Source organism: Myotis myotis, unplaced genomic scaffold (genome assembly GCF_014108235.1).
Source record: "Myotis myotis isolate mMyoMyo1 unplaced genomic scaffold, mMyoMyo1.p scaffold_m19_p_2, whole genome shotgun sequence".
Lineage (NCBI taxonomy): Eukaryota > Metazoa > Chordata > Mammalia > Chiroptera > Vespertilionidae > Myotis > Myotis myotis.
Window position 1 is genome coordinate 78,265,309 of NW_023416324.1, and position 144,179 is coordinate 78,409,487.

General features: G+C 41.4%; 4 protein-coding genes and 1 pseudogene across 23 annotated transcripts; 4 read left to right on the top strand and 1 right to left on the bottom strand.

Moving 5' to 3' along the window:
• The first annotated feature begins 600 nt into the window (after positions 1-600).
• DEK (DEK proto-oncogene) lies at positions 601-29,738 on the top strand. 5 transcript variants are annotated; one of them, XM_036349020.1, is made up of 11 exons: positions 601-759; positions 1,083-1,248; positions 4,390-4,491; positions 4,736-4,845; positions 9,677-9,771; positions 11,582-11,702; positions 14,322-14,510; positions 22,729-22,864; positions 23,185-23,333; positions 27,738-27,806; positions 27,938-29,738. In XM_036349020.1, the coding sequence occupies exons 2-11, from the start codon at positions 1,092-1,094 to the stop codon at positions 27,977-27,979; spliced, it is 1,170 nt and encodes a 389-aa protein (XP_036204913.1). In that variant the 5' UTR covers positions 601-759; positions 1,083-1,091; the 3' UTR covers positions 27,980-29,738. The 5 variants fall into 5 exon arrangements, with proteins under 5 accessions (XP_036204913.1, XP_036204912.1, XP_036204914.1 ...); XM_036349019.1 differs by having other exon boundaries at positions 27,973-29,738; XM_036349021.1 differs by having other exon boundaries at positions 28,270-29,738.
• LOC118675951 lies at positions 4,798-11,006 on the top strand (annotated as a pseudogene).
• Positions 29,739-30,829: 1,091 nt separating the features above from the next.
• On the bottom strand, positions 30,830-82,706 carry KDM1B (lysine demethylase 1B). Of its 11 annotated transcripts, none has more exons than XM_036347518.1 (22): positions 82,573-82,706; positions 82,218-82,261; positions 77,981-78,080; positions 77,082-77,209; positions 75,848-75,937; positions 74,792-74,903; positions 71,534-71,650; positions 62,147-62,185; positions 58,597-58,801; positions 56,824-57,008; positions 53,785-53,961; positions 53,050-53,124; positions 50,754-50,891; positions 49,642-49,813; positions 46,596-46,723; positions 45,476-45,607; positions 44,853-44,927; positions 41,910-42,026; positions 41,143-41,268; positions 40,134-40,256; positions 38,455-38,607; positions 30,830-32,711 (listed from the first exon to the last, which is right to left on the bottom strand). In XM_036347518.1, the coding sequence occupies exons 3-22, from the start codon at positions 78,065-78,067 to the stop codon at positions 32,628-32,630; spliced, it is 2,463 nt and encodes an 820-aa protein (XP_036203411.1). In that variant the 5' UTR covers positions 78,068-78,080; positions 82,218-82,261; positions 82,573-82,706; the 3' UTR covers positions 30,830-32,627. The 11 variants fall into 11 exon arrangements, with proteins under 11 accessions (XP_036203411.1, XP_036203412.1, XP_036203415.1 ...); XM_036347519.1 differs by lacking the exon at positions 82,573-82,706 and adding an exon at positions 82,448-82,552; XM_036347522.1 differs by lacking the exon at positions 75,848-75,937.
• On the top strand, positions 82,251-101,587 carry TPMT (thiopurine S-methyltransferase). Of its 6 annotated transcripts, none has more exons than XM_036347534.1 (9): positions 82,251-82,451; positions 85,370-85,553; positions 87,315-87,407; positions 93,528-93,660; positions 97,153-97,205; positions 97,636-97,710; positions 98,943-99,028; positions 100,398-100,442; positions 100,894-101,587. In XM_036347534.1, exons 2-9 carry the CDS (start codon positions 85,414-85,416, stop codon positions 101,004-101,006), a joined length of 738 nt encoding a protein of 245 aa, XP_036203427.1. In that variant the 5' UTR covers positions 82,251-82,451; positions 85,370-85,413; the 3' UTR covers positions 101,007-101,587. The 6 variants fall into 6 exon arrangements, with proteins under 6 accessions (XP_036203427.1, XP_036203426.1, XP_036203423.1 ...); XM_036347533.1 differs by lacking the exon at positions 82,251-82,451 and adding an exon at positions 82,661-82,802; XM_036347530.1 differs by lacking the exon at positions 82,251-82,451 and adding an exon at positions 83,022-83,117.
• Positions 101,588-115,391: 13,804 nt separating this feature from the next.
• NHLRC1 (NHL repeat containing E3 ubiquitin protein ligase 1) lies at positions 115,392-117,087 on the top strand. Its single transcript, XM_036352242.1, has one exon. The coding sequence runs from the start codon at positions 115,470-115,472 to the stop codon at positions 116,655-116,657; it is 1,188 nt and encodes a 395-aa protein (XP_036208135.1). The 5' UTR covers positions 115,392-115,469; the 3' UTR covers positions 116,658-117,087.
• The last annotated feature ends 27,092 nt before the right edge of the window (positions 117,088-144,179 follow it).

Consider the following 144,179-nt stretch of genomic DNA (forward strand, 5'->3'; position numbering starts at 1 on the left):
GTCTGGAAACCTACTCGTCTCCGTGACGTGAACTTCCAACGCGACCGGATCGTCCTCCCTACCGCGCACCTCGCAGGCGGCGGGGTCCCCGGAGACATAGCGGAATCGGGAGCCGTTCCCAGCAAGAACGCTGAGACCTCACCGGGAGCGCTCGTTTCGCGATTCCCCTCCATTCCCGGGAATACTGTAGACAGCAACGCCGCGGTTTGCAAACTTCTCTCGCGCCCGCGGCCCGCGGCCACGCCTCCTTCCCCCTCCCCGGCCCGTGGCCACGCCTCCTTCCCCCTCCCCGGCCCGTGGCCACGCCTCCTTCCCGCGCCCCCTCCCCCTGTCCCCCCACAACATGCCTGGAAACGAAACCCATGCAGTCCCCTAGCGCCCCTCTGCCCAGCGCCGGCCGGCCGCCTCCTGCCGGCCGCACGCAGCCCCGCGCGAGACCAGAGCGCGCGCCTCCCCGCGCGGCCCGACGACCCCTCGCGGCCCCGCTCTGCCCGCCACCGGGTTTCCCGCGGAGGCGCCGCCGGCCCCGCCCCCCGTGCGCGCGCGCCAGCCCCGGCCCGCGGCCTGATTGGCCGCCGCATTCCCGCTTTCTTGCCCGAACCGCCATTTTGAAAATCTTGTTGATTCTGGGGAGCGGGGAGCGCGGCGCGAGCGTCACGCCAGACAGCGTCCCGCGCGTCCTCTCCTCCGCGCCCGCCACCGCCTCCCAGAGCGCCCTTGTGCCCACGCGCGCCCGGCCCGCGGCGGCCGCGACCCGCGGTGAGGGCTGCACCGGGGCGGGGGGGGCGAGAGGGCGCCGTGGGGCCCGCCCGTCCGCCGCGGCCTCTCGGACAGCGGCCTGGGGCGGGGGAGGAGCGGCTAGCCCCGCGGTTCCCGCCTCGGGGGTTCCCGGCCCGCGGGCGGAGTGGGAGGGACGTCCCGGGGGAGGGAGCACCGCGGTCCCGGCGCCCGGAGGGGGCAACTGGGAGGGCGGGCGTCCCGCGGCCCCCGCTCCCCGGGCGGTGAGGGTAAGGGGGTTGGGGCCGCCCGGTCTTCCCGCCGCGGGCGAGGAGACCGAGACGCCGGCGTCCTCCCGCCTGCAGGCCGACAGCATGTCCTCCTCGGGCCCCGCGGCGGAGGGAGAGGGAACCCCCGACCCGCCCGCGTCGGAGAAGGAGCCCGAAATCCCCGGCCCGAAAGAGGAAAGTGAGGAAGAGGAGGAGGAGGACGAAGACGAGGAGGAGGACGAGGACGAGGAGGAAGAGAAAGGTGAGCGGTGGGTTTTCCAGGAAGCGGGTTTCTTGCTCTTCGCGCGTGGAGGCAGTCACTCGGCTGGAGTGTTCGGCAAGAGTGCGAAATGCCTCCGGTTTTGTGTGGAGCAGCGTCAGGGAACTCGCTTGGCGAATCCCGGTGTTTGAAAGACATATGGTCAGTGCTGTGAGCGCCGCCGACTCCAGCATCCGAGGGCTTCCGTCGCGCGTCTGTCCTCTGACGGGAAGTTGGCAGGTTTCAGATCCGCTTTGAAAGCGCTCGGCCTTGGACGTTAATAAGATGATGTCTGGTGTTAACCTTTTGCCTTTGGAGGTTATTGTCGAGTCTTTCAGGAGGCGGCACGCTGAGCTGAAGGTTCGTCCTGGACATCGTGAACTTGTTGGCTGAGTTTCCGCGGAGGCCTCGGGGAGGCCCTTCGCGGGCAGCGCTGGTGGCGGAGAAAGTGGCCCCGGGCGAAAGCAGTGAGCTGGGAACGAAAGTAGACTAGGGGCCCGGTGCAGTCTGCTGTCTGCGTTTCGTGTTGCGGGAGAACACCGTTAACCCTGCGACGGGAGGCGCGATCCCGGAGAACTTAGGGAGCTGAGGGAGGCGCTGCAGCCGCGCATCCCGAGCAGAAGAGGAGCGCCTCTTGGAAGCGCGCCCGGGAAATGCCCGGCCGCGAGGGATCCGAGTTGGAGATCTCGGCGTTCGCAGACGGGGTTAGCCCGGTCCCGGTTTAGGGGGCGGCTACCGCGCGGCCACCTGCGGAAGACAGGCAGGTGAAGTGTTGAAAAAGCAGGCTAAACTGCTCATTTCTGTTAAGCCAAGACCAGTCAGTCCGCGCTCAGCATTTTATAAATACAGTCCGGGTTGAGATTACACAGAATGGTGTGCCTTTTGTTTGTTTAAAGGGGTCAGTGCTCTACGAAGGGAGCCATGTCCGCATTTAAGTGCAAAAATGCTTAGAAAAAAAAATGTTATTTTGTTAACTACCCATAGTACCATAACCGAATTGGCTGTAATATCTACTGGTCCAAGATTTTTCCTCAGCACTTTTTTCTCCAGTTTTGTTGTTTTTAGTGTATATATTATTGATTTCAGAGAGGAAGGGAAAGGGGGAGAGAGAGATTTGAAACATCAGTGATGAAAGAGAATCATTGATAGGCTGCCTCCTGCACGCCCCCAACTGGAGATGGAGCCCGCCACCCGGGCATGGACCCTTGGCCAGAATCAAACCCGGAACCCTTCAGTCCGCAGGCCAATGCTCTGAGCCAAACCAGCTAGGGCTTGTTTTTAGTCTCTTTTAAAGACAGGGTTTGGGTGCCACAGAGATCATGAATTTCAACATGAAATTTTTAAAATATATATTCCCAAGTAGTTCTGATTTATTATTCCTCATTTTGGGTGTTAATGGAACAACTAAAATTTCAGACATTTTTATCCTACTTAGCCCTGAAAATTTAAGTATACTACTGAGGCATAAAAAAAGAAAGGCAATGAAGTCTGTACCAAATAAGGGATTAATTGACTTTTAGCAATAGTTTTCTTGGCAGGGCTTGGGAGGATGCCTAGTAAAAGATGACTCCTAGATTTCTGTCTTTGGCAGCTGGATGGATAATGTTACCATTTTCTGAAAAATAGAATTCATGAAGGTGATTGAGTTTGGAGATGATTATGACCTGTTTTGGATACATTCAGTTAGGTGCCTATAGGACATGAAGTAGAGCTGTCCAGTGGCAGCCCTGTTGAAGCTGGGGAAAAACTCTGGACTTGAGATAGACCAGGAAAATTATTAGCTTATACATGGCAAGTAACTCAAACCTAATGGTTTAAGTCACTCAAAGAAAGGAAGTGGGGTGATAACAGGGGTTGCTTTTTGAGTGCTTTTCTGTATACCATCGCCAGAATTTACCTGCTGGAATCCCTTTTCCTAATTCTTTCTGTGCAAATCCTTTTTATTTTTTAAAATCTTTATTGTTGAAAGTATTACATATGTCCCCTTTTCCCCCCATTGGTCCCTTCTAGCGCTCCCCCCCCCCCCCCCGCAACTTTCCTCTGAGATTTGACAGTCATTCCATGCTTCTATGTGCAAAATCCTTACATCTCCAAATCTTAACTGTCCTTCAAAGACAGTTCCAATGTTTTGATCCTCATTGGATTCCTAATCCAAAGATAATTACTCTTTCCTCAACTCTTAGAACTCTGTCTTCATTAAAAGTGTTCTGTCATCATCTACTTTTGAGTATGATATTTGTGTCTCATTATTTCTTCTCCCCCTTCCTCTCTCCCCCAAACATGATCTTCTAAAAGATAGTATCAAAATCATCTACTCAACCCTCGTAGCTAATGCAGCTTTGCACAAAATAAGCATTCAGTCCAATGATTGGAAGGATCTTCAACGTTATAGTATGGGGTCCTCTTATTTATCTGACTTTATCTCAGTCAGTAGGTAAGTGGTTTTAGAAAAGCCGGCTTAGTGTTTTAAGTTTTAAAGTATATGTTCTATATAGCCTTTTTTTTAAAAAAAGGGCAATCTGGACTAAACAGAATTTAACATTTTGGGATGATTTATGATCATAATTATGAACATCATTTATTAAACTTCAAAGTAATGCCCTCCCACTTGATTGCAGTAAATGTAAACTTGTAGAATTTTACTCTATCCATAGTTGCCCCAGGCTGCTTTGTCTTAAGGTCCTTTGTTTTCTTTTCTGTCAGTCAACTAAATTGTTGCTTTTCTGTATATCTTTTAAGTTCTTATAATCTTGTCTAAACTAGCTGTTTTCTGAGATATAGTAAACTGAATTTCAGTTAATAGAATTATGTCTAATTAAAGAATAGGCTAACTGAGGATCTTGGCAATTTTTCACAGTGACTGGACTTTGATAGCAATAATTGTAGTTGGATATAAATTTCCTTTCTGATATTTTAAATATTGGATCCCCTGTGAGGTTTCCAGGTAAATATAATGTTACTCAAAAAATTTGGTGTTGCTGTTAACTGATCAAGTATTTTCATCTCTGTTAATGTTATATTCTCGAAAATCATGTTAAGGAGAAGAGTATGGTATTACGTTTCTGTGATTATTTCCTACATATTTATATAATAAAGTTAATATATTTAAACTTGTTATTTAAGAAGTATTAAATTAATTTCTAGAAAAGAGTCTCATCGTGGAAGGCAAGAGGGAAAAGAAAAAAGTAGAGAGGTTGACAATGCAAGTCTCTTCTTTACAAAGAGAGCCATTTACAATTGCACAAGGTAAGTTTATTCTGTGTTCTTTCATTTTATGATGAAAATGCCTAAATATACAAAAATAATGATTAGCAGTGCTTAGTTTTTAGTATTTACTAAGTAGTAATATATTATTGGTATTATTTTATTTAGTTTGCCGTATTAAAGCGAAAGTTATGTAAATTATGTTATAAAAATAATTTTCATTAAGTTTGCAAGTGTATTAACACAATGGTATTTAACTTTAATTATTATGGTATTTTTTTTCTAGGAAAGGGGCAGAAACTGTGTGAAATTGAAAGGATACATTTTTTTCTGAGTAAGAAGAAAACAGATGAACTTAGAAATCTACATAAACTACTTTATAACAGACCAGGCACAGTAAGACCTTTTTTATACCTTTAACCTAGTAGCATATTTATGTATTTAAAATACTTCACAATAGAAGCAAATTTTAGTCCTAGAAAGGACTTTTAGCAGTCAGCTAGTTCAATTTCCATACCATACAAGTGAACAAACTGAGACACATATTTTCTAAATGACTTATCACGGGATACATAGCTGGATATTAGCAATTAGGATTGCAATATCCAGGGCTCTTTCTAATGAACTTGTTTTTATGCCATTCTGAAATGTCAGATTGTGATGATTTTAATGGTTTTTTTAAATTGTATAAGAAAATTTTTTTTTTTTTTAGTCATCCAGAATAACAGTATAATTGTATATCATTTTGAGCAAATAGCTGATAAATTAGTTGGTAATTCTTTGCCAGTTGATTTGTTAAAATCAGTGTTTCATTAACTGAGTTATTTTACTGTAGTCACCTCTTATCTGCATTGGGATACATTCCAAGACAGCGGTCGCCAACCTTTTGGACTTCACAGTCCACCAGTGGTCCATGGACCACCGGTTGGCAACTTGTTCCAAGACCCCCAGTAATGCTTGAAAACAAGGATAGTATTGGGCTTATGCATATAAACCTATGATAAAGTTTAATTTCTAAATTACACACAGTAAGAGATTAACCCTAAGCAATAATGAAATAGAACAATTATAACAATACCAGAGGCCCAGTGTATGAAATTCTTGCACGGGTAGGGTCCCTAGGCCTGGCCGGCGATCGGGGCCAATTGAGGCCTTCCTTTCCCCCGGCTGCAGGTGGGGGCCTGCCTTCCCCTGGCTGCCGGCTGGGGCCTTCCTTCATTCGGCGCCGCCCCCTGGTGGTCAGCACACGTCATAGCAAGCAGTTGAACTCCCGGCAGTTGCAGGAGCGGCCCTAAACTGGCAGGCGGACATCTGCCAAGGGGTTCCAGACTGTGAGAGGGCACAGGCCGGGCTGAGGGGACCTCTCCCCTAACTCCCCCTCGAATGTCATGCACTGGGCCTCTAGTTAGTAAATAAGGATTACTTGAATGCAAGCACTGAGATAACACCACCGTCCATCTGAGCCAACTACTAAGTGACTGATAGGCAGGGAGCATATACAGTAATCCTCCCTTATCCACAGTTTCCCTTTTTATTTTTGTTTTTTTGGTCTGTATGGATTCCTTTTGTTATTTGTCCAAGCATATATATATGTATATATTTTTTTTATTGTCTGAAGTTTTACATATGTCTCCCTTTTCCCCAATTGACCCCCCACAGCCATTCCCACCCAGGGCAAGCCCCCACCGCCCCAGTATCTGTGTCCAGGTGTTATGCTAATATGCATGTTTATAAGTCCTTTGGTTGCTCTCTAACAACCCCCCCCCCCCCCCCCCCCCGCCATTTGTCTCTGGATCTGTTCTTGTTCATCAAATTAGGTTGATCATTATATCCCACATATGAGTGAGATCATGTGATATTTATCTTTCTCTGACTAGCTTATTTTGCTTAGCATAATGCTCTCCAGTTCCATCCGTGCTGTTGCAAATGGTAAAAGTTGCTTCTTTCTTATAACTCCATTGTGTAGATGTACCATTGTTTTTTAATTCACTCATCTGCTGATGGCCACTTAGGCTGTTTCCAAATCTTAGCTATTGTAAATTGTGCTGCTGTGAACATAGGGGTGCATATATCCTTTCTGATTGGTATTTCTGATTTCTTGGGATATAGTCCTAGAAGTGGGATTACTGGGTCAAATGGAGTTCCATTTTAAACCTTTTGAGGAAACTCCATACTGTCTTCCACAGTGGCTGCACCAGTCTGCATTCCCACCAGCAGTGTATGGGAGTTCCTTTTTCTCCGCATCCTTGCCAGCACTTGTCATTTGTTGATTTGTTGATGATCGCCATTCTGACAGATGTGAGATGGTATCTTGTTGTTTTGATTTGCATCTCTCAGATGATTAGTGACTTTGAGCATGTTTTCATATGTCCCTTGGCCTTCTTTATGTCATCTTTCGAAAAGTGTCTATTGAGATCCTCTGCCCATTTTTTTTATTGGATCGTTTATCTTCCTTTTTTAAAGTAGTATGAGTTCTCTGTAAATTTTGGAGATTAAACCTTTATTGGAGATAACATTGGCAAATATGTTCTCCCATGCAGTGGGCTTTCTTGTTGTTTTATTGATGGTTTCTTTTGCTGTGCAGAAGCTTTTTATTTTGATGTAGTCCCATTTGTTTATTTTCTCCTTAATCTCCATTGCCCTAGGAGCTGTGTCTGTAAAGATATTGCTACGACATATGTTTGCTATTTTGCTGACTATGGAGTCTTGTAGTATTTTTATGGTTTCCCATCTTACATTTAAGTCCTTTAGCCATTTTGAGTTTGTTTTTGTGTATGGTGTAAGTCGGCAATCTAGTTTCAGTTTTTTGCATGTATCAGACCAAATTTTCTAGCACCATTTATTGAAGAGACTGTCTTGACTCCATTGTATGCTCTTGTCTCCTTTGTCAAATATTAATTGAGCATAATGGCTTGGGTCGATTTCTGGGTTCTCTGTTCTGTTCCATTGGTCTATATGTCTGTTCTTGTGCCAATACCAGGCAGTTTTGAGAACTGTGGCTTTGTAATACAGCTTGATATCTGGTATTGTGATCCCTCCAACTTTGTTCTTCTTTCTCAGGATTGCTGTGGCTATTCAGGGTCTTTTTTATTCCAGATAAATTTTTGGAGAGTTTGTTCTAGATCTTTGAAATAAGCCGTTGGTATTTTAATGGGGTTTGCATTGAATCTATAGAATACTTTGGGTAGTATGGACATTTTAATGATGTTTATTCTACCAATCCATGAACATGGTATGTTCTTCCATTTGTTTATGTCTTCCTCTATCTCTTTTTTCAATGTCCTATAGTTTTCCGAGTACATGTTTTTTACCTCCTTAGTTAAGTTTATTCCTACGTATCTTAATTTTTTTGGTGCAATGGTAAATGAGATTGGTTTTTTTTTGTTATTTCTCTTTCTGTGAGTTCATTATTGTTGTATAAAAAGGCCATAGATTTCTGGGTGTTAATTTTGTATCCTGCTACATTGCCGAATTTATTTATTAGGTCTAGTAGTTTTTTGATGGAGTCTTTGGGGTTTTCTATGTATAGTATCATGTCATCTGTGAATAAGGACAGTTTTACTTCTTCTTTTCCAGTTTAGATGCCTTTTATTTCTTCTTCTTATCTGATCGCTATGGGTAGCACTTCCAGTACTATATCAAACAGGAGTGGTGAAAGTGAGCATCCCTGTCTTATTCCCATTCTCAGGGGAAATGAGTTTAGTTTCTGCCCATTTAGTATGATGTTGGCTATAGGTTTGTCATATAAGGCTTTTATTATGTTGAGGTATGATCCCTTTATCCCCACTTTGCTGAAGGTTTTTATCAAGAAAGGGTGTTGGATTTTGTCAAATGCTTTTTCTGCATTGATTGATAATGATGTGATTTTTATCTCTTAATTTGCTTATGTGATGTATCACATTTATTGATTTGCGGATATTGTACCATCCTTGCATCCCCAGAATAAATCCCACTTGGTCATGGTGTATGATCTTTCTAATGTAATGCTGAATCTGATTTGATATAATTTTGTTGAAGATTTTAGCATCTATGTTCCTCAAGGATATTGGCCTGTAGTTATCTTTTTTTTTGTGGTGTCTTTATCTGGTTTTGGGATTAGGGTAATGCTGGCTTCCTCTTGAATTTTTTGGAATAGTCTGAGGAAGATAGGTTTTAGTTCTTTGATTGCTTGGTAGAGCTCCCCTGTAAAGTCATCCAGACCAGGGCTTTTGTTTGCAGGAAGATTTTTGATCGCTGCTTCAATTTTTGGTAGTTATCAGCCTATTCAGGTTTTTTTATTCTTCCTGATTGAGTTTTGGAAGCTTCTAGTTTTCTAAGAATATGTCCATTTCATCTAGATTCTCCATTTTGTTGAAATAGAGTTGTTCATAGTATTTTTTCATAATCATTTGTATTTCTGTGGGATCGGTTGTTACTTTACCTCTTTCATTTCTGATTTTGTTTATTTGGGTACTCTCTGTTTGCATCTTGGTGAGCCTGGCCAGGGGTTCATCAATCTTGTTTATCCTTTTAAAGAACCAGCTCTTGGGATCTTTTGTATTGTTTTTTTTTTTGGTCTCTATGTCATTTATTTTCGCTCCGATCATTATTATTTCCTTCCTTCTGCTTATGCTAGGCTTTTCTTGTTGCTCTCTTTCTAATTCTTTGAATTGTAGGGTTAGATAATTTATTCAGATTCTCATTTTCAAAAAATTATGTTTGTAAGCCTTTTATTATGGACCTGGAGATTATTATGCTAAGCTAAATAAGCCAGTCAAAGACAAATATCACATGATCTCACTTACATGTGAAATCTAATGAACAAAGTAAACTGATGAACAAAATAGGTCCAGAGACATGAATGCATGGAACAGGTTGATAGATATCAGAGGGAAGGAAGTTGTGGGAGGAAAGAGAATGGCTTAACCAAAGAACTTATATGCATAGCTCATAGACACAGTAGTGTGGTGAAGGCCTGGAGTGGGGTGGGGTCTGGATGGTGGGGAGTAAAGGGGGGAAAATAGGGGACATCTGAAATACTGTCAGTAATAAAAATAAACTTTAATAATTATATATATATAAAATAATATTTTAGTAATAAGTATCGTTTTCAATTGTGAATAAGAAATTTTGCATAAACCAGTATTGTAGGTTAGAGACATACGTGAAAATAAAGATGCTGGCTTGAATTTATTCTTGTGTACATTACTGGGTAATAAGTAGTATTAATAATAAGAAACATTTTCAGGTTTCCTCATTAAAGAAGAATGTGGGTCAGTTCAGTGGCTTTCCATTTGAAAAAGGAAGTACCCAATATAAAAAGAAGGAAGAAATGTTGAAAAAGTAAGTTATTTTTATAAATATCATGTTTTGATCAATGTGGTTTTTTTTTAAATATGTTTTTATTGATTTCAGAGAGGAAGGGAGAGGAGAAGAGAGAGAGAAACATCAAGGATTAGAGAGAATCATTGACCTCAGCTGCCTTCTGCACACCTCACACTGGGGACTGAGTCCACAACCCAGGCATATGCCCTGACCGGCAATCAAACCTCCTGATTCATAGGTCACTGCTTAACCACTGACTCACACTGGCTGGGCTGATCACTGTGCTTTAAATTTTATTTTTAAATATTTAATGTGACCACCCATATGTAGATTGCTAATTCTTTGCTTTAAATGCCTAGATCTGACTTGTCAACTTAACCATTAACTTGGGATCTTCATTAGTTTTCAATAAATAATGGCTATCAAGATTATTGAAAATGCAAAGATGTCTTTATTTCTTGGAAGAACGATATACACAGGCAAATCATTCACAGTTGAAATTTCAGAAGATCTAAAGGGAATATAGTGAAAACTTTTCTCTCCTGTTCTGTTAGCCACTCTGTTCCTCCACTTATAGGTACTAAGTTGTTTTGAAGATAATCACTTTGATAGAAACAGTGTCTTTCACCATAATGCAAACAAGATGATATATTAGAGTTTTTGTTTATTAAATTCCCTGTAGTTTAAGAACTCTAATCTTCTTCCTCGGTATTGCCTATGGAGGTGGCAGCCATCTCCTACTTGGCATCCTTGGCTGTCTCCAGACCTCTCAGGAAACCAAAGATTATCAAAAAGAAGTTCATCCGGCACCAGTCAGACCAATATGTCAAAATTAAGTGTAACTGACGGAAACTCAGAGGCATTGACAATAGGATGTGCAAAAGATCCAAGGGCCAGATCTTGATGCCCAATATTGGTTATGGGAGCAACAAGAAAACAGAGCACATGCTTCCCAGTGTCTTTCAGAAGACTTTGGTCCACAATGTCAAGGAGCTTGAAGTGCTGCTGATGTGCAACAGATCTTATAGTGCTGAAATTGCTCACAGAATCTCCTCAAAGAACGTCAAAGCCGTTGTGGAAAGAGCAGCCCAGCTGGCCATCAGAGCCACCAATTCCAATGCCAAGTTGCACAGTGAAGAAAATGAATAAACAGCCCTAGCTGGCTTGGCTCAATGGATAGAGCATTAGCCTGCGGACTAAAGGGTCCCAGGTTCGATTCTGGCCAAGGGCACATGCCTGGATTGCAGGCTCAATCCCCAGTTGGGGACGTGCAGGAAGCAGCCGATCAATGATTCTCTCTCATTGATGTTTCTCTCTTCTTCTCCTTTCCTCTCTAAAATCAATAAATATATTTAAAGAAAATGAATAAACATTATATACATATTGTATTTGTGTTAATAAAATTATAAAATTCTGGCATTAAAAAAAGGAATTCTTTTATTATGTATCCCTTCCTTGAAACATTATAGTAGGAATGCTGAGGGGGAAATGTAATATTTAGTCACAATCAGCAGCCAGAAGAATGATCAAGTCCATGAATTTTATAGTATTGAAAACTTTTTACATTATTTTCTAATGAATTAACTTAGGTATTGTTTTACTATATTTAGAATTGGTAAATGGTGTTTTCAATTTTTATACTCTAATCTGGTTGTGTTTGTATACTAATCAAAGATTATTAGGAGTACTTCTAAGATTTAGAGAAACGTTGGCTACTTTTTAAATGTTTGTAGCCTAGCCAGTTTGTTTAGCTATTGCATTTATATTATGGAGATGTTTATAAACTTTCCTACATAATCACCTTGGTTTCTTTTATTTTCTTTTTCAGATTTAGAAATGCCATGTTAAAAAGCATCTGTGAGGTTCTTGATTTGGAGAGATCAGGTGTAAATAGTGAACTGGTGAAGAGGATCTTGAATTTCTTAATGCATCCAAAGCCTTCTGGCAAAGTGAGGACCAATTTTTATTATTTTAGTAACAAATCAATTATTTATAGCCTCTCCTTTTAAATTATTCTTTTAAAAATGGTGGTCCATGAAAAAAGGTAGCTAGCTTAGGTCACAATTCAATATGCAAGTGTATTTCTTGAGAAAACCAGCAAACTTCAACTTGTAGCCAGAGTTACTCTGTTGTACCTCCCATTTCATTACACAGATATTCTAAAAACATATACTCAAAAAGTTTAGAGTAAATACAATTAATATTTACTGCTTCATCAGAGACATTTTTCAATGAAACACCTTTTCCCTCCTGCTAGTGTGTGGTTATGAGGAATATGACTAGCAGTTTGCTGCCTCTGCTTGATTAAGTACTAAGATGACTGCTGTTTTACCTTGGCTTTTCCATAATCCGTGAAAGAGCTAATTAATGTCTTGGTATTATGAAAATAGTTTTGACCTGTAGGCTTCTGAAAAGTTCTCAGGAAACCCCAGGGTCCACGAACCACACTTTTGAGAAGCACTTCCTTATGTTTTATCCTTCCTTATGGAAACTAACTCTTACATTCATTTTTCTTATTTGATTCTGATTACTGCTCAATTTAATGGTATCTTAAGCTATTTTCTATGCTACCATACACTTTTAAGAAAAACACTATAAATTCATTAGTACTAATTTTGTCTCCTATAATAATCTTAATATTGTTCTTTTGTATAGCTACCGTAATTAGTTGTTAATCAGATTTTGTTTACAAAAAGGGATGATGCCATTGACACTGGGTTTTTTTGTTTGGTTGTTTTTGAGAGAGAGAAAGAGAGAGACACATCTCATTGGTTACCTCCCAACGTGCCCCAGCTAGGGCCAAGGATCCAGCCTGCAATCAAGGTACTTGCCCTTGACTGGAATCAAACCCATGACTCTTCAGTCAAAGAGCCTCATACTCTATCCACTGAGTCAAACTGGCTAGGGCAACACTGGATTTTGATTAATAGATTCAACTAATTTTAAAACTAATATAGGAAAGTTCTAAAGCATTTATTATTACTATTTTTTTAATTAAAATCTTATTTTTGGAAGTTGCATTTTCTTGCTTGGTTACTTGAATGATTTAACATTCAAGTTAAATTTTTCATTTCCCTGTATAGGTTTATTCAGTACCCATTCCAATCCTCATATTACTAATTCCATGTACATATTATAATCTCACTACCTGCATCTGATTCCTGAGTTGAGGAAGTAATATTTTCCTATTATACTTGAGTTCTGGATTTCAGATAGCGAGTAGTGAGAGTTTAGACAGTTATCTTTTCTCCAGACAAAGAATCAGAGAATTTATCTAAATGGATTTGTTTCCTGGTAATGGTAAGAGTTCACATAACAAGGATATCTGTATTCATTCAAGGAATTTTCTTATAGAGAACTCCTCTGACAAATAAATTTGGTTCACTAACTTAAAATTCTGGAATGACCTAGATTGGCTGCTTCCCCGTCTGCTTTTTGAAGGGTAGGTTCTTTGATCAAGTTAGAGGCTATTCTGTACATTGTAGATTCCCTGAAAACACTAAGTTACATAAGTAGCCACTTTTTAAAAAATTCTGTGCAGGTGAAAGTGACCCCTAAGACTGGCAGTTACTGGGAGAGAAGGGAGCTGTGAGGGTCTGCTAGTTTCATAAAAAAATACTGCCTAAAGTTATCACTAACATTTATACAATTATGTATCTTAAGGTTATATGGAATTTTTCTTAATGTTTCTGTTTATTGCAGAAAATAACAGACAAAAATAAAAACAAAAGATACCCATAATTTTCAGAAATAAGTAATTTTTAAAAGATAAATAAGTTTATCTTTTCAGATCCTTTTGCAGGGTTATTTATGGTTTTCAATTTTAGAAGTTAGCAAATTCTCCCCTAAGAAAGCACTTAAAAGTTAAATTTGTTGTTTAATATAATACTTTTCTTCACATGATCTTTTCATTTTAAATGTGTGTGCTTTAATTGAATATCAAAGTAAGAGCAATATACTGATTTTGTGGTTCTTAATTTATCAGCATGTTCAGTACTTACTACATATTTACAATCATGTGAGAATATAATCCTGACGTTATTGAAAGTAGAGCCCAGAGGCAATATGAATATAAACTACACAGTTCATAAATTCAGGGTGTATAAAGTGAAATTTCATTTAATTCATGGATGATTCTTCCCAGTCCTTTCATTGGAGGGTCCCCTAAAACAGGAAGCTTCTCTGACAGCAGCTGATGTTTATAGGAATGAAATACTAGTAAATTATAAGTCTGATTCAAAGTATTATCTTGATAAAGTGTAAATAACCGTTTGAACTTAACATGGTGTGTACTTGGGCTTCTAGTCCCATGTCAGAACATAGAATGCGTATTTAAACATTTGTGAAGAGTCTCTTGCCTAGGTGTTTAGAATACAAATGAAAAGGTATTGGTAGTTCAGAAAAAAAAAAGATTAATTTGACACATTGTTCAAGATAAATTATTCTCTAAAGCTGCGAAGCTTGGAAATAATACCTTGAGACAAACAAGAATTGAGTTGAGAAGTAGGTCTCAGAAATAGTTGATTGACTTGGAAATACCTCATTGGTGTTTATTTTATTTTATGCAGCCATTGCCAAAATCTAAAAAAACTTCTAGCAAAGGCAACAAAAAGGAACGGAACAGTTCTGGAATGGCAAGGAAAGCAAAGCGAACCAAATGTCCTGAGATTCTGTCAGATGAATCTAGCAGTGATGAAGAGGAAAAGAAAAACAAAGAAGAGTCTTCAGAGGATGAAGATAAAGAAAGTGAAGAGGAGGTAACATTTTAGGTTTTTTTGTTTTTTCATTTCTTTTCCTGGGAAGAGTTAAATATTCCTGCTATGTAATAGGTATAGCCAGAAAATAGATTCTAGGAACCATCAGTTCCATATTAGATGCTGTAAATTCTGAAGACATGTAGTTCAGTGTAAACCTTTTCTTTCCCTTTAACAAGCTTTTAGTTTTGTTGATATGCCAGAGTGTAAAAGTTGGAAAAGAGTGAGGTTAGTATGGAACTGAATTTGAGCCTGGGCCTTGACTAGAGTAGATCAAATGGGAAGGGAAGGCACAGGGGGAGGGGTACGTATCCTGAACAGGAACACAAAGGAGCAGATTTTTTGAGAATTTTCTTCAAAGTATATTAGTATATTACGATTATCTTGAACTATTTTATTCTGTTTCACACAAAAAACCAGGGGTTTAAGGACCACCATTTTTTTCTCAACTTGTTGGGGATTATTTAATGAGAATAACAGGATTTGAAGTTTGATTGGTGGACACGTTTTGTATCACTTAGGAATGCCTGCCATTTTCCTTTACTTACAAATCTTTGTAAATGTTGAATATTTTTAGTTTTCAAAGTGAAACTTCAGGAAGGGAAAAGGTGCTGAACCATTTAAAGGGTTAACTTTTCCCTTTCCTTTTTGTGTCTCTTCAGTCAAGTAGGTGGGAAATAGGAAGTGATTTTCTATTGTTAATAGTCTTTTTGTAGACTCTTCACTGGTCAGAACTTACTTGCTCTATAAGTTGGGTAATGTACTTGGTCTTAGTTAGGATTTGATTAATGTGGCTTGACATTTTGGGCCAAAATGATTCTTCATTGTAGAGGACTGTCTTGTGTATTATAGAACATTTGACCACTAGGTGCCAGTAGCACACTTCCCCAATGTCCAGTTGTGAAAACCAAAAATGTCTCCAGACTTTGGTTTGGGGACAAACAAGTGTCTCCTGGGGGTGCAAAATCACCCAGTTGGTTCTAGAGGGAGTAAAGATGTTGTGAACTCTGGTTTTATATGTGTGTATCTTGTATAAATTTGCCTTTAGGTATTTAAAATCCATGCTTGTTTTAATGTCAAATTTTATAAAGACTTCAATAAAGCTAAGTTTGAAATGTTGCATAATTGAAAGAATATTACAAAGCCAGCAGTTGTTTCATAAATATTTATATATATAAAAGGCTAAGTTGACTCATGCATGCACGATACATATAAAGCTCTCGCACCAGTCTCATGTGTGTGTGTTGATCTGTCATTGTTGATGGTGAATTTGGTTGACACTTCTATTATAGAGAAAGGGCAAATAGCAATATTAAACTATTTCTTCTAATTAATTTCCTTTCAATGTGCACGAATCCATGCACCGGGACACTAGTCTTAATATATTTTTGGTGTAAAGCAAGATGAGTAATCTGAGCATTAAGGTTTTTTATAATTGATTTTAGGAAAATATGGGAGAAAAATGTTTGTTTATATGTGAATATGCAATAATGCCAATTTTGCAGTAATAGTGTTATTCCTCATTCACACAAATTTTTGGTTATCTACTGTGTGTATTCACTGTGCTTCCCCTAAAACCTTTTTAAAGGCAGAGTTAAAGCATGAAAAGTTGTCATAGACTATACACATCTGATTTTTTTTTGTAGAGGCACTATGATTATGAACATGGGCTTTGGAAACTATCTGGGTTCAAATCCCAGCTGTACCACTGTATGACTTTGGGCAAGTTACTTAAACTCTGTAACATCTGATTCCCTTCTGTAAAATGGGGATAATAATAGTAGCAGCCTCAAAGGGTTGTAATAAATGATTTTATATAAAGCACTTAGAGCAGTGCTTGGCACAAGTACTGTCTAAGTATTAGCTGCTATTAGTAGTAGTAGTAAGCTGACCTTTAGGATTTCTAAATCCAGTCTTCCTGTCATTACTAAAGTACAGGAAGATTGTATTTAGAAAGGTTATTAATTTTCTCATTTGCTTTCCCAATTGTTTCATTGTTTTAAGTAGAATCAGTTGAAGTCTGTGAATATAGAGTACTCTTGGTTTATAACCATATTGATTACTGGATAATGATCACAAGTGAAACTAGAAACCCAGGTCAACTGATGAAAATACCTGGAGGAAAAAGGCAACCTGAAGAATGCTTTTATGGACATTAAATATATAAAGTTACATAATATAAAAGTTGTATCATTATGCCTATTTTCTGCTTCAGTTTTTCTGCTTGGGCTGATACAAGCAGACTTCATGAAATACAATGCCAACAAAACCTGGATTGAGATATGATGGGGCTAAATCTAATAAGCATAGAATTCTTTATTGCTCTAAAGACTTTCAAATTTAGGGCTATCTCCTCAAAAACTTTACTGCTGATTCCATTTCTATGAAAAGTTCTGATTGCTTTGCAAGGTAAGTGCTAGCAGGAGGAACAATATTTCTGTGATAAATGGTTTTCTTTATTCCATTTTTTGATGACTTGGTTAAAGGCCACCTTGTCAGAGACTTCATAAATGGAGGTATTTTTGGTCAGTACCATGAAAGGAAGGACCTCTTTTCTAAGAGGCCATAAAGAAGAGTTTCAGTTGATTGGAAAAATGGTTGATTGCCTATAGATGGAATTTTTTGCAGATTTTTTTCATAGAAAATTACTAAGTTAATATTACTTACTCTGTTTATTTTCTGGAGTGAATTTTTCATAAATAAAGGCTTCTCCTTACTAAGATCAGTTGCATGTTCTATTTTAGATTCTTGGAGTAAATTATGAAGGTTAATTTGTTGGGTTTTTTAAATCCTCATCTGAGGATACATTTTCTCTTATTTTTTAAAAGATTTTTCATTGATTTCTAGAGAGGGAGGGAGGGAAGGAGAAAGAGAAACATTGATGTGACAGTGGAACATCGATCGGCTGTCTCCTGCATGCTCCTTACTTAGGGATCAAGCCCACAATTCGAGTATGTGCCCTGACTGGAAATTGAACCAGCAGCCTTTCAGTGCATGGTGTGATGCTCCACTAACTAAGCCTCACTGACTAGGGCTGTTCTTGTTTTTTTAAAAGTCTTTTATAAGAAAATATGTCACATTAGCATGTTAGCTAGTAATTGGTAAGACATTGTGTTCAAGGTTCTCTATACCTGTACCTCTGTTTCTATGATATTCCGTGAGTGGTTCACAACAGTTTTTAATTCTCTGTTTCTTTGGAATTAACTCAAATAAGGTGCTCTTTCTCAGAATGACTTGGATAATTATATATATAAAAGGCTAATACAGGCAGTCCTCGGGTTATGTCGGACTTGATGTACGTCCTTTTGTGGTTACATCACCATCTCCCATTTGCAGTATAAAAAAAAAAAAGTTCCGTCATTTTGACGTATATGCATATGTGCTTTATGTTTTTTATTATTTATTTACCACAAATAAAGGTCAGGAATTGTTACATCTCTTTTAAATTTTTTTACTGTTTCACTTCATTATTGCTGTGTATGTGCTCCATGTGAGTGATGTAGGTGCTTATGTAGGTGGGTTCCAACTTACGGCGAAAATCGCATTACATTGCACAGTAGGAACAGATCTCCGACGTAACCCGAGGACCTACTAGATGCTAAGTGTCTGTCCTACCTGTCGCTATGACATGCATTAAGGGACATATATACGTGCCCTTGACCAGGAATTGAACCCAAAACCCTCTGACGGTCTGGCACTCTAACCACTGAGCAACATGGCCACAGCACCTTTTAATTATATTTTTAACCACATCCTGGGTTCAGAGTAAACCTTGACCCTATGAATGATACAGAAGTGAACATGACAAGAAATATTTAAGTGGCTACTTTATGCCAAACACTTGTAGTTGCTAGGGACACAGAGGACTAAATAGATCAGTGATGGCGAACCTATGACACGTGTGTCAGAGGTGACGCGAACTCATTTCTTTGGTTGATTTTTCTTTGTTAAATGGCATTTAAATATATAAAATAAATATCAAAAATATAAGTCTTTGTTTTACTATGGTTGCAAATATCAAAAAATTTCTATATGTGACACAGCACCAGAGTTAAGTTAGGGTTTTTCAAAATGATGACACACTGAGCTCAAAAGGTTCGCCATCACTGAAATAAATAGATGGGTGTCTGTTATGAAGGAGATTGTCAGATCTATCCTTAAACTCGTAGTGGGGAAACTATGTAAATAACTGCAGTTTAATAAAAATGTATACATTAAATGCTTATTTTTTTTTTGCTGCCTTATGTGTATTTATGTATTTGATCCTCACAGAAATTTTACACGGTGGCCATAGGTCATCAAATCTATAATGCCTATAAGGCATCATTTTAGTGTAAATTATAAAATGTACCCCAATATCAGAGATACACAAATGTGAAAAAGAGTGTTACATTTAGCCTTGTCTGGTATTACCTTTATTTTACAGATGAGGAAACAGGCACAGGGAAGGAAGGGTTATTTGCCTGAGAATGCAAAATTAATCACTGGTGGAGTCAGGACTTGAACCAGGAAGTTTAGCTCTAAAACCTGTGTTCTTATTCACTGCTTCATAATCCTTCCATGAAGAAGGTATAAATGAATTACATATAGGCCAAGTACTATGGGACTATGGATTAATCAAATGGGTGGTATTATGAAAGATTTAGAGGAAGTGATTGATTATTGAGTTGGATTTAGAACCATGAGTGCAGTCTAAGTAGAGGAGGAGAAATGAAAGTAGTGGTGATTTGGAAGTTCATGCAAATTTTAAGTGGGCATGGTTTCACTTTCCTTCTCAGGTCTCCCAGGGCCTCTTTCCATTACCTCCAAAATTTCAGGTAACCTGTATTTGCCTTACCTGCCAAAAATTCTCTATACGGCCTATACCTAATAACTTATCTTCAGAGCGGCTGGTGTGGTTTTTTTAAAACCTATAAGACCAAAGCACAAGATGTGAGTTAATGAGTTACTTGACTGCCTCTCTCAGCTTGAAATGAAACCTTGAGGTATGCATATCTACACAGTTTAGTTATTTTACTCTCTAGCTTTTGCACTTTACCATGCTAACCTTTATCAGTCTAAAAAATGATACTTTACTGAATTCATACCTTTAATTTGTCACAGAATAATTTGTAACTGGTTTTTGAAGATAAATGAAATTCAATATAAATAACAATTTGGATGGTGTGTCCAATCTTATCAGAACGTAATGAAATAAACATGATGCATCCTGGCTAGTTAATAAAAGTGTCATTGAGTCTATCTAACTGCTTTTTATTCTATGTATCTATTATATATATATCTGCCTTGCTTTTATTTTTTTTTAAATATATTTTATTGATTTTTTACAGCGAGGAAGGGAGAGGGATAGAGAGTTAGAAACATCGATGAGAGAGGAACATCGATCAGCTGCCTCCTGCACACCCCCCACTGGGGATATGCCCGCAACCAAGGTACATGCCCTTGACTGGAATCGAACCCGGGACCCTTCAGTCTGCAGGCCGACACTCTATCCCACCCGTGGGCAAACTACGGCCCGCAGGCCGGAACCGGCCCGTTTGAAATGAATAAAACTATTGAAAAAAAAGACCGTACCCTTTTATGTAATGATGTTTACTTTGAATTTATATTAGTTCACACAAACACTCCCTCCATGCTTTTGTTCCGGCCCTCCAGTCCTGTTTAAGAACCCATTGTGGCCCTCGAGTCAAAAGTTTGCCCACCCCTGCTCTATCCACTGAGCCAAACCGGTCAGGGCTGCCTTGCCTTTAAAGAAAGCATGCATTTCAAGTTTTTGTAGGAAATTACATTTGCATAATGAAAGAATTTTACAAAAAGAAACACTTAAAATAGTAATAATATCTAATATTTATTAAGTGTTTTCTATATGCAGGACACCATTAAAGTACTTTCATGTATTAATGCATTTACTGTCCATGAAACCATAATTACTATTATTTCCCTTGTTTTGTAAATGAGGAAACCAGGGCCTAGAGATGTGCTGGGGCTAGAATTTGAAACCAGGAAGCTTGCCTCCAGATCCTACACTCTTGCCTATTATTTTGTACCTCTATAGTATTTTTGCAATCTGTTTGTTAATAGGTAAAAGACTAATTGTCTATTTAAAAAACTGTAGAACACTATTTCTTCTAGGTGATATTAAATATAGAATGAAGCATAGTTTTAATTGTCTGTACCATAGTAATTTTATGAAGATGGTTTGATTATCCTTTATCACTGCAAATTTTAAACTATTACTCCCAACCTGCAGGTTTTAAAATGGTGCCATACTGTGTGTGCCTTTAAAAATTTTAATGACAGCCTTAAATTATCTAATTTGAGGATAAAATAATAATGTTTATAACATTGTTTCCCCTTACTTGCCCTCTCCAACCCTTTCTATAATAATAACTTAGTTTCTTGTAAAATATTTGAATGTGTTACAGGTCCAGATTTTATTACCCTCTGACTAAAGAGGGATATTTAATAGTGATGATTTTATTCTATGTATTAAGTGCATCAACAGAACTTAGGAATTTTTAGTATTCCTTTTCAGGCCCTATTGTGGTTCTTATGAATTATGTGGATGCTTAATAAACTTAAAACTTAATTTACGTTAATTACAGAAATTTGTGGTGAACCATTAATGACTTTTGAGCAACCCCTACTATCTAAAACACCTCTGAGAATTAGGAAATAAGTAAAAATGACTCTAAATAGCAAAAATCCATAGAAAAACTCATATACTTTACTTTTAGAAGTATGTCAGCTCCTTGACACCTCTGAAGTGCATTTTTTAGTGGTTCCCAGCTGACAGTATTACTGAGTTAATTCAAGGTGAAATTAGGCTTAAGTAAATATGTACAGTGATGGCAGCAGAGCAAGAGAAAAGATAAACACTAAAATCCAATGAATTGCACTTAGAAATTGCCTCTGAGCCTACTTAATTTTTGTAATAGGTTGCTCTATACACTTTAATTTTCCTTAAGGATAAATTCAACATAGTGTCTCTGCCCTTAAAGGAACAGATTGAATTATAATGATGATCAGAAATTGAGTGTAAAACATTTGCAGAAACGTGATTTGCAGTATTTTTGGTATATAAAGATCAGATTTTTAAGTTATCTTGGAATATTTGCTTATATACAATTATTCCTTTGGAAATGTTAATTCATTGGGGAATTCATGTTTTCTAATTTCATAGACCCTGGTTGAGACAAAGTAACTATAAATCAATATTGTCATTTTAATTTATCCACATATTCTTTGCTTTTGTCTTATCAACTATGAGTTAGTATTTAAGAAAACAGCTTCTGAAGTCAGACTTATTTGAATCTCATTCTATTAGTTATGTGACTGTGGACAAAAACAACCTCTCTGAGCTTTAGTTTCCTCATTCTATATAATAAAAGGGTAATATGCAAATTAACCCTGACAGCAGAACGACTGGGAATGACTGGTCACTATGACACACACTGACCACCAGGGGGCAGACACTCAATGCAGGAGCTGCCCCCCTGGTGGTCAGTGCACTCCCACAGGGGGAGCTCTGCTCAGCCACAAGCAAGGCTGCCAGCTGCCAGCACAGCAGTGGTAGCGGGAGCCTCTCCTGCCTCCTCAGCAGCGCTAAGGATGTGCAACTGCAGCTTAGGCCCGATCCCCCCGGGGACATCCCCCGAGGTGGACATCCCCCGAGAGGTCCCAGACTGCGAGAGGGCACAGACAGGGCTGAGGGACCCACCTGAGTGCACAAATTTTTGTGCACCGGGCCTCTAGTATATTCATAAATAGTTACTTAGCAACTACTGTGCACCATGCACTATTTTAGGAGTGAGGGGATACATAGATGAACACGGTCAAAACAATCCCTGTCCTTATGGAATTTACATATGAATTGAGAGAGACTGACAGTAAATAACGGCATATTAATAGTAACCTGTATTAGAGTTTTTCAGGATCATGTGAGGTAATTAATGCACATAAAGTTTCCTCTCTAATAATGTGGAATAAATGTGGGCATCTATCATTTTTAGTGTTTGATTTTGACTTCCCATGACTAGTCTTATTTGGCATAAAATTAAATTTGTTAGGCATATTAGTCATCTCAAATATTAATTAGTAATACTTTATTATTGGTGATACTGAAAACATTAATTTTCTCTAATGTTGATGGCTAAAGAGGAGTAGAGAGAGATGACATTTAATCTCATCAATGTGTATACTTTGCTTTCCTTTACAACAGCCACCAAAAAAGACATCTAAAAAAGAAAAACCTAAACAGAAAGCCACTTCTAAAAGTAAAAAATCTGTAAAGAATGCTAATGTGAAAAAGGCAGATAGCAGCACCACCAAGAAGAATCAAAACAGTTCCAAAAAAGGTATGTTAGAAATTATACATATTCAGCAACTTTAAAGATATAACATACATGCCGTAACGTTCTTTGTAAGTGTTTAGAAAATAGTTAAACTCAGAAGAACATTGGGGAGGAAGTAGTACACCAGCTTTTTATTGTTTATAATTTTTCAAAATGGACATTTGTATGTTTTATAAGTAATTTGTAGAGGTGATTTATAACTTTTTAAATCTAGGATCCCTTTGAGAATCTGATGACTGCTTATAGAATTTTTCCCAATATATGTTGAATGGTAATTTACTATGTAAGAAAAATTTTATTCACATATAATGTCTTACTTTTAGAAAGTGAATCTGAGGATAGTTCAGATGATGAACCTTTAATTAAAAAACTGAAGAAACCTCCTACAGATGAAGAATTAAAGGAAACAGTAAAGAAATTATTGGCCAGTGCTAACTTGGAGGAAGTTACAATGAAACAGATTTGCAAAAAGGTAATTGAACAGGTGCTTGGATATGTTTGCTTTTATTCGAAAAATTCTTTCACCCATTATTCAGTTCGAAGCCAGATTCTTATATGCATTCATTCATTCATTGAACACATACTGTTGAACTACTACATGCCAGGCACTCTGTTTACAGGTCTGGGATAACCACATTAAATACAGTAAGTCAAAGCCTCTGCTCTTTGGAGTTGTTTCATAAATAACAGTAAAATGTACACAGTGAATAAAGTGCTACATTCCAAACTGCATAGGAAGCTATCTTTTCCTGATCTGGAAACTTTTTATTGATGCATCTTTAGATTATGTTAGTTTTACAAAGCAAAATTCTATGGCCCACCTGATTTTCAGTCAGTGTTACTATGATAAAGAGTTGTTATAGATTAGGTACTTAGCTCAGACTTCTGTGACATTCTGATACTTCTCAGGAATAAAATGATCAAGTCTTGAGTATGATTCCGTATTCTACCTCAATATTGGGAAATTTTAGAATTTGGTTTCTTACAGTAAAATGAAATTGAAATTTGAAATGTATCAATTGTGAAATATTCTATACCTTCTAAAGTCATTTATCATTTTTTAATTTATTCGTTCAGTACTCACTGAGTCTCTACTACATATCAGGTCCTGGGATAAATGTTAGAGGTAGAGCTCGAGAAGACATTACTTTGCTTTAGGGAGCTATCATTTCACTTTCAAGTCCAGTGGAATTGAAAGACATCCGTTTTAGTAATTAGAGTACAGCTAGAGGCCCAATGCACAAAATTCGTGCAAGGGGCTCGGCCCTCGCAGCTGCTGCGGCTTCCCTCAGCCCTTGCAGCCCCAACTTCCTCCGGAAGGTCATTTGGCTGTCCGGTCTAATTAGCATATTACATTTTTATTATTATAGATGTTTGAGGGTTCTGTTGGAAGAGTGAAAAAAGTGCTACAGCACTATCCAACTTGGGATTGAGAGGGAGGGGGTTGTGGAATTCTGGAAAAGCACCTTGGAAGAGATGTTAGAGGATTAGCTGTCCCATACAGTTGAGGAACATTGACACATTCACAAAATGTGACAAATAATGACTGAAGGAAGAATAGTGATTAGTTTAATTTGTCTGAAGACTAGAGTTGGCAGTAAGTCGCAGGTTAGAAAATACTAGTTTTTCAGTTCCTGAGTATGCCATGTTACAGAGTTTGGTTTTCTTCCTGAAACTAATAGGGAATTAGGAGGTTGGGTAGGTTATTGAGAGCTATTTGGGAGGGTCGTAACTCAATCAGGTTTTATTTTTTAATAGTTATCCCAGACACATCAAGGACAGACTGGTGAAAATAACATGAGAGACAAGAAACCCAGTTCATGTCATAGTCAAAGTAATTGGGTTGGCACAATCCAAGTCAGATATCAAGACAGCCTGGTCAAAAGTAGGATAAGAATTGGGTGCATTAGGGAACAGAATAAAAGGTATACTTTTTGAGAAAAGATGAGTTTTGTTCTAGACATTTTAAGATGGGGGTGCTTAGAACATTAAAGTGAGAGAAATTCTGAACATTGTAGTTCTCCAAATTAGGAGAGAAACCTAGTCTAGGATATTGCTGCGAGTTAAAGCCAGAAATATAGATCGGCTGCCCACAGAAGAAGACGAAGGGTGAGAAACGCAAAGGACAGAGTCCTGGAGAGGTAATTTCCACATATAAGAAACTATAGAGTTAGTAGTAGAGGCAAGGCCGGAGAGTGGTGCTATGAAAGCCAAGAGGAAACATTTTCAAGGGCGAGGAGTAGTGCCAGTTAAGAAAAAGGAGTCATGGGGCAGTGGGTATGGAAAAGCAAACATGTCCTTCAAACAAATGAAAACATGCATAGCCTTCCCTAAACTAATGAAGATAGAAATTAAAAGGGAATACTTTTGTTTATTAGCTTGACAAAATATTTATGAAGAATAAAAGTTTTCATGGTTGGCAAGGATAAAGGGAAACATTTTCTTATGCTTTAAGATGTAAACGCTTTGGAGAACAATTAGGTATTATCTTAAAATTTAAATTGCAAATACCCTTTAACCTAGCAATTCCATTTCTAGGTGTCTATCCTAAAGATTTAGTCACATCTGCACAAAATGATTACAATAATGTTCAACATGTCTAATACTGAAAAGTCAGAAACCACGTAAATGGCCTTCCATAGGGAAATTATTAAATTGGTAACCACATCCATATTTTTGGAATACTTTGTAGCAGTTGAAAAGAACATGGAAAAATTTTTCAGGTATTGTCAACATTTTAAAACATAGAATACTATCCCATTTATCTAAATGCAGAAAGACTATATTGCCATTGTGTACATTTGTGTATAAACTCATTTTTCAAGGAAGATCTGGAAGAATACACAGCAAACTGATAACTGGTTTCCTCTGAGGAGAGGAGGGATGAGGGCAGAGTAGAGGGAAACTAGTTTTGTCCCTTTGAATGTTTGTTTTTTGAGCACATTCATGTAATTTTAAACAGGGATCATTACTATGGAGAGGTCAAGTGAGGAGGACTTGAGGGTTTTTTGGACTGGACTGGACAATTAGGAGGTAATTGTTCACATAAGAGCAATTTAAATGGGTGGTAAATGAATAATGAGGAAAGTGAATGAATTTAAGCTTCTGTTTGAAGCAGCTTGCCTAAGGAGGGAAATAGATGAGGGAAGTGGATGCAAGTTAGTAAAATACTAAAGTCAGGGAGAGAAAGTGCAAGCATGTGTTAGACTGCTGGGAATGAAGCAGCTGAAGACTTAGGAGAGGAGGGATGGCTGTCTGCAGAGGGACAGGAAATGGCGAGTTGAACCTAGACACGGATAAACTGGAGGGAAAGAGGTATGTCAGAAAGTTGAAAAATTTGTAATACTACTTGGCTGAGAACAGGAATGTGGGACACTTGTGTAAGTGGATGAAATTGCCATTGACAGGAGGAATGAAAGGAACTGCTTAGAAATACTTGGGATTGCTGGGGAGGCTCTGACATTGAATACCATGGACTTAATAGTTAAACAGGATCAGTCTTCAAAGTGGTTACATGTCCCCACAGCAATCTTTTCTCTGGGCCTAACCATAGAAAAGTTGGTAGACCAGTTCAGGTTTGGAGGTTTGTAGAGAATGAACAAAAGACAGGAGTGTAAATGATTGACTATATTTTCAGGGACTGGCAAACTAGCTTGTGGGCCAATTCCATCTTACTGTTTTTGTATTGTAACCCAGCCATGCCCATTCATTTAAGTATTATTGCCTATGGCAGCTTTCACACTGCAATGACATAGTTCAGCGGTTCTCAACCTGTGGGTCGCAACCCCTTTGGGGGTCGAACGACCCTTTCACAGGGGTCGCCTAAATACATCCTGCATATCAGATATTTACATTACGATTCATAACAGTAGCAAAATTACAGTTAAGAAGTAGCAACGAAAATAATTTTATGGTTGGGGGTTACCACAACATGAGAAACTGTATTAGAAGGTCGCAGCATTAGGAAGGTTGAGAACCACTGACATAGTTGATATGACAGAAAATGTATTGCTGGAAAAGCTGAAAAAATTTATGAATCTGGTCCTTTAAAGAAAAGTGTGCTGACCTTGAACTGCACCACAGGAGTAAAGCTGGCAGGGTGCATATGGAGTCAGGACTAGAAGTCATTGTAAAGTCAAGCAGCCGGTATCCTATATAATAAAAGGCCAGTGACCATAACGGTGTAACAACCAGAACGACCTATCAACCAGTCGCTATGAGGTGCATTGACCACCTCTCCATCCCTCCCCGCTGGCCCACAGGCTCTGATCGCCTGATGGCAAATGGGTAACCGGGTTGGGCAGCGGTGGGGTGGGACTGGGGACTGGCCAGTGGGCAGAAAATGGCCCTGATCGCAGGCTAGGCCTAGGGACCCTACCCGCACACGATTTCGTGCGTTGGGCCTCTAGTCGGGTTGATAAAAGGGAAATTTAGAGTAAGATTTTAGGAGTAGAGGACTCCTAAGACCCGCCGGGTCTGAGTGATTCAGCTTTGAGGAGGGGATTGCACAATGAATAAAGTACACTAGAGTTCAAGTTGAATTATAAGTAATTGGATGATATAACAGAAGAAAATGAGAATATCTCTGAAGAATATCTCACCTGCCAAAATAAAGAATTCAGTTCTACCTAGATGTTTTCCTCACCTATGTTTATTGTTAATGCAACTGATATTTCCAGTTTAAAACAGAGTCCTTGCATGCTACTTTATTTTCTCTCTATATATAGAGTATTATTAAAACTCATTTGCAAGGGAATTCTCTAGTGAACCAGAGTACTATTAGAACATACATGCAGCTATTTATATATACATTTCTTTTTTGTCCGAAGATAGAGCATTATTGGATTTTTAACATAGTTTTTCCTTTTCACCACAGGTATATGAAAATTACCCTGCTTATGATTTAACTGAAAGAAAAGGTTTCATAAAAACAACTGTTAAAGAGGTAAATATATTCACTGTTTCTAACTTTGATCATTTGCGACATAAGAGACAAAGAAATGTATATCAGAATTGCATATTTTTCAAACTATCTGACTCAATAACACATTTGATCCTCAAATTTCCTCAAAATAGATGGGGAAAGATATTTCTTTTTATTCCCATTTTAGAGCTTAAAAAATAAAGCCTGCACATTAGTGACAACACCTGACCTTGGATGAGGACGATACAGGTTCTGTCTACTGGGCATCTCAGAGCACTCACACAACTACTTGAGCACATGTTTCTGTGCACCAGTCAAAGGCAGGAGAAAACCAACAATAGCTATAGTTTTTATGGATCCCAACTGATTTCCCAAGGTCACAATAGTAAAATAAAGTTTAAAAATGAAATAAAGTTTTATGCCTCATGTATACCTAATATTGTATGTTTGGTATGGGAAAATAATGTTTCTCTTTTCATTACAGCTAATTTCTTGAGATAGAGGACAGAGACAGATGACTTGTTCCATGGATTTAAAGATTTCATTTATACCATTATACCAGCAAAGAGAATGTATTTCCTTTTCTAAATCCTTGCAAGCATTGTGTTGGTAGAATTTACTGCTGACTTTTTTATCTTGGGTGTTAACGTAAATTTGCATTTGCCATTTTTTAAATTGCATTTCTATGCAGTTTTTAGTTTAAAATTTTGCATGGCAGTAATTGTTCCTTGCTTTTATAGTTGCATTTTGTACATTTTGGATTTCTTTATATAAGGTCATAGATTCTTAAACTGTAATAGTTTTTAGTGCAGTTAATATTAGCTTAAGACATTTTTAATTGACTAGGACAGAAACTATTATAACTGGCATTTATACATGCAGAAACCAATGCAGTATTTAGTATATGACATATTTTGAATACAGCACATTTGTCGGTGTAAAAACTCAATGGCAGTGTGTTCATCATATTAAGAATGTACAAGCTTTAGCTGTCCAGATGACTAAATTGGAACTTTTCTCCTGCATGTATAGATATGTCAATTTGTCAGCATGACGAAAGTGACAGATGTTATTTTTGTATTTTCAAAAACAAATTGGTTGTATATAGTTTTTTTATTTCTTTTGTGAGATCAATTTTTAACCCATATAGATAGGTATCTTTACAGTTATAAACTGAAATGTCAGTGTTCAGCCAGATGGTATTACAGAGCAGTGGAAGTCAGAATTCAGTAATGAAAACACTGAAGGACACGAACAGATAGTTCTCTACTTTGAAAGTGTCATCGATTTGTAGTTTTAGTGTCAATTCTGCAACCATTGTCTGTAGACACATTTTCTATTAAGGATAGACCAAAATCAACTGAACTTCAAAAATTTAGGGAAAATTGGGATTAAGTCCAAGAATATTTGGCTTATAATAAATGACTGATTTTTTTATTAACTGCTTTTGCCCATATAAAATGCTGATATTTACAGGAAACCTGGACCTTTATAATTATGACAAAAAGTACAAGGTGTAATGCCAGAATTGTGTAGGCAATAGTATCTCTGACAAAGTATTTCTCAAAAATGGTAAGACTTATTTTTAACATTAAAGAAATTTAATGTGTCTGTAGTATTATAACTATTGGGTTTTAAATTTTGGCTAATCAGGATTCTAGGTGATTCAACATATGGGCCACCCCTGAATGAAACTAATTTGTCTTTTAAATTGACTGTCTTAATCAGTTTATTAATTAATTTCTGAATTTTAAAACATGCTGCTTGAGAGAATTAGGCCTTTTGATAAACCAGTTGAGTATTTAAAATAAAAATATCTTTGCATCATAGAACAGAAATATGTAAACATCTGTTGATTGTTAACAGGTATTTTCACAATTTTGATTTGTTTCTTGATAAAGTTGTTAAGATGTTAGGAAAAGATACACTTAATAAACGAATGAAATAAACTAAGTCCTACGAATTGGCCTTTGATTTTAAATATAATTTGTTCCTAAAAGCCTAAGCTACCATCACGACCGAACAGGCTGTGTGGGGCGACCAGGCTGGCAGGGGGGTGAGGGATGACCAAACCACTGAGCAGCAGGCTGCAAAATGGTGGCGCCCACAGCCAATGAGGAAATATGCTAAATGACTGCCACACGCTCAAAGATGGCGGCGCCCACAGCCACAAGATGGCCAGCAGGAGAGGGTAGTTAGGGGTGACCAGGCTGGCAGGGGAGGGCAGTTGGCGGGGACCAGGCCAGCAGGGGAGGGCAGTTGGGGGTGATCGGGCCAGCAGGGGAGAGCAGTTAGGTGTCAATCAGGCTGGCAGGGGAGAGGTTAGGGGGCAATCAGGCAGGCAGGCAGGCGAGTGGTTGGGAGCCAGCAGTCCAGGATTGTGAGAGGGATCCCAACTTGGAGAGGGTGCAGGCTGGGCTGAGGGACAACCCCCCCCTCCCCACCCCCCAGTGCATGAATTTTGTGCACCAGGCCTCTAGTTGTCAATAAAAGTAATGAACAATGATTTTGTCTCTCACATTTGATATCTTAACTTAGAGGTTTTTATAGCATTTACCCACTATATGAGAATTTCAGAACATGGGTGTTTAAATGGATTTAGCCCTGGAGGCAAGTAATGAGGATTTTAAAAAGTATATACATTTGCCATACTTAATATTAAGTAGGTTTTTCCTTTGTAGCACAAGTTTAAGTGCCCAGAGACTAAAGTAATAATTTACTGTGAGCCATTTCAAATGCAAAATATTTTGCATTTATCACTTAAATTATAGCCTATGTAATTTAGAGTGTTGTGCAGTGATTAACTAAGTACACTACAAAGAAATCACCTGGAAAAACCAAAAATGATTTACAAAAGTAAGTTGATCAAGGTTAATAGTTGTTTACTTGATGACCATTTAATTGAAAGGGGATATAGAGTAATACCTATGATCTAAAAGGTCTACACAGAGTTTGGAGGTGAAGGGATTGAGTTGGTGGGTGTAAAGTTCGGGATGAAAATGTAACTATTTAATAAAGTGTGTTTTCATTACTACAATGCAAAGTGTATTTGAAAAAGTCTAGTTTTTATTAAGTAGTTTTACACAACAAGCTGTTCACAATCTGCAGTTAAAACATATTCACAGCTACTCAAATACAGAATCTTCAGAACAATGAAAAACATATTCAGAGTAACTCAAGAATTTAAAGGAAAGTACCTTAAAGAACAAAATTGACGTCAGATGTAGACACTTGAGACAAGAAATGAGGATTTTTTTTATATACATTTACCATACTTTATTATGTAGGTTTTTCCTTTGTAGCACAAGTTTAAGTGCCCAGAGACTAAAGTAATAATTTACTGTGAACCATTTCAAACGTAAAATATTTTGCATTTATCACTTAACACATGCTATTCTTTAAATGTTTAACTTTAAAGTAGAACACTCCCCAAATAGTACCGAGTCTCATCAGATAAATATCAACATTTCCCTGTGTTAACATAGAAACTAATATCCTTTATTGGGAGTGGAAGTGTGTCTGAGTTCACCAAAGATACCATACATTCTTTGCATATGATACTTTGTATTTATAAGCTGACTCTAAATTTTAAAAATACCTAATATTTTGAAAAGTGGCTTTAAAATCATTTTGCATCCCCTTTGTTTTTGAGTCCTTTTTTAAAGCAGACCAATATAATTGAAAAACCTGTTCAGAGACTTTAAAACAAAAGAACTTGTTATCCATGATTTTACCTGTAAACTGAAATTTCTTGGCAAGTTAAGCATCCTTTAGACCCTGAAACCAATGTCTATTTTTAATGACATTTTTTTGGTCATGAGTGAAAAAAGGAGAAAGGAAGTATTTGCCATGTTCTCAGGCTCTTACGATATGGCTTATAAAATATGTAATATTTACCAGGACTTCACATTTTCCTTCAGTTTTCCAGTGGACCTGCCTATGGAATACTGAAAACATAATTCTATAAAAAAGACAGTGCGAAGAGGCTATTATTCTGACAAGATATTTTTGCTAGTAGTTGCCAAAATTAAGGCTATTTAGGTGTGCCATCTGCCCAAACTTGGCTCAAAGAAAAATAGCCCTATAGTTTATGTCTAGTATGAAGACCACACTATCTCTACCCCATTTTCAATGGTACAAACCTGGTACTGCTTAAGAATGGAAAATTTTGCTCTTTTGCCAATGAGTGCACAAATCTAAAATCTTTTATCACAAAAGACACCTGAATTTAAATTTCTTTTGAAAACCCAATGGGAAGTATAATATAAAGTAGTCTAGAAGCTTCATTACTTTTGAAGAATTTGTGCTGTATCCAAAAAGGAAAGATTTCTATCTAAATTTTAACTGAAAGCTCAATATTGGAGCTATACAAAAATCTTAAGGCTCATTGGCAAAGGTAGTGATAAGTTGTCATAGAAGAAAAATACATGGCTCTATTTCTTTTTAATGATTTCTGCTTGATTTCTCAATTTGTGAAAATTGATCAGCTAAACAAAAAGTCAAATTTAAGGGACTCTCCAACCATGGAAGAATCATATCCAAAGAATGAAAGCAGATAAAAGAGGTCTTAATTTAAGCTTATATTCTACCTTTTTCTGAAATCCAGAAGATTTAGCATTAGACTTGTGGAAAATGTAATAAAATATAAGTGCTTATAAATTGGTTCTTAGGGCTAATGCTTTCAGAGTGGTGACATGGGTTTACATTATCAAACCACCTTAGAAACATTTTCAGTTCTGTTATCCAGAGAGGTTTTTGTTTGATTTTATGAAAGTGAGGTTAACGTGTTTCAAACTTTCCCATTTGAGGTACAGAAGAAAGCTGGGTCCAGACAAAATCCATTTAAAATGCCGCAATCTTGCTTGCTTCTCGAACACCACTCAAATATGCCCCTGTAACCGTTTGTGGAAAATGTCTGTTTGTTGCCTGTAAAAAATAATTGCATAATTTGAGGTCACATATAAGGAATTCAGATGATAATCAAGTGATACAAGCTTATGCCTTCTGATCCTCTTAAAGACCAGTGCCACTCCTGTGTGCTGATGCTAACAGTACTCACCCATCTAGCACTTGACCTTTTCTGGTGATCTCCCATGCCTTACCAAATATATCCATTCTACAATGTATTCAGCACTCCTGTGAAGTACTATTTGGCATTCAATAAGGTACTTACATATGCCAAGTACTGGAATTAAGTACAGTGAATAAGATATAGTGCTTCTCATCAGACAAGTAATCTAGCTCTTAAATCAGCAATAAATGAAATAAGCACAGAAATTGAATCATACTTAATCCACAGTTGATGTTTTGCTAGATTGGTGGAACAAAAGGATGTAGTTGAGGTACTCAAAGGACCAGTAAAACAGGAAGGGAAAAGTCAAAAGGTTGAGGGGCTGTCAATGGGACAACCTCACTTTCAAGGAGTTTGTAGTGGGAACAATAAGCAAACCTAGAACAGGAAAGTAGGCCTGGATAATGGCTACTTTCCCATAGAGTGAAATAGAGTGAGCAGGTCTTGGAAAGTGGATACGAAACAAAGTTCCGTGTGAACTACTTTAGGTTCCATGTCACCTAAATTGGCTGGGGTGAAAGGGATGTGACATGGAACCTAGAAGTGACAAAAACTTCAATAAATGGGTCACATCAGCAGGAATACAATTACTAGTAGGAGGAGAGAGTGACTGACAGAAACCAGAAAGAAATGGGTTTTATAGAAAATACCTAGCAAAGAAAGCAAAAAAGGTTCTAAGTCCTGCTCATTAGGGCTCATGAGCATAATATGGCCATCACCTGGAAGCAGCTGACAGTGTAGCCAGGTATGCAGCTGTTACACCCTGTTCCTACAAAGTTGGCTCTTCACAGGCAAAGGACTAGACCAGGGGTGGGCAAACTTTTTGACTCGAGGGCCACAATGGGTTCTTAAACTGGGCCGGAGGGCCGGAACAAAAGCATGGATGGAGTGTTTGTGTGAACTAATATAAATTCAAAGTAAACATCATTACATAAAAGGTTACAGTCTTTTTTTTTTTTTTTAGTTTTATTCATTTCAAACGGGCCGGATCCAGTGTGGGCCATAGTTTGCCCATGGCTGGACTAGACAAAAATCACTGGTTTCTAAATGATGGTCTTTTGTGATCATTTAAAAGTCATCAGAAAAAGTAAAAACACTAACTCTATTGTAGATGAAGCTAGAGATCTTGATAATTCCAAACTATAACATACAAAGAATGAAACCAGATAAAAGAGTGCTGAGAAGTCACTTTGCCAAGTTTGGGGGGTAGGAGAGGATGAAGTGATGACAAAAGCAAGCCAGTTCACCTGAAAGAATCCTTAAAAATTCTCAGCCACTGAGAGCACCAGGAACCATGGAGGCAGAGAGGTTGGGCATTAGTGAAAATGGAATTAAACGCTATGAAGAGCATTCTGGCCCCTCCCCAGGTTTCCCACTGCCACCTGCTATACCCCACACCCCCCAGGGTATCAGAGAGAGGGCAGAGGTAAGGTGCCAAACAAAAGGGGGATTAAGTGAAGTCTTCATGACTAAGGCTTCAGGCCCTCAGAATGCCAGGAGCTGAGCTTTCACCTACATGTTCCCACAGAAAAGCTATAGATACTGATTTGGGGATTCAGCCCCAGTTGATGAGCTTTGCTAGAGCTTTCGATTGTTTTTTTTTTAAATGACTCAAAGCCCTGGCCAGTGGAGCTCAGTTGGGTGTTGTCCTGTGTACCAAAAGGTTGTCAGTTCAATTCCAAGGCACATACCAGGTTTGCAGGCTCAGTACCTAGTAGTGGGCATGCAGGAGGCAGCCAGTTGATGTTTTGCTTTCACATCGATTATTCTCCCTCCCTCTCTCTAAAATCAAAAAATATATATTTTTTTTGAAATATATTTTATTGATTTTTCACAGAGAGAAAGGGAGAGAGATAGAGAGTTAGAAACATTGATGAGAGAGAAACATCGACCAGCTGCCTCCTGCACATCTCCCACTGGGGATGTGCCCGCAACCCAGGTACATGCCCTAGACCGGAATCGAACCCGGGACCCTTCAGTCCGCAGGCCAACGCTCCATCCACTGAGCCAAACCAGTTTCGGCAACAAAAAATATTTTTTAAAAATAAAATGCCTCACTGAAATCTGAGCAAGGAATGGCTATTTGGACATGTGGGAGGCACCAGCTAAAGGAGATAAGATAGGAACTCAGAGGAGTCATGCAAGGAACAAGTTAGAAGAAACTACCACAAAGGAATAATCTGAGAACAATAAAGTGCTCATAGATGCCAAAATTTTAAGTCAGCGTAAAGACTGGATGACAAATATCCCCATCACAAAAGTAAAATAAAAAGACATGAATAATAACAAAGAAAATAAACATAGGAGTTCTAACATATGTAACACAAGATCAGAAATTAAAAAATGCAGAAAATAATCAAAAGTAAAATCTAGGGCTGAAGGACATGAGTTTCTAGATGCAAGGAGTCCAAAAAATGCATAGAAAGGACTGGAAATCAGAACAGCAGATAATTTCTCAGCAGAAGTAAAACAAGAAAGATCGCTCACATTAGGATAGTTGTCAAAAAAACGAAGCGGTGTTGAGGATGTGCAGAAACTTGAACTCCTTATGCCCTGTTGGTGCGAGTGTAAAACAGTTGCTGTGGAAAACTACAGTGGTTCTAAAACTTAAAAACAGAATTAGTATATGATCCAGCAATGAATGCCTCTTCTGGGTAAATATCCAAAAGAACTGAAAGGTTCTTTTTTTTAGAACTGAAAGGTTGTTGAAGATATATCTGTATACCATGTTCACAGCAGCATTGTTCATAAGAGAATTTTTTTAAAAAAGGTGGAAGAAACTCAAGTGTGCATGACAGATTAATGGGAAAAGAAAATGTGATATGTACATATAATGGAATATTATTTAGTCTTAAAAAGGGCATTCTGACACATGCTACAACACAGATGAACCTTAAGGACATTATGCTAAGTGAAATAAGCCAGTCACAAAAGGACAAATACTGTATGATTCCACTTATATGGTGATGTTCCTTGAAAAAATCCATAAAGCAGAAAGTGGTAGCTGCCAGGGGCTGGGGTGAGGGGAGTTGTTTAATGGGGACAGAGTTTCAGCAGTTTTGCAGGATGAAGAAGTTCTGGATATGGATGGTGGTAAGGGTTGTATAGCAATGTGAATGTATTTAATGTCATTTAACTGTACTCTTAGTTAACTTGGTTATGTGTAGTTTATCACAATTTTAAAAATCAATATATAAAAAGAGAGGGGTCTAGAAAATTAAAACCCCCAGCTCTGGAAAGTGGTCAGGAGGAGATGTTCCCGGGAGGACAGCTCTGCAGGGGTCCTAGAGATCAACCAGCACGGATGGGAGCAGAGGGATGAGGATGCCGGGAACAGGGTTTTTTTAAAAAAGGGCTAACACCAGATCATAGAGATTCAACTGTGATTTAGAGATGACTGAAGGGCGGGAGGCTAGGATTAGGGGCTTCTAGTCAAAATGGTAGTGTAGGTAAATGTATCCTCCCACAACCACATCAGAATTACTTGTAAATTACAGAACAACCATCATTAAGAACCACCTGAAATCTAGCTGAACAGAATTCCTACAATAAACGATATAAAAAAGCCACATGAAGATTGGCAGGAGGGGAGAAAATGCAAATGGTTTGGTCCTGTACCCATGTGTGGCAGCTAAAAATCGGGAAGAATATCTTGGCTTTGGAAGTACCCCCCACTCTCCCCAGGAGCAAGTGGTCCCAACCCTACACCCAGCCCAGGGTTCCAGTGCCAGGAAGAGAAGTCCCCATAATGTTTGGCAGTAAAAACCAATGGGGACTGTGGCTGAGAGACAGAGGCTGCTGGAGTACCAGGCAGTTCCTCTTAAAGGACCCAGGCATAGACTTAGTCAGACTCATTTCCTCTGAGCTCCAGCACTAGGGCAGCAGCTTGAAAAGCACCAGACAAAAGGGAGGAACTGAATTGTTTGGCATTAGGGCGAGAACTGAAGGGGCATCTTTCTCCCCAACAGAAGTGCTGGCAGAGGCAAGTGTTCCTTTTCTGAGCCCTCCCCTGATACCTGGCAGACAGGCGCCATATCTGAGTCTCCATCAACCTGGCCCACACTGTTGGCCCTGCCCTGGTGATTCCCTGAGATCCTACCCCACCCAATTTGCAGGCCCACCCAAGCTGTTTCCAGTGGCTTTTCTGTACAAATTGCTGTCTTGACTTGCACTTCAGACTTTCCTAAAATTTCTCAAAGCAGCAGCATCTGGCCTTGGTGTGCCCAACACTTCTTGTTTAGTGGCCCCAGGCCCAGCACACTAGCAGCAGCCAGCCTTAGTTAGCAGCTTGACCTCACCTGGACACCTCCAAGCCCAGCACAAGTAGCAGCAATTTTCTGATCATTTCGTATCTTATGCTGGAGGCCCCAGCAGAATACAAGAGGTGGCTGACCTAGGCTTGCACCTCCAGGGAGGCCCCAGAGCCACTGCACCTGGTGGACAACTTTGGACCATGTTGAAGCACCACCCAAACACATCTGTAATACTTTCAAACAATAAAGATAAATTAAAAAAACAACAGTAAAATGTAAGAGGTTAAAGACAAAGAGAATCTTAAAAGCAACAGGAGAAAAACAGTTACTACAAGGGAGCACCCACAGACTGTCAGCTGATTTCTCAATAGAAACTTTGCAGGCCAGAAGGGAGTGTCAAGAAATATTCAAAGTGATGAAAAGAAGGATCTACAACCAAGATGACTCTACCCAGCAAAGCTATCATTTAGAATCAAAGGACATATAAAGAGCTTTCCAGACAAGAAAAAGCTAAAGGAGTTCATCACCACCAAACCAGTATTACATGCAATGTTCAAGGGTCTTCTTTAAGAAGAAGAAGAAAAAAGATTAAAAATATGAATAATAAAATGGCAATAAATACACATCTATCAACAATTGAATCTAATAAACAAAATAAACAAGCAGAACAGAAACAGACTCATAGTTAACATTTTGATGGTTGCCAGATGGGAGGGGGGTTGGGAATGGCTGAAAAAGGTGAAGGGATTAAGAAGTACAAATTGGTAGTTACAGAACAGTCATGGGAATGTAAACTACAGCATAGGGAATATAGTCAATAATATTCTGGTAACTGTATGGTATCAAATGGGTTAGAAATGCATCAGAATCATTTAGTAAGTTATGTAATATCTAATCCTGGTATATATACCTGTAGCTAACATATATTGTATGTCAACCATAATTGAAAAATAAAACATATTTAAAGTTAAAAAAATTAAGCTAATGAAAAAAAGGGCTTATAATGACTGTGTAAGAATGGAATCAATGAACACCCTGACTTGGCAATAAGCAACATTTACCTAGCCACATCACATAAACATTAAATGGGTTAAATCTTTTAACCTGACAGAAAGTCAGTAGATAATGTCTAACTTGTTAAATCAGGAGACAATATAAATATTTTAAAACATAAAATAAATTCCAGAAGATATAACAGAAAGAGTTAAAAATTGCCCTGGGATTTTGAGGAGGATGTTGAGAGGACATTTGTTGTTTGTCATCATAAGACTTGACATTATTTGACACAGGTTTTTAGAAGAGTAATCAAAATAAAAGGAATTGGGTTCAGGATCATGATACACACCTCGCCAGCAAAGAAGATGGTTCCTTGTATTTCTTCAGCAATGATGTCGTAGGCTTCACCGCTCCCACCTGTCTTTACAAAACTGTATGCCATCTGGATCCAGGGGTCTGTGCTCCACCGAGTGACAAAATACTTTGTGGGATCTGGGACTTCCTGTGTTGATGTGAAGCAATCATAAAATGGGATCAAGAAGTGAGTTGGACATAGTGCAACACAAGCATAAACTTATAGTCTTCCCTCCCATTAGAAGTTGAGCTCTTTGTAGCCATTCTGAAACAGCCGTTCTCAGTGTGTTCCCTGACCCCATTATGACTTTCCCTGTATCTGTGCACCATTCTCTACCTCTTGCCCAGCTCTGCAACCTAACCCCATTTGCGTCGCCTCACTTTTCACTTTATCCTTCTGCCAGACACACATTCCCCCCACCTACCTGGGGCCATCACCACTGACAAAGAGTCTGGGCATTCCCTTCCCACTGCCTGGCCTGTGCTACAGAGATGGAAGGAAAGGGGTCTCTGGCTCAGAGTAGGAAAGGGAAGACTGGAGTTCTAGGACCTCAAGGTGAAATTCTCAACCGGCTCCTCCACAGACGGCTATCCAAGGATCTTTCACACTCGCTAAGTTTCAAATCATTTTGTAGGCTGACCTCTGACAAGCACCACCATGAAAGAGATTTATATAGACACTGTGTCCGCAGATCTGAATAACTAATTTGAAAACAAATTTTAGGACAAAGACACACAGCTAGCAACTACTGTGAAATATAATCACACTATGCAAAATAAGTAACACCCTGGTGCCTCTCTTTCTCTAATTTATGTAAGTTCTGAGTCATTTCATTTCTTTTGACTTCTGTTCCTTTATATGAAAAAAAAAAAAAAAGCCATTTATAAATCTCCAGAGACTGAGATTTAGTAAAGTGGCAAATAAAAACTATCTTGAGCTCCTTCGAGAGAAGACAGAAAGGAGACTAGCTACACATGTGGGGTGCAAGAAAATTTTGGACCATGTCCCTTTAAAAGGAAAGTTGTCGCCAAAGCCTGCTAGGGTTTGGGTAAATGCAGAATCTGTGGGAAATTCTGAGCCTTTTACATCCTTAGGAAAGAAAGGGGGTGTGCATGATGTGTGGGAAAAGGGAAGGAAGACAATAGTGTAAGAAGGATTGGGTCCTGTTATGGGCTACATTTGTGTCTCCTAAAATCCATATGTTGAAACCCTAATCCCCGCTACTTTATAATGTGACTGTACTTGAGAAAGAGCCTTTAATGATGTCATAAGAAGTTAAAATTGGGTCGTTGGGGTGGGCCTTAATCCAGCATGACTGGTGTTCTCTTAAGAACAGATCAGGACACAGACAACAAAGAGAGGCAGCCATGTGAGGTCACAGCAAGAAAGCAGCCATCTGTCAGTCACAGAGAGAAGCCTCAAGGAAACCAAACCTGACAGCACCTTGATCTTGGACATCTAGCTGCCAGAATGGTCAGAAAATAAACTTCTATTGTTTCAGCCACCAGGCTGTGGTATTTTGTCATGGCAGCCCTAGCACACTAATGCAGGAAAACTTGGGTGGAAGTTGGATTATGGAAGAGAGAACAGTGGAGCCCACTGCCTTGATTCCTTTCACTTGGTAGCAATGGCTTGCTCTGGCTCCATCGCTCTGGGGAGCAGGGGTCTCTGACCTGCTCCTTGAACAGCTCCCGGAGCGTGGCCATGCACTGCTGCAGCACCTGCTTGTCGTCCAGGTTCCTCAGGGAGGCCACCGCCTCCCCAGCAATCACTGACATCAACACGCTGTGTTTCTTCTGGACACACGAAAGGGAAAAGCAGTTTACACCTTTTGCTTTGGTAAAATGCACAGTTCTAAAGAAATGACGTCACTCTCACACATTAAATTTCATTATTTCCTACTGTCCCCTATCCCTTTCGTCACCAGTGTTTTCCTCACAAACACTCGCTATTCACCTATGCATTTTTTATTGTTCCCTGTTGAAGAGACTCAAGAAGCAGTGTAAGTATCAAATTCAGGGTTCTCTTGGCTTTTCCCTTATGCCAACTTGTCTTAGACGAAGTGGAAGAAGGTTGTGTAGGAAAGGCTATGGATAAGGTAATGGAAAGAACTTCCCCAAATGGTAAAGAAAATTTGCCCTGGGCTCCCATATGAAACCCTTTAAGATGTTTCTTGGAATGGAGACAGAAAAGAAACAACTGGGATTCTTTTGCCTGACATCAGCACTACCATACCTTTCAAGTGGTGGGTATGCCCTCCCCTTTTTGTTCCCCACCAATCATATCTACTGGCACCGAGACCTGCCTTCACCCGGGCCAGTCACATCTCACCCTTCACAGCACCACAGGGGGACCTGTGGAGAATGCTCTTCAAGTGCCCCTCATTACTGTGCTGTTGTGGCCTCTCCCTGAGGAGTTCCCCATCAGCCTGAAATAACAGTTTCCACAAGCGACTAATTCATTTCGCAGGCAGTAACATTAGTACTTCGAGACAATATGGCAGATATTGGGGCTCCTTTCCTACAGGACAACGCCCCAGTCCAAGTATCCTCCCAGAATATAAACAAATACCCACAGTATCCACAGTGTCATTAGCTTCTGAGCTAATGACATGTAAATACTTACCACAGCAAATTTTAAACTGATAAGGGAATTCAAACCACACTTCACCAAAAACTTTACCTGGGGATCCATGTCATAGAATACAGCAAAAAGCCCTCGCTTGCTGGCACTAGGAGGAACGTGCCCGAAAAAGTCCGCCCCTTGAACTTTACTGTCCCAAAATCGGTAAGGAAATTGCAAGGCAATCTGGAAAGTGAGCAAGAGGAAGATGGCTAAGTGTTTCTTGAATCAAAAGTACAGCAATCTCTAAGAAGTAACCTATGGCTCCTAACTAACACTATGTTCAAAAAAAACCTCACTACTCCCTTTCATTCTCCCACCTCCTTTCTTCTTTCCATGGGCATCTGGCCTTTTATGTCCCAAAGCCTCTAGGCTACTCTAAAACGCAAAGCACCCCAAGACGTGGCCTTGAGGCTTATGTCCATAAGATACATTCTGACTCCTCACAGGTCTGCAGTACCTGCTGCAGCACTGGCAGATTCTACTGAAAGAGATTTTAAAGGCAGAGGGGAAAACCTTCTCCTCACGGGGGCTAATTAATGGAGGGCAGATGTGGAAAGCAGAAAAAATTGTTTACTTATATACCAAGTTCGAATTATGAATAACAAGCTTCATCCTCCTGAAGTTAAAATTCACAGACCTCAGCCAACTCTCCTTATGTTTTCATAATGCCCTTTTGTATTCTGCAGGAACAATTATTCAAATGAAAAGGAAAGCTTCAAATTTTACTTAGATTCAAAAATGAGTAACTACTTCTCAGTATCAGAAGCAAAGGAACTCCTGTCATCTGACATTAATCTCTGTGGTTCTGAGGCTTAAGTAACCACCTTTTCAATGATGCCTGCGCCTAAGCTGTTGATGGCCTTCATCTTCTTGTCTGACAGCGGCGGGTTAAACTGAAGGGCACCTTTCTGCAGCAAGGCCAGTGGAACAGTGACTAACGCCTGTGGGGAATAATTAACAGTTAACACACAAGCAGCAACTGGACCTCATACCACTATAACTCAGTGGGTGCACTTCCAGGGAAATTCAGAACATTCCTCTCTACTGCCAGGCATGAGATCGTCAACATCCCAGGTTGTTATACTCGTAAGACCAAGGGCTGCCATGTTCGCTCGCAGGCTGTTCACCGCACAAGGGTGCACGGCTGAGCAGACGTGGCACCCACACGGAGGAACCTGCAGAAAGGACTTGATGATTTACAATAACCCCAGGTTCAGAAGAGTCCACAGATCCCAACCCTAAGAAGCAGTGCTGCAAGAATGGACCTAATGTGGAACAAGGAGAACTAGACCAGTGTGTCATTCCTGACACTTTCTAATGTGTGGCCAAGGTAATACCTGCCCTCCTAACCTCAACAGACTGCGGTCATGCTTCAAACCAAAACCCTTACAATATACATCAATAATATGCTTCATAAATGGTAAAGCACATTGCAAACACTAGGGATTATTATAATCATGTAAAACCACATGAAATTTTTTTTAAAGGAGGAAGCAATTTATTGCAGGGTTTCAAATGGCATACAGAAGTGAAGTAAAAGCCAGACTATACCTTCCAAATCATACAGGCATCTGTGTGACCGAACCATTTCTTATTGAGAGCCTCAGCTGCAAAGGAGTCTGGAAAACGATGTGTGTGTGTGTGTGTGTGTGTGTGTGTGTGTGTGTGTGTGTCACTCGCTCACTTTCCATCATCTACAGTGCAAGATAACAGGAGATGGGAGTGGAATGAAGCTGAATACCAAGCACTATATCTACCATGGCCTTCATCAAAGATTTAGTGTATTTGGCTTGAACCCCAAACTCCACAGGAAATTCAGAGTTCTTCCTGGGATTTTGTCACTGTTTTCTGCCACAAGAAAATCAGAAAATCTTAGAAGTAAAAAACATGTACTCTATATAGAAAATAGCTACCATGTAACCAAAAAATAAAAGCATAACTACTCTTCTGGATATATAAATAAAACTACAAGAATATAAGGTCTGGAGGCTTTCTTAACAAAAAAGCTTTCAAAAGCACAGAAACGTGGGTAAACCAATAGGCACAAGATATGAACATACCCCGGTAAAGAATAAAGCTAGACAGCAGTGGAAGCAGCCTAGATTGAATTAGAGTTTGTCAAATGCTTATCAGTGTGTCCTGTTGGGTGGGAAATCTTTCATTTATAAACTGGGACCGTGTGATGTGTGCTGACAACCATAAATATTTGCTTTCAACCTTCAGAGCAGGCCTTGAAAGGCAGGCTGGAGCTATGCCCGAATATCCCTGGAGAGTCACGACACAAAGAAAGCTGAGCAAGCTTGCCTGACCAGGGTGAGCAGAGGCGAGTCTAATTAGCATGTTATCCTGAGTGCCAAAAGGCCAAGTTACGCAATAGCAGAGGCTGAACTATTGGCTGACTTGCAATTTTAAAAAAGGAATTTTTTTTAATTACCACTAGGAAGAACTTGAGAGATTAGCCTGATTCTCTCCGGGCTCACAGATAAGGGCACTGTGGCCCGGGGGTTCTCCACTCTGGCTGTATGCTGTAATCACTTGGGGAGCATTACAAACACGACCAGACCAATTCAGTGAGAGTTCCTGCAGAGTGAGGTTTTGCAGCCTTTCTTTTTAAAAAAAAATATGTATTTTTTTTTATTGATTTCAGAGAGGAAAGGAGAGATAGAAACATCAATAATGAGAATCATTGATTGGCTACCCCCTACTGGGGATGGAGCCCACAACCTGGGCATGTGCCCAGACCGGGAATTGAACCCTGACCTCCTAGTTCATAGGTCGATGCTCAACCACTGAACCACGCCAGCCGGGCATTGCAGCCTTTCTTTTAAAACACTTTCCAGGTGATTCTAATGTGCAGCCAGGACAGAAAACCACTATTAGTCCCAAGAAATATAGCATCACTACTAACTACCAGCTAGGTAAAGGCAGGAATCATATGAGGACCCATCCCCCGGACTCAGACCTCGTCTTTCCATTTGACATGCAATCCTTTATTTCTGTATGAATATCAAGGACTGTGAAATACTTTTAGATAACTGAAAATTATAAAACATAGCTAGTCTAGGAACTAGTGATGGTTTATCAATTATACTTTTTGGTAATCATTTAAGACATAACTAAATTTAAATAAACTTATGGGTTTATTAGTCCCCCTCCACTCCAAGTAAGCACTTTGTTCTCCAACACTACAGGAATCGCTGTGATTTCACATATTACATTACAGCACCTTTCACTGTCCACCTACATAAGTGGTTTACAAAGAATTCAAATAATATAAAAGTACGACTGCAGTTTCAAAATGAAAACACAGATCTTTCTTGATTTAAAAAAAAAAAATGGTTCCATGATAAAACAAAGAACAACTACAAAAAGCCCTACCAACCTGGAAAACACTGAATTAAAGTACAATAGGTTTTTTTGAATGCAGGACTTTTTAGAACCTTTAATATGCTATTTAACCCTAAAACTAGACTGTAGCAGGTAATACTTTCCAAACTTATGTGGCCAAAGAATTTATTTTTCTTGTTCAATTTCCAGGACTAATGTACCACAGAACCCACTTTAAGAAACACTAATCAGAATTCTATCTACATGAATTAATACAGTATTAGATTAGTTAAATCGGATTTGCATTAAGTGGGCATACAAAACTCCTCAGAAATCAAACAAGGCTCCAGGCAGGTTGCCAAAGGCAACTTCATGATAGAAAAGACATCTTTCCCTTACCGCCAAGCCCCTAAAACACCTAGAGAAATTCTAGCACTTACCTTTTGTGCTGTATACCCTGTCCCATCTGTCGTGGTAACTTGTACTTCATCTCCAGAATAATCAACCTTCTGTACCTGCTCAAGAAAAACAGAAAAGCATGATGGAAACATATGACCCAGGACCCTTTCCAGTTCTCGTAGTATGTGAGTTTATATCTCCAAGGCTATGGGAAATCATTTCCTGGCATTCAGAGACCAAAACAACAGTTACAGCCTATTTCAAGGAACTATCACTCAGCCATTAAAATTCATAAACACTATGTCAAAATGTGGCAAACCGTCATAATGTAGTGTAATATTTGCCTTTATGATTGCAACGTATAATACAAATGCACAGGGACAAAGATTTGAAGGGAAAGCTTTAAAGTGAAAATAACTGCTTTGGGTCAGGAATGTTGTAAGCAACTTGAACACTTTATTATGAATGAAAATGCATCTGTGCTACTGTTGTTTCCAAACAGTAGCAACTACGCAACTGACATGAATGATACTAACAGAAATACGTGGAGGAACCGGTTGACAGTCACAGCAAGTACCTGTCTCCTGTGTCATCCACAAGCCCCAAACTTCACATCCTCCAAAACTAGGGCCAAACCAGAGCCTCCCAATGCTGTCAAACTCACTGGAGATTTGAGCCGAATATCCAGTCCTTCAGCCAGTTTTTCAATGATGACGGAGTAGCCAGGAGTGAGGAGAGTATGGTCACCAGCAAATTGGGCAAAGAACTCGTTGTGGTCCCAGGAGCGAGCAGACACCTGGGAAACAACAGGAGAGGTTGGGAACAGAAGAGGGGTTCCCACCTCCTCTTGAGGCTGCACCGAAGGGACAAGAAAGGACTCCAAGATGGGAAAAGCCACCTAAGATAGGAGGGCAGAGCTGTCGTGAATAAGGCAAAACATGAAGGAGGGAGGGGACACACAGACCAACCCAGGTGAATCCCGCTGTTGGGGAAGGAAATTTCTCAACAATGCACAGGAACGCTACAAAAGATAGACATGATTTGGGTGTGGGTACCACTCCTTAATGAAAATAAAATCAACAACCCCAGAAAAGGAGAATTCTATGAGAGTAAAACTGCATTTGATCAACTCCATACAAAAATATACCAACTATAGGTCTTCAACATGGAAACTCTATAGAGGTTGAAATGCAGCATGATTTTGGAAAACAGTGCGATCCCAATCACCACGAAGAATCAAATGAACATGAAGAGGTCCCAAAGAGGACCATTCGGTCAGGGGCCATCTGGGGAGCCTCTATCCAAAATATTGAATATTTAAGTATCGAAATCACAGTTAGTTAAATAAATTAGGCAAGTTTAAATTTATTTTAGCAAAATAAACTGACCATAACTGCAAGGATACTCTTTTTTGGTCTTTTGAAAGCAGTGTTTTCAGACCATGCAGGGTTCCACAGAAATGGCCCCGGGGCCTCACTGAGGGGCACGAAAGGAGGGGTGAACGCACAAGGCTCTGGGCCCCTCCCCACTTCAGCCCAGCAGCCCCCCTGTATTAGGGTTACACACTGAGTTTCTTCACGGGCATTATTGGAAAAAAGATTCTCCAACTTTTTAAAAAAATAAATAATTTTTTCCCCCAAAACCACTGAGGTCATTAATATGTTCTGAAATAATGGTTTTTGAACTTTTTAAAAGAAAATTTATCTTTGTTGTTGCAGCAAAACCATTGTTTCCTGTTTACCCAAAGCAGCCCAGGTTCGATATTGAGATGATATAAAACCCACCTGATGGAGGTTGCTGCCACAGGCGTACTCCAGGTTGCTGAGGTGGAACTGAAGCACCTGCTCTTCCAGGTCACTGAAGTGGATGCCGGATTCCTTGATGAAAGCTTTGTAGATCTCCTCTATCTTCTCTGAAATGGGGACGGAGCAAAGCAGAGAAAGCAGCTTCAGCAGCGTTCTCTAATGCCTTATCTTTTGCTCTCAACCTCCTTCAACCCACAAAACCCAAAACTTCTCAAGCCCTTTCCCGAGCCGGCTCCGGGGAAGGACATCTGGATAAGGTGGGCTTCTCTCGGGAAGTAAAAGCGTATCTTAACCGGGAAGAAAGCTATGCAGGTTCTGGATCTCCAACCACGTTTCATTTCTGCTTAGCTGAGAAGCTGTTTCTTCTTTTGCCCAAGAAACAGAAAAGCACCCCCTGCGCATGGAAGGACAGACACTCAGAGAGGATCCCCACTCCTTCCTGGTCGCACTGCCATCACCTTCAGATCAAGTTTTTACAACATCTCGCCTCAACTTGAGGATCTGTGATGCACTGGCCACTGGCTATGTTCTCTCCCCAGTAAGAAAACTCCACCATGAACTGCCATCACGTCAGCCCTCTGCCTCCTCGCCTTTAATTACTGGTTCTCGTTGCCTGTGTAATAAATCCAAAACCCACAGCCAGACTGTGCCAGCACGTTTTTAGTCTTTCCCAACACGGCAACACCACCTGCCCACTCACAGGCCCTGCCGCAGCATCTCTTCCTGGCAAAGGCTGCCCTGCAGGGCCTGGACTGCGCCTCTCACCACAGCCCCCGCTCCCCGCCCCGCGCCCAGGCCAGCAGCACGGACTCTCCACGCCTCAGAAACCGCGTCTTGTTATCTAACCCCAGCACTTAACTATCCCACTCAACTGGAACTTTCAACTACACACACACAGCGCTGTGGGACCATTCCAATGACCGGCTAGACTCCTTTCTGGGGGTGGGGGAGACCCATGACTGACAAATTGTAAGAATCTCAGGCCAGGTCACTTCTTCATAACCTTCCTGGGAAGATGACCACCCAACCCACACTCTGCAGACACAAAGCTTCTATACGGCATGTGAACTTGCTTGACTAGCAACAGAACTGAGTATCAGTCAAGTTTTTTGTTTTCTAGACAACTCAAGATTCTCATTTAAAATTTCCATTCTTCCACTAGACTGTGATATGGGGGTGCCATAGCACCTAGACCACTGGGCGCTTTTGGTGTTTTTTTAATCACTTTCAGAACCATCTTGTAGCAATCCCATTTCTGCCTCCTGTCCTTTCTATTTTTCTTAGGTGTTGCATAGGCCAAGAACCAAGATTGTTGGAACAATATATAAAATTAAGTATAAATAGGTTGAGAAAAGTCTAAGGCAATTTTTATGTAAATACTATCTAAAAGCTTTAGTAATATGCTTTGTAAAATTAACTCTAACTTCTTAATATTTATATATATGTTTTTTTCAGCTAAGTGCTAATAAAGATCTGAGACAGCTGAGATGCTGCTAGCAGGATATAACTAACCTTATATAGAGGTGTGTGCATTATTAAAGCTTTTCAAAAAATATATTATAAGATGAAACAACTACTTACACACTAAGTTTTGCTGGCCCTCCCCTACTTCAGGTAAGGCCAAGACAAAGCTATATTATTATGTTTTTATTTGGTGACACTGAAAGAAGTTTAAAGAAAATGCCATCCAGCGACCACCACACACGTGAAAAGCAGTACCAAATTCTGAGAACTCCCTGAAAGCCAGCCTAATAACTATCCTCAATTCCAGAAAATTCAACCACTCACCACTTGGTCTGGACACTATGGCATATAATGAAAAGACCCCCGTTGATCCCAGTAAGTTTCTGAAAACATTCTGTTATGGTTTATCTATCAACACTCACCCAGGGCTATCACAGTGCAGGTCAGCCTCAGGGGGTGGGGCGGGCGGCTAAACAACAGGGGACAGCCTGTCCCCGCTACGAAAGGTTTACCCCAAACAGAGACGGATACCAGAATGAGGAACTAAGAATCCTCACAAAGAAACATATAGTTGAAGCAAATTAACATTCTAAGTGCTTTCAACAATAAAGAATTTAAATAAAAAATAATAAAATATAAAGCAGAAAAACAAATCCTAAAAACTGAGTTCAAATGTTTGTACTTTAAGAAACTCCGAAGTGCTTCCAAAAACGACAAGTGAATTCACTAGGTCATAAAACTGTAGGTTAAATAAATATCAACTTAAGCAGCAATATAGTAAAATCTCAGCTAGTACCTTCATGGAAATGTGTCATGACACACAGTCAAGTTTTCTAAAGAATTGTGATTAATACTGTCTATTCAGGGCCAAAGCCTAAAGAATTTGAAGGAGTCCAACTGGTGTGGCTCAGTGGCTGAGTGGCAACCCATGAACAAGGAGGTCACCGTTCGATTCCCAGTCACAGCACATGCCTGGGTTGCAGGCTCAATCCCCAGTAGGGGATGACGGGAGGCAGCTGATCAATGATTCTCATCATTGATGTTTCTATGTCTCTCCCCTTTCCCTTCCTCTCTCTGAAATCAATAAAAACTTATTTTTTAAAAAAGAATGTGAAAATTATTAAATTACACATTCTTGCATTCTTAAACAAAATATACTTAACCTACTGACCCCAAACAGAAAAGAAACCCTGGCATACAGAAACTCTTACCTAGAAAAGACATTATGTGGTGACTCTTTATTCACATAGGGCTTACCACACTTTGCTTAAAAGGAAGCATCTCTGGGAAATAGAAAATTAAACATTCACATCATTTTTTTTAAACGCCAGCTTTTGTGTAAAGTAAGATTTGTGTGGGTGCACACACAGGCAGCTAAAAGTCCCTGCGGAAGTTCTGCTCCCTCTGTAGACCAGTTGGGAGAACCCATCTGTCCAAAATGAATGCTTTGAAAGACTATCCTTATTGCATCACCAACCTCATGGATGAATGGTACTACTGCTGACCACCCTGGGTTAGAATGAGACTCAGAGGAACAATCAGAACACCATTCTCCCCATACCTCCTAAAGGGACATCTTGGAGCTGAGTCTTATCCTTCCTCCACTCAGAGACAACATCCAAGAGAGCATTAAAATGAAAATCCATGCGCTTGTCAATAGTGGGGTCAGTAATTCTTCCACCTTCCTGAATTAAGTCACATCTTTCTCCAAATTTATGCATGCTGATGCCAAGCTTCAAAAATAATAAGAATAAGAAGGTGAAAATTTTCCCTGGAAAAAATATGTACAGGTTCTAAGCTGAAATTAGACAGAGCTCTCCTGGAGAAAATAGCCTACTACCTCTCAAAGATAATGTTAAACATGCTTAACAGAAAGTGGCAGCAAAGGCAGGCAGTGAAAAAAGAATAGCATGAAGTCTAGGAGACCTTATTTTATGAGAATGTGAGGGCAACAGCAATAGCTTCTGTGCCAGGCACTCTCCAGCTTGCTGGCCAAGGTTTATCAATGCTGCTGGTGCTGCAGCTGGGCACTGCCTCTCTTCACTCTGACATCCTACCTCCTCTATGGACTCTCAGGTAATGAGCACACAAACACACAAACACTCAGAGGTTGGGATTGAATTTACTGTCGATAAATATTTTAGGAAAAACCTTGGACCTACCAGGTCTTCGAAGAAACTACGCAGGGATGCCCAGTAAAAGGTAGGATGTCCAGTTAAAGCTCTCAGATAAACAACATATAATTTTTTAATTTTTTTTTTTTTTTAGTATAAGTATGTTCTAAGTATTGCATGCAAAATACCCCATGTCATAGCTGGGACATACTTATACTAAAAAAGTACTTTTATTTATCTGAATTTAACTGGGAATTCTGTATTATTATTTGCTTAATCTGGCAACCCTAAAACTATGAGCTAATCCAGTGGCCTGTAAATAATACACAGATATAATTAAAGATCTTAGAGAAAGAAAAAAATATTCTAAGTCCTCGGGTAGCACCTTCTCACAGAGGCAGCACTACGCTTGTCTTTATTTACTTTTCAGAGAAGACGAAGGGGCAAGAAATCCTTCTGGAGCTGTTACCTATTACTTAAAAGCACATTAATACTACACAGAAGCAAACTGAGAATTTCTTCTTTCTTTATCTACAATACAAATCTTAAAGGGACCCACCTGTTCACACATGAGTGCTACTGGGTTGTTAATACAGCCATTGACAATCTGGGCTCCTCTTCCCACTATGACGCCTTTAAAAGATTTATCATCCCACACGCGGCCTCCAATTCTGTCTTTGGCTTCCAGCACAGTCACCTAAAGAGACAGACAATTGGGGAAGCTAAGTAAGATAGAATAGTCATATCAAATGCACTACTATCAATGCAGAATAATAAGTAGGTTCCATACTTGGTTAATGTTTTTATTACATTACTAGAAAAATGACTTTAAAAAGAAAGCAGTGTAAACAGAAGCCCAAGTGGCTGTTAACCCAGATTCTAATGACGAGTAAGTGAGTGGTTGGTCTGCTGGTGAAATCTTCAAATTATTCCCTCAAATCCCATAACGATAAGATCTGATGAATTAGCACATGAAATGCACTGGAAAGCTTTTACTAAACAGTATTCCATAAATTAAAAAGCACTATTAGAAACTAGGTTCAAGAGGAGATGTTGGCTTATGAAATATGTTTATGTGACAGAATTCCTAATTTAACGTTGCAAAAAATAGACCTTAACTTCCCTAAGATATGACTCACGTTTTAAAAAAAAAAAATCATGTCACCTTATGGGCTTGACCTAAGCAGGTTGGTCCCACACCCAAGCTGTTTAACTCCTTCAACTTTCTCATCCTGGTGGTATCAGGATGCTCCCCAGCGGGACAGCCCTGTGACTCAGTGCTACACTACACAGCCCTGGGGTGCAGTAACTGAACATGTGAGTCCTGTTCAGTGCAAGGCCAGTCATTTAGTCTCTGGGACCCGAGAATCTCTCCTTCAAATTGCTTGAGGTTCCCTGAGTTACCCATCTCTCTGGTGACTCAGAGGAATCTATTTCCTAAACAAAAGAGATGGGTGCTCTCCAAGGGGTCTCCCCCATCACCTGGCGAGAGAAAGGGAAGAGTAATACAGATCCTCTGAATATTGGAAGACCTACATTCCTCATTTTTTCCAACAAGAAAGGCTACAGCTGGTGGTTCTGCCCTCCCTACCTTCCTTCTCTTTAGATTAACACAGAACCATCGGTTTCTAGTTTCCTTTTAGTGTGAGAAGAAGGCTGAACATCAAAGACTCTGCATAGTAAGAACCTCCCCTGTAACATAATCTATGAGTTTCCCAAATAAAAGCAAACAAGAAACCTTGGCCCCAACATCTAACACTGAAATAAATAATCAATTAAAAAACCTCGTATCTTAACAGCTCTAAGAAAATACTTGCAAATGCAAACGTGCATCCTATAAATCCAACTCAGATACTTCTGCTTTGTCAGCAACACAATGTAATTCAAGACTTAGGTCCTCCATTCAAACAAGAGGAAAACCTCTCTCAGGCACAGCTACTGAAAGCTTTTCTTGTCCCTGAAACCTCCTTCAGAGAAGATTTTGTGAAAAAAGAAGTCGTCATTTCTTTTAGAAAGATGGAGAAGAGCAAAGAGACTAACTCAATTTTACCAAATTCATTTTCAGGCGTGGTTTAAGTGAAAACCAACGTCTTTGCAAAATAAGTTTTTAAAAGGGAGATATGTGTCAGATTTAGGAAGCCACAGAAACTTAAGGTTAATCTGAATGAGTCTAATACAAATTAGACATTGAACTGCACAAATGGTTTTTGTAATAGTTTCTATCTTGGCTATTTTGAACAACTGGAATAAAGCAAAATACCAGATAAAAAGAAAAAATTTCCCACCTCGGGGAAGCAGGCAACCCCAAATACGTACAGTACTTCAAAAGTCATGTAATCCTGTCTCAACCATGGATTAAGTAATTCAATCTTGCTTCCAAAAGCAAAGATTTTTATTTCTCAAGGCATAAGATTCAAAAGGTTCCTTTAATTTGCATAAGAAAATGTAACCAGGTATTTCAGAAACTTTTATAAAAGAAACAGTGAATTTCCAAACTGCTATCTGTTGTCTCAGACTATTGCAGGAATAAAGGATTTTTCCCAGTGACCCTGCTATTATGTCAGTAACAACCTGTCGGGAATTTCTACTTTGATACCAACTTAAAATCTCTTCCGGGTTGCTCAATAGTCTTAAACTCTCTCCAAAGCTGTGGGAATTTTTATCTTCCTTTACTTTTCTCTTATTAAACCAATTTCAAATCTTGTATCTTTTCTCGGATCAAGTGTAAAGACATAAAGATACCATGTACTCAGCATTCTTTGCTAAAATCAGGAAGTGGTTTCTAAGTCTTAGAAAATCTGGACCAGAGGAGCAGTTAACCATCTGTTTCCACCTCCATGAGCAAAAAATCTTACCTTAATTCCAAAGTTATGCAGTTGCCTAGCAGCTGCTAATCCTGCTGGACCAGCCCCAATAATGATGACTGATTTCTTTAAAAAAAAAAAAAGAAAAGAAAAGAAAAATATTATGCTAAGTGAAATAAGCCAGTCAGAGAAAGAAGTATCACATGATCTCACTCATATGTGGAATCTAATGAACAAAATATACCGATGAACAAAATAGATCCAGAGACACAGAAGCACGGGACAAACAAATCTCAGAGGGAAGGGGGCAGGGATAGATTAACCAAAGCATTTATATGCATATATGCATTACTCATGGGCACAGACAATAGTGCGGTGAAGGCCTGCGGGGGTGGGGGTGTCACTAGGGAAAAAAAGGGGACATCTGTCATACTTTCAACAATAAAGATAAATTAAAAAAAAATCTAATTAGAGCAATGAAAACAGTTGCTGTTTTATCTGTTCTGGAAGGTACTAACTACCAAGCAAATGGTTCATCTACATTTCTTTGATGCCCATAGCAGGAAGTTATTTTCCTAAAGAAAATACTTTAGTACTTTTCTTAAGTAATCCCTTCCTCTTTTCTACAGTCCAGGGAAACAGAATCCTCTCCAGAGAAACACATACTCCAGCAAGGCTTATTTTACACCTTTTATGGTGATAATGTGACTTCTGCTAGTATCATCAACAGCACCGTACTGGCCTTTATCCTGGCCGAGGGGTGTATTGCTAGAGCTAGTCACCTACACTGTGGTAATCTTTAGGAAGAAGACGCTGGTCGGTGCCCACGCTGAGAACGCCTGTGTTGATGAGACCTTTTCTCGTCATAAAATAAAGTATCCTCTCCACTTCCTGGACGCACCGAATGCGCACGAGACCCCGGACGATGATGTGAGGAATACATTTATGAGGAGTCAGAGCTTCCTGTGTTGGAAAATAAAACCAAACTGTTAAGGCAAACAAACAAAAAGCAACTCTTGGTTCCTCAAAAAGTGAAACATAGAATTACCACATGACCCAGCGATTCCACTCCCAGGTACATGCCCACAGGAACTGAAATCAGATGTTCAAAGTAGCACTGTTCAAATAGCCACAAAAATGTTCACCAACAGCTGAACAGAGAAACAAATGTGGCTTATCCGCACAGGGAATATTACTTAGCCATAAAAAACACTGAAGTGCCGATCCATGCTACAACAGGCACGAACCTTGAAAACAGTATGCTGGGTGAAGAAGCTCATTACAGAAGGCCACATGTTGTAAGATTCCATTTATATGAAATGTCAAGAATAGGCAAATCTATAGAGACAGAAAGTGGATTAGTGACTGCTGGGGGGAAGGGAGGGATGGGGAGTTTCTGCTTAAGGACTGTGGGTGTCTCTATGGGTGATGGAAATTTCTGGAACTAGATAGTGGTCATGGCTAAACAACATTGTATATGTACTTAATGCCACTGAAATATACATTTTAGAATCATTTAAATGGTAAATATTATGTTGTGTGTATTTTATCACAATAAAAAGAAACTATCAGGGTCCTGGCTGGTGTGGCTCAGTGTTTAGAGCGTTGGCCTGGGCACCCAGGGTCGTGGGTTCAATTCCCGATCAAGGGCACTTTCCTGGGTTGCTGGTCCAATCCCAATCCCTTGTTGGGGTGTGTGCAGGAAGCAGCCATCGATGTGTCTGGGTCACATCAATATTTCTCTCTCTCCCCCCACCCTCCTTTCCACTCTCTCTAAAAATCAATAGAAAAAATATCTTCACTCCTTGGGTGAGGATTTTAAAAAAAGGAAACTCTCAAGGTCATTCAAATTCATTATTTAACATGAAGAAATAAGATCAAAGGGAGGCTTGCCTGGTGAAGGGACAAAAGGCAGATATAACAATTTGTATCTTATCGCATAAGCTTCCCTTTGCTAAGAATGACTGCGAAGGGAGTATGGGGGCAGACTATGTAACGAATAACATATTCCTGACTCAATAAACAATGTAACAAAGGCCCCTGTAGAAACCCAGGCTGCTCTCTGTACTGGCAGCAGGAAAAGTTGGACTCTTATCACTGATGCGGGGGGACTGACTGAGGAACTTGAAAAAAAAAGACAGCACTGCCTTTCGCTGCTTGGCCCAGCTTTGGCAAGGCCTTGATCCATTTCAAAGATCCCAGAGTAATGCGGCCTGGGCCTGGTGTGAAGTTAGAACAGGCACTGGAGGTGGGAGTGGGGGTCCCTACCCCTGGCCTCTCCTTTACTTGTCCCCAACCCCCAGCTCCACCAGAACTTGAAATACAGGAAGATGACTATACACTTGAAGTAGTCAAAAATAACACATACAACGTTGACCTTCATTGCTTCAGAAGATAAACTGTTTGTATTTATGAAATTTAAAAACAATCCTTTCAAAGTCTTTGATTCTTCTATTGCAAACATTTGTGTTTTACCACTAAGGTAGTAAATATATACCCTATATAAACCATGTAACAAAGGCCACGGTAAAAACTCTTCTCATTAAAAATGAAAACGGGCCGGGCCAGCATGGCTTGGTGATAGAGCACTGACCTAGGAACCAGGAGGTCTCAGTTCAATTTTCTGTCAGGGCACTTGCCTGGGTTGCAGCCTCGATCCCCAGTGTGGGGTGTGCAGGAGGCAGCCGATCAATGATTCTCTCTCATCATTGATGTTTCTATCCCTCTCTCCCTCTTTGAAATCAATAAAAATACATTTTTAAAAAATTTTAAATGGATCCAGGCTGACAAGTTCAGGATTTTTTTTCTTTATGATTTGTCCCCAGTATAAGTTAAAATTCAAAGTCAAATTTTAAAATGTGAAGAAAAATTAATCTGATGCTGTTTCTAAAAACTGTATCTTTATTATTATTCACAGGAAATTCTGAGCACAATTTTGTTCAGTTCAGCAAATGTTTATTGAGCACCTGTATCAAACCTGTTGGGGACAAAATGAATAATTAATTCTACCTTGCCCAGCATACTCACCTGGATATAATTTGTATAAATGGCATTAACACCCATCACTTAATCAGGTCACCTCATACTGGAGTCTAATCCAGTGAAATACTAGGGTGGAGCGGGCATATCTTTCTTGGTGGCCTTGCAAAATGATCTGCACTGAGAAGCCCTTGATAATTGCAGAAGAAATTAATAAATCAGAAAAATACTGGGGTCAGAAAAGGCTTTGTGGTGTTTTCTTTTTTAAAAAAATGCTTGTATTTCCACCACACATACCACACACCAAAAATGTATCTTCACCCCTTTCAAGGCTGGTACTGTATGTATAAATCCCTAACTTTTATTCAGTCCCAACAGAGAGCAAAGGTTGTTTGAGGATAATGAGGTGAATATATATCCTGCCCTCAATGGTTTAATCCAGTCTTCAGTGTTTCACCTTTTCTCCTGGCGTAGCCATTGGAACTGTTTGAACCAAACTTTGCACCTTACACTCACTCACTAGAGAGTTAAGATTCCAACAACACATGGTCTAAAGTGGTGGTTCTCAGGGAGGAAAGACTTTGCCCCCCTTGGCAATAGCTGGAGACATTTTTGGTTGTCACAACTGGGGGTGCTCTGGCATCTAGGGGGCGAAGAGGCCAAGGATGCAACTAAACATACTATAATGCACAGGACAACCCCTCACACAAAGGCTATCCCCTGAAACTTTCAACGCTTCCGAGGTGGAGAAAGCCTGGTCGAAAGGTTCTATCCATAGGTAGCCTGGCTCCTCTCTTTTAAGGGAAGTCTCTGTCCCGTGCTGGAGCTACCATGCCCTGCACTTACTTTGCAGTTAGTGTACCACAGGGCCAGGATGAGGTTCCTCAAGGCCAGGTACATGGTGGGGTCGCGGGAGTACTCTGGGAACTCGTAGAGCTCATCCAGCTCCATCACGTCCGGCCGCACGCACAGGGCTTTGCCGCACTCATTGGGCTGGTAGAAAGGCTGGAAGTACCGGTTCATGCCTGGGACTGACAGAAGCACAAACAGGCAAATGCTCCAAGCTGTCACCTCCAAATGCAGGTGAATTAAAGCGCATTATCAAATCAACAAGGACAGCCAAGTCTGTCCTACTGTATTTCTGCTTCCTCCTTCCAGTTAGACAACATATGTGGAAATTAAACACATATTTTTCTCATTCTTCACAAATTTAATTTCCATGGTATGGACAATTCTTTAAAAGCAGTAATTCTGGTAAAAAAACAAAACAACAACAAAAAAAACACCCACATACTATAAAAGTTACCATCTTAGCCATGTTTAAGTGTACAGTTCAGTAGTGTTAAGTATATCCATATTGTTGTACAACAGATTCCAAAACTTTTACAACTTGCAAAACTCAAACTCTGTACCTACTGAACACCAACTCCCCATGGAAAAATATTTTAACTTGGAATTTTTCTGATTATAAGATGAATAGGTTCATAGGGGAAATAGCAATCACTAACTCCTGATAATCTTTGAGAGGGGGTTTACAGACTACCAGTGCTGTTTCTCTGAATGGAAAATTTTAATATTATAGAAATTTGTTTTTACAAAGCCAGAAAAAAATGCTACTTTATATTTTCTAACTTTATTTTTTTTAACTTATGACATCGAGAATAGTTTTCCATGTCATTACCCTGGACTTCAATGGACATAATATTTTCTTATCATTTAATCATTCCACTAATGCTGGGCATTGAAACTTCATCCTATTATTCACTATTATAAGCAATGCCACCCAAATTTCTTTGCACAAAAATCTTTGGACTTACTTTATAACTTACTTTGATAATTTAGTTAGGATACATTCGCAGGATGAAAGTTTTTGATCACACTGCCAAATTGTCCTTCACAAATGTGCAAACCCACTAATTTGAGTGCCCGTTCCATCCCACTTAAACTAACACTGGAATTGTTTCTCTTCTGCTTTCATTTCGACCACAGCTACATTTTGGAGGGCCCAGAGTTAAAAACCTTAAGACAGGGCCACAATGTCAAAATCTTTTCACATCATCAAAAACGAAGTTGTCAATTAAAAAATAAAATAGAAAAAGAAAAAAGTGTTCAGGCAGAAAATCTAGAATTCTTGCTTGTACACAAAGAATTCCAATGTGGAATCTTAAAGTCATGCCCGACAAGCATGCCTGCCCTGACCTAAAGTTCTGAATTTTTTTCAAGAGTGAATCATTTTGCTGAAATTCTCCAGGGCATAATTAGAAGTAGAAAGACTCAGAATAAAAAGAAGGACGCTCAGATAGTCAAAGATTTCTTCTGGTAATGTTAGAGTTTGCATTATCATCAACTTATCCAGCTTTCAAAAACATACTCATTAAACTCTGTACACAACGATTCCTGAACAAGTGTTACAGGCTTTCCGATCACTGAGGGAAAAATTAACTGCACAATATACACAAATGATACGACATCCACAGCATAACCAAATCTATGATGTAATGAGGTGCTTTATAGCACATGCTGCACACACTAAGTCTCTTCCATTCTGCTCACCCACACATTTCCAGGGACTGAGGGGGGTGTGGGGGGGAAGCAGGGAGTGCCAGGACCAGCTCTCACCCAGCACAGAGGGGACCGCCTTGGCGTGCTCCAGCTTCCCGGGGCTGGCGTCGCTGGCTGCGCGGTTTGTGCTGGTGCAGGAGGGGCTCATGCCAACGCAGTCAGGGTAGTAGGCAGAGAGCAGGGGTGCTGCCACGCTGTCTTTCAGCAAAGGAGGTAGAATGAGCATGGAGTACCACCAATGGTTGGAAACTTCCGACACTCTCTGAAATGGGCAGAGCAAGACGAAGAGGGACAATGGCAGACAGGAAATGTACATGCAGATCCAGCCAAGGACAGATGACTGTCTCCACGGTATTCATCCTTAGCCCCTCTACTCTGCCTTCCCCCACTCAGCAATCCTACACCAGAGTTCGGCACACTCAGATTCAGAACCGGAAGTGGCTGGCGATACCTGGAGAGCCATGTTTCCAAGACAGAGCTGTTTCAGATACACAGCAACAGCCTTCCCCTCTCGCCCTCCCCTCCTCGGCAAACCCACCAACCCCAGGTCGGTCTTGAAGCTGCACCCACTGACTGCACTGCCGGTGTAAGTGCGACAGGACAACTTTCTATTCCGTAATCATTTTATCTTCCATCCCCCTTTTTACTAGAAGCCAAAGATAATTTAAATTGAAAAACTGGGCAGAAAAAAAATAATTCACCTAAGTAGTAGCCAAGCATTACTGCTTTTTGCCAGAGGCTACAAAAATATTTTCAGAGGGAAAAGTACACGACAACCATCAAAATAGATGCTAAATGTAGAGCTGAACAAGTAAAAGCTATGTTTGGTCTTTAAATGTGTGACCACATTCCAGAGTTGACTTAACATATGGAATCACTGGATCAAAGCATCCCCATGATGACTAACTCCTGCAATAAAAAGAAAAGCTGGTCGGCTTGTAAAGCAAACTCCACAAATCCTACGTTAGACAGCCTTTTCTAAAAGTGAGGCTGAATACATGCCCCAAGAATCCTAAGAATCTGATCCAGAGCCCCTCTGATGTTAGTTTTCTAGGCGCCCAGCAAATGCCAGCTGCCATCAAGCAGGGGCTTGTGAACTCAGGGTCTACAGAGTTCATCCAGATTGGAGATGCATCCTGTTTGCCCTGCAAATTTCACAGAGTCCAAATCTGGGACAAGCAATTTTCAGTTGACTACAAGCCCCAACACTCCCTACAAATCACATTCATTGTTAAGTGCCTTGCCCCAAAGGCATTTCTGTGTGCAATCTTTGTTCTCCAGGCCTGTTTTAGGTTTGGCCCTTGATGGCAGAGCTGCACCAAAAAGAAAGAAAGCTTCAGTCCCTTCCTCAACACACCAGGGCTGCCTCTATGGACCCCCTTCTGAGCAGAGCGCCAAGGACAGAGTAAACTGAGGGTTCAGACACTCCAAATAGACCACAGAGAGGGCAGAATGCAGGTGACTTACAAAACATTCACCCAAGCTCTTCCCTTCGCTTACACTTCCTGGGTCTTGCAGCTATGTTGGTAAATTGAGTCAGGACCCAACAGAGAGCCCCTGCCATCCTATTAACGCCTCCCCCCCCCCCCCGCCCCAGTGTTTCCTCCCCATAGAAGCTCACTTGAGGGTGCTCCCAACCTCTGCATTGGAACATGAGAAACTAAAACAGTGACTAATAAACTAGCATTTGATCTTGCTACTCCAAGTGTGTTCTCTCAACACACTCGCCATTCCCGGACACCTGGCTCTCATTTTGTCCATATACCATAAAAAATTCCACTGTCATCGTGAAGACACATACCAATGAAGAACTTGTACTTGATCTAGTCAGTCTATTAATGTAATAAAATACCCGCTATACTAAGCTAAATAGTATTCCCCCAGAACCTCAGAACATAACCATTTTTGGAAACAATGTCTCGCAGACCTTGTCATACTGGAGTCTTAAATTCGCTATGACTAGCATCCTTAGAAGAAGAGAAGAGACAGAGAGACAGAAAACACACGGGGAGAGGGTCATGTGATGACAGAGGCAGGGACTGAAGTGATGTGTCTATAAGCCAAGAAATGCTAAGAATTGCTGGCAACACCAGAAGCTGGAAGGAGCAGGAAGGATCCCCCCTTACAGCCTGCAGGGGAAGCACGGCCCCGTTAACACCTTGATTTCAGACATACAGACTCTGGAGTTATGAGACAATCAACTCCTGTTGCTTTGCGCCACCCAGTTTGCCGTGATTTGTTACGGCAGCCCTAGGAAGCTAATACAGGCACTCAGAAAATTTAGAAATTGCTTTGAAAGTGCCCCTAGAATCCACAGAAACGGAAAAAGGGTAGACAGGTGATATGGCTAGAAGCCTGATCCTGACCCCTCCTTAATGAAGCACAAAAATAAATGACTGGCAGATGAACGTCAAGGGAATGAATCTTCCAAACTTTAAAAGTTCATGTATCCCAAGAGTATGGCCTTTGTCCCAAAGCTCAAATTCTTCTGCATGCTAAATGGTCTAATGTTAGGGTCAGATTCATAAGGCACTGTATTTACGCTTTCCTTCCTTTCTACAGTCTCATCCTGTCTATCCTAATCCCGTATTATTTGGGCCACTAGTTTACCATGGAAATGTTTTAGGGAACAACTAATTATTTAAAAATGTGTGTATGTGTGTGTTTCACACCCCCCTTTATATAACAGAATGGTTTTAAAATAGATTTTCTAGATGTTAAGTCTTCCTTTGCCTGAAAACAAACCACGGTCCTTGCGATTCAGAAATCTAGAAAAACTGCAAATTAATAATCCTGAATTACTGAAATGCAGAAAAACCCAGAACCTCAGAATTTCAAAAACTCAAGAGTCTTAAAAAGGCGTTCTATGAAACAGCCATTGGCTCTGATTATGCAGCCCATGGATTGTGCCAGCTCCAGTAGCAAAGCCCCATAAGAAATGAAATGTGGCCCTAGCTGGTATGGCTCAGTGGATAGAGCTTCAGCTTGTGGACCAAAGGGTCCCAGGTTTGATTACAGTCAAGGGCACATGCCCAGGATTGTGGGCTTGATCCCCAGTAAGAGGCGTGCAGGAGACAGCCGATCAATTATTCTCTCTCATCATTGAAGTTTCTCTCTCTCTCTCCCTTCCTCTCTAAAATCAATAAAAATATGTATTTTTTTAAAAAGGAATGAAATGTGTGAGGCTTCGCCAGCTGAAGACACCGTTCCCTTCCACAAAGGGCCAGGACAAAGCAGTTACATCAAGGCCTGAATACACAAGGACACTCTCACAGTTGAATCTGGGCCAAGACCACCAAACTTTAGGCCCCTTGTTCTTTTCTTGAAAGGATTCAAGCAGAGTTGTAAAGTCACCCATGAAAAAAAAGTATAACAAGCCTGATCTTTATCGTAAAGCAAGGTAGCAGTTTCTTCCTCTCTATCTCCTTTTAATGCAAAGCAATATAACTTTATTTTAAGTTGGGGAGGATCGCCTATAACACCACTATTGCTAGCATTTTCATCATATCATTATCATGTTACATTGAAACTGTTATTGTCATTTACACATAGCGCTTATCATTGGAGAGGCAATGAACTCCAATCTAGAACATGCAGAAATACTCACTAGATCCTCTGGGAGGGAACAATGATCTGGGGTCTCGGGCTGAAAGGCAAACCAAGTGTTAATTAGCTTTACTTGTAAAATATAGTCTTCAGTAACAATTTACCTTCAAGAAGATATCCCTTTTCACCTTTTAGACTGGCAAAGAAAAAACTGTGATAAACCACTGTATGCATGAAGCTGCTCTCACAAGAACATCCAGGTGGAAAGCTAAAGAAATAATGACTCTTGCCCGGCCAGTGGAGCGTTGACCTAAGAGCCAGGAGGTCAAGGTTCAATTCCTGATCAGGGCACATGCCTGGGTGGTGGGCTCGATCCCCAGTGGGTGGCGTGCAGGAGGCAACCAACCCATAATTCTCTGTCATCATTGATGTTTCTATCTCCCTCTCCATTCCTCTCTCTGAAATCAATAAAAATATATTTTTTAAAAAAAGAAAGAAAGAATAACTCTGGAGAGCAATGGGACAAAATATGAAACTTTTAAATGAACCATAATTTGGCATTATCTTGTATAACTGAAGATGTACATACTGCATGTTATATTTTCCAGAGAGGCCCTCATACATGTGCACCAACAGAAGCAGAAAATGTTCAAAAGGAATGAATAGAAAAAAGCTAGAAAACAGAAAAAAGCTAAACACAACCCAGAAGCCCATCAAGAGTAGAATGGATAAATAAACTGTGTCATAGTCAAACAATGGTCACTGTCTGGTGATGAGAACGAACAAACTACAGCCACACACTCTAGCGCGGATGTACCTGACAAGCACAACGGAGAGAGAAAGCAGCCAGACCCCAGAGAAAACACACTGCATGATTCCATTCACATAAAGTTCAAAGGCAAGCACAACATCTGCAGTGTTTTCGGTCAGAATAGCCAGGGAAGGAGGCTGTGAGGGAAAGGGGGTGCTGGGAGACTGTGAGGGGCCGGTAAGTGTTCCGTCTCTTTACTGGAAGCTGGCTAAATGGGGACTTTGGGAAAATTGAGAGCTACATGCATTTTCTGTTTATATATTTCAAGAAAAAAGTTACCTAAGTAAACTGTAGATTGGCATACCCTAGAGCCCCGCGGATCTGGCCCTGGGGATGCGCTCTGGAGAAACTTGGCCTGTGCCCTAGGACAGGCTTGCACGAATGCTCACAGGAGCGTGGGGTGTAAGAGCCCCAAACCAGAAACAACGGTCAAGCCCGTGAACAGGAAAATAGACACATCGTGGTACAGTCACACACCGCAATACTACACAGCAGGGGAAATTAATAGCTCAGAGCTCTGGCATCAACATGGGCGCATGCGAAAAACCTCCACATTGAGTGAAAACAGCAAGCTGCAGAATACAAACAAGATGATACAATGTACAGCCAGTCCAAAAGTAGGCAAAACTTTACACGCTGTTTAGGGTTTTGTAAATATGTAACAAGAAGCTGAGGAATAATAAATACACAATTCGGAATACTGTGTCCTGGCAGTGAAGGGAAGATAGGGAAGGGGTGAGGGGTGCCAGGAAGTGACAGAGGCTTTGGTAATAATGCTCAGCTTCTACAGCTGCTGGATACATGAGTGTTTGCTTTAATTCTTTGTTCCTTACACGCAAATGATAAATCCTCTTTTGTGACTAAGAATTATTTCATATTAAAACAATGGTATGTTCTCTTTGACACAGAAATGTTATAACTAGGAATTGATCCTACAAATATACAGAAAAATGGCAAAAATATAAAGTTATTCATCACAGCACTGCTAACAACAACCGTTTAAAAGTCACCTAAATGCTCTCAATCATGTGAAATACATCAGGTTACAGCCACTCAGTAGAGTATGATACAGGCTTTAAAGAGAAAGAGGTCTTTAGGTCCTGAGATGGCAATATCTATAGGACATACTAAATGAAAAAAAGCAAGTTCCAAAACAGTGTGCATAGCTTGCTCCCATTCTTTTTTTTTTTTTTAATATATTTTATTGATTTTCCACAGAGAGGAAGGGAGAAGGACAGAGAGCTAGAAACATTGATGAGAGAGAAACATCGACCAGCTGCCTCCTGCACACCCTTCCCCGGGGATGTGCCCGCAACCAAGGCACATGCCCTCGACTGGAATCGAACCCGGGACCCTTCAGTCCGCAGGCCGACGCTCCATCCACTGAGCCAAACCAGCCAGGGCATGCTCCCATTCTTTTTAATGTTATTTTACAAATAAACCTTTCCAGACTTTGTCCTTGACTGAATACCAAGCTCAAAACCAAAGGGACTCTGAATCAATAAACACCATTTAAATAAATATTTCAAAACTTCAGGCTACAGACAGTAACAGCCTGGAGCAGTAGCTCTCAAGGGACAATTTGGGGATGGAGCGGAGGGGGGAAGAAGTGTAAAACATGATACTCTACTTAGGAGCTGGCATTTAAGAAGACCGGGAAGCCTTCAACTTTAAGAGGGTTTGGAAGGAGAGAAAGGCAATTAAGTTTTCAAAAGCTTAAGGAATCTGAGACCTCTCAGTCCTCCTGGAAAAAAGTTCTTGATGTTAAAATACATTCAACTACGTGATGCATCAAAATAAAGAACTTGGGGTAGAAGGAACTGTGGTGAGAGAAATTGTGGGGAGTATTAAACCCAGTAAATACAGAAGCAAGAGTAAGCAATGGAGGGATGGTGGTTATGGAAAATAAAGGGTACATTTACTCTGACGGAGTACACTAAACTAAAACACGAAACACTAACAAAAATTGGGAGCAAGGAAAGGGGGCGGAGGGCTAACGTGTGACATAACTTCCTTTTCCCACTTTCATAGCAGGGCGTGAATTAATATCTAAAATTGAAACATGCAACTGAAACAAAGTGATTCTACTACTATTTCTGGAGATGAAGAAATAATTATCCTATGTTCAACAACTTCTTATTTCATTTTGGCTTCTTTTGCTGATTTCAAATTTTGCTCTACGCAATCATTTTACATAAAACCAGCATGCATAGTAAGTACTATTTCTTAACATGGGAAGTTCTCAGCCAGGTCTGTTGCTTGAAATACATGAAGATGAAGATATACTGTTAAATAAATCTCATTTAGTATGGTTATTTCATGATGATGACTGCACGAGTTTTCTTTTGTTATCATCTTTGTCCTTTTCTATACTGTTTGACTTTTTCAGTAATGAACATGTATCATTGGTCTAAAAATAAACTCATTCTAAAGAAGAATTCAGACTTTTCAAAAACTACTTAAACTAAAAAATATGGAAAAGGACAATTACCATCCCCCCAAAAAGTCAAATAAACAAAAAAAGGGACATGGATATTTTGAACAATTAGTAGTTAAAGTTGTACATTCCTTTGTCGGCAGGTAAAAGAAAGGAGGGATTATGTATACTAGTAATTCCAAATGATAGTTAAACTAAAGCTAGTCAAAGCACAAATCAAAATGATTTTAATATAAACTTTTTATGTAAAATTATACCCAGTATTTAATAACACACATTAGTAAGCAAGTCATCCAAAAATATTTTAATTGTTGCCAAAACCTGTTTGGCTCAGTGGATAGAGCGTCGGCCTGCAGACTGAAGGGTCCCAGGTTCGATTCCGGTCAAGGGCATGTACCTGGGTTGCGGGCACATCCCCAGTAGGAGATGTGCAGGAGGCAGCTGATCGATGTTTCTCTCTCATCGATGTTTCTAACTCTCCATCTCTCTCCCTTCCTCTCTGTAAAAAATCAATAAAATATATTTTTAAAAAAAATTTTAATTGTTAGAAGAACTGTTTAGAAACTTCAGAAATAGGTTGAATGAAAATGGCCCAAAGGCTAATTGCTATTAAAATAGTCTGCTATTTTTTCCTACTCTTGGTTGAACTCTCCTTTATACATTATAATGAAATGCCACTGAGTCTACTTTTGGCTTGAGAAGTAATCTTGGACACAGGGCCTGGTTAAATCCAGTGCAGCCATGACATTATTTCGGCAGCTTCCCCTTTGCCACACAAGCGCGTGCACCTTCATTCCTCAAACCCCAATTCCCATCAGCGCACTCAGCCTGAAAAATGAATTACCCACCGCCTCAGCGTCAGCCCTTCCCATCGTTTTCTCTTCTATCCCTCAGAGAGGCCTTCTACTCTGAAGACTGCGCTCAAGAATCAATTAAAGGCTAAACTGAAAGGTTTCAGGACAAGATTTGTTCAATCCAGGACCCTGGTCCCAGGCTTAGATCTGTGCTTCCTACCCTTCACTCCCAAATTACCAACATCCAAAATAAAAACAAGGATATCACCATAGAGCTCGCTGACATTAAAAGGAGAATAAGGGAACAATGCAAACAACTTTAAGTTAACAAATTTGACAATCTAGATGTAATAGGCAAATTTCTTGGAAAAATACACCCACACTCTAAAACAGGTAGAATAAAACCACCTACATTGTCATATATGTTAAAGAAACTGAATTTATAATTTTAAAACTTTTCACAAAGAAAACTGACCCAAATTACTTCACTAGTGAATTATACCAAATGCTAAAGAAGAAATATCAACATTACCCAAACTCTTTAACAAAATAGAGAAGAGGGATATACTTCTGGATTCATTTTATGGAGCCTGCATAACTCAGACAGCAACACCCAAGAAGAACATTACAAGAAAAGAAAACTGTCATCACGAACACAGATGCCAATATTCTTAACAAAATATTAACAAACTGAATCCAACAATTCATTAAAAGGATAATGCATTAAGAACAAATGAGATTTTTTTCCAGGAATGTGAGGTAGTTTCAACATTCCAGAATTAGTCTAATTCACCACATTTACAGATGAAAGGAGAAAAACCACATGGTCATCATACAAGATGTAGAGAAAGTATTTGACAAAGTCCAACTTCCATTCATAATACAAAGTTCTCAACAAACTAGGAACACAAAGGCACTTCTTTGATCTGATAATAGGCATTTGTGAAAAGCTACAGCCAGCATTATACATAATGATAAAATACTGAACACATTCCTCCTGTGTCAGGAATAAGACAAGGATGTCTACTCTCCAACTTCTATTCAACATGGTACTGGTGGTCCTGACCAGTGTAGTAAGGCAAGAGAAAAAGAGAGCAAAAAGATGAGTTTTTTTAAAAAGCAAAACAGCCTTTATTCACAGTTGTTGCAACTATAGAAAACCCAAAGGAATCTACAAAAAGGCCTATGAAATGTAATAAATTTAATAACTTAACAAAGCCTCTGGGTATAAAATCAACAAATAAAAATTGTATTCTATGTCATTGCAACAAACAACTTGAAAATGAAGTTAAAAATAAATTCTACTTACAATCACAGGAAAAAAACACACAAAATATCTAGAAATCTATTTAACAAAAGACATCCTCAATGAAAATTAGGAAACACTGTTGGGAGAAATTAAAGATCCTGAGAAGATGGGGAGATGCACATGCTCGGGGTCACAACAGGGGTTGAAAACGTTTTCTGTAAAGGGCCAGGTAGTAAATGGTAGGTTCTGTGGCTGATACGGTCTCTGTCACAACCATTCTGCCACTGCAGCATGAAAGCAGCCACAGACAATACATAATGACTGAGCAAAGCTGTGTTCCCATAGAACTTTACTTTCAAAAACAGGTGGGGGGAGGCAGATTTGACCCATAGTTTGCTGACCTGTGGATTAAAAGACAGAAAAAATGTAAGAATGTCAATTCTTCTTAAAATTATCTATAGAGTCAATGCATGACAAAAAAAAATCCCAGAGGCCTTTTTGTAGATATTGACAAGCTGATAATAAAGTTTACATGGTAACATAAAGAACCCAGGATAGCCAAAATAATCTTGAAAAACAAAAACACAGAGGAATTTGCACTACCTAATTTTAAGACTTATTATAAAGATACAATATGCAAGCCAGCTGAGTACTGAGGTAGGAATAAACGAAGAGATCAATGGAACAGAGTCCAGAAATAGACCAACATGTATGGCCAACGGACTTTTGATAACAAAGCCAAGATAATTCAAGGGAAAAAACAGTCTTTTCAACATATGGTACTGAACAACTAAATATTTATCTGAAAAGAGCATTGAATCTTGACCTTATACCTCGCATAAAAAACAAAAACTAACATGAGATAAGTGACCTTAATGTAAAAGCTAATACTAAAAAGCTCCTCAAAGAAAACATATGAGACTATCTGTAAATTGAGAGTCAATGATTTCAAAATATCTAAACATAAAAAAATGAGTAAACTAGGCTTCAAACTTAAAAACTTCTCATCAAAAGACATTAAGAAAATAAAAGGGTAAGACAAAAACCAGGAAAAATATTCAAGATTATATCTCATATCCAGATTACTCAGGAACTTCTACAAAACAAACCTAATCTTTAAAAAAGTTTTAGACAGGTATTTCTCCAAAGACAAGGTATAAATGGCCAATAAGCATATGAAATGATACTTAACATCACTAGCCATCAGAGAAATGAAAATTAAAACCACAATGACATACCAGTACATGCCCATTAGAACAGCTAAAATTGAAATTAAAAATTTTTTTAAAAGAGTTAACACCACCAAATGTTTCAATATGCTACAACTGTGGAGAACCATTTAGCAGTTTCTAAAATATAAATTCACCATCTGACTCAACAGTTCCACTCCTATGTATTTACCTTTAAGAAATGAAACCATAGGTCCACAAAAAACACCTGCACAGAATGTTCACTACAGTTTTATTCATAATAGCAAAAAATTTAAAACATCACAAATGCCCTTCAGGGAAAATAGTTAAACAAGTTGTGGTATTCCACTCAGCAATAAAGAGAGCAGACAAAACTCTGGTAAGAATCAGAACAGTGATCGCCTCTAGTGGTAGGGAAGGAAATAACTAGAATTTTTTAAGGTAGTAGAAAAGTATATCTTAATTGGGTATTGGTTACACAATGTAGACATTTTCCAAAACTCAATAAAATGCATTGAAGATCCGTGCATATATTATGACTCAATTAAAAGAAAGATGCAGCCCGGCCAGCGTGGCTCAGTGATTGAGGGTCGACCTATCAACCAGGAGGTCATGGCTCGATTCCCGGTCAGGGTATCAACCAGGAGGTCATGGCTCGATTCCCGGTCAGGGTATCAACCAGGAGGTCATGGCTCGATTCCCGGTCAGGGTATCAACCAGGAGGTCATGGCTCGATTCCCGGTCAGGGTACATGCCAGGGTTGCGGGCTCGACCCCCAGTGTGGGGTGTGCAGGACGCAGCCAATCAATGATTCTCTCTCATCATTGATGTTTCTATCTCTCTCCCTCTCTCTTCCTCTCTGAAATCAATAAAAATATATTTTTTTAAAAGAGCAATTTCACATATATTAAAAAATGATCTCTCTGTACTATAAGCCTTTAACCTTTAAGTAGTTAAGTTGTATCAAGAGCCTTAAAAGATGTGCCAAACAGAAATATGTATTCAAATGCATAAAAAAAGTCCTAATACAGCAATTTTCATTTCATGGAACACATAAACTAATTACTAAAATCCTGCAGCACGCCAAAAAAAAATTTTTTTTGCCAATCTGACAAAAATATTGGTATAATTTTGATTCATTCACACCAGATGGCTATTGTTGTGTTGGCTGTTGTCATTTTTTTATTTGACAATCTAAGGGAAAAGAGGTCTGTAACCCTGACTAAATAGTCAAGTATTGCATGTTTTAAAAATTCTTGCACCGTACCAATTGAAAATTGCTGTTTTAGCAGGATAGATTATTAAGAGTAGTTACCTATTAGGGTGAAAAGGAGGAAATGGTTAAGGAGGACTTTCATTTTTTATTTCTGTATTATATATATACATATACACACACACACATATTCAATTTACTTTTTTAAAACCCTGAGATTATATTCATGTAATACTTATGTAAAATTTAAAATAATACCAATATAATTCCTAAATGTCCATACCCTATTTCTCAACCATTTCACTTAGCAAAATTTTCCAAATGTTTACAATATTTATAAGTTGCTTTAATAGTATTTATATCTTAACTCCCAGGCTTTAAAAAACTTGATCATAAACTTTATAAAAGTTTTCACTCATTCTTTTATGAGAAATATTTGAACTAAGAAAATATTTTGCAAGTGATGATTGTGAATATACCAAAAACCATGGAACTGTATACTTTAAAATTGTTAATTTTATGACATGTGAATTATATCTCAATTTTTTAAAGAAAGTATTTTACTCCCAAGATTATGACTTCTAACATTTTTTAAAGTACTGAAGAAACCAGGGACATTTGTGTAAATGAATGCTTTAACCCATTAAAGCAATTACACATTTTAAAAACTAAGTAACTGCCAAATATAAAAAATACCAGAGACCCGGTGCACGAAATTCATGCACATATATTAAAAAATCACCTCTCTGTACTATGTAACTCTGGCACACTGAGGGGGGTTCCTCAGTCTGGCCTGCACCCACTCGCAGTCCGGGACCCCTCCCTCCTTACTACCTGCCTGCAGTGGAGGCGGGAGAGGCTCCCACCACTGCCACTGTGTTCGCCAGCCATGAGCCCGGCTTCTGGATGAGCAGTGCTCCCCCTGTGGGAGTGCACTGACCACCAAGGAGCATCTCCTGCATTGAGCGTCTGCCCCCTTGTGGTCAGTGTGTGTCACTGAGACTGGTCGTTCCGCTGTTCAGTCGATTTGCATATTAGGGTTTTATGATATAGGACTAGAGGCCCAGTGCACGAAATTCATGAATGGTAGGGTCCCTAGGCCTGGCTGGCGATCAGCGCCGATTGGGGCTTTCTGGATGCTGGCTGGGGCCTTCCTTCATTCCATACTGCTCCCTGGTGGTCAGCGCACATCATAGCAAGCAGTCAAACTCCCAGTCGGTCGAACTCCCAAGGGGACAATTTGCATATTAGCCTTTTATTATATAGGATTTTCTTTTTTCTTTTTTTTTAATATAGGATTTTCTTCCTTTGTCTCTATTGTTGGTCAGAGTAGCTGCATAATCTTATTCCAGCCAATGAGATATAAATAGAAATCTACTGTTGGAACTTGCAGGAAAGCTCCCGATTAAAGAGGGAGAGACTCAGCTGGCACAGCTCTCTTGCTCTTTGACTCTCCCATCTTTACTGCTTAGAGTTTGGACAGAAAGGCTGACGGTGCAGCAACCATCTTGTAGCAGAACTAGAAACAACAAGACTTCTTTGGGCAACTACACCAACCCTGCTCATAATGAGAGAAAAATAAAATCCTCCATTGGGTAAGCCACTGTAGTTGGTGTTCTGTTATATGTAAGTGGACCAATACAATACTGATACAATGAGCAATACAGTAAACAAGAAATACATACCATTACTATTTACTAACAACTAAATTAACCTAGCAATGAATTCAAAAGAAAAACCAACAGAGATCGTACCTTAGCAGCAGTGTTTGGTTTCATACCACAGCGGTAGGTCTTTGCTATCTGTGGAGTAAGCTGGATTTCCTTGGTAAGTTGCCTCCATTTTCCACACTCGGGTTTTGTACACTGAACCTAAATGGAAAGTAACATGTCAAGGTCGATCAGTTGGCTAATCTTGAGCCTGCATTTCTCTCCTCCACCACTCACTTTGCCATCTTCACCACATGATTTGACCAACCTTCTAGTACTTCTAAGTACTTTTCTTCTCCCTTGCATAACTATTACCCCTATAATACACTTTTACCCCATAATTTCTGATTTAATACTAGCTCAGGCACCAAAAAAGTGCAATAGGATCTGATGACTACTGTTGTCAGAAAGGTTTCCGAGCTCTAACCTAAGGAAATAATCAGTGTTAAATTTAGTTACAGTGAGTCACAAACTACGCACTAAATGCAATGTGGTATCTTGGATAGGATCCTGAGACAATAAAAGACACTAGTGAAAAAACTGATGAAACCCATAAAAAGTCCATAATATAGTTATTGGTACTGTATTAATGTTAATTTCTTAGTTTGACAAACAATCATGGTGTGTTAGATGATAACATTAGGAAAAACTGGTAAAGAATATCTGGGAACTCTCATTATTATTTTGTAACTCTTTTGTAAATTTAAAATTATTCCAAAATAAAAAGTTTATTTTTTTTTTAAAAGCATGCAGATATCCATATGCAAAAGAATGAAACTGGATTCCTATTTCACACATTTCCAAAAATTAACTCATAATGGATCAAACACCATAATATAAGAGCTAAAATGATAGAACTCTTAGAGGGAAAATTAGGAGAGTCAATCTTCATGACCTTAGATTTGGCAATGGATTCTTAGATATTATACCAAAAGCATATGCAACAAAAGAAAAAATAGATAAACTAAACTTCAAAATTAAAAACTTATGTGCATCAAAGGACACTATCAAGAAAGTGAAAAGACAACCTACAGGAGAAAATATTCGCAAACCTAATATCTGGTAAGGGTTTAGTATCCAGAATAAAGAACTCTTACAACTCAACAACAAAAGACAAACACCCAATTTTAAAATGGGCAAAGATTTGAACAGATATCTCTTCAAAGAAGATATACAAATGGCCAACAAGCACATGAAAAGACACATTAGTCATAAGGGAAATGCAAATCAAAATCACAGTAAGATACCACTTTATACCCACTAGAATAGCTAGAACAACAACAACAAAAAAGGGTGGGGAGACATAAATTGGTGAGGATGTGGAGAAATTTAAACCCTTGGATGCAAATGAAAGATGCTGCAGCAGTTGCTAAGGAAAACAGTTTGGTAGACCCTCAAAAAGTTAAACATAGAATGTGACCCAACAATTTTATTCCTAGATATGTATTGAAATAATTGAAAATGGGTGTTAAAATGAATATTTGTACATAAATATTCATAGCAGCACTTTTTGGATAACTAAAAGATGAAAGCAACTGCTCATGAACAGATGACTACATAAATTAGACAAATTTATATAATGAAATATTATTCACTCATAAAAAGGAACAAAGAATTAACATATTCTAAGACATGGATGAACCTCAAAAACATTATGGTTAGTGAAAGCCAGACATGAAAAGCCACATACTACATGATTCCTTTATATAAAACATCCAAAATAGGTAAATTCATAAAGACAGAAATCAATTTAATGTTTGCAAGGGACTAGGGCAGTGGTCGGCAAACTCATTAGTCAACAGAGCCAAATATCAACAGTACAATGACTGAAATTTCTTTTGAAAGCCAAATTTTTTAAACTTAAACTATATAGGTAGGTACATTATTATTAACTTAATTAGGGTACTCCTAAGCTGGCCTTTGCTAAAAATGTCCTCAATCTGATTGAGGTACGTTCGCTGAGGTCGACCCCTTCCTACTCTCCCATCCACTCGTCTTGTATACTTGTTTCGTCTTTTTGTCACCCGCGCACTATTTGCAGACGCGACTATCACTAACCACTGCACAATGAGACTGCTGACTGACTGGCTCACTCAACTTGTGCACGAATCGTGCGCCTCCTCCGCACTGCATTGCCGCAGCCCACCTGCGCCTGCGCTGCATCTCCTGTGGCCCAACCGACCGCCCGACCTCCTGACCGCCCAACACCTCCCACTTCTTCTAACGCAGGGGTGGGAAAACTTTTTGACTCAAGGGCCACAATGGGTTCTTAAACTGGACCGGAGGGCCAGAACAAAAGCATGGATGGAGTGTTTGTGTGAACTAATATAAATTCAAAGTAAACATCATTACATAAAAGGGTACGGTCTTTTTTTTTGTTTGTTTTATTCATTTCAAACGGGCCGGATCCGGCCCGCGGGCCGTAGTTTGCCCACGGCTGTTCTAACGCCATTTCTTCAAAATAGACCTGCCCAGGCCGAAAACCGACTTCTGCGCATGGGCCACGAAGTTTCCATCGCACTTTACGTGCGCGCGCCCGCATGTGGTATTTTGTGGAAGAGCCAAACTCAAGGGGCCAAAGAGCCGCATGTGGCTCGCGAGCCGCGGTTTGCCGACCACCGGACTAGAGTATAGAAAAATGAGAGGTCTGCCATCGTTTGCTTTGTGAATGATGACAATACTTCGAAATTAGACAGAAGTGGTGGGAGCAGAACACTGACAAGGTACTAAATGCCACTGAATGGTATACTTTAAAATAGTTAATTTTATATTATGTAAGTTTCATTTTTAAAAAAAAATTAATTTCTAAGTGTGCAAGAGAAGCTTGAATCTACCTGTGATATTAAAAAATTTAGCAAATCATTTATTAAATGATGGGATATTTATCTAATATATGCAATACTACAATTTATTTTCAAAGAATGGCTAAATGGAAAAAATAATATAAAGTTAAATTAATAAAAAAGCTAAAAGTTAACAAAATTATATTCAAAGTAAAATGTTAAACCTTATTAGAATTTTATATAAAGCATGGAATTGTCTTTAAAGATATACTTAGACAATTATCAGAAGAAAAGATAAAAGATATGTAAGCTTAACAATGGCTATCACCAGCTGGTGATAAGTCTTTAGTTTCTTCTTTATACTCTGTTGAAGTTTCCTATAAAAATAAAAAATGTGATTTGCTTTAACAGACATAAAACAATAAATGTAGTAAAAGAAAAATTCCCCCAAAATCAGTATCCCCCCAGATCAGTATTTTTATCCATTTTTCTTGCATTTAGGTGCACAAGTGCTTTTTACCCAGTAGGGGAGTTGCTGGTCTGCCATGAAAGCTTTGGGACTAGGTTCAGTTTTTCCATTGCTAGTCCATATTTTTTTCCATGTAGTATATTTCTCATATCCATCCTTATGGCTGAAAATAATAAAAATAAACATATCAAGCTAATTCAAAACAGAAGGCAGGTTAGAAAATCTTATGTAAAGGACTTAACTAGCCATATTATGAAGAGGGGGATATTATTATGGTACCCATAAAAGAGCCTGTCGGGTCAGTTGCATTCCTATCAGTTTTAAAATCTAAAACTATTAGGAAGGGACAGCTGCTACCTGTCGGTCCAAGCTCCCTCTAGTTGTCAGTACCTTCCCCCAAATCTTGGCATTCATCCCCCTATGCACTGTCACAGAATAGTAAAGCAGCTCCTAGAGCAGGGGTGGGCAACCCTTGGCACGCATGCCAAACATGGCACGCCAGTAACTTCTGCTGGCACGTGAAACCCTCTCTTATAATCTTCCATTTACAATTTTTTTCTTAATATCGACTTTTTTATTTTTCAGATAAATTCAGTGTAGGTGCATCTTAGATAAAGAAATAATTTTACATAACATGTATACATTAAAAAAATAAATGTATTTTTCATCATCATATACTGTGTTTTTGTCGCTCGAATGAATTTTATTATTTCTTCAAGGTTCTTCACATACGTACACCTTAAGAGATATCAAGTAGGCGTAACATGTTCTCAAAAAATTAGGGTTGGCACGCAGAAGAATTTTGAGTCAGAGATTTTGCTGGTTTTGGCACGCACTCACAAAAAGGTTGCCCACCCCTGTCCTAGAGCTTTCAGATCTGGCAGACTAAAGAGAATAACTGTCTCATTGAAGCAGATAGTTTTGAACCTTGAATGTGCACACACGTAAGCACGCACACAGGCAAACTACAGCATAAAGGTCTGGCAAGTTGTAGTCAATGCAGGCATGGCTGGCTGCAACAGTGGAATAATTCAGTAAGCCTGTAGGCTCAGCCTCAACCATCTGACCCCCTCCACTACAAAAACCTCCAACGATGAGAGAACAGACCTTCTGTAGTAATGGTCAAAGCATTCATTACAGAAATGCTCCCCACAGGAGAGGTGATACCATCGGGAGGTGTAGCCATTCTTGGCACATCTGAAAACAGCAAAAACATGCAGCTTTGGTAATAAATAAATAACATTTCTTCTCACTTTTTTTTTCATTTGCCTCCTTTATTTTAGCAAAAATAACAACAATAAAGTTTTCCCTCTGTTTCACTAAAATAGATTTCCCCCATCCCTCCCAACCCACCCTATTCCCTTCACTTTAAAAAACAAACGTTATCAAGCATCTCCTATGAGCCCATGTTGCATTCTCTCTTTACAATCCTAACAACCAGTAGCTAATAACAAGGGAAGTGGAATGGATGATTGATAGGTGATAACACATGGTGAGGACACAAGTTCTTAGACCAGAGGACCTAACCTAGCTGGTTGTACACCAAGGGCCTGAGACTTAGGAGTTTTATCAAGACTCCCTGGAGCCATGATAAGGTTTTATGACACAAAACAAGGGATGTCACTGTGCTTGCTGCAAGCTGCACGTGGGTGAAGGAGAGAAGCGTGGTCTCTAGTAAGAACATCTGTCCCACTACTGAACAGTGAATGAATCTGGCCAGCTGGAGCAGGCAGTCTGGCAAACGAGCTGTCAAACAGCCGATCATGTAGTAAAAGAATGAAATCCAACGCCACGATGAACACTAACACCACCACGCTTCGCGATTAAAAAATGGGATTTGTGTTCCAGGTTTCACTGAATCTGAGGCCTCCGCTGAAGATTTTTCTCTGGAAGTGAAAGGTCAAGCTGGTGTCATCCCAATAAGAATGGCAAGTGCCGTTAGCCCCATTTACGTCTACTGGAAAAGGAGGTACGTGGTGTGAGGGAGGATGGAAGCCTAGAGAAAGTAAACGCCCGCTGGTCTACAGGGAGCTCCACAGTTCTCTGCCGTGTCCCCATCCCTGACCCTATTTCACTCTCAGCTCACAAAAGCAGTTCAGCTTCAGGCGGTGGGGTTTGAGGACACTGATTGGCCACTGTGCAGAGCTGATATGGCTGTGTCTACAGGAGGATCATATAGGAGGGTGTGGTATGTACAGAATGTACGGGCAATGTCTCTATTATTAGATGACTTACAGTATTTATATCTATCTTTAGTAAAACTATCTTTGAGGTTGATGTTCTCACAAAGAACACTCTCATAGGCAGGAATATGAGGCCAAGACAAGTCATCTGAACAGACCTTTCAGAAGTACTTGCAAAGCACACGGGACACGTTGCAGTACAGCCTGCCTTTTCACATTTCCTATACTTCTTCTCTGACCCACCGTCTTCATCCTCATCCATCATCTCCGTTGCTTTTTTCTTTGCCTAAGAAAGAACCAGCTGGGGTTAAGATTTCACCAGAATGGCCAGGGGTGAATGCGGTGGAAGGTTTACTACAGAAATGACCTCCATGTTAGGAGTTCTAAACTTGCAGATTAACAACACGCTGGCAGTAGGTTAGGAGCTAACAATATAGCACTTTCCTTGAGACTGTACTGTGCAGATAATTCACTAACTTGCCTGAAATACAGAACCAGCATGTTAACAATAGGTGTCTGAGTAGAGAACTAAAATGCATGCAAGCCTTTTTTGGGAAAAAGCTGTATCAATCAAAATAAAAGCTACTTTCAAATGGGGATTTTTTTTTCCCTTAGAACAGTTATACCCTCTCAGTATTGCATATTAAAAAAAAACTAGGAAAATTATAGAAAAATAATTACATCATTCAAGATTTTTCTTTAGTGGGGAAACAAAGCCCTACAAAAAAGATGGCAGTAAGTAAACCATCAACAGCACCCAAACGGTTACAAGCTGATGTCAAATTCCCACCAAGCATGACCTGACCACAGCTCACATCCTGGAGGCAACTACACAGCTGCAATTCTCTGAACACCCCATGGCGATTCAAACCCTACGTCTCTATCTTTGCAGTTCCCCCTGCCAGTATGCTTTTTTTCTACATTCTATCTCTCTATCAGGGTGAATTTTTCAACTAGACTACAAGTTTATAATCTTTTCATTTATAATTCTTCAGTGCCAATCAGAATAATTCTGTGTGCTCAAAACAGGTGCACAGAATGAACAAATGAGTAATACCTGCCTACCGGAACTCCTCAAAGGAAGGCTATCTGGAGAATGATCAAAAGATGCTTTTTTCTTTGTTCTCCCCCGTGCAGTTGCCATTGTATCAGATAATCTGCAAAAAAAAAAAATTTTAAACCATTAAACATTAACATTTGCTAATACCTCCAACATTCTAGAACAGTTATTATGCAGTATTAGGTAATAATATATTCTCTGCAGTTACACGGCCTGAATGTGAAGCCATTGCTTTCAACTTACTTAACATCTCTATGACCTCAGTGTTCTCATACATAAAATGGGCATGGCAAGAGTCTATTATAGCATCAGTGAGAGCTACTTAAACAGGACTGGCATATAAGTATAAATAAATGTTATCCACTATTGGTATGTACATTTAAAAATACAAAATTGAGAAAAACACCACACAAGTGACCAACAGACAAATCACATTGTTTGTAAAATTCAAGGTTTAAAAACACTTAGTTTTTGCCTGTTTCTCTCCATCTTACTATGTCTTCTTAGCAGTTCCTGAATTTTGATCTCTTATTATACTTAAACAAACAAACAAACAAACAAACAAAACCCTCATTCATTCCTACTCAATAAAACCCAACAAATAAACCTCAGGCACACCATCTAGTCGCTACCAAATATAGGAATCTAGGTTAGTTACTGTATCTTTTAAAATTTTTTTAATTTATTGATTGATTTAAATAGAGAGAGAAGGAGGGTGAGAGAAAGATGGATTTGTTTTTCCACTTACTTATGCATTAATTGGTTGTCTCTTGTATGTGCCCTGACCAGGGATCAAACCCACAACCTTGGCCTATCAGGATTATGTTCCAATCAACTGACCTACCTAGCCAGGGCAGTTACTGTATCTTCTACTAGAAAACTTTTTAAGTTCTCGAACTTGCCTAACAACAGCATGGCTAAGCAAACATTGAGAACCAAAAGTCTAGAAGAAAAATAATGCATGGTAACCATGATAGATTGAGTTATCAAATTAGTATTTTTTTTTCAATTAAGTTAGATAAGGAATGAAAAATGCTTAGCAGAAGTAAATACTCAATGATATGTGAATTCTACAATTATCACACATCTCCTTCTCCAATCCATTGTATTTACTACACACACATATACACTCATGCAAAATAAATCGAACACACCCATAGATAAGAAATTTGAAAGTGGAAAAGTATTATCATTAGATACAAATTCCACATACAGGCATATCTTGGAGATATTGTGGGTTTGGTTCTAGACCACCAAAATGAAGTGAGTATCACTATAAAATGAGTGGTAATCTTTTTCTGGTGGAGGTCTTGATTTCAATTGGCAAAAAATTGCAACACTATTGAAGTGCAATAAAGCGAGGTATGCTTGTATATAATCTTAATCTTGAAGAAAAGCTTCGAGGGGCTTGTAATCCTATTGTTCCCTACCTGTGAGTTCTGCTAACACTCTTAAGAGTATTTTTAATAGATTATCAACATCATGTGTGAAAACTTTCAGTTTTCTATCTACATCGACTTTGAGAAATCTTGACACCAATGTTACGATTTTCCTTTAACTCACTCTTCACTCTCCCATCATGTTAGTTGTGAACACATTAACTCTACACATATTCTGAAATGCATTATAGTTCAATGAGCATTAAATAAGTTGTCATTTAGTTCTACAGCACTTTGGATACAGATGGATAAAACATTAACAATGTTAAAAATACTACTACCTACCTAAGCCCAAAGAAGGCTTTCTGGACCACATTTATATTTTCAAAAGGCTGTCCAATCTAACAAATCTCTTTAAAAAACATATATCCCACATTATTTTAAAAATGAACTACAGCCCTAACCGGTTTGGCTCAGTGGATAGAGCGTCGGCCTGTGGACTCAAGGGTCCCGGGTTCGATTCCGGTCAGGGGCATGTGCCTTAGTTGCGGGCACATCCCCAGTGGGGAGTGTGCAGGAGGCGGCTGATCGATGTTTCTCTCTCATCGATGTTTCTAACTATCCCTCTCCCTTCCTCTCTGTAGAAATCAATGGAATATATTTTTTAAAAAAATGAACTACAAATAAGGCATGTGTAAATACAGTGTTTGTAAATGTATAGTATGCATAAGTATTGCCACAAAAATATTTGAGTCTAGCCCGGCCAGTGTGGCTGTGGTTGGGTACTGAACTATGAACCAGGAGGTCACGGTTCAATTCCTGGGCAGGGCACATGCCTGGGTTGGGGGCTCAATCCCTGGTAGGGGGTGTACAGGAAGCAGCAAATCAAAGATTCTCTCTCATCATTGTTGTGTCTGTCTTTCCCTCTCCCTTCCTCTCTCTGAAATCAACAAAAATATATTTAAAAAATAAGTACATATTTGAGTTTAATGTGGGGTTTAGGAACATAAATATAATCAGCCTAGGTTCATGCAACATCTGACCCTAGGAAAGCAAGCATTCTTTAAAAAAAAAGCATAGAAATTTCAACAAATGTTTAAGTCCAACTGTATACTGGAAAATATGTATTTAATTTCAATAAAGAATGATGCAAATCAAGAAATGGTTAAGAGGAAATGAATACATTAGCTATAAAAGCCATTATTAAGTCTGTATTGTGTGGGGAAAATACGATGGAAGATTTTTAGGGTGGTACATTTTCACCTTTAATTATACGATTAACAGTTATGTGCCCTCATCCTTTATTGACACTTGCTGTAATTTCTGTATTTTCACTATTGTTGGATTCTTGGGGCTTAAAATGTAGGAAAAAATTTTAAGTAAAGTTGGAAGGACTATAATTTTTGTCCTTTTAAATATAATCTCAGAACTCTTGCCAAGTGGTTCAGTTGGTTAGAGCATCATCCCATATGCCAAAGGTTGTGGATTTGATTCCCAGTCAGGGTACAAACCTAGGTTTTGGGTTCAATCCCAGGTCTGGGCGAATGCAGGAGGCAACTAATTGATGTTTCTCTCTCACATTGATATTTCTCTCTCTCTTTCTCACTCTCAAATCAATAAAAAGATATCCTCGGATGAGGATTTAAAAGTAAATAAAATCTAGAAATACTGACCAAAGGTGTCATTAAAACAAATTAGTATACTGGAAGTGCTTTTCCACCTGCTTCTGCAAATTAATAAGAACACCTAATTTTAAATTTAATGAGTATGTTTCATGTTCTATAACTTTATAAGCATTTATCTCCCTAATTTTAAATTCAGAACCTTGGTTTTCCTTTAATGTGACAAAAGAAAAAAAGTGGGTTTTTTCTGAAGTACATTATTTAAAAAGACTTTTTAAAAAAAAAAAAACTCACATTATTTATAAAAATAAGAATCAAAATGACTCCATGTTGGAACAAAAATTTGTAGGGGCATCAGCATTTCTAAAAATAAAACAAACTACTACAAACATCTTCAGACAACAGAAACAGGAATTTCCCTTTTGGCCACTTAAAATAAAGCTGGAGGAGCACCTCACTGCACCCACACTAATAAAATTTTCCAAAATATGGATCCAGTTCAATGGCCTGAATGCTTTGATTACTTTCCCTGCCTGAAAAACTATTAATTATTGATGGTCACTTTCTCATGTACTTTCTTAAGAAACCTTCCCTCCCAATACCTTTCATTATATATATATATAATATATATATAATTATAATTATATATTTTTTTTTTTTAAAAAAAACAGCTAACCAAAACACAAAAGTCTTGAGTTGTGTGTGAATGTGGAGTGATGGATCTCCCCAAATGGACTGGTCTATGGACTTTTGTGCGCTCCCAAAGAGAAGGCTGGGCCTCTATCTGGCTAGGTTCCATATCACTGAACCCCAACTTTCTAAAGCTGGGCCTTCCTCTTCCTTCCTGTTTCACTTGCCAGCTGCCAGGTTGTTGACTAACATCTACCGTCATCGGGCTGCCTGCTCCGGGTTCCCAGCCCGGAGGGAGTTACCCCAGCACCTGGCAATGCCCATCGAGCCTCCACGCTGGTGGCCGCTCTGGAGCATTACCAGGACACCTGCAGGGCTGTGCGGGCTCCTCACCGCCACTCCGGACTGAGAACAAGCAAGGGAGTTCCTACTCAGGGCTGTGGGTTTTCCCCAACGCAGCACACACTCCCCAGGTGACAGGGCTCGAACAGTCCCCCGGAGGGATCCCCAACGTCTCCTGTGCCCGCAGCAGCCGCCTCGCTTTCCGAAAAGCTTTCTCGGTCTGTTCTCCGAAGTCGGAGAAGCAACAACCTCCGGGCTCACCTGAGCACTGAAAAGGTGCAGGCAGTCGCGGGGAGACGGCAGCGCTGGAGAGAAAGAAAATAGTGTACGGGGTTAGGAGACACCCTCAACGCGACGAATCAGGGAACCCCGTCGCCGCAACACCCCGGCCCGGGAATTTCTCTTCCTCGAGCAGTGATCCCCACCCCGCACCCCGCTTCCAATCCGGAGAGGGAGGTATCAGCCTCCTAGGGCATCCATCCACCTCCCACCTGGGTGAGGAGCGCTGCGCATGGGGAGAAGGAGGGTTTGCACCCCAGCCGAGCTGCTTTGTGCAGAGCTGTCACCCCAAATCCGCCGTAGCCCCTCCGGTCATCCGAAGCCGCGTGCGCCTCACCTCCGTGAGCGTGAGAGACGGAGCGCTCCGCCCCGGGCCGCGCGCGCCCCTCCCGAGCCGCGCGCCGCGCGCACGGGGCTGCACGATCCGCGCCGCGAGCCGCAGCCCCCGCTCGGCCGTCGCCGCCGCCGCCGCCGCCGCCGCCGCTTCCGCCCCTGTGACGGCGTGACCCGGAGTGGGAGGAGCCGGCGGGAGCAGGGAGGAGTCGGGGCCCCGCCTTCGCCTTCGCGGTGAGGTTCGCCCCTCCTTGCCCATTTCCGCCACTGCGCCAGTCGGAGCGCTGGGGAGGGCAGGGGCGGGGCCTGGACGCCGGGAGGGGATGGGGCCGGGGACGGGAGCGGAGGCGGGACGTCCAGGGAGGGGGCGGGTCCGGGGCGGGGGCCGAGGCGGGGCACCTGGGCGGGCGCGCGGGCTGGACGCCGGTGAGGGGTGGGCCAGGGGGCGGAGACTAAGGCGGGGCGCGGGGGAGGCGGGGCGCCCAGGCCTTTACTTGCCCGCCCGTGGCGGTTCGGAGCTAGACCGTGAGGCAGCGGGCGACTGGCGAGGTAGGTCCCCTGCGGTCCAGCGAAAGCGCGGGTGAGAGATGGAATGATCCGCTGGGTGCGAGCCTGGGATGGGGTTCGGGAACCGGCAGCCTCAAAAGGAAGGACAGCCCAGCCATCCGCGTCCCGGAATGGGATGCAGGGAGCAGAGTGAAATCTGAGAATAGAGGCCGGGAAGTAAATGACTTTGCTGTGAGTCCATTATTTAAAGTTAAACCAAAAGATTCTTGTGTGTCAGTGATTGGTAAGAGAAGTACTTGTCAGAATAGTGAGTGATGCACTGGGGGTGGTGTGTGTAGCGGGGGGAGGGGGGGGGGGACTGGAGTGCTTTAAATATTGTCTTGCTCCATGGTGTTAACACAGGTGTAAAACTTCTATGTAAACATTCACTGAGCCGTACTCTTAAACTTTGTGCACTTTAGGGAAGTCATTCTTAACTTTAGCAAAATTTTTTAAAAAGCAGTAACATGTTTTTGTTTAAAGGTGGGGGCCCACCCACAGAGAAATTAGCGACCAAACTAGCACATCTATTTCCATGTATGGGGGAAAATACTAGTGAAACTTGCCTTTCCTGATTTTTATAATTTGCGGTTTTATCTGATTTTAGAACGAAACTTTTTATTTCTCCAGAAAAGGACAGGGACAAGTTAAGAAGCTGTTAATGTTTTCCGAGGTGATTAAGTTATATTCCTGGTGTTCAGTTACATTTCAAGGTTGTGTGAGAGGGATAGAGTTGTACAATCCAGGTTGCCCTGCCTCTGGGATAAAATTATGCTTTCCTTTTGTTTTAAGTAGAAAACTGCTTAGTGACATCTCAAGCCCAAAATTTCAACTAGACATGGAGATAAAAAACCAATTCATTGCTTTTCTGTACCCAATATCAGATACTTCACACTAACCTCTCAAAAAACTCTGAGAGCCTTGCAAAAGTCATTTGTTAACAAATATTCGCTGAGAAGTGAATTTATATTCCCAAGTACAAGGGATGTGCCTTCTTAAATTCTAAGCACATCAAAGCCAAAATATGCATTAAAATGAACTTTTCCTTTTTATGCTTTTATGCTTTGTTTGCTATTCTCAAGAATAAATCATTAAGTTAGAACCACCAATAATAGCATACTAATATAATTCAAACTACTGTATAGAAATTTTATAAATAAAAAAGCAAGATAGTTATTAACTACAGAATAAAAAAGTTACACAGCAAAGTAAAAGTAATTACAGAATGCTAAGCTGTGGGAAGCAATTAATGAGTAAGAACAATGTGTACTCCGAATATTTAATCAAAAATCTGCTACTGAAAGGATAGGGAAAATGAGAAGGGTGTGTGTGTGTGTGTGTGTGTGTTGGGAAGTTGAAAGAGGGCTAACTGCTTATCTTCTCTAGAAGCTACCTAGAAATGAAAAATCAAGAAGATACAAAATAAACTTGTTATTTTGAGATATAGAGTTAAATTTCAAGACTTAGCTATAAAAGTTAAAGATGGTTGGGAATGGGAGCTATTATTTTCATAACTGTTGAATCTTTAAATTGTATGCATTGTAACATTGATTAAAAAAAAGAAGTAAGCATTTAAAAATATGTGGTATATTTACACCATGGAATACTATGCAGCTCTTATAAAGAAGGATCTCTTACCGTTTGGAGGGACCTGGAGAGTATTGTGCTAAGGGAAATAAGCCAGTCAGAGAAAGACAAGTACCACATGATCTGACTCATATATAGAATCTAATGAACAGAATAAACTGGTGAACAAAATAGATCCAGATACATAGAAGCATGAAACAGACTGATAAATCTCAGAGGGAGGTGGGGGAGATTAATTAAAGAACTTATATTCATATATGCATAACCCATGGACATAGACTATAGTGTGGTAAAAGCCTAGAGGTTTCTGGGCTGGGTGGAGGGGGTCAATGAGGGGGGGAAGGGGGACATCTGTAATACTTTCAACAACAAAGATAAATTTTTTACAAATTTTAAATTAAAGAGTAACTGAGATGCTAGAAAAAATTATCTTAAGTTTATAAAAGTTATAAAGTATGAAATGCCTGTTTGTTTTTTTCTCCTCTCCTTTTCTTAACTTAAAACCTTTTACTCTAATGTTAAGATGTAATTCAATTTTTGTATGGATTTTCTTGTGATGTTGAAATATTTTTTAAGAACCATACTTCTGAGGAGAATAGTTTTTATTTCATTCTTCAAGAGAATTGCAGTGCCCTTAAATGTCAACATTGCAAATATTTCCCACTTAGGCGTTGGAGACATCTGCTTGTAAAGCAAAGGTACCCACGAAACTATGGATGATACAAGAACTTCACTTGATGTTAAAGAGTACCCCGATACTGAGGTACAGAAAAACCGAATACTAACTCTGGAAGACTGGCAAGAAAAGTGGGTGGAGCGCAAAATTACATTTCATCAAGAACAAGGACACCAGTAAGAAATGTTTGGTATATAACCAAGAAATGCTCTATCAGAAACTGACTTTGGCAATAGAAATAATAACATAGGCACACATTATTTGACTGATTTTAAGATGCACATTTTAGCATCTCTGAAAACAGAACCAATCTATGTCATGTCATAGGTGATTGGCAATGTTTTCTCTTCCCCCAGAGTATAAATAATGGAGTGACTTACAATTGAAGGCATCTTAGGTTTATGAAATATGGTTTTCTTTTTTAAGCCCTTGTAGCATCTATATGTTGGACATGTGTGCTTATACATACAGCAGATGCTCAAGTGACATTAATGCCTATATCTCTTTATACTGAGAAGTGATGGTGTTCTTACTTTGCTTTCCAATAACATGTGTTCAAATGTTAAAGTATTATCTATATAGGGGAAGAAAAGTTGAAAGAAATTAGCAAGTGAGCCAGGATGTTGAGCCACGTGTTAGTAGCAGTAGTGGGCTTCAAAGCAGGGACAATAAATCTTAGGCCAGTGCTGAGTCAAGTGGTCATGTCAGACATTCCTTGTTCCAGGCAGTCATCTGCCCTCCCAGGGGACATTTTTATTAGTATTAACTAGAGGCCCGGTGCACAAAAACTTGTGCACTCGGGGGCGTCCCTCAGCCCGACCTGTGCCCTCTCGCAGTCTGGAACCCTTGGGGGATGTCCACCTGCTGACTTAGGCCTGCTCCCCGGGGGATCGGGCCTAAGCTGGCAGTCAGACATCCCTCTGGCAGCCTGGGAGCCCTCAGGGATGTTCACTTGCCACGGGGAGCAGGCCTAAGCTGCAGTCACACATCCTTAGCGCTGCTGAGGAGGCGGGAGAGGCTCCTGCCACCACCACTGTGCTGGCAGCCATCAACCTGGCTTGTGGCTAAGCAGAGCTCCCCCTGTGGGAGCGCACTGACCACCAGGGGGCAGCTCCTGCATTGAGTGTCTGCCCCCTGGTGGTCAGTGTGTGTCATAGTGACCAGTCATTCCCCGTCGCTCTGCTGTTAGGATCAATTTGCATATTACCCTTTTATTATATAGGATTGCATTTGCACACCGAGAGTAGTTGGGGCAACATCCCAGAATCATTGTATGGGTTATCTCTGTCATGTGGATGGCCTTAGAAGAGCCACATCTCTACAGAGGAATTAACTACAAGAATAACTATAACTCTTCAGAGCTCCTTCTGAGACCTGAGCACACCTTTAGAGAGCTTGAAAAGCTCAGTGTACCCAGAGGCTCCCCCACATCTCACACACACATGTAAACACATACACAGATACCTTTGAGAGAGTAATAAAGAAATTTCAAAACATCAACCAAAGAAATTTGTATTTTATTTTTAACTAGAGGCCCGATGCATGAAATTCGTGCAAGAGTAGGCCTGCCTTCCCCCTGCTGCTGGCACCAGCTTCTCTCTGGCACCCGGGACCTGGGCTTCCCTCACAGCCCCAGCTTTGTCTGGAAGGTCTCCCGGAAGGACCTCCGGTCTAGTTAGCATATTACACTTTTATTATTATAGATTACTAATCAAGACAGCCACATATTTAAGTCAGATTAACCACTCATATGTTACGGAGCAAGCTACTTCACCTTCCTATTTCTTTTTATGTCAACTGGAGATTATAATAATTAATGTTATCTACTTTGTAAAGTTGGGAATAGTGAGGTAATACATGAAAAGTACTTAGCGTCATACAGTTGTAGTCCTTTCCTCTGCATTGGCTAATTTTTAAAACTTTGTTTTTCTCCCCAGGCTATTAAAGAAGCATTTGGATGCTTTCCTTAAAGGCGAGAGTGGACTGAGGGTATTTTTCCCTCTTTGTGGGAAAGCAGTTGAGATGAAATGGTAAGAGCAGATATGCATTAACACACTTTCTTATCTTGGTGAAAAGTACTTGTAGCTAGAGCATTTGTGAAATGCCTGCTATAGCTTAACTGTGGCCATGAAATTGACGACATTTAAACTATATTATTAGACTTGATCCTAACCAAGTCGGTTCAGATGACTGAACCAGAAAAAAGAATTACTTTGGAAACTACCTGCCTGAAAATTATTAACTCTATAAATAGATTGTCTTATTGCCCAGTCATAAGTGATAAGAACAATCTAGAGCAGTGATAGTGAACCTTTTGAGCTCGGCGTGTCAGCATTTTGAAAAACCCTAAATTAACTCTGGTACCGTGTCACATATAGAAATTTTTTGATATTTGCAACCATAGTAAAACAAAGACTTATATTTTTGATATTTTATTTTATATATTTAAATGCCATTTAACAAAGAAAAATCAACCAAAAAAATGAGGTCGCGTGTCAGAGGTGTCATAGGTTCGCCATCACTGATCTAGAGTGACGCCCACCGACAGAGTGCTGGGGAGTGGCAGCAGCCACCACAGCAGTAGAAGCAGCAATTTATCTGTGTGCAGACCCAATATTAGAAGAAGATGCTAATTAAAGTGAAGACGCTCACCAGAAAGGAGATTGAGGTTGACATTGAACCCACAGATACGGTGGAATGAATCAAGGAATGTGTGAAAGAGGGAACCCCCCCACGCCCCCCCCCGCCCCCCCCCCCCCCCCACACACACAGCAGCAGCAGCTCATCTACAGTGGTAAACAGATGAGTGATGAGAAGGCTACCCTCATGGGATTTTATAATCAGTAGCTGATTGTAAACTCCTAGGTGGTTCAGTCCTCCACCTGGTGTTGGGCTCTAAGGGGAGGAGGTGGCTTTAGGCAGTGATGGACCCTCTCTCCATTTTACCTGCTTGCCCTGTCTCTCGTAATGAGGCATCATATATCCTGCCATTCCCTGGGGCTCCAGAGTCACTGCCCCCTCTCCTGGATGCCCAGTCTTGTGTGTCTATGGGTAGGAGACCTTGAGGACCCCAGGATGCATGTTCCTGTCCCAAATGGCTATTGGGTTTTAGTTTGCAGTCCTGTGTACTCCCCTCTCTTATGGCTGTGTCCCTGCCCTGGTTGTCAAGAAGATATTTCCTGGCAAAAAAAAAAATCTAACAAGCAGAGACAAGATTGGTATGATGAAACAGACAATTAGATGTGATTGTTAAATATGTTAGGTTTAAAATCACTTATGATAATACCAGAACTAAATTGTATATAATTGCATAGAAATTATTATACTAGAGGTTTTCCATTTATCTTACTAATTTGTAGATTGAAGTCTATACAGATGCCAGATTTTTTTTTTTAATATATTTTATTGATTTTTTACAGAGAGGAAGGGAGAGAGATAGAGAGTTAGAAACATCGATGAGAGAGAAACATCGATCAGCTGCCTCCTGCACATCTCCCACTGGGGATGTGCCCGCAACCCAGGTACATGCCTTTGACCGGAATCGAACCTGGGACCCTTCAGTCCGCAGGCCGACGCTCTATCCACTGAGCCAAACCGGTTTTGGCAGATGCCAGATTTGAATAAACTATGAACTGAGGCCCAAAAGGCATTAAAAAAAAATGTTTAAGACATTTTCTTAGGGTTTTTTTAAAATATATTTTTATTGATTTCAGAGAGGAAGAGAGAGAGAGAAACATCAATGATGAGAGAATCATTGACTGGCTGCCTCCTACATGTCCCACACTGGGGACTGAGGCCACAATGCAGGCATGTGCCCTGACCAGGAATTGAACCATGACCTTCTCCTGGCTCATAGGTGGATGCTCAACCACTGAGCCACACCCGCTGGGCTTAGGTGTGTTTTTTTTAAGGGCAATGTCTATAATAATAAAAGTGTAATATGCAAATCAACCGAACAGCAAAATGACCTTCCAGACAACCTTCCAGACGACCATGCTATGACAGGCTCTGGCGCTAGGCCAGCCAACGTGGGTGTGATGCAATTGGTTGAGGGGCCCCACCATCACCCCACGATCGTCCCGCAGAGGGAGGCCCAAGCCACCCCTCTGTGGGGCGATTGATGGGGTGGCTCCGCGATCAATCTACCCAAAGTGGGAGGCCCAGGCCACCCTCTGCTTGGCAATTGATCACAGAGCCCTGCCCATTTGGCCTGCAATCAATTGCCCCACAGAGGGAGGCCCAGGCCACCAGCCAGCGACGCTGTGGCAGGTGTGGGCAGCCAGCCAGCAATTACCCCACAGAGGGAGGCCCAGGCCAGCCAAGGGATTGGGACCAGTGGTGGGGAAGGGAGGACAGCACCGCACACATGGGAAGCAGTGGCAGCGGGGGAGGCAGGGCCAGCTGCTGGCAGCCAGGGGAAGGAAAGCCCCGATAGGTCCTGATCACCAGCCAGGCCTAGGGAGCCTACCTGAGGAGTTCTGGATAGGGAGAGGGTACAGGCTGGGCTAAGAGACCCCCCCATCCCCGGACATGAATTGTGTGCACCGGGCCTCTAGTATTCCAATGTTATCCAGCCTATACCAGTCTATAGTAAGCAGTATTTCATTTTTCCATATGTTGAATGGAAATAAAAATCATGCAGCTGGTTTAGACTCTTTTGTTTATATAACTTCAAAAAATGCATGAAATATATAAAAGAAATAATCCCTAAATGTTAACTTACAAACTTCCTAGGAAATATGAAAGACATGTTATTAAGATGTTTATTTTAGAACTATAAACAGTTCATGCTCTGACCACATAGAAAGTGTGTAGTCTTTGTGGGTAATAGGTACAGTGACTTCTGCTCTACCTTGTATTTAAAAAATGTGAATTTTGTTCAACTCCATTGGTATATTAGGGAATAATTTGAGCATGACATGAATTTTACATTTGTTTAGTCTGCAAGAAACATGAGGTGAAAGCAGATAACTCTGCCCAATGGAACTAAGCTGTGTATGAATAGATAAAACAAACACAGGCACACACCTCAAACCTCTCCCAGAGGCCTCAGCTCATCCTGTGTGCTGTGAGTCAGTCCCATCCACAGCTAGAGTTAGGGCTTTAAACTCGATTCCCAATAATCCTCTGTCCGTCACTTCACAATAACTCAAAAGCTGTAGCCCTTCCAACGCCCAGTTCTGCAAGTAAACGTCTGGTCTTTCTCAAGGTGTAAAGTGCCATGTTGTAGTATTTGTATATTATATAACCATTTAACATGTGTAAACTGCCAAATTTCTACTAGTTTTCTGTCTTTTTCTACTGACAAAGGTTTTTTCTTCTTATGTAATGTTTACCCAGTTTATTTCTAAATATTGGTTCACAGAGATAAGTTATAGCAAATATGTAACAACTTTTTTAAACATTATTTTTAAGTTAAGGAATAATCCTGGGGGGAGAGGGGAGGCAACTGGTTATTAATGCTTGTTTTCAGAATGAGATGGGAGCATCTTTCCTTTGCCATGTGCTTTGTGTTTGATATCATCATGCTTGGGTTAGAACCAGACAACTCAGCACAAAGCCTTGAGTGTAAATTGTTGGTATCAAAACATCTTACTTAGTTTAATTTTTTTAAGTAGGGGTGGGAGGGAGGTGACTATGCCCCAAAAGAAAGGGAGTCTGCAATGAGGATTTAGAAACACTTTGAAAGTTTGTAACCTCATCAAAAACTGCCTTAAGCCACACTCCTGACCGTTATAGATGAGTAAGAAAAAAAATGAAATAGATTCTTGGGAATTAAGCCATGTTACTTTAATTTGCTACTTTTTTCAGCATTCTGTGCATCTTAAAAACTGTTACTGGGGAATCATTTTCTGGCAGAATATCTTTGTCAAACAAAATTATTGGCCTTGTGGGAGCTGAAGTCAGTCACCTTTTTGGTGAATTTAAGTGGACTTTGGTGAGCTTGAAGTTCTATATTTCCTTAAAGATAGTTTTTAAACTCCCAGAGAAAAATCCACTCTCCAGATGTAAAAACTCATCTTTAGGGTAAAGAGTTAAGGGTCCAGAGATTGTAACAGTTCATGAGGTCAGAGGGAGCCAGCCTGGCACCTGGACCATAGCTGACAGATTCCAACAGAAAGTGTATTTAAATTCTCCAATTGACAGTACTGAGCAGGGGAGAGGGTAGCGTTGGGTTAGTAAGACAGTGGAATACTGTATTTTAACCAATGGTTCTGGGGGAGAGTGCCTGGAGAAAACAAAGTCACTGTTCCCTTTTTTGAAACAAAACTAAAACCTGAAAATATTTTTTTGTTCAGTAAAAATGGGGTAGAATTTTATTGTTCCCTAGCCATACGGGACCATTTCCACTGAGAAGTGAACAGTGGGGACTCAAAATTTTGAAAAAATTGGCGGAAAGGGAAAATTGGCTTTCTGTTACAATTGGCAAGTGTTCCAATGGGGCTTTGTTTTGGTCAGCAGGTATCATGTTGTGTGTGCACATGTGGACTAGTGTCTCTGCTGAGTTTATAAAGTTCAGAAAAGATGGTTGATAAAATGTTGATTTTTTAAAATTTATCTCAGTGAAAACACACTGGAACTCCAATAAACAAATACATACATACCTACATACATACATACATAAATGCATAAATGTATAATTGACATACATTATGTTAGTTTCAGGTGTACAGCACAATGATTTGATATTTGTAGGTACTGCACAAGGATCACCACAATAAGTCTTGTTAACATCCGTCACAATACATAAGTTATAATTTTTTTTCTCCTGACAAGAACTTTTAAGATCTACTCTTAGCAACTTTCAAATACAGGGTGGGGCAAAAGTGGGTTTAAGCTGTGAGTGTGCAGTTTATTCTTGAATTATTATTAATTATTGTATTATTTTCCATAGGAACAACTGAAAACCTATTTTGGCCCCACCCTGTATGCAATACAGTATTAGTATCTATATCCTCGTGCTGTACATTACATCCCCATGACTTATTTCTTTTATAACTGGAAGTTTGTACTTTTTGACCCCCTTCACCCATGTTGCCCAACCCCCAACCCCAGCCTCTGGCAACCATCAATCTGCTCTCTTTATCTATTAATTAATTTGTTTGTTATTTTATTTTATTTTTAGATATCACATATAAATGAAATCATATGGTATTTGTTTTTCTCTTCTGACTTATTTCAATTAGCATAACGCCCTCAAGGTTCGCCCAGATTGTCACAAATGGCAACGCTTTGTTCTTTTTTTATAGCTGAATAATATTACATTATGACAAAGTTTTTAATGTTGCACCCCAACCCTTATCTTCTCCATGAGCCTTGTGGTTTTTATTGCATGATTTTGCGTAGCGCGGTGATTTTTAGGTAGGCATATGTTGCATTATCGCAGAACTGACTGTGTGTGTGTTTAATTTAATTTGGCATAAAGTCAATACTTTGCCTAGGTATTTTGTGCAACTAGTCATGTTTTCTCTGGAGTGCAGAATTCCAAATCTGTGAGTTCTGTAATTATAAAGCTTACCAGGAAAATACTAGTTATTTGCATATGATAATTAAATAAATTTCTGGGTAGAATGTATTGTAAATGAAAATTATAAGATTTTTTATAGAAATGGATGCTAGTGTTCTAGAGCCATAGGCTCCAGTACCATAGCTACTGGCCGCATATGGCTATTTAAATGTAAACTAAATCACACTGGCCAGGTCCCAGGTGTTCGACAGCCAGTGTGGTTAGTGGCTGCTGGCCTGGACAGCGTAGGTATAGACACGTCCATCATCACTGAAGGTTGTAATGGACAGAACCAATTTAGAGAAATTGAAAAGTATTTTTAATCCATAGGATGCTTTTAAATCAGGAACTCTTCCAATAAAGTTCAGTTGTAGTAAATCAACACTTTCAGGAATAATTTTCCAAAATTAAAAATTATTTTCCTAAAGTCATATAAATGAATTTTTCAGAATTCCATATAACATATGGTTTGAAAATATATAGATTCACTTTCTGTGGATCTATATGTTCTATGAAACCCTATGAACCTGAATTCATGTAAATCCCTTAAAGTTAAGGCAAATATATGCTTATTGGGCATATCCTTTTATTTAGTACTATATTTAAAATAAAAACTTAAGTGTAAATGTATGGTTTTATGCAGGTTTGCAGATCGGGGACACAGTGTAGTCGGTGTGGAAATCAGTGAACTTGGGATACGGGAATTTTTTACGGAGCAGAATCTTTCTTACTCAGAAGAACCAATCAAGGAAATTCCTGGAGCCAAAGTATTCAAGGTTTGTTTTGTTTTTTCATAAATAATTATGTCTATACCCCCACAAAAATGTTTTTTCAATATGAATGAGGATACTATGCAAGTGTACATAAGATTCACTTATAAATTAAGGAGCTAGGGCTTAAAAAGATTGATGGATAACCCAGCCAGCATGGTTTAGGAGTTGAGCATCAACCTAATAACCAGGAGGTCATGGTTTGATTCCTGGTGAGGGCACATGCCTGGGTTACAGGCTCGATCCCAAGTGTGGGGCATGCAGGAGGCAGCCAATCAATGATTCTCTCTGATTATTGATTTTATTTATTTTTAAAGACAGAGTAAGGGAAAGGGAGAGAGAGAGAGAAACATCAATTCGTTGCCTCCAGTGTGCACCCCAACTGGGGATCAAACCCACAAAACTGGGTATGTGCCCTGACCTCGAATCAAACTGGTGACCTTTCGGTGCACAGGATGATGCTCAACCAATTGAGCCACACCGGCCAGGGCCTATATGATTTTTTAAATTTACAAATTGTCATTTCTGAAACCTGTTTTGTGCCACACCCTGCCTGAGACATTGAGAAGATAATACAGTCCCTGCCCTAAAGAATCCTTTAGCTTAGAAGAGAAAAGAGAAACGCAGAGAAAGCTGTCATAAGTGGAGTTATGTGTAATGGCACGGGTATTAAGGGAACAGAGAGGAAAATTACCTAACCCAGCCTGGGGGAGCTTCCTGAATGAAGCATGGTGACTGACAGGGCTGGGACAGGCAGGGCGTCACATGCATGGTCTCAGATGCCCTATGAAGCTGGTACCTTCAGGCTGTGCAGCAAGGTTTTATTTTATTATTATTTTTTTAAAAATATCAGGTTTAGGACTTTCAGGGTCCCCTCGCCCCCAAGTTATTTTGTTTTTGTTTTTGTTTTTTTTTAGAGAGAGGGGAAGGGAGAGGGATAGAGAGATAGAAAGAAAGATTGATGAGAGAAGATCACCATTGATTGGCTGCCTTTTGCACACCCCCACACTGGGGATTAAGCCCACAACTCAGGCACGTACCCTGACCAGGAATCAAACCAGTGACCTCTTGGTGCATGGGTCGATGGTCAACCACTGAGCCACACCGGAGCGACATGTGCAGCAAGGTTTAAGTGGGAAGGTGACAAGGCCAGATTTTCCTTTGAGTCAACAGACCCTTGTGGCCTCAAGGGCAGTACATTTGAAGGGAAGGAGCCTCCTGACAGAGCAGATGGGAGGCTGTGAGCGGTGGTCTGGGAAAGAGATCTTGGAAACCTGAGCTAGGAGAGTGACAGGGGTGCTCAGAGGAACACGGGTAGGGTAAAGCAATGCTGAGGATGCCAAACGGGGGGTATTTAGTGATTAACTGAGAGATCAAGAGGATGATGAGTTCCTATTTCCAGAATAGATGACAGGTTGAATGGCAGGGAATAAAGAGAAAATGGGTTTTGTTTTGGAGATGCTGAGTTTAAGAGACCTGTAGAATGGCAAAGGTGTAGCTGGCAAATGGTTTTAGGTCTCTGAAATGCAGGGCAGCCCTTAGGTTGGAAAGAATAGATTTGGAAGTTGTCATCCTGAGGCCAGAATGATCCAGTGGCACTGCTTCACCAGCTTGGGGTCACAGTGTGGGGATAATAAAGGCCCTAATGTGGACAAGCAGAGGGGGTGAGCCACTTGCATTTGGAAGAGCCTCAAAAGACAGGCAGGAAAGTGGGAAAGCTTAATAGTGAAAAATGCAAAGGCTTCAGGCGTGCCCTGATTGGAGGCTGTTGGGCTGGGGAAGCCAAAGTGGGGCCAGCTAGAAGGGGCCATACTCTGTGATGGGTTTAGGTTATATATTTGACTTTCTCTGGTTGGTCCTGAGTGGGGAGGGTAAAAAGTAAGGAGGCTGGCAGTCATTGACCACATAAGCTGTGGTTTGGCTTCCCAGGCTGGTTGCTGGGAGCTTATGGGTCCAAGTTCTCTTGTCTTACGTGGTCTGGCCATTGTTGGTACATTCAGTCTCTCACAAAGTACTCTCATTTTAAATGCTGAAATTAATTGCTCAGGACATTAGGAGGCTTGCTAGTACTTTATTTTACAGCTTCCTCCCATCCCATTCACAATCATCTAAGAATCTCAGGAGATTACTCAGTCCAAAGAGGTGAGTCCTGCTCCCACATGCCTTTTGGAGCAATGGCTCTCAGCCCTCACATTTGAAGTCACCTGTGGATCTTTTAAAGTTCCATAGTCTGAGGACTCACCTCAGGCCAAATACGTCAGAACCTCTGGGGTGGGGCTGGCATCAGTACTATTGAAAGCTCCCCAGTGATTCCAGTCTGCATCCACAGTTAAGATGCACTGGCTAGCCTTAGCCGGTTTGGCTCAGTGGATAGAGCGTCAGCCTGCGGACCAAAGGATCCCGGGTTCGATTCTGGTCAAGGGCACATGTGTTAGTTGCAGGCTCCTCCCAGCTCTATCTTTCCCTCTCTTTTTTACTCTTCTGAAAAATCAATGGGAAAATATTCTCAGGTGAGGATTAACAAAAAAAAAAAGGAAGAAAAGAACTGGTGGTTCTCCCTGCCTCCAGGCCCAGGCCTCTCTGGGCTGCCCCCAGAGTACTTCTGAACTGGTCTTCAAAGACCCTCCCTCCTGTATTTATAAACCTCTGTTGGCACCTCATTTCAGAATATAATCCAAGAGTTTCACATCCTGATGCACCTTTGCTAACTTGCCCTTCACCCCTGCCCGCACCCCACCTCCTAGACTTCCATCCTCTGGACATGATGGAATCCATGTCATGATACTCCCCCTGGACTGCACCCCCAGCCCAACCCCTGTAATGTTAGCAGATGCACCAACACCCTTTCAAAGCCGCCTCTTGTTCAGCCGTTCCCCAGTCAGTTCCCTGTTCTGTCCTCTGTTCTCACAGTTCTCAGGCACACAACCAGAACAGTACAGGCCGTTCTGCAGTGTAAAGCTTCTCTGTACCCACGCCTCTCTGCTGCACCAGGTTGTCCCCATTGTGGTCAGAGACGGTGTCAAATTCACATCCACTATCTAGAACCAGGGTAGTCCTATCCACAAAGCACTCAGAAAATAATGCTCATTAGATGAATGAATGAAAGAGCAAAGGGGACATCACCCCAACTGCACTTTTCATGAATAACTATTCATATATTTTACCTTTCTCTATCAGCTTGCCTAGTATTGATTGAACTGGACTCTGATGAAATAAATATTGCTAAATTTTGACAAGTTAATGAGGTTAATCTCTCTTTATTTTCTCCTTGAGTTGATCTAAAAGAACAGTTTTTTTTTTTAAAAAATACGCCATTAAAAAATGTTTTTCAGTAAAATTTTATTTTCAGTAAAAACATTATCTGCAGTAAAATTATATCCTTTATATTTAATTATGCATTCTCTCTCCACCACCTTTGTTTTTCCCCTCTTTTCTTTCCTTTACTACTCAGTTATCTCCTAATAAGTAGACTTTTTTTCCTTGACTTTTTCATTACAGAGTTCTTCGGGGAACATCTCATTGTACTGTTGCAACCTTTTTGACCTTCCCAGGTAGGACTGAATACTATCTCTGCACTTTTAGAAACCTCAGTACTTGCTGGCCGTGCTGGGGTGGGGGCAAGTCTTTCCTCTCCCCATCCACTTGTAGTAGCACTCACAAAGCATTGGTTTGAGTCTGTTCTGCAGTTATTTTTATCATAGGCTCCACTGACAAAAAATCAGTGAGGCCAGCAGTCATTGAACACGTCCTACCTCCCCAATATTTTTGTCCTTGGATAGCTTCCAAACTATGGAAAACATTGTCATGACCCTAGACAAGTAAGTAAAAGGAAGGGAAAGCAAGACAGGTGTCACCTTCACACCTAGGTCTGTAACACCTGCTGAAGTACCAGCATGCACCATGGGAATCACTGTTCGATGTGTTAAAGATTTGATGTTCCTTATATAAAATGTTGTAAATGTTTTTCTTTTTTTCTGATAGAGCAGATATTGGCAAATTTGACAGGATTTGGGATAGAGGAGCATTTGTTGCTATTAACCCAGGTGATCGTAAACGGTTAGTAATTTGGTTCCTTTAATTATGTTGGCTTTTCATTTCTTTCTTCTTCTTTCTTCCTTTCTTTACTTTTTTATTTCTTGCCTTCTTAATTTAGTATGCTGTGCTTTTTCTGGATTCTAGACAATTAGCTAGGATTTTACTGGTTTAAAGTAGCATTTTGTATTTGAAATTAGAAGACCTAAATCCAACACCATTTTTGTCTAAAAAGTATAGGATTTGGCCATAGGGACCTGGGTACAAGGCTTGTGACTGTCATTTTCAAGCTGTGTTGCCTTGATCAAAGTATCCACCTTCTCTAAGTCTCAGTTTACTCCTCTGCAAAATTGTAATATTTCTACTAGTACCACCATCACCATATCCGCTAACATACCAGGTGACACTTGTCATACATTTGCCATGTGCCAGACATTGTTTTAAATACTTTATGTGCATCAACACATTTCACCCACAAAACAACCCTGTGAGGTATATGCTCTCATTATTCCTGAAACTGAACCCAAGTTCAGCCGCCTGCCACTACAAAAGCCAAACTTGTGAGGTAGGTGCTGGTGAGAGGTAAGTGGTTTATTCAAGTGCCGGTGACTCAAGAAGATGTTTCTTTGTTACTAATGTTGTGGCCCCACCCCATAACAAAGAAACAGAATTTCCGGAGGATGAGGCCCAGAAATCAGGATTTTAAAAAGATTTCCAGGTGATTCTAATGTGCAGCCAAGGCTGAGAACCACAGCCCTACAGCATACCATGTCCCACAGTAAACCTACAGAATCAGTCTGTGGGGATGGAGCTCAAGCGTCTTTTTTTTTTTTTTTTTTTTTTTTTTTTGAGCAAGCGCCCAGGTGATTTTGGGACCCGCCTGGGAAGAGGTGTCACTGCCCCAGAGCACACGGTGGCCCTTTGAGAAGACTGTGTTCAAAGTGGCCAGACCTCTGGGTACATCGCGGTGGAAGTGGTCTCTGCTCGTCTCGTTGTGAAGTCTTCTGGTCTGAGCAGCTCCGGAAGCAGCCTCATTTTCACTCCCATCTTTATTATTTCCCAGTTTAGGCTGATGACATAATTTGTGGAACCAATTTCTGACTTTTAGAATGAGAATCGGCTTCACAGGGTTGTTAGAAGAAATAAGCTCAGTGATGTAGATGAAAGTAAAGGCTGCCTTCCCTCCCTGCCAGGCTTTGCCTTTGTAGAGAATTCTAACACGTACTTTTTTGTGTGCTTTTGTTTGTTTGTTTTAGCTATGCAGATATAATGCTGTCCCTAATGAGAAAAGGGTTCCAGTACCTCTTGAGTGTTTTTTCTTATGATCCAACTAAATATGCAGGTAAAGTCTTTTTGTTTTCCTAATTGCCTCATTTCCTGATTTAATTCTATGACATGAATAGCATTAATTTTCTCCTAATTTATCCCATAGGAAGTATAGTGTTTATACACATACATGAAGATAAGTCTAGTTTTGGCGAATGGAAACTATAAACTTTTTCTATCTTCCCACTGGGTACATATTTTTCTCATATTCCATTCCCATTTTGTTCATTCACAGCTCAAACTATGAAAGAGAGGGAGAAATGGATGGCCCTAATGTAAAAGAGAAATCTCATGATTAGGAGGAAGAGAGATTTGTTTGCTTTGCTATAGATAGAGCATATCTATGTCATCCGTGGTGATGGGGATGATCTGGGCAGAAGCCTATGGCTTCACACACACAAACACCCTCATAGGAGGGCAGTGTCAAAAGTGGACATGTTGAGGTAGGAGGTGTGCGAGAAAAGCTCTAAACTATTGCTGTTTTTTAATTTATGAAATTTTACAATTTATTGATTGCATTTTTTTTTATAACTATCTTTGTTTTGAATTTGTAAAAGTGCTGTGTTTTTTTTCTGGACCCATTTTGATGCATTTGAACATTGAAGCTTAACTTTTGTCATCGCTGAACTTTGTCTTCAGGAAGATTTGAAAACCAGCTATGTAGATTTTTCATTTCTAAAAATTCCCTTTTTGATGTTTAATTGTGCTTTTTAAAAAGTACTCTGTTTTAGAAACATTTACATACGTTAGTGTGTTTTTTTCTTTGAATCATCCTAAAAACTCATTAAAAGATGAAACCTGTTGTTCTTAATGAAATCTGGGACAATTCGATGGAAATAGAAATTAATGGAGACAGATATCAGCTCTGCTAATCTGATTTCAATTTCATTCCTGAACAGCAGGCTTAGGGAGTGGCCTATGGGAAGAAAACACAGCAAGCAATGCCTGATGGTTGAGCTCAGAAGAGAGAGCTCTAGAGAGGGGCAGAAGCTAAGTTTCCTTTAAAGTTAATGGCCCTCAGCAAAGTGGGAGGCTGTATAGAATATAGGGGAGTGCAGGAGCAGTAGAAAATCAGTATCCCAAGACGATGAAGGAAACCCTAGGGAATTTGTTAATGAACTTTGGTATGATTTCAGTGTTCCCAAGTCCCATGACTGGCTCAGCCACCTCATCTCTGCTGGAGATGGGACCCACCTCAGTAAGCCAGGCTTTGGTATGAGATGGTAGAAAAAAAGCAGCAGAACCTGTCACACGCTCACCTATTTGGCTAATGAAGTTATATGCAGAATACGTGTACCTAGGTCGTTGGAAATAAGCTGAGAAGTGGATCCTGAGAATTTATTTCTCTTTAGAATGAGATCTAACCATGTTTTTCTTTTACCTAGGACCACCATTTTATGTATCAGATGATGAAATTAAAAGACTATTTGGTAAGTTATGAATGTATGCTGTAACTTTTTAAATAAAGTCAACAGTTAGCTGTTCTGAGCTATTATCAAACTATTATTACCTAGAAGTACAAAATTTAAAGGTCAGAAACCATTTTATTGAAGACTATTTTGTCCTAGAAAAGGAGAAATCTCTGTAATATGCTTTTTTTTTTTTTTTTTTTGTAATATGCCTTTTTAGTTAAGTGGTATGCTTATGTTGTAGACGTTTGAATTCTTCCAGAGAGATGGTATGTTTAGTTTGGCTCTTAGGAGTTATAAGTGATAACAATTTAGAGTTCAGAATTTGCCTTAGTAATTCCCCATTTTCATTAGAAAAAAAGAGAAAAATCTTCAGTACACAGTTTTTAAAATCATTTGATGTGTTTTCAGAAGAATCCCTGATTGCATTCTTCATAAAGATTTAATTTGTTACCCTTTCTTCTTGTTTCAGGTTCAGTGTGCACTTGTCAGTGTCTTGAGAAAGTAGATGCATTTGAAGAACGACATAAAAGTTGGGGAATTGATTACCTTGTTGAAAAGTTATATCTATTTACAGAAAAGTAAATGAGACATAAATAAACGCAAGTAACATCAAGTTTTAGAGCAATTGAAAATTATGCTAAGGCATGAAAATACAATGGATGACCTTTGAAAAAATTGTTCACAAATTACATCACAGTAATGTGTGTAACATTTTAGAAAAAACAATAACAACAACAATCACATACTAAAATGTTAAAGTAGCTACCTTTGGAAAGGAGAGCATGATTGGGGAGCGGGGGTGAAAGATTATACCTGGGTGTTTTGCTTACAAATTGAAGGCTTTTTTAACAATCACCATGTATTACCTCTATAATTAAAAAATAAAGAGAAATGCAATGCATACAACTTAAATATAGTTGGCATAGAAAAATTGTTATTCTTTATGAAATTTAGAACCATTTGGGGAAATGCAACACTTCAATAGGGTTTAATGTAAAAGAAAGTGGTCTCAGAAATTACATAAAATATTAGCTTTTCCTATAAACCTTCATATTATTATCCTAGCACTGCTCTTCACATTTTTCTCTTTATATAATTTTATATGTAACAGAATCAAGAAAATGTTTTAAATTAATTAAATAAACCAATCGTATGCAACAAAATATTGTTCCTCTGTTCTCTTTGCTGGCTAGAGTTAGTGTCTATAACTTGCACCCAAATTTATTTTAAAAATAAATTTTTTAAAAAAGCTTTTTTCTGAGTTTGGCAGTTTTTTGTTTCTTTTAATTTAATCTTTTAAAAATTACAGTCTAATGAAGTGCAGTGTACTTAGGGCTGGATTCAGGACTACTCATTATAAACGTTTAGATTTGATATTTCTCAGTGTTTCATTAACAATCATATTTTGTTAAATCAGACATCCCTCTCAAACCGCACTACCTAATACCTAATTGATTTAGATTGTTTGGTTCATGTTAATAGGATGGCTTATTATTAAGAAACTAGAGGCCCATTGCACAAAATTCATGCATTTGTGCAAGAATAGGCCTTCGCAGCCCTGGCTGCCTCGGCCCTCACAGCCCTGGCTTCATCCGGAAGGTCATCCAGAAGGTCATCCAGACAGTTGTTCCACCATTCGGGTTCGGTTGATTTGCATATTACCCTTTTATTATTATAGACTAGAGGCCTGGTGCACGTGATTCGTGCACTGGTGGGGGTGTGGCCTGCGGGGATGGGCCTGCTGTGAGAGCACTGCCATTCAACTGAGTGGCTGTGGACCCGCCCTCTGAGTGGCTGCTCCCTGGTCCGGCATCTTCCATGGAGCTGGAGTGCTGGCCTCTCCAGGGGACCTGGTTGGGGCCAGGCCCAGGCACAATAGCACTGAGAGGACCTGCAGCAGCCACGAACCCGCCTCCCAGCCTCCGTGGTCAGCTCTGTGAGCCCGGCGGCGGCACTGCATGGCCTGCGGGCGTCCAGAGGAGGTGGCAGGGAGCGAGAAGGAGGATCATGGGGCAAGGAGGCGACGATCAATCGCAGCCCGGGTTCCTGCCCATTGGCCCCGGGGTTCGTAGCGGGAGCAGCCGCTCATCCCAGTGAGCCAAGTGGCGCTCCCAATGTGGTAGTGCACTTACCACCAGGGGCAGCTCCTGCGTTGAGCATCTGCCCCCTGGTGGTCAGTACATGTCATAGCGACTGTTCAACCAGTTGTTCTGGTCGTTCCACCATTCAGTCACTGGGCTTTTATTATATAGGACTAGAGGCCCAATGCACAAAGATTCGTGCAAGAATGGGCCTTCCTTCCCCTGGCTGCCAGCACCACCTTCGCTCTGGCCGGAGCTGCCTTTCTGCCTTCCCATGCTGCCCAGAGACCTGGATCAGCTGGGGCGGGGGTTGTGGGGGGGGGTGTGTGTGGAATACCTGTGTCGTCGCCATGGCGACGCAAGCGTCCTGCCCCACCCCCAACCACTTGGTGCCTGCATATGCAAGTTAACCCGCCATCTTTGTTGTGTTAATTTGCATACTCATTCCTGATTGGCTGGTGGGCGTCACAAAGGTATGGTCAATTTGTATCTTTCTCTTTTATTAGTGTATATAAGTTAACTGTGTACGTGTGCGTTGGCTGGTTTAAAGGGGGAAGTTTACAGACCCCTTGAATACTGATGAAAGTTATAGGTACTCTCCTTAGAAATATGTCGTAAGCAGGATACTGTGAAAACTTCCTTAGGGTTCAGAGTTGTTGACTTCCCTGCCTCTTCTGCCCCCATTTAGGAACTGCTGCCCTAGATGCTCTCTGGCACTGGTCTTATTCTAATACACTTATAAGTCTATTAATTTGGAGTGTCTCCTAGCTCATAATGGTTCTTACTTCTCTGAAACCTGTCCCCAGTTCATGGTGTGGGCTTCCAGAAGCCGTGACCACCTGACTCTGCCTTTGTCACCATTTGAATGGACCAAGGAGGGACTGCTGACCTGAGTTGGGCCAATCAGATTCTTCTCAGAGATTTTTAGAATTGGGTTGAGAAAAGCAAGTTAGCTTTTCTAACTTAGAGGGGGTGAAACTAGCAGGTGCCCCCAGCAGCAGTGAGGCAGCCACTTTGTCCTCTAAAGATGGGAGAAAAAGAGAATGCTGTCTGCAGAAAGAAGCAGAGACGAGAACTGGAGAGAGTCCTGGGTAGTTTCAGTTTGTTTTCATTCTTCCTGAAGCCCAGCAGCTCTGTGGGGGAGAAAAGTGTGTGTCGCTGTGATAGAGACCTATTCTCTTTGCTGGCTAGAGTTAGTGTCTGTAACTTGCACCCAAAGATCCTTAAAAAATACAAAAGATATGTCCTTATGTAGTTGATCTTTTACATATTTTGTGTCCTCATTGGGGGAATACTGACCTTTTTAAAGTCTCGAGATGGATGATATACTACATATAAATTATTTTAGAGCAATTGTATCATGTTCAGAATTTTCTAGAAATAACTTGTATTCAGCTTTGTAATTTAAATAGCAGATCGCCTGAGCCTATGGGCCCTGACTCAGTGATTTATGAAAGGCCCTGCACTGCCTAAACACCAGACATGAAGGCACTAGCATATGTACACTCTTAATGCTGTTAGTGGCATACAGAATGAAACAAGAAAAGTGTGCAAAAGTCCATGTGGGTGAATGGGGAAAGAAAACTACAAGGGATACAACCAAAGCTTTAACACTTACCTCTGATGAGCTGGAGATTTGGTTCTCTAAAGGGTTATTGGTATGGAGACCACAGAAGGTAGCCTGAAAGGTGTACCTTGTGAGAGATACTATCAGATGAAAGGGGGCCCCTGGGTACAATGAAGTGACAAATATAAACCTCACCCATAGAGAAATTAGTCAAAATAATTCTCCCCTTCACACTGTAGCACATACCTGTCATTGTTTTATTTTAATAACAGGGTGTGACATAGATGTGTTTTTATGAATATATACATATATCATATATCTTTATGTAGTTGATCTTTTACATATTATGTGTCCCCATTGGGGTAATATATTTGGCACACACTCTTACACTCTTTAAAGATCTTTTTTTTTTTTGCTGTTAATCTTCACCTGAGGATATCTTTTCCATTGATTTTTAGAGAGTGGAAGGAAGGAAGGAAGGGGAGAGATAGAGGGAGAGAGAAACATTGATGTGTGAGAGACATATTGATTAGTTGCCTCCCACACGCACAGGCTGAGCAGGGCTGGGGATGGAACCTGCAACCCTTCCAGGGGTGGGACAGCACTCGAACCACTGAATATCACTGACTGGGGAATGTTTATATTTAAATAATAATAAATTAATACAGTCTTACTGAAATTTTGGAAAGTATAGGAAAGTCTTTAAAAAAACACACAAAAGGAAGTTAAAAAATGGCGACGGAGTAAGTGGATGCACGGACACACTCCCAGGACCGAACTGGAATTACAAATAAACTACAGAAAAATTTCCTGAATAATCAACTAAAGACTCACTGGAAAGCACCCTGATAATCGAGGACCAAAAGTGGAGACCACATAGAGATGGATAGGAGGAGCGGAGGTGTAAAAAGGGCTGGCCAGGCTCCCATAGACAGCTACTGAAGTTCCAGAGAGATATCTCAGCTGCAGAGGTTGCCACTGAGAATGCCCAAGCTGGGATCCCAGCAGAGAGCACCAGAAATGAGAAGGATACCTATATAACTTCTGGCTGAAAAAGCAGGCAACCTCTTAAAAAGCCAATGCACAAAATTCTCTGTGCAGCCACTCACCTTGTGCTCTGGAAGGAGGACAAAATGGACGGGAGCTGTGTGAGCAGAAGCCAGGGTGGGGAGCTCTAGGGTTAGTGCTCAGAAGGCAAACACCCCGGTTTCCTGGGCTGAGTCATTTCCTCATGCTGCAGAGGTCACCTTTCTCACACAGACAATTGCTATCTAGGTGGTTTTGCCTGGGGAAGACAGCTGACCCACCCTATTGGGAAACACCTTCCCCCATGGTGTGGAGTTGCTGAGGCCTATTAAGAGACTAAGAATAACAATTAGTCTCTAAGCAGAAGCAATCACCCCACTCTGTTAGGAAAAACTCTTGCCACACTGTGGATGATTGCCTGAGGGCAATTCAAGATTAAATCCAATCAGTCTGCAAGCAGAGGCAGTCTCTGGAGGCTTTGAGTCTTTGCCTGACCTAATTAGACAGAAACAGCGTTTGACACTGTCCTGCACTAGAAATTGAGAGGTGTAGCAGATCTACCTAATACATACTCATAAACCCAAACAGGCACCCAAAATGAGGAGACAAAGAAACAACCCCCAAATGAAAGAACTAGAGAATTCTCCAGAAGAAGAGATAAATGAAATGGAGATAATAAATTTATCTGGTTTAGGGTTCAGAATAATGATGGTGAAGATGCCCAACAGTATTAGAAAAGATATAGGAACTATAAAAACAGAAATAAAGAATGACATAGCACAAATAAAGAACACATTGGAAGGAATACACAGCAGATTAGGGGAAGCTGAGGATTGAATCAGTGAATTAGAGGACAGGGTTGAAAAAAATCACTCCATCAGAGAATCAAAAAGAAAAAAAAACAATAAAAAACAGAAGGACAGCTTAAGGGAGCTGTGGGACAATATGAAACATAGCAATATTAAAATAGTAGGTGTGCCAGAAGATGCAGAAAAGGAGAAAGGGATATAGAATGTGTTTGAAGAAATAACGGCAGAAAAAAAAAGAAAAGAAAAGAAATAATGGCAGAAAACTTCCCTAACCTGGTGAAGGAAAAAGTCACACAACTTCAGGAGGCACAGAGAACCCCAAGCAAGAAGAACCCAAACAGGCCCACGTCCAGACACATCCTAAATACAATGCCAACAATTAAAAGACAAAGAGAGAATCTTAAAGGCAGCAAGAGAAAAGCAAACTGTTGCCTACAAAGGAGTGCCCATAAGGCTGACACCTGATTTCTCACTAGAAACTCTACAGGCCAAAAGGGAATGGCATGAAGTACTCAAAAGTAATGGAAAGCAAGGATCTGAAACCAAGATTACTCTATCCAGCAAGGCTATCATTCAAAATAGATGGTCAAATAAAGAGCTTCCAGACAAAAAAAAAAAAAGTTGAAGGAGTTCATCACCACCAAGCCAGCATTACAAGAAATGGTAAAGGGACTGCTGTAATAAGAAGAAGAAAGAGAGAGAGAAACCTATGAATACAGAATTAAAATAGCAATAATAATAGTAATAATAAAAAAACCAGTCCTGTCACCAGAGATGATTACTGCTAGACTGACGATGTGTTTTTTTATCTTTTTTTTTGTCTGCTCATACAAGTGCATGTTTTTGCTAAGTTGACATCATATTATGGATACAGTATTGTCTCTCTACTATCTTCTCTAGTATTTCATCAGTTCTTTCTCATGTCACTATTTTTTAGAAATTATATATATATCTATATATTGTTAATCCTTACACAAGGATATTTTCCAGTGATTTTTAGAGAGAGTGGAAGGGAGAGAGGGAGGGGCAGAGTGAGAGAGAAATATCAGTGTGACAGAGACACATTGATTGGATGCCTTCTACATGACTTGACCGGGGGCTGGATTGGACCTGCAACCTGGTATGTGCCCTTGACTGGGAATTGAACCCGAGACCCTCTGGTGTGCAGGCCGATGCTCTAACCACTGAGAACCACAGGCCAGGACAGAAATAATATATTTTTTAAATGTGTTTTTATTGAATTTTAGGCGGGAGAGAGGGAGAGAGAGAGAGAGAGAGAGAGAGAGAGAGAGAGAGAGAGAGAGAGAGAGAGAAACATCAATGAGAGAGAAACATTGATTGGCTGCCTCCTGCATACCCCCTACTGGGGATTGAGCCTGAAACCAGGGTATGTGCCCTGACCAGGAATCAAACTGGTGACCTCTTGGTGCATGGTCAACGTTCAACCAGATGAGCCACACTGGCCAAGGCAACACTATTTTTTTTTTTTTTACAGAGAGGAAAGGAGAGAGATAGAGAGTTAGAAACATCAATGAGAGAGAAACATCGATCAGCTGCCTCCTGCACACTCCCCACTGGGGATGTGCCCGCAACCAAGGTACATGCCCTTGACCGGAATCGAACCTGGGACCTTTCAGTCCGCAGGCCAACGCTCTATCCACTGAGCCAAACCGGTTTCGGCATATTTTTTTTTTAATAGATGTATAACGTTCTGTCATATGGCAGTGCCACAATCATTTAACCTTTCTCCTGTTTAGAGTAACTCAGCAAAGGTAAGTAGTACCCGTGAGGGTGCTGTATGAGGATTCACTGATGATTGAAGACTGTCCCGTTCTGAGGAATCTAGGACCCTAGTGACAGAGCCTGAGCAGTGATCATTACTATGTAGTGTGGTGAGGCTGCCAGAGGAAGACACACAGGCAGCTGTCAGCCTGTAAGTGGACACTTAAACCATCAATAAGTGAGGACAGCCCTGGCCAGTGTGGGTAAGTGGTTAGAGTGTCGGCCCTGATACAAAAAAGTCACGGGTTTGATTCCTGGTCAAGGGCATGTACCTAGGTTGCAGGTTCAATCCTGAGCCCCAGTTGGGAGGCAACCAATCTATGTGTCTGTCTCACATCAATATTTCTCTCTCTCTCCCTCCCCACCTCCCACCTTCCCACTGTCTCTAGAAAAGCAATGGAAAAAATACCATCAGATGTGGATTAACAAAAATTAATAATAATTAAATAAGTGAGGACAGCATTACTTAGAGCAGGAGGGAAGAGAAGAGAAAAAGACCAAGGATGGTGTCCTAAGCAACACTCAAATTTTTCAAATTTGAGAAACATTAAACTCTCCAAGTTCCCATTTTCAATCATCTACTCCAGCTCATTTTTCTGTGGGTGCTCAAAACATTCAGGCCTGAACCACTATGCCCCTCTCCATCAAACCCTCACCCCTGCGAAGCCAAGCACATGAATGTGAGGTACAAAATTAGATAGGTGGTCAGCGGGGGCATCGGGAAGACAAGATGCCCCGGTGCAAAGCTAGGGATGTCACCAGAGCACAGGTCAGAGTCCAAGGAACCACACAAGCTACAGAGAGTCGCCTATTGAGGAGGTGTCCTGAAGCTGGCCTGAAACGCAAAACTGAACAACCCAGGAAGGATTCAGATGAACAAAGATAGCAGGAGTTTTGCTCTGTGGGCTCATAAGCTCATGGTAAAGTGCCTACTGTCTTTGAAGAAGTTGCACCTCTCCTCCCTGATTGAGATAATTCCATTCGATGTGTCTTGCACCTCATTTTTTATTCCTGTCATTGTCAGGTGCTGTCATTGGACTTCTTTTGGAACGCCTTCTACATTGCATGTATGTGGCATATTTTGCCACATTTGCAAAACCAGGAGCCCACCTGCCTAGGCACTAACTCCTTCCACAGGTTCTTTAACTAGTCCCCCGCGCTCTCTCTTCTCTGCTGTAACCACCTGCACTAGGTCTCCATTCTCCCTCCTCTGTGGGTGGTACTTTGCACCTAGGTCCATCCACTGGCCACAGTTTTTATTCTTCAAGTCCTTTGTCCTCATAACCCTCAGGGCTCATTCTAGGTGGGAGCAGGAAGAGGTGGGCAGGCTATTCCAGGGATGAGGTGTGTTGGAGGGAAATGGAAGAAATCCGTGGAGACTCTGGCACAAGAAGATTCACCATCAAAAACTCAAAATGTTGGAGTTAGACTCAGGGCATGTATTTTATTAATCAGCGTGTGTATACAGGTGCTGAGGATTTTACAATATAAGGCAATTGAGAAACCCATTAGCATTGACTCTAGAGATAGGCAAAATGTTTAGCATTCTTCCTGGCTAAATACTATTTTCCTAACAGTGCTTCTTATAAATCCTGGAGAATCGTCAAAGAAAATATATAACATTTGGTTTATTACCTATAAGTAGTATCCTTCTAAGTATTCATCCATTAATCCAGTTAAAAGACGTTGTTGGCAACTAGTTGTGTATTGGGCACAATATGGTGCTGAGCAAAACCAGACCTGGTTCCTGATCTCCTGGAACCTAGTTTCTCTCTCCAGAGACAGGAGCAGAAGAAAGAAGGGGTGAAGGTTAGAGCAATTTTAAGAGTGGATAAAAGGGAAATTGGACTCCATATACTTGGTAAGTACAAAAAAGACAAAATGCGGCCCTGGCCAGTTTTTCTCAGTGGTTAGAGCACTGGTCTGTGGACTGAAGGGTCCCGGGTTCAGTTCCATCAAAGGTACATGCCTTGGTTGCAGGTTTGCTCCCTGGCCCTGGTTGGGATGCATGCATTTCTCTCTCACATCGATGTTTCTCTCTGTGTGTCTCTCCTCGCTTCCACTCTTTCTAAAAATCAATTAAAAAATATCCTCAGGTGAGGATTAAAAAAAAAAAAAGACAAAATGCAAAGGGCAGGAGTGGCTGGGTTGGATTGACAGGAATGTTGGAATAGAATCTGTATGTAATTCTGTGAAGAGGCAGCAAACACTGAAGAAAATGACTGGCAAAAATGCTCAGCGAGAATGTAGGGATCCTAAATGTGAAAGACTTAAACCTATGTGTTTTTGGCTCTGAAAGCTTTGTGTAGTTGAGAAAACCTTAACTCCCAATCAAATGATCCAGAACATTTCCATGCTTTAAAGATACCATTTGAGTCCGGACCATAATTCACGAGGGCAGATGGTCTGTGTATGTGCCAAAACGCTTTCCAGAATTACTGTGCTGTTTACCAAGCGGTGGAGGGATTACCATGATCATTCTTGTAAAAATGTCAGGTTTAGTGCAGCTTTTCCTGGTTTACCGTGCAGTACTACTGCTTGCCCCACAGGGGCAGCAAAGCAACAGGAAGAAGACAGGATTATCCGGCAGCTGAGCAAGGGAGCTGAGCCCTCCAGCTCATCTCTTCTGACAGGCTAGCCAAGGTCATTGAAGGGTCTAAGCTCGGCCACAGTCAGCAATGAGTTGTGGGTCTTTGGAACATTTTATTTTTTAAAATATATTTTAATTGACTTCAGAGAGGAAGGGGGTGGGAGAGAGAGAGAGAGAAACATCAATGATTGTGAGAGAATCATTGATCTGCTGCCTCCTGCACGCCCCCGACTGGGGATAGAGCCCGCAACACCGGCATGTGCCCTGATCTGGAACTGAACCGTGACCTTCTGGTTTGTAGGTCGACACTCCACCCCTGAATCACACCAGGTGGGCTTTGGATCCATGTTAAAGCAATGGTGGAGCAGAGACAAGTTAGAAGCAAGTCAGTGAAATCCATCCAGAAAGCTTCTTGAGAAGGCAACATTTCATAGCACAGGCTTGGCCTAGATTTGCACTGTTTGTGCCATAGCCACCAATCACAGGTGGTTACTGAGCACTTGATGTGAGGCTAGTCTGGATTGGGGTGTGCTGTGAGTGTAAAATACACACTGAATTTTACTCAGTACTAAAAAAAAAAAAAGAGAGAGAGAGAGTAAAATATCTCATTAATCATTTATACAGCAATTTCATGTCAAAATGATATTTTGCATATTTGAGGTTAAATAAAATATGAAATTAAATCAACTTCACTAGTTTCTTTTTATTTTTAATTTTTTTAATATTTATATTTTGATTGATTTCAGAGAAGAAGAAAGAGGGAGAGATAGAAATATCAATGATGAGAGAGAATCATTGATTGGCTGCGCCCCCCACACTGAGGATCAAGCCTGAAACCCAGGCATGTGCCCTGACAGGAATAAAACTGTGACATCATGGTTCATAAGTCAATCCTCAGCCAATGAGCCACACCAGCTATGCTCTTTTTATTTTTTATTTATTTTTAATTCTTTATTGTTGAAAATATTACATATGTCTCCTTTCCGCCCCATTGACCTCTCCTAGCCTGCTCCTTTTATTTTTAAAAAGGTGCATGAATTCGTGTATGGGTGGGGTGCCGATCGGGCCTGGATCAGGCTGGTTGGCTGCCGCAGTGTGCATCATAGCCACCAGTCATTCTGGTCATTCTGGTTGTTCCACCATTCCAGTCGCTGGGCTTTTATATATATATATATATATATATATATATATATATATATATATATATATATATAGAGAGAGAGAGAGAGAGAGAGAGAGAGAGAGAGATGTGGATACTGGGTCCCAGCTGGAGTGCCCCAGCTGATTGAGCACCATCCTGTGCACCAAGAGGTCGCCAGGTCAATTCCGGGTCAGGGCACATGCCCAGGTTGCCTGCTCCATCCCTGGTGCAGGGCATGCAGGAGGCAGCCAATTGATGATTCTCTCTCATCGATGTTTCTATCTCTCTCCCTCTCCCTTCCTCTCTCTATAAAATCAATTTTAAAAAAATGAAAATGTGTAATCAGTGCTTCAAAAGCAGTGGTATCCTCCAAAGTGAACATTCAGGTCTAAGCCTGGGGTGTGAAGTGGAGGTCATGCTGCAATGTCACTGCCTGTGAGTGCAGCCTGGTCTGGGGAGCCCAGGGCCGTTCGCAGATGCCCACCGTGGTGGCGGGAGCCAGGCCACCATCGGGAGGGGCACCCTTGCGGCTGCACTGGCCTGCCTTTCCATTTCTAATGGGATACAGTACTTTTTAAATAAGGAGCCCTACTTTTTATTTAAGGTTTGAGAAATGAATGTGATTTCTAATTGTATCAGACATTAATGTTTTAAAGTTATGACAAAGTTTAAAATTTCTACATTTTGTTTTTCATTTATTGTAACTGTTCTTTTATCTATTAAACTAGAGGCCCAGTGAAGTCCCTCATCCCGGCCTGCCCCCTCTCACAGTTCGAGAGCCCTCAGGGGATGTCCTACTGACGGCTTGTGGGGAGTGGGCCTAAGCCGCAGTCTGGCCTCTCTCTGTGGGAGGCAGCCGGCTGATCAGGGAAAGACACTGCCCCCATCACCCCCTTGCTGCTGCTGCCTCTGGCCTCCCTCTGCAGGAGGCGACCTGACAATCAGGGGAAGGTGATGCCCCATCACGCCTCTGCTACTGCCACTGCCAGCCGTGAAGCTTCCTGAGCCTCGGCCCAGCCTTCATTGCCTGAGCCTTGGGCCCTCACAGTGGCAGCCACCATCCAAGGCTTGCCTGAGCCTTGGGCTGGTCCTGAGCAGCGGCAGCCACCATCCGCTCCCACTACGCATCTCCTGGTCAAGTCCCTTCGGCTCGCAGCATCAAGTCCCCGCCCACCCACGTGCACCTCGCAGTTCACGCAGCCCCGCCCACCCACATGAGCCCGCTGCACACGCAGCCTCCTGGTGATGGTTGTTGCAGCATGAGGGCATCATGGCATGAGGGTGTGATGACAACATAGGCTTTTATTAATATAGACTAGAGGCCCGCTGCATGAAATTCATGCATGGGGGGGGGGGGGGGGGGGCGGGTGTTTCTCAACCCGGCCTGCACCCTCTCCAATCTGGGACCCCTCATGGGATGTCTGACTGCCGGTTTAGGACCAATCCGACAGTGGGATATCCCTCTCACAATCCGGGATCACTGGCTCCTAACCACTCACCTGCCTGCCTGCCTGATTTCCCCCTAACCGCTGCCCTGCTGGCCTGATTGCGCCTAACGGCTTCCCGCCAGCCTGATCTCCCACAAGTGCCCTCCCCTGCCGCAACCCGCCTCCTCCACCGCTGGGACCTGCCTCCTCTGCGCCACACTGAGCCACGGGACCCTTAGGCCTCACCGCCCACCTGGCCCCTCCTCCACCGTGCGCATGGCCATCTTGTGGCGGTCATCTTGTGACAATGTTGCGCAGGTATGTCGCGCAAGGGCGTGACGTCACCTAGACTTTTATTATACAGGATTGTATATGGATGGGGAAGTACTGTTTCTCCTCTTAGCATTTGTTTCTATAACCAGAAATAAAGTTGTATATTAAAGAAATGACAAAAATAAAATAAAATGTGGCTACTAGAAAATTTAATATTATATATGTGGCTCTCATTATATTTCTAATAGACATTAGTTCTAAAAATATTACATTTTTGGTGTCCTGAATGTATTTCTTCACTTAAAAATTACTTCAGGAAGTAATTCCTATTTGGTTTGACTTTAGTCAGCTATTTATTTAGAATGGAAATGCATTATAGCCTGAAATTATTAAATTGGTTATTATTTACCAGTACACAGATAATCTTTGAATTATGCAACACATAGAAAATGTTCTTTCTTGTCTTACATTAAAGCTCCTCCAGGGGTTTTAACACAGGATAAAAGTCCTCTGTTTTCTCAGAAGTCTAGCAAATAAGAGGGTGAATGATCATAATAATGATCTCTAAATGAAGATAAGTAAGCTGATATGTGGTTTTATAAAGAGAATGTTTATGTAAGGTGTTTTGGGGGTTTTTTTTTGGAGGGGGGAGGGATAGGGAGAACTGAAAATGAGAGTTTCCTGAGATTATGCCATCTCCTGTGTGAAGATTTTTAAACATAGGGTAGATTCTCTGTGCTTCCCATGTTGACTGAGAATGGAAGAATTTAACCTGGTGCCATTTGAAGGACTTGCTGTAGTGCAGTTGTTAGTGGTTGTCAAACTTGGCTGCACATTACTAGTATAATCATATGGGGAGCTTTAAAACTTCCAGCTGCCCAGACCACATCCAAACCAAGTAAACCTAGTTATGAGATCCAGGTATTTACCATATACAGCCAAGTTGGAAAAACACTGGGATATGCCTGGTTGGTGTGGCTCAGTGGTTGAGCGTTGACCCATGAATCAGGAGATCACGGTTGGACTCCAAGTCAGGGCACATTCCTGGGGTTTCTGGCTCAATTTCCAGTATGAGTTGTGCAGGAGGCAGCTGATCCATGATTCTCATCACTGATGATTCTATCTTTCTCTCCCTCTCCTTTCCTTTCTCTGAAATCAATTTAAAAAAATTAAAAAATACAACACTAGGAGAGTTAAGAGTGCTGGCTCTGCAATTAAACTGCCTGGCCTCAAATCCCAGCACAACTACTTCCTAGCCATGTGACCCTGAACAAGATGCTTAACCTGTATGAACTCTTTTGTAAAAAAGGGATGATGAAAAAAACATGTTCTGCCCTAGCCAGTTTGGCTCAGTGGATAGAGCATAGACCTGCAACTAAAGGGTCCTAAGTTCGATTCTGGTCAAGGGCACATGCCCAGGTTGGGGGTTCGATCCCCAGTGGGGGGTGTGCAGGAGGCAGCCAATCAATGATTCTCTCTCAAAATTGATGTTTCTATCTCTCTCTCCCTCTTCTTTCCTCTCTGAAATTAATAAAAGTATATTTTTTTTAAAAAGGGAAAAAAGAAAATAGCATGCTCTTACAGGTCAAATGAGATAATCTATGTAAACCACATAATAGAAAGCAGGCATGGCATAAGTTCTATAGCAATGATGATTAACAGCTTATTTACTTCCATTAATTCCTCTGGAAGACATTTCCAGCCATTGTTCCCCCATCTGACACTCATTCACCTAGTGGGTTTCTTGTATTGCCCTATAACATTCTTTTGCTAGTACATGAATTATTTTACACGTATTCACTAAGTATCTACTTTAACTACAAGTGCGATAAAGACACACACCTGCCTCACCCCCTCGAATTTAACTTTCCTCGTGTGTCTGTGTTTTTCAGCCTGATCAGAAGCATCGTGAACCAGGAGACCGTGTTCTCCCGCCAGCCCTAGCACCTAGCACCTAGCACCTAGCACCTAGCACCTAGCACCTAGCACCCAGCACCACGAATTGGAAACTGCGGGGCACCAGGGTTGGAAGACGAGGTTGTTCTAGTTCTTGCTTTGCCTCTTACAGACTGGGTGGTAGGAAGGAACCCTCTTGTTCTTAATAGGTGTGTTTCCTTATGTGATGTGTGGAGATAACCCATCCATGATTTTGTTAAGATGACATATCTGACATACAGGCTTTCAAGAAGCAGTGCCGCACACGCCCACCAGGGGGCAGCAGGTGTTGGCCCAGCGGCGCCGCGATAGACGTCAGAGGCAGCGCCTCGCCCCTTGACCGTGAACCCGGGCGGCGCCGGGGCGGTGTTCAGCCCCGCGGGCTGGCGCGGCGGGAGCACCACGGGCTGCGCGATGGGTGCCGAGGCCTCGGGGAGCGGGCCGGCGCTGCGGGAGCTCCTGCGCGAGGCCGAGATCAGTCTGCTCGAGTGCAAGGTGTGCTTTGAGAGGTTCGGCCATCGCCAGCAGCGGCGCCCGCGCAACCTGCCCTGCGGCCACGTGGTCTGCCTGGCCTGCGTGGCCGCCCTGGCGCACCCGCGGACGCTGGCACTCGAGTGCCCCTTCTGCCGGCGAGCCTGCCGGGGCTGCGACACGAGCGACTGCCTGCCGGTGCTGCACCTGCTGGAGCTCCTGGGCTCCGCCCTCCGCCCCGCCCAGGCCGCCCACCGCGGCGCCCCCGGCGGCCCTGGGCCGCTCACCTGCCACCTCGCCTTCGGCGGCTGGGGGACCCTGGTGAACCCCACCGGGCTGGCGCTGTGTCCCAAGACGGGGCGGGTCGTGGTGGTGCACGACGGCAAGCGGCGGGTCAAGATCTTTGATTCCGGCGGAGGATGCGCGCACCAGTTTGGAGAGAAGGGGGACGCCGCCCAGGACATTAAGTACCCCCTTGATGTCACCGTCACCAACGACTGCCACGTGGTTGTCACCGATGCCGGCGACCGCTCCATCAAAGTGTTCGATTTTTTTGGCCAGATCAGGCTCGTCGTCGGAGGCCAGTTCTCCTTGCCTTGGGGCGTGGAGACCACCCCTCAGAATGGGGTCGTGGTAACTGACGCGGAGGCAGGGTCCCTGCACCTCCTGGAGGTGGACTTTCCAGAAGGGGTCCTCCGGCGAACCGAGAGGTTGCAAGCGCATCTGTGCGGTCCCCGAGGGGTGGCGGTGTCCTGGCTCACAGGGGCCATTGCGGTCCTAGAGCGCCCCCTGGCGCTGGGGGCCGGGACCTGCGGCACCACGGTGAAGGTGTTCAGCGCCACCATGCAGCTCATTGGCCGGGTGGACACCTTCGGGCTGAGCCTCTTCTTCCCCTCGGAAATCACGGCCTCCGCTGTGACCTTCGATCACCAGGGGAACGTGATCGTCGCCGATACGTCCAGTCACGCTGTCCTATGCTTAGGAAAACCCGAGGAGTTTCCCGGACCCAAGCCCGTCATCACCCACGGGCTCTCCCATCCTGTGGCACTGACCTTCACCAAGGAGAATTCTCTTCTTGTGCTGGACAGTGCAGCCCATTCTGTGAAAGTCTATAAGGTTGACTGGGGATGATGGGTGTGGTGAGGATTCTGGGGCTTGGAACCAGAAGCCCTGGAGCTGCCACTAATGAATTGTTTAGCCCTGGATGCATTATTTAGTCTCATCTATCCAATAGGGATCATTATCACTGCCTGGCAGACTTACAGAGGGTGAGGCAATTATTAAAGAATATTAATGAAATCTACCATTTATTGGATATGTACTTCATGTGCTAAGAATTGTTTTTAAAATATTAGCTCATTTGATCCTTAACAGCTACCCAGTAAAGTAATTTATATTATGAATCCCGGTTTCGAGATGAGAAAACTGAGACCCAGGAAGCTGAAGCGACTTGCCCAAAGTCACACTTACTGTGACAATCACCACTGGAACTCAATTCTGACTCCCAAACACTGTCTCTTAAATAAAATAACATATGTGGGGGAAAATATATATGAATGTACATTGTTGCTATGTGTACGCTATTTACAAGTAGTCATTTATTTTAGTTGGATGCACAGAGGAGACTTTACAGAGAATTCAGAAAGAGGGTTTTGTGGGGGGCATCAGTTAGCTCAACTTGCAACTCGTCTGATGCAACACTGGGTGGAGTTACTGTGGGTCCTGAGTTACTTGACTGAGAAAAACAATTGAACTGCTTATTCAGAAGGTAAATGTGTCTTCTGGCAACTGTATCTCCCCCACTGTTTAGGCACCAGGAAAGATTACCTAGACTTGGTTGAGAAAGGCCTGTTTTGGTGTATGTTCTGAACTACTGTAGAACACACTATATTTATACAAGTGTTAGAGGGCTGGATGATACTCCTGTTACATGTTTATATTAATACAGAGATGAGTCACCACATTTAGTTTGTGGTAAAAATGATTTTGCTGGGCTTCATATAATCAGTAGTAACCTGAAGCACTTTTGTGATGGGGTGTTTGTGCAATTTAAATTTGCCCCATGTGTTGCAAACACTGTATACTCAAGAAATACTTCTCTTGATCCTAAGTCAGCGTTTAAGTCACTGGTAAACACTGAAATCTTTCTTGAGCCAAGATATAGCCTTGACCAAGATAGCACTTGCTTCATGTTGTGATTGATTCAATGAATGAAAATTTCAGGTGAAGTAGCCAGTTCTTTCTCAGTTGTGTGTTTTTAGCTGGTGTAAGCATCTCAGAGTTTAGTGCTGTTGGAATAGTACCGAATAACTGGCACCTCACAAGCAGCACAACATTTTTCTCAGGGAGAAAATACTGGTTGTGAAAGGTGAATGTTTGCTTCAGATAATAGCTGATGCTTTATCAACTACAGGATTCTATTATACTAAGGATTTAGTAGACATAATGTACACACTAGAGACAGTCCCAAAATTATGAGTAAAATATGTTTCAAGATTTTAAGTTTGTTCTTTGGAGCTAAAAGAGCCTGTTTCTATGCCAGTCCACAAAAGCCCATTTTGCTTCTGTGTTCTTATCAAATAGCACTAATAATAAGATTTCAGACACCCTGGAGCACATGTGTCAGTGCATTCCAAATAAGGATTCTGGGGACAACCCCACCCATGGAAGTCATCCTTCGGTCAGTGACTTCATAGGTAACAAGAAAAGTCTCAGGTGGAGATACATGTCCAAACTTGTTCATTTGCAAGTAGGGCCACTGTGGCTTGATCTTTAAAAAGTTTTCCTTATGCCCTAGCTGGTTTGGTTCAGTGGTTAGAACGTTGGACTGAAGGGTCACGGGTTTGATTCTGGTCAAGGGAACATGCCTTGATTGCAGGCTCAATTCCTGCCCCCAGTCAAGGTGTGTGCAGGAGGCAACCAATCGATGTATCTCTCTTGTATCACTGTTTCTCTCTCTCTGTCTCTCCCCCTCCTTTCCACACTCTCTAAAATCATTGGAAAAAATATCCTGAGTGAGGAGTAATAACAACAACAGTTTTCCTTAGGAATAATGACATTTTAATGGCCTTTGAGTTGAGGCAGTTCAAGGGATTTTCTCTTGTTTGGATTTACCAGTGGGATCATCTTTGGCTATGGTGCTGTGCATATGCCTTTTTCAGACGGCACTCGGAGAGAAGATGTGGAACATGTCGCACATGTGGAGATATGGGATCCAGGCATTGCTTGTTTCCTGTGGATCCCCTCAGCAGAAGAATGAGGTGTGAGCCCTGAGATGATGTGAGAGAAAATCAGAGAGGTGATAACAAGCAGCCTTGTTAACTGCTACCTCTCCGGGAGTGGGTGAGGCAGGGCATGCCGCATAAACAGACAGCGGCTCTTCCCAGGAATGGCACAACAGCGTGTGTGTTTGGTGGGGGGTGGAGGAGGCAGGGTTTCCCTGGGAAAGACGCAAAGCTGGCTGTTTTTGATCTTCTGAGAGGCAGGAAGAGATCATTACAGTGAAAAGTTAAAGGTTTCAAGGTGATAGAGGAGAGCCAGCCGGTGTGGGTCAGTGATTGAGCGGGGACCTATGAACCAGGAGCTCACGGTTCAATTCCTCTGACAGGACGTATGTCTGGGTTTTAGCTTCCATCCCCAGTAAGGGGTGTGCAGGAGGCAGCTGATCAATGATTCTTTCTCATCATCAATGTTTCTCTCTCTCTCTCTCTCTCTTTCTCTCTGAAATCAATAAAAATGTATTTTTTAAAAAAGGTGAAGGAGGAGAGTTGGAATAACCCTCCAGAGACAGGAGATAAAAGGATGTGACCAAGAGTAAATGGAGAAGAAGAAAGTCTCTTTCTGAATGTGTCCCTCAATCACGTGCCTTTAGGCCAACGCTACCCACCGTGTACCATCTGTTGAGTCCATAAAAGCAAGAGCAATCCCATCTCAGCAGTCCTCACTTCACCTTCCATCTGTTCTAGTTTTGCCCAATTCCTGATCCTTGGATTGTCTCCTGTTTTCACCCTTGTTCTGCCCTCTGGATTAGCCACCTGGACTTGGTTTTCTCAATTTTTTTCTCTCGACATTTTCTAAGGACTTTGGTTCATTTTCATAAATCTCCCCTCTGGCAAGTCTCACCCAGGACGCAATGATTACCATTTGGCAAGGGCCTTATCTAGATCTTTCCTGACTCCTCATTAAGTGGGGTGCAACCCATCCAAAGTGAATAATATACCGTTTGAGGAACAAGCAGAACATGTCATGCATCTCAGAAAAATGAAGAACCACTAACGATGGCTGATTTAATCATCCTTATACCTGCCACAGAAAGAAGAGGTGTCTATTGGAGGTTAGTGCTTTACTCATGGTGACACACTGTGGTGGTGTATCATGGTTAGTAAGGCGATGACTGCTTTCTTTTTTTAAAATATATTTTATTGATTTTTTACAGAGAGGAAGGGAGAGGGATAGAGAGTTAGAAACATCGACGAGAGAGAAACATCAGCTGCCCCTTGCACACTCCCTACTGGGGATGTGCCCGAAACCAAGGTACATGCCCTTGACCGGAATTGAACCTGGGACCCTTGAGTCCGCAGGCTGACCCTCTATCCACTGAGCCAAACCAGTCAGGGCAAGATGACTGCTTTCTTGAAGAATATGTAGAAAATATGACAGGGAGGCTTCAAATGCTCTCCACCACTATCACACTGAACAGTCATGGAGTCTGCTGAGCCCACAGCCACTTCTGAGGAAAACTGTACCCCTCCACAGGCCTGCTGACCAGCCTGCCCTCAGGCACCATGTTTTCTATTACATGATCCCCTCTAGCAATAGCTGATTGGATAGGGGTACACGCCTAACTAAATAACAGCCTACTCGTCAATGTCCCATCAAAGGTATGAATTAGACCAGGACTGGCCTAACAATTGGCCTGGGGCAAACAGGTCTTCCCAGAAAGCAGATTGACAGGAGATTGAAACAAAGTCATGGGCCGCTTACTGACGGGTATCCATTCTAAGAAATGCACTGGTAGGCAATTCCGTCGTTATGCCTGCATCATAGCGTGACTTACACAAACCTAGATGGTGCCGCCTACTACTGCAATTGTGTGTGCTATACTTTTCCATGACTGGCAGCACAGTAGGTTTGTTTACTCCAGCATCACCACAGACACGTGAAGAATGTGCTGCGCTGTGATGTTACAGTTAGGACATCCCTACGCGGTAGGAATTCTCTAGTTTCAGTGTAATCTTACGGGACCCCCGGCATATATGCAGTCCATTCTAGACCGAAACATCACTGTGCGGTGCGTGAACTAGATTCCTGTTCCTGACATTTTGAATAGAGATACATGGAGCAAGGCAGGCCGAGGGCAGCCTGGGGGTGATGCTGAGCGCCAGCTCAGGGAGGGGCGCGGAGCAGCTGCGAGCGAGCCAAAGTCCCAAATGCGAAGGAGCCATGAGGCAGAGAAAAGATACCACTATGAAGAATCCAGGTCAGAATGGGAGGAGAAAACGCACCCAGAGAAGCTAATCTGTGAGGTATTTTTTTTTTGCAACAGAAAGTGTCTAACAAAAGCTACCCTATGTTGTTGATTTGTTTGGAAAATTTAAACTTAAACCTGTGGATTTTGATGCCATGCGTGAGAAACTAATTCTGAGAAATTCCTCACACTCCCGTCAACACATGCCCCCCTCATCCTGGTGGGACCTCAGACCAGAGTCCAAGCAGAGGCCAACATACCAAAGGTCTAAATATTTGAGTTATAAGTCAAGCCACCAAACTGTTCAATAAAACATATTCAACCCTCCTATCTTGATAAGGATAAGTGTATAAGTTAAAAGTACCCTTTCATTATGATCTGGAAGGCCAGGTTCCATTTAGAATACTTGGATGGAACTTTTGCTCACTTTGAGGTGCCAAAGTTTAAAGGAAGATCAGGATAGGCTGCAGCATGTTTAAAAGGTCTGAAGAAGAACCCAAAAAGCGCATTTGCTTGTCAGCCTCTAACAACTAGAATGTAAACACCACGAAGGCAAAGATGCTTGTGTTGTTCGCAGCTATATCCTCGCGCCTAGAACACAGCCTGACACCTTGTAGGCATTCAGAGATATTTGTTGAGTTACTCTATGTTTTTTCCAAGGACTTTTTCTAGACCATGTATTCCTTTCACTGAAAGGGAAGTGCTGTAGGCAGCTGGGTAGTTTGGGGAAGCTGGTTGAGAATGAAAACAATTTGTGGTGGGTTTGCTGAGTGACTCGGAGAGAGCACAAACGCATTATGGTGACTTTGTGGTAGCCTGGGTTGAGACTGGGTGAAGAACTTCATGTCCTCAGTCACCGCATTTCCAATTCACCAGGCACGTGGGACTTTGAGGCATGAGCATGGCCTGAGTTTTTGTGAGTCACGTCTTTTGTCAAACCACAAAGAATGATAATATGAAACTGGGCTTTAAGCCATAGGTTTTAGGACTGGAAGGAAACTTCGAAATTTTTAATTACCATGCACTCAAATGACAACCGAGGCCTGCAGTGTTGTAAAAGGACGAGTTCAGGTCACACAGGTAGTTAAGGGTGGAACCAGGACTAGAAACTGGACTTTTCTATATTCAACACTGACCCCTGGAGTGGGAAAGAATCTTTGAAGGTCAAAGGCTGGGGATACACACACACACACACACACACACACACACACACACACACACGTACATGTGCATATGTATGTATGTGTTGGCACTAGATCTTTTACTGGTTAACTTCTTATGTTCTTTACACATAGATCTTTTGCCCCAACTTTCCTAAGTCAACTTTCATTTTATTGCTTCACTGCATTTATTGAGATGTCTTACTGTTTGTTTCTCAAATAACATCCAGGTTTGTATGCACGCTGGCCCAAGAGAACACCATAGTATTTCCAAATTGTCTGCTTAGACCAGCCGTGGGCAAACTACGGCCTGCGGGCCGGATCCGGCCCGTTTGAAATGAATAAAACTAAAAAAAAAAAAAAAAAAGACCGTACCCTTTTATGTAATGATGTTTACTTTGAATTTATATTAGTTCACACAAACACTCCATCCGTGCTTTTGTTCCGGCCCTCCGGTCCAGTTTAAGAACCTATTGTGGCCCTCGAGTCAAAAAGTTTGCCCACCCCTGGCTTAGACCATAACCAGCAGGCCTGTCTCTTTAGTCATAAGTAAGCCCTAATGAGTCCAAACCCATGAGCTCTCTCCCTGCTTCATTCTACTTCATGATCATCAAATGTGCTCAGCAGCACCTGTGTTATAAAAAGGAGCTTCTGCTTGCAAAAGAGTGTGATTAAAGAACTTAAACACAACTAACATTTGCATAATACTTGAAAATTGTTTCACAAAGCTGTTTATTTGGCCCTCACACTGTCTCTGGGATAGACGGGCGGGTTTTATTAGGGTGACTCTATAGGTGAAGAAGCTGAGACTGACAGAAACGGAGTGACGCCCGAGATCACATGACCAAATCCAGCTGTTTGGGGTTGGGGGAGAGCGGGTATCTGTAAAAAATCCCTGCCCCCACATGACAGTATGTGCAGACAGGGTTGGGTCCCACTGCTCTAGAGAACAAACAACTGCCAGCCCTCCCTTCGTGGGACCCGCACCACATCCCCCTTCACATCAGTTTGAGCAGTAGGTGATGTTCTGTGGGAAGAAACATTGCCGCCCTCCCCAGGTTTCAGAGCTTCCGCTCTCCATGCAGACTGATCCTATCAATTTCTGGGCATCACACACTCCACACTCGGTGCCTCCTTTGAGGTGCTATGGAGAAAGGCCTGTTTCCATGGCAAGAGCAGGTGATGTGACTAGGCCTTGGGAGGGCTCTGAGCGATGGGAGTCAAATTCTGATATTTCCTTTAAACTGAATGCTTTTGTTTAAAAAAAGGAAAGTACTCATTATTTTCAGAAATCAGAGAAGGCAGCTCTTCAGCTGCCTGGTGCACGTGCTCTGTAGCTCTGTGATTCCACATCCAGTGTTGTGAGGGCTACACAAGCAAGGCAAGGAGCGACTTCAGGAGCCAAGTGGCCAGTGGCAGCCGCCTGCCTATGAAAGGCCACGCGTTCCAAAACCAAGGCCCTCACGTTCTCTCCCATTCCTCCCCTCTGTCATCTGCCCTTTCCTTGGCTGTTTCGCTGTCATTCCCCCCAACCACCCAAATTGCAGAAGTAACATACATTCATGGTAGAATTGGAAAAGAGAAATAAGCATAAAGAGCCCAGCTGGTGTGGCTCAGTGGTTGAGCATCCACCTATGAACCAGCAGGTCACGGTTTGACTCAGTGATGGCGAACCTATGACACGCGTGTCAGAGGTGACACGCGAACTCATTTTTTTGGTTGATTTTTCTTTGTTAAATGGCATTTAAATATATAAAATAAATATCAAAAATATAAATCTTTGTTTTACTGTGGTTGCAAATATCAAAAAATTTCTATATGTGACACGGCACCAGAGTTAAGTTAGGGTTTTTCAAAATGCTGACACGCCGAGCTCAAAAGGTTTGCCATCACTGGTTTGACTCCTGGTCAGAGCACATGCCCAGGTTGTGGGCTCGACCCCCAGTAGGTGGCATGCAGGAGGCAGCCGATCAATGATTCTCTTTCATCATTGATGTTTCTATCTCTCTCTCCCTCTCCCTCTCTGAAATCAATAAAAATATATTTTAAAAAGAGAAATAAGCATAAAGATATTTAATCACTTTCAATGAGAGAAAATGACTGATAACATTTTGAATCGAATTGACTCATCATTGTGGAATTAGCATTCCTGAAACTCACTTTATCAATCCAAATTTTGTAAAAACAGTGAACAGATCATATAAATTGATAGGTCTTCTGCAAAGTAAATTTTAGGTAATGTTCTGTGGGAACATTCAGCTAAAGTTCAATTTTGGAGATCCCACAACTGAGAATCAAAGGTCCATGGCAGAGAGAGAGGTATTCACCAAATATTCCATCTGCCCCACACAGTTCCCTGCGGTTCATCTGGGCCAGATGACAAGCTGTGGACAGAACCCAAGATGAAACAATATAATCAGTGTGAAAGGAGAGGAATGATAAAGTGAGGATACAGGCTTTTCTGAGGTGAAACAGAGGTCTCAATTGCATAGTGAAAGTACCATAATTTCTAGAAATAAAATGTTGTACCTACATTTTATAAAGTGAAATTCAAGTGGAGTCTAATTTAGCTCCTAGTCTTTTCAGTCATACCCAAGTTAGCACTATAGCCAGGAAAGTTCAGTTTAATGTATGTTTTCAGGGTGTTCCTCCACCACTCATAAAGGCAACTTGCCCCTGCTGCTTTACAAAGGGAGAAGGGTTCCTGTGAATCCGTGAAATCGAAGGTCAGCCGCGGGGCTGTGAGCTGTGTGGGCACCGTGTGGTCAGTGCATGGTGACGTGTGGTAAAATCAGAGGAGCCTTCTGCTCCAATTTCTTCACGTCAGCCCTTTCTGCCCTCTGCCCAGTGTGCTCTCTGATGAGCAAGGTGTTCCAAAATAGACTTCAGCACAACGACCTTTCTTCCCAGTCTAATTCCATTTTCAAACCACTGATTGAAATATCTGGGACTGACCGTGAAACTGGTGACACAGGAGGCCAATTCCATTATATGTTGGAGTTAATTTCACGTCTCTCCCTCCCCACAACCACCCCCAGTGAATACTAACAAATAAACCTTAAAATTACTAATTTTTCTTCTTCTGGCAAATCAGTAAGAAATACTTTCTATGAATTTGCTAAATTTGCTAGGAACATTCTCTGTCCAAGTGAAGCACATGACGATACCAAAATGTATTTTGATCGTGCAGGAAATTTATCAGAATACTGTTTTTGTGTAATGTCTTTGTCAGGTTTTGGCAGTAGGGTTGTGATGCGGGTTGGAAAATGCTCCTTCCTCCTTTATTTTCTGAAATAATCTGTGTAACATTGATGTTATTTCTTCTTAAATGTTTGATAGAATTCACAGTGAAATTTTGTGACCCAGGAGGTTTCTTTCTCTCTCTCTCTCTCTCTCTCTCTCTCTCTCTCTCTCTCTCTCTCTCTCTCTCCCTCCCTCCCTCCCTCTGTGTGTGTGTGTGTGTGTGTGTGTGTGTGTGTGAGATTGGCCAGTTGGAACTCACCCTACCATACTGGAAAAGGAAAAGGAAGTTTATCAATTTAAAACCTAACTTTTACATTTTTTTTTATTTCTTTGGCAAGCATCTATCCAGTAATATGTCCTATGTGATCACTCTACGTGAAGCGTTTTGCTAACAGTGGAGCTATAAAGATGCTCTTAAGGCACTGTGGTCTGGTGTGGAGATGGGCAAGACAATCTGACAATACAGTTCAGAATGGCAAGTGCTCTGCACAGGTTGCTCCAGGCACTACCAAGAGGGAGAGGTAACCCCAATGGCCACAACAGAGAAGGCATATTGAAGAGATGACGTCACCCTAGAATTCCAGACTGATGCATGTCATAAGCCCTGGTTGCTTCATCCAAGACAAGCTAAAAGTAAACGGTATCCTGTATCTAGTCAGGATTCTGGGGCCATGTAAAGAAGACAAAAATGACAGCTGTGTTCCAGGACATCAAAGGGCATTTTATGGATATTTTCACATTTAGCTAAACATCCCAGTAGTAAATTTATTAATATCTGCCCGGGTCAAATGTGACCTTTTCGAATAAAGCTTATTGATGTTACAATAAAATATTTCCCACAGTGAAATATTCTGAAATCTTCTCCTATGTGCACCCCTTATCCATCATCATGGAAACCACAAATTCTGTGGGAGGAGAAGTAAAATTGATATAACAGACACTTCCCTAATGCAGAGCTATGTCGTTGGAGGGGTCCTCCTGTCTTCTCTGTGCTCTTATATCTCTCAATGCTCAGTATTGAGAAGGCGAAAAGTCTAATTCCAATGTAACCCTGATGTTTGGGGGGCTAGCAATCTGCATCTGTGCCAGCAATCTAATGTGCATTCTTGATAATCTATGATTAAGTCACTGCCTCTTTCTCCAGATTCTGGTCTTGCAAGACCTGTTACCTAAAGGCTCACATTTTACAGAGGCCATAAACCATGAACAATACACAACCCCGGAGGGGGTTATCAGCGCTGGCGCCAGGCCAGGCCCTTAGATACGATCTCAAGACCCCCATCCCAACCCACGGGGCTTTTTGCAAAGTCCACGAAAGGTCGGGAAGTCCCATCCATATTTGAGGGACAAAGAAACCAAAGGGGATAAAAGAAGCGCTTCCACCACATTGGTTTGCTCAGACTCTGGAGGCAACTCCTCTGAGACTGGTGGCATAATAAACCCGTGTAACTCCATTTCCCTAAGTGTCGCTTGGGTTTCTTCGGTCTTCTGCAACAGTATCTGCCACCAGGCACTGAGGAATCAAGACCTTGGCCCTGGTTAGAGTGTCATCCTGATATGACAAGGTTGTGGGTTTGATCCCCAGTCAGGGCACATACAAGAATCAAGCAATGAATGCATCAATAAATGCAACAATTCTCTCTCTCTCTCTCTCTCTCTCTCTCTCTCTCTCTCTCTCTCTTCCTCCTGCCCTCTCTTCTAATCTCTAAAAAATCAATTAAAAAAAGAAAAGAAAAAAGACCTCACTAGACACCTAGGCACTGATGGTCCTCTCCTTACCCAACTCAGGTGGCATAGTTCTAACACACTGACCGAGGGACCAGGGAGAGGCACAATATTCAAGAGATTGCTAGATTTCACTGGTAGCTCTGCTTAACGATTAGAATGTATTGTTTAAAGAGGTCAGAAACATTAGCTAGTTTCAAAGAACAATGTAGGATAAATATGGAGCCCGAGGATAGTTTTGACTCCCGGCACCCATCACTTGGTCAGGAAATCCAGAAACGCTTCTCCAGTTTCAATGGAAACCACCCTCAATGATGTGTTGATTTGACAGGCTATTTTATAACTGAGTTAAGTTTTTGTGGGGTCTTTTTTGACAGGATGTGTGTTAAATTAAGATTGTGGCTATAAGATTTTGTCTCTGTTGTGAAAGTTGCCAAATAATTTATAAATAATATTTAGCAGCATCTCTTCATGTAATCACCATTAATGAAAGGCTACCTGCCAGGATATGACCTTCTCTTGGGTTCCATGCTCTCTCTTCCAGCTAAGTCACCTCATTAGCATCTCCCTCCAGGGGAGTGGGCTCCTGCCTCAGCTCTCCCACTGGCTGTCTCTGAAGCCGGCTCCTGCCCCAGCAGGCGCAGTAGAAGAGGCTTCCCGTTAAAGGTTTTCCTGTCTGGTGCCTGGGGTCTGCCACCCAAGACATAGGCCTTGTTACTCACTCCTATCTAAGCTACATTGGCAGCCTTGACCTTGTTCTTACCCTCAGCTTCATTGTCCCAGCATGGATACAACTTCTGGGTCCCAGCTTTGCCTCAGGTCTACTGTGTTGGGCTCCTTTTGCTTTATCCATAGCTGTGACTTCCTTTCTTCCTTCCTTCCTTCCTTCCTTCCTTCCTTCCTTCCTTCCTTCCTTCCTTCCTTCCTTCCTTCCTTCCTTCCTTTCTTTCTTTCTTTCTTTCTTTCTTTCTTTCTTTCTCTCTCTCTCTCTCCCTTCCTTTCTTCCTTCCTTCCTTTCCCTTCCTTCCTTCCTTCCTTCCTTCCTTCCTTCCTTCCTTCCTTCCTTCCTTCCTTCCTTCCTTCCTTCCTTCCTTCCTTCCTTCCTTCCACTCTTTTTATTCTGCTCATTAATGATCTAGACAAGGAAGATGGAAGGGGTGGGTTTTTGTTGTTGTTGTTGTTCCTCCCACTCCCCAAAATACCAGGGGCACAAGTCAGTCCATTCTACGCTCTCTGTCTGAGGTAGGTCCTTAAGACCCATGGAAAGGGCAGAAGGTAGCTATATGAATTCACTTTGCATCCGGACCTTTTCCAGCGCCTTTCTGTCCAGCTGTCGCTTACGGACAATGACAGGGCAAACGAAGACCAAGGCCACACCACGACAGCCCCTTCAAGTTTCCAGAGTAAGTGTTGTTCCATCGGAGCTGAGCTTTTGAACTCATTCCTCTTAGATAAGCTGCCGAGGGTTTCTCCACACCTTGTGGAGCCACGTGCAGGTGTTGCAGCCTGGAGATTAGAACATGGGGCACACTCTTCTGCCGCCACAAACTCTTCCACCAGCCAGCACAGCCAGTGAGCGCTCACCCACAGCTTCTCCCCACCCGCGCCCCTGCCTGGCAGCGCTTTAAGGTGACCAAGCAGCGCAGAGCGACCAGTAGAGGTGGCGGCGCTGGGGGAGCCACCCTCCCCGCACCCGCAGGGCGGAGCGCAGAGCAGAGGAGCGCTTACCTGCAGCCCTCCGGGAAGTTCCAGGTCAGGACTGCGAAATGCTGGGGTTGCCTCAGATCAAAGGCTCTAGCAGCGGTTCTCAACCTGTGGGTCCAGACCCCTTTGGCGGTCGAACGACCCTTTCACAGGGGTCGCCTAAGACCATCCTGCCTATCAGATATTTACATTATGATTCATAACAGTAGCAACATGACAGTTATGAAGTAGCAACGAAAATAATTTTATGGTTGGGCCACAACATGAGGAACTGTATTTAAAGGGCCAGAAGGTTGAGAACCACTGCGAGGTCCCCATGGCCCGGAGGAGAAGAGCCAATGTGCTTCTTGGGGGAGGCGGTAGGGCCCTAGGAGCCACCCTCCCACCCCCACCCTCATCCCCACCGCTGCCCCCACTATGGCGGGGCCCTTGCCCTGAGAAGGCTCCTGGGCGCGGCCCTAGCGCGGGCTGACCGCTGTTTCCCACAGCTCGCTGCGGCACTTCTATCTTATCTTTCACTCTGAGAGACCATGGGATATATGAAGTTGAATTCTTTGCACCATTACAGGGGAAAAGGCAGGGGTGCTGGAGGAGGTCATCAAGAGGACGGGACCGCAGGTTGACCTGCGAGCGGAACCTGCACAACCGGGCTCCTCATCCCCTCCCCTGCCCTTGGAATGTGCATTCTGCCCCGGTTGCTACCATAGAAGCTGTTTCCAAGAATGCAGCCTTGAGAGAGCGCCGTGGGCCTGGTACCATCTGGACTAACACGTGACTGAGCCCCGTTAAGGCCTCTACATAAACTTGAGATTGTAGCGGGCAGGTTCGGATAATTACATCTCCTGCGGCTGGCTGCCCAAGGCAAGTCTCATATGTAAGTTCCCTGCTTGTTGAACCTGCCACCTACCAATCTGGAATGCCCCTTTCTTCGGTCCCTCCTGGCCCTCTGGGTACAGGGGCCAGTTTGTGAACCAAAAAGGAGAGAATAGTGAGTGGAAGGGGTACCAAGAATTACTGGCTTCTCTTTGAATGCAGTGCTCTCTGTGGGGTGCTGCCCTTCAGTTCTTACACATCCAATTCTCACTGCAGCCTGGAAAATAGTGGTTATTGGCATTTTTACAGATGAGGAAGCTGAGACACAGAGAGCTTAAGTCATTTGCCCAAGGTCACACATACAGACAGTAGGCAAACTAATCTCTCTGAGCCTTAGTTTCCTTGTCTGTAGAATGGAACTTCAGTAGTACCTGTTTTCTAGAGTTGTGAGGCCTAAATAAATGTATACATGTGCATTGAATCTGTACCAGGTAAGTGCTCAACAGTTCTTAGCAATCACCGGTTTTTGCTTGAATGATTTGGAGACAAGGCAATCCTATATAATAAAAGGTTAATATGCAAATCGACCGAATGGTGGAACAACTGGTCATTATAACACACACTGACCACCAGGGGGCAGACACTCAATGCAGGAGCTGCCCCCTGGTGGTCAGAGTGTTCCCGCAGGGGGAGCGTCGCTCAGCCAGAAGCCAGGCTCATGGCTGGCGAGAACAGTGGTGGTGGTGGGAGCCTCTCTTGCCTTCTCAGCAGCGCTAAGGATGTCCGACTGATGGGGAGCAGGCCTAAGCCATCAGTGGAACATCCCTTGAGGGCTCTTGGACTGCGAGAGGGTGCAGGCCAGGCTGAGGGACCCCCACCCCCACGAGTATATGAATTTCGTGCACCGGACCTCTCCTATCTCTGTAAGCAAGAAGGTGAGAACCAGGAGCTGAGATGTACAGGAAGCCATCTTTGTTCCCAGGTGGAGACAGCCTGCCTGACAACAGAGCCCATAGCAAAGAAAGCAAAATTGAGACACTAAGTAAGACTTTAATGTTGTCTGGGTCCCCCAAATTGTCTGTTCCCAAAGCAAGATGCAACCCTGGATGTCCTAGTTATCTCTTTTATTCTTAAATAAGTTTGAGTTGGGTGTCTGTGACTTTCACCTAAAGGAGCCTTAAGAGAGTTCAAGACAGAAACTTCTAATAAGTTTGATTTTTTAAAAATATGTTTTTATTGATTTTTAGAGAGAGCGGAAGGAAGAGGGAGAAACATCACATGGATCGTTTGCCTCCCACATGCACCCAGACACAGAGTCAAACCCACAACCTAGGAATGTGCCCTGACCCATGATCAGCGACCTTTCAGTGAACGGGATGACACTCAACTGACTGAGCCACACTTGCCAGGGCTGTTAGACTTTTTTTTAACAAATGGTTTAAGAGTTGAAAGGGTGGTTTTGGATTAGCAGAGCTCCTTTGTTATATAAGGTTTTAAAGTTTGGCAGGATCATAGAGATCTTGATGTCTAACTCCTTTATCTTCCAACTGAGTACATTGAAGCCTGGAGAGGCTAAGTAACTGGGACAAGTGATTAATCTTCTTAGGAGAAAAAAACAGAATTCTAAACTCATGCTGCCATTTGAATTCTCTATGATTTTTGGATTTTCAGCAATATAAGCTACACATAGCATTTTTTTCTACATAGATATGCAGAATTGAAGAGAGTCAGCAGCTGATGTCAGCTCTCCTGACTCCTAACCTAGTTTGGTTTTCCCATTGTATCATGCTTCCTCCTGTAAGTAAACAATTTCTCATGGCTGCTACATTTACTTAACACACTGTAGCAGCATATAGCAAATGTGTAGAACTCTGGCCCTGCAGAATGTTACTAGAATGGGGTAATGTGGAAAAAGAGGATCTATATTTAAATATATTTATGGATTAAATGGATTTCTTTTTAAAAAAATATATTTTATTGATTTTTTACAGAGAGGAAGGGAGAGAGATAGAGAGTTAGAAACATCAATGAGAGAGAAACATCTATCAGCTGCCTCCTGCACACCCCCCACAGGGGATGTGCCCGCAACCAAAGTACATGCCCTTGACTGGAATCAAACCCGGGACCCTTTCTCAGAGCCATTAATAAGTTATTTTGCCTTACAAATTGCTAGATATGGGATACAATGTTTTCAAAGCTTATTTCACTACAGATCTAGTGATCTGGGGTATGCTGATGGGAGGTCTTACTTTTGACATTTTTTTCAAGAGCCATTTTTCTCAGTGATTTAATTATGCCCTTTTCTTGGCTGTCCTTCTTTTGGGTCTTCTTATTTATTTATTTATTTATTTATTAATTATTAATCCTTACCCAAGGATATTTTTCCCCTATTTATTTTCAGAGAGAGTGGAAGGGAGGGGAAGAGACAGAGAGAGAGAGAAACATCAATGTGAGAGAGACACATGGATTGGTTGCCTCCCGTGACCCTTCAGCCCGCAGGCCAACTTTCTAACCACTGAACAACCCCGGCTAGGGCTGGGTCTTCATTTTTAAATTCTTACCATCCTTCTATTTCTCCAAGTTTCTATATTTGGTTGCTTTTCTGGTTGTGATGTTCTTTCTCAGTCTCTTTATGTGTGGCCTTTTATTTTGGAGGTAAGGAGAAGGAGGGGCAATGTCCCTGGTAGATTTAAGGAAGGCTGGCCAGCGTGGGCTCACTCTGAGGGCAGGATCAGCTTTGACTTGTTTCTCAATGTTCCCGTGCCCCAACGTGGGCTTTGGGGAAGAGCAGCACATACAGAGAGATGCCTTCAAGAACTTGCCCAGCGGTGCTGTGGGAGCCACAGCTCCTCTTGTTGAGTCTACTCATTCTTCTAGGCACATGCCCCGCAGCCGGGCACTTCTGCAACCTCCTCAGGCTCCAGAAGCCTCTCGCCTAACTTCCAGTATCACAGGCAAGTCCGTTCCCAGCTCAGCCAGTGGCCTCTTCTCTCCTGACAAGCTGGCAGTCTGTCCAGGTTGGCATTTGCATGTTGACGAGGAAAATCAGCCTTCCCTAGTGAGATGTGCAGCAGCTGTCAGTGAGTATGGTGATGTCTTTTATCTTTCTAAGATGTTCTTCCGTGTTTTCTACATTTGCCTTGCTGTGTCCTCAGATTTCTCGCAGTGATTTTGAATACATCTTACACATGGGTAGGATGTATCTTCCTTTGTAGTTTCACACTCAAAATCCCCTTATTTTCACAGACCTAATGGCAGAGGTGGGAGTATCACTGTGCTGCTTCCACCGGCAAAACCGCGCTTGCAGCAACATCAACGCTGATCCAATTAAATGAAAACCCCTGACTTTTCTCCTTCCTACAGTTTTTCCCTAACATTTTTCACATTCATTCTGGAACAGAGATGCATTTTATGCACATCTCTCATCTGAGGAGTTTCAGGAATACTAATCAGGCCTTTGACTTCACTACAGAGACCAACAAAGCCAAACAAACAAGTCCAAAGGCCAGTTGTACATTATGGACAGGAGGAGATCTGGACACACTTTACGCTCATCAATGTTCATTTCAAATTTTGATGCTATCTACAAGAAAAGTTGTTGGTAGGTGTGTTTTTAGTATTTTTCACTTTAATGGCTTTCCTAGAATCATACATACCCTTTCACTATTTTATATTGAACCAAACTTCGTATGGCTGATTTTTTTCACATCCTACTGTTATCTAGCAGCTAATCATTTGTTATTTTTAAACATTTCAGTGTACTTTGGGATTTGGTACATAGGCAGAAAGCTGTGGCCTGCCAGCAGAGTAGCCCATGTACTACCTCACCCAGCCTCGTCACCCTCACAGGTACAATTGAAGGAACCTGCAGCAGAAAGGAGGTCTGATCTGATAACACCTAGATCCAGGAAAGAAGATGTCAAAGAAGGGTACTCCTGCTATAAACCCAAGAATCATGAACCTGATGAGTTTGACTTACCTGACCATTCCTTAAAATTTAAGTAAGTTACTTGTTTGGGCTCAGCTATCATACCCAGGTGTTAAATTTAATCTCTGAAGACTTACGTGGTTTGAAATCAGAATGTTCATAAGTACACAACTTCTTTCCCTTTGCAAGTTGCATCCAAACTCTATAACTGACCCAGATTTAAGGACTTGGCCTGGACCACAGGGCAAGTTGAGGCAGACAAGATTTAAGTTCAGAATGCCTCCAGTTTTGATCTGGCTTTGATTACACAGCAAGTCCAATTTCCTGGTTTCCTGTCTTACCTGGGTTCCGAATAAAGCCTTAAAAAAACCTTGGTCAATAGAGCTTCAGGCTTTCAGTGTGAAAATCCAGGGTTTAAGTCTGTTCAAAACAATGTCTCTGTTCCTTTCTTCTATCATAACAGATACTCTATAAGGGATAGCCCTATGTCTTCCTGAATTCCCAGCACATAGTGAGTGTAATATTTGGATACTTTCAGCTGCAAGTAACAGGAAACCCAACTCAAAATAGCTTAAATTAGAAGGGCAATTATCCTATCTAATAAAGATGGAATATGCAAATTGACCATCACACCATCACAAAGATGGCTGCGCCCACAGTGGAGGCGGGGTTTCCGTAACACAAGATGGCTGCACCCACAGCGGAGGCCAAATTCCCATAACGAGCCTTAATGAGCAATCAGCAGGGGCCTGAGGCTGCGTGGTGTTGGGCCAGGGTAGAGGACCTGAGGCTGCACCCCCTGCCCAGTGGGGCTTGACGGGGGACCTCAGGCCACGGCCCCACCCCGGCACCAGGCCAGGGGACCTGAGGCCATGCCTCCCCCACCCCAGAACCAGACCAGGGGACCTGAGGCTGTACCCCTGCCCAGCGGGGCTTGACAGGGGACTTCAGGCCGCGCCCCCCTGCCCCAGTGCTGGGCCAGATGAATGGGACCAGAATGGTTGATTTTGAGCTGTGGTTCATACCCCTGGCAGCATATTTGACTATCTAGGGCTATATAGGAGACTTCTAAAAAATAACAATGCCAAGGACCACCTGCAGACATTCTGATTTTTAATTTGTTTGGGGAGGAGGGGCCTGGGATGTGTACTTTTTAAAGCCACCCTCAGTGACTCTAATATGCAGCCAGGATTAAGAACCACTCACTTATATTAATCAGGACTTATCCCTGAACCACAGCAAGGAGAAATGATATCAGAGGTCAGCCAGGAGGATGAGAGAAAAATGATTATTGGATAGGCAACCTACAGACAACCAAAAAATGTTTAATTTCTCCAGAGAAGATATACAAATGGCCAACAAGCTCATGAAAGATGCTCAACATCACTAATAATTAGAAAATGCAAATCAAAATCACCTCACATCCATTAGGATAGCTACAATTTTTTAAAAGTCAGAAAATAACAGGAAAGTTGTTGGAATGGGGAGAGATTGGAACACTTGTGTGCTGCTGGTAGGAATGTAAAATGATATAGCCATTGTGGAAAACAGTATGGAGGCTCCTCAAAAAAATTAGAAGTAGAATTACCAAATGATCCAGCAATCCCACTTCTGGGTAGATACCTTAAAGAATTGAAAGCAGTGTCTTGAAGAGATATTTGTCCACCAATGTGCATAGCAGCATTATTTACACCTAGAGGCCTGATGCACGAAATTCATGCAAGGGGCTCGGTCCTCACAGCCTCGGCTTCATCCAGAAGGTTGTTTGGTTGTCTGTTCTAATTAGCATATTATGCTTTTATTACTTTAGATAACCAAGTTGTGGAAGCAAGTCAAATGTCCAATGACAGATGGTTGGATAAACACAATGTGGTCTATACATACAATGGAATGTGATTCAGCCTTAACAAGAAAGAAAATTCTAGCACATGCTACAACATGGATGAACCCTGAGGACATTATGCTAAGTAAAATAAGCCAGCCACAAAAAGACAAATACTGTACAATTCTACGTGACCATCATCAAGTACCTAGAGCAGTCAAATTTATAGAGACAGTAGAATGGAGGTTGGTTGTCAGGGTCTGGGGCGGGGGGAGGGGGGGGGCGGGTAATGAGGAATTGTTATTTAATGGATACTGAGTTTCAGTTTTGCAAGATGAAAGGAGTTCTGGAAATTGATTACATATCAATGAATAACTTAATACTTCTGAATTGTACTCTTAAAAATGGTTAAGATAGTAAATTTGATATTGTGTGTATATTATGCGTGGGAAGAAATGGCTTCTTTTTTTTCACTGAGCATGCACAACTAAAAAGAAGCTTTGTTGAAGAGATGCAGAGCTGAGGAAGCCACTTGCTTTCTATATCAGTGAATAGGTGGTGGCAGAACAAAAAGTAAGAATGCTGTATAGGGTAGCAGAACCCTGAAAGCAAGGCATTGCATTTCTTTAAAGAGCAATGAATTCCAAATTCCAATGATGTTCAAAAAGAGAGGGAAGGGTGAAAAATAAGAATTCAGAGAGAAATTCCAGGAATAGCCCACACCCAATTTGTTATCAGCCTTTTTGGGGAGCCCCTGCCAGGTGTTCTTTGGCAAAATGCCCTGCTGAGTGCCTGGGAAGGTGAGGCAGTCTGAGGCTTTATCTACTTCAGGCCTCAGGGGAGATTTTGCAAGAGGCAGGTTGAACAGATGGCTACTCACCTCTCACTTTTCCCTTCTAAGGAAGTTGCAGGGACTGGGCAATCCAAAACCATTGGTAATAGCAAAGTCTCTTATATTTGGGTTAGGGTATATTTCAGTACTGATGCTTCAGTTTGAATGGGTCTAATGTGGAGGGAATTTAGAACCCTTAAAGTAAGATAATAAAGATACTTCAAAGTGCTGACTTGGTATAAGCTGGAATCTCTCCAGCTCCATCAGTTTGCCCTCCGGCATCCCCACTTCCGATCTGCACCATCTGCTATTTTTTTCCCTTCACCACTCCCCAGTGAGTATGCTCTGTAGGCCGATGAAAAACACCAGCTTTCCCCACTCTCCACCATCACCTCCACCACCTCCTCAGTTGACTGTTTGTTTTTCTAAGCACCTCCCAGGTGAGAGTATGCAATTAAATGTTTTAAAGGAATTTTTCTTTGGCCTGTTACTAATTAAAGGAAAGTAGTCTTAGTCTAACTCTAAGGTAATGAAAGACTTTGGAGTTTTCAAATCATGTCTCCGGAAGTGACTCCGAATTACCTGGGACAAGTGTTAAAAATGAAACTTCCTGGGCAGTACCCCAAACCCAGAACACTAGAACCTCTGGGGGTGGGGCCAGGAGGCTACCTTTTAACAAGGATCTAAGGCCAGTGATGGCGAACCTATGACACACATGTCAGAGGTGACACTCGAACTCATTTTTTTGGTTGATTTTTCTTTGTTAAATGGCATTTAAATATATAAAATAAATATCAAATATATAAGTCTTTATTTTACTATGGTTGCAAATATCAAGAAATTTCTATATGTGACACGGCACCAGAGTTAAGTTAAGGTTTTTCAAAATGCTGACACGCCGAGCTCAAAAGGTTCGCCATCACCGATCTAAGGCTATTCTTAAACCAGTGCGGATGGAGAAGCAGTCTTCAGAGGATGGTTTCCGGAGATACGCTGCCTAGTAAATGAACTTGAGCTAAACATGTATGGAGGCAAAGGAGGAAATATTTATTGATAACCTCCTTTAAGTACCTTGTGTCAACATGAAAAATGTCCAAATTTTTTAGTTTATCTGAGCCAAATGGATGGCAATTGCTGGGAAGCAAAATCTCAATGGGTTGAAAAAAATGTTCCCCACCTGGCCGGCATGGCTCAGTGGTTGAGCATCGACCTATGAACCAGGAGGTCATGGTTCGATTCCCGGTCAGAGCACATGTGGTTCGGTTCCCCGTCAGAACACATGCCCGGGCTCCATCCCCAGTGTGGGGCTCCACCCCCAATGACCATCATCCTACATGACCATCCCCAGTGTGAGGCGTGCAGAAGGCAGCCAATCAATGATTCTCTCTCATCATTGATGTTTCTTTCTCTCTCTCCCTCTCCCTTCCTCTCTGAAATCAATAAAAATAAATTTTTTAAAAAAGAACTCTAAGAACTGGAACTTGAATCCAGTTTGAATGGAAAATTCATTTCTATGTCAACACCCAGAATCTGTCCACTTTGGCAGCTGTCAGTAAAGTCTAGAGGATAATGAACTGATGAAAGTTGAGGGGCGGTCTCATATCTACTTTTAGGCCTGTATACATTTAGGTCTATTATTCCAAGATTCCATTATATCTGTAATGAAGGCCTTTCATTCAATAAGAGGCTAAGAGGCCCCCAGGGCCCTTCTTTCCTCATTTAAAATAGAAACAAATAACTCCTCTTTATAGGCTGCGACATCTGACAAAAGGGAGCTACACACCCTCAAATAAGGAAGACCTTGCCAAGTCCAGGGGTGTGGTTTGATAGCAAATGTTCCCTTTCAGATCACAGTTGGGTTTGGAGCAGCTGCTGTTTTCATCCCCAAGGAGGAGTTCTACTTTCTGAGCTCTTTGTGCAGTCAATGCCTCTTCCTTTACATACTGCACCTCTGCGAGAAGCTCTGGTAGTCAACGTTCTTGGAAGATCGTGTGTTCTATCAGGTAGCGAGCCATTCATATAGTCATTCCACAAAGGTTTACTAAGAAGCTGCAACTATGTGTAAAGGGTAAAGAAAAATAAGGTGTCACACCTGTTACAATCCAGTGGGGGAAGCAGATCACTAGTCATAGATATGCATCATGAGCTTGGGGAGCACTGTGGAGCAATGGTTAATCATAGTGATTCAATTCAGGACTGAGCAGTGGGGAAAGGGAAGGGTAAGCTTCCTGGAAATTATGTCCACACAAGGCTTGGAGGGGTGAGTAGGAGTGACCAGATAAAGTGGGCTGGTAGAAGAGAGAGCCTGAGCAAAGGCAAGGAGGGAAGAAACAACATGGTGGTGTTCAGACCAGAAGAATAAAGCTGCATCTAACACACAGACCTCCACCAACCATTTCAATATGGCTGAAGCAGCATGTTGTCTTTCTGCAGATTTTTCCCAAAGACATTATTTTCCCAAAGGCCTTTTGGCTATTGCTATTTGTACTTTTCCTGACTAGAATATTAACTCTAAAATTGTAGAAACGTAAGACCCAGTGGAAACTAGACTGGACTCCTAGGAAATCAAACTGTGGGAAGATTATTGTAATGAGGCTTTAAAATAATTTACTTAAAATTATTTCTTCTTTCAAAAGCAAGTGATATAACCCAGTGCATACAAGCATGGACACTTGGATCTAAACACCACTCAGTGGTAAGTTATTTAAACTTTCTGAGCTTCACTTTCCTCTAATGTAGCGTGGGAGCATTAGCATTCCCTTTAACAAGAAAAATGTTGGTGGCGGATGACTGGCATATATTAAATACTCCATGAATGTTAATTATTATTCTTATACTTACCCATATGCTTTGCCATTAAGTTATGATTACACAACAAAGTCAAGTGTGAATAAAATAGGATTCATTTATTACAACAATTAATTCACTACCTAGAACAAAAACTGGAATTTTATTTATTTATTTATTTATTTATTTATTTATTTATTTATTCATTTATTTTTATTGCTTAAAGTATTACAAAGGGTATTACATATGTGTCCTTTTTTCCCCCCCGCTCTTGACAGTCCCCTAGCCTCCCCAACCCCCAGTGTCTTATGTCCATTGGTTATGCTTATATGCATGCATACAAGTCCTTCGGTTGATCTCTTACCCCCCTCCCTCCTGCCCCCCAAACTCCCCGGCCTTCCCACTGAAGTTTGACAATCTGTTTGAGGCAGCTCTGCCTCTGTATCTATTATTGTTCAAAGTTTTTTTTTGTTTGTTTGTTTTATTTTTTAATTAAATCTTTATTGTTCAGATTATTACAGTTGTTCCTCTTTTTTCCCCCCCATAACTCCCCTCCTCCCAGTTCCCGCCCCACCCTCCGCCCTCACTCCCCACCCACTGTCCTCATCCATAGGTGCACGATTTTTGTCCAGTCTCTTCCCGCATCTCCCACACCCCTTTCCCCCCCAAGAATAGTCCATTTCCTTTCTATGTCCCTGATTCTATTATAATCACCAGTTCATTCTGTTCATCAGATTATTTATTCACTTGATTCTTAGATTCACTTGTTGATAGATGCATATTTGTTGTTCATAATTTGTATCTTTACCTTTTTCTTCCTCTTCCTCTTCTTAAAGGATACCTTTCAGCATTTCATATAATCCTGGTTTGGTGGTGATGAACTCCTTTAGCTTTTCCTTATCTGTGAAGCTCTTTATCTGACCTTCAATTCTGAATGATAGCTTTGCTGGATAAAGTAATCTTGGTTGTAGGTTCTTGGTATTCATCACTTTGAATATTTCTTGCCACTCCCTTCTGGCCTGCAAAGTTTCTGTTGAGAAATCAGCTGAGAGTCGTATGGGTATTCCCTTGTAGGTAACTGAGTTTCTTTCTCTTGCTGTTTTTAAGATTCTCTCTTTATCTTTTGCTCTTGGCATTTTAATTATGATGTGTCTTGGTGTGGTCCACTTTGGATTCCTTTTGTTTGGGGTTCTCCGTGCTTCTTGGACCTGTAAGTCCATTTCTTTCACCAGGTGGGGGAAGTTTTCTGTCATTATTTCTTCAAATAGGTTTTCAATATCTTGCTCTCTCTCATCTTCTGGCACGCCTATAATTCTGATGTTGGTACGCTTGAAGCTGTCCCAGAGGCTCCTTACACTATCCTCGCATTTTTGGATTCTTTTTTCATTTTGCTTTTCCGGTTGGGTGTTTTTTGCTTCCTCGCATTTCAAATCATTGACTTGATTCTTGCGCTCCTCTGGTCTGCTGTCGGGAGTCTGTATAATATTCGTTATTTCAGTCCGTGTATGCTTAATTTCTAGTTGGTTCCCCAATATAACATCAAGGGTCTCATTAGTTTTCTTATAGATCTCATTAAGTTTATCGGCGGCTTCTAAACAGTTCTTGAGAGACCTTAAAAGTGTGGTTCTGAACTCTATATCTTCCATTGACAAATTTGTCCTGTTTCTTTGTCTCCGCATTTTGTTATGCTTCCTTGGTGCACCCCCTCGTGGTCTTTGTGCACAGTCTTATAGTTAAACCTTGATTGTTGTAGCTAATACCAGGGAGGGTTTGACCTCCAGGCCAAGTGGCTATGAGAATCAGCTGTGTCTGCAGTGAGAGAACTTCTGTCCTCTAGGGAGGTGCTAATCTAGCCTTTGCCTGAGGCTATCCGGCAAATGCCTGTGTGCAGGGCTTGGGCGGGGCGGGTCGAACAGGATCAACAGGGTGGGCCGGAGAGAGCAGTTATGGCGGCTCTCAGTCCTGTCCCCAGGGGCTCTGCCTCTCTGAGTCCCAGCACCTGCTGCAAACCTCGGAGAGAAAGCTGCACTCGCTCTGACCGAAGCCAGACAGTCCCGCTTCTCCCGTTTGAGTCTGGGTCCCTAAAGACTCGCCTGTATCTGGAGCTCAGAGTCTGCGACTCCCTCTCGATTGAAAACGCCAACCGCGCCCTCCGCCGCCAGTCCGCTCCGCGCACTCCGCACCTCAGAATTTGACTTCAGCACTGCGCCTCCTCTGAGTGTCCGTATGCGTTTCTCTTTCCTCCTAGTTCTATTGTTCAAAAGTTTATACTGGTCTCTATTATCCATGAATGAGTGAGATCATGTGGTATTTTTCCTTCATTGACTGGCTTATTTCACTTAGCATAATGCTCTCCAGTTCCATCCATGACGTTGCAAATGGTAAGAGTTCCTTCCTTTTTACAGCAGCATAGTATTCCATCGTGTAGATGTACCACAGTTTTCTAATCCATTCATCTACTGATGGGCACTTAGGCTGTTTCCAGATCTTAGCTATGGTGAATTGTGCTGCTATGAACATAGGGGTGCATATATCCTTTCTGATTGGTGTTTCTGGTTTCTTGGGATATATTCCTAGAAGTGGGATCACAGGGTCAAATGGGAGTTCCATTTTCAGCAAAAAAATGGAATTTTAGAGTTAAAAGGAAGCTAAGGGTCATCTGGTCCACTCTCCCTCCCATGCAGAAATCTTGTCTTTTTCATTTAAAGTTTAGAGAGCTAAAGTTCCACTTTCCACATGCATTCAATAATTTCTTGATATTTAGCCATTCTGTTGAGAGGATATTTTTAGTTGAAAAGGCTGAAACTATCTTATTTGATTATTATGGGGTGAGAGAAAAAAGAGTAAAACTATATGTTGATGTAACGTCTGGAAGGTAGAAAGATTTCTTGAATAGGTGTACTGGCTCTCTGACAGAGGAGATCCCCTTTAATTCAAAACAGCTCCATTGAGGTATGAAATACCACGGTGTGGCCAACCAATAACAAATGAGAAGGATTCCCTCTTTTTATCTAAGTCTGAACTTTAAGCTACATAATTTGTCTTTCAGAGCAGGCCCAGCTCCACAGAAACATTCTTCCACATTTCTTTTAATCACTTCCTCATGAGAACAGATTTTTGTGGATTTAGGCCTATATTAATACAAATATTATGAGAAACCGAAATATGAGCCAACTGACTATTTCCAGATTTAGGGATTAATTGAAAAGTCTGAGAAAAGTGATAAGAAGTCATGGAAATAAAAGTGTGGGATTGAAAAAAAAAGGTCTGTGGAATTGCGATAATGAACACAGGCTTGGTGGAGTGCTAATGAGAGCACATTACAAATATAATAAACTTCCTTTTGAACTTTAAAAAATAATCACAATCCAAGCTATGTGATAACCAATGAAAATCACATAGAACAAAATCTAATGTAGTTCCTTACAAAAGAGTAAAACCCAGTTATTCTCTGAATTCTCAGTCATGTATTTATAATAGGATAATGAACTATAATCCCAAAGGCTAGAAATAATACAATAGATATCAAGTCCCTCAACTCTAAATGGAGGTGCCAGACCACTGTCTTAAGTTGGGTTCAAGATTGACTACATAATTTGCAGGGTCCAGTCAAAAATGAAAATTATAAATAATTTCAAGATGGCAACAGCAGAGAATTAAGCCAGAAATAAGGCTCTTCACAGGTCACACACACATCAAGATGGGTTCTTCCTGTTGCAGACCCTAAGACTATAGTTTATTTGAGAAGTGATTTCAGGAAGCACCTGTAGGAGATGAGGGAAGATGGATCTGAAAAGGGTAGGAAGCCATTTTAGGGTGCATTAATAGGCAGGTTACCACTGTCCTCAGTTACAGATCAATCCCAGTGGGGACTTCTGAGAGACAGTATAGAATATACCTCAGAGTTGTCCCATCTACAGGAACTAGGTAATAAATATAATCTCTAACTCCAACTTGTCATCCCTTGATGGCCACTCCAGAGGATGTTAAATTGCAGGCATTTTGACTTTCCCTGTTCCCAAGGCTGAGCATGTTCCTCCAGGCAGAGTCAAAGGCACTAATAGAAGGAAACCATGGTGGGCAACCATGAGGGCCCAGGGACAGGACACCAAAAGCATCTACCAAAAGCACCTCTGCAGGGTATGTGGAGAGATTAAAAGACTGGTATTAGTCATACCCAGGGTATTAGTCATACTGAGGTTATACAAAAAACATGATAGAAGAGGCTGGAGGAAAGTGGAATATTTTGGAGAAATTTTCGGTGTACAGCAAAGTTCCAACATCCTCTCCACACTGGAGGACTTACCTTAAACTAAGGGAGAATGGGAATTCAAGAGGAATACTCAAAGAACTTGACAACTTTCTTTGTAGTTAGAGATCAGAGAGATTGGTTTCTAAAGCACAGCTGTGAAAGCTAAAGGCAAGTCTGGCTGATGTTGTCAGAACCAGGAGGAGGGCACTGCACTTCTAACCACTACAGGGCAAAGATGCATATTTCCCAGGGACTATATGGAGACCTGTATGTAGATGGGGGCCAGCCTGCAGTAATAAATCTCACCAGGAGGTCACTTGGAAGGTCAGAGAGCCTCCAGTAGAGATTGGGAAGCCCAGGGACTGAGCTGGGAACCATAGGGGCCAGCAGAAGGAAAGGATAGCCCCCGGTGATCTCTACCTCCTGGTGTTTATACTCCCATGCAGTCTCCTCCCATATTATATCGTTGTTTTGTGTGACTACTATCGACTGATTGTATCTCCCCCAAATTCATATGCTGAAGTTCTAACTCGTAATGTGATAGTATTTGGAGATGGGGCCTGTGGGAGTTAATTAGGTTCAGATGAAGTCATGTAGATTGACCCTCATGATGGGATTCACGCTCATATAAGAAAATATACCGGAGAGCTTGCTCTCTCTCTGCTGTGAGAGGACGCTTTCTCTGCCATGAAGGAGAAGGCAGCCATTTGTAACCTAGGAAGAGAGCTTTCACTATAAAATGCCCATGCTGGCACCCTGATCTTATACTTTCCAGCATCTAAAACTGTGAGAAATAAATCTGTGTTGTTTAAGCCAGTTAGTCTATGGTATTTTGTTATGACAGCTTGATCTGACAAAGACAATGACCAATTTAAATGGTAGTGTGTGACTTCTACGACCAGGTTATAAAAGGCACTGCG

Excerpts from the sequence above, each read along its gene's own strand:
- DEK (XM_036349019.1), top strand. The coding sequence starts at position 1,092 with ATGTCCTCCTCGGGCCCCGCGGCGGAGGGAGAGGGAACCCCCGACCCG. Across the intron at positions 14,511-22,728 it reads ATAAAGAAAGTGAAGAGGAG|CCACCAAAAAAGACATCTAA; the intron begins GTAACATTTTAG and ends CCTTTACAACAG. Across the intron at positions 27,807-27,972 it reads TAAAAACAACTGTTAAAGAG|AGCTTAAAAAATAAAGCCTG; the intron begins GTAAATATATTC and ends TTCCCATTTTAG.
- KDM1B (XM_036347518.1), bottom strand. The coding sequence starts at position 78,067 with ATGGCAACTGCACGGGGGAGAACAAAGAAAAAAGCATCTTTTGATCAT. Across the intron at positions 45,608-46,595 it reads GTGGCAGCAACCTCCATCAG|GTGTCTGCTCGCTCCTGGGA; the intron begins GTGGGTTTTATA and ends GTTGTTTCCCAG. Across the intron at positions 44,928-45,475 it reads ATATTCGGCTCAAATCTCCA|GTACAGAAGGTTGATTATTC; the intron begins GTGAGTTTGACA and ends TTTCTTGAGCAG.
- TPMT (XM_036347534.1), top strand. The coding sequence starts at position 85,414 with ATGGATGATACAAGAACTTCACTTGATGTTAAAGAGTACCCCGATACT. Across the intron at positions 93,661-97,152 it reads CTGGAGCCAAAGTATTCAAG|AGTTCTTCGGGGAACATCTC; the intron begins GTTTGTTTTGTT and ends TTTTCATTACAG. Across the intron at positions 99,029-100,397 it reads TGATCCAACTAAATATGCAG|GACCACCATTTTATGTATCA; the intron begins GTAAAGTCTTTT and ends TCTTTTACCTAG.
- NHLRC1 (XM_036352242.1), top strand. The coding sequence starts at position 115,470 with ATGGGTGCCGAGGCCTCGGGGAGCGGGCCGGCGCTGCGGGAGCTCCTG.